Source organism: Callospermophilus lateralis, chromosome 6 (genome assembly GCF_048772815.1).
Source record: "Callospermophilus lateralis isolate mCalLat2 chromosome 6, mCalLat2.hap1, whole genome shotgun sequence".
NCBI lineage: Eukaryota > Metazoa > Chordata > Mammalia > Rodentia > Sciuridae > Callospermophilus > Callospermophilus lateralis.
Genome location: NC_135310.1, coordinates 117,029,863 through 117,143,058, shown reverse-complemented (window position 1 = coordinate 117,143,058; position 113,196 = coordinate 117,029,863). Strand labels below are relative to the sequence as shown.

Genomic DNA, 113,196 nt, shown 5'->3' with positions numbered 1-113,196 from the left:
GTAGGGACTTCTTGTTTCTCTGCACGTGTTTGATTGACCTGATTGCATGGCTGCGTATTCGTTTTTTTCTATTATGTTTTAAGTTCACATATTGTCATTGGTTTTTAAGAGGACATATATCACTTTTTCTGAATAGGTAATATGGTTTCGTGATTTGAAATCAAAAAGGACAAAAGGACACAGTGAAAAACTTCTTACTCTTATCCCCAGTGGCCCCTCTCCTCTCTAGAGGCAACAAGTATTACAGTTTCTCCTGTACCCTTCCAGAGACTTCTCTGAATAAACAGGTAGACACGTGCATGGTATTTGCCCTTCTTTTACACAGAGGATAAACTCTGTAGTATTCTGTACTTTGCTTTTCTTTCAGATATAGCTGGCCAGTAGTTCCATGTCAGTACATAAAGGATTTTCTCTTTGTTACTGCTACCTATTATTTCATTGTATATTTGCCCCATGATTTACTTTTCCAGCCTGTATTTTACTTGTTTTGTATGTGTGCTGGGAACCCATTTCCATTCCTCATGCAGGGTATGCTCTGTCATTGAGCTGACCTCCAGCTCTCCGGTCTATTTCTGATGAAAGTCTGGTTGCTTTTACTGTTAAAACATTGCTACAGTGGACACCCGTGCACATCCATCATTAGAGAAAAGACCCTTTAAAAATACTGTGACTTAGAGCTGGAATTGTAGCTCAGCGGTAGTGCGCTTGCCTAGCATGGGCGGCTCAGCACCACATAAAATAAATAAAGGCATTGTGTTGTGTCCATCTACAAAAAAGAGTCAGTCTGTCTCTCTCTCTCTCTCTCTCTCTCTCTCTCTCTCTTTCTGTTTAAAAAAAAAAAAATACTGTGACTTGAACCTGAAGGTCATCTGCAGAGACTGACCTCATAAATGGACCAACCCTAATTTGCAGCTACTCCTTTAGGATGCCCCTTCGCTCTCAAGTGTGCCATGCTTTATTAAAAACAACAACAAGCCAGGCGCTGTGGTGCACACCTGTAATCCCAGCAGCTTGGAGGCTGAGACAGAAGAATCGTGAGTTCAAAACCAGCCTCAGCAATTGCAATTGCGAGGTGCTAAGCAACCCAGTGAGACCCCGTCTCTAAATAAAATACAAAATAGGGCTAGGGATGTGACTCAGTGGTTGAGTGCCCCTGAATTCAATCCCTGGTACCCCAAATAACAATAACAACAACAAAAAACACTCTCAAAGACATATTACTACTAATAATAATACATAAAAACTTAAAATGTAAAAGCAGGATCAGCTGGTTTGCATCCCAGTCCTGCTGTTTATAACTGTGTGACCTCAATCAAGTTACTTAACCTCTCTGAAGCCTTGATTTCTTCATCTCTAAATGTATTTCCATCTCTAAAGTATAGCAAAGTGAGGCCTAAATAATTATATCCCAGTTATTGCATTACTCCTAAACAAGTAAGAATATTCTATGTTTAAAAGACACAAACCAAAAATTAACCCAAACTAGCATTTTTTTCCTCTGAACTACACAGTGTTCTTTTCCTGGAGACATATCTGATAATAAGTGTCATCCGCATTTTGCTTGCCTAGAAAAATTCATGGTAACTTTTTTGCCTTGCAGCACCAAACCACTGCAGTGTAGCTGAGCCCCCTGCTGTGCATTCTGCCTTTAATTAAAGGCATAGTCACTACAGCAGGGCTTGGAGACCCTGGGCAGAGAGGGTTTCATTAAGCAGATGCACGCAGCCAGCTTCTATGTGGGGCTCTGCAGTGAGTGGCAGGTATCCCATAGCCATCTGGTCACATTAGCCTAGAAAGGGCTCATTCTACCTCTCGGCTCTCTTTGTCCCAACCATCAGACTGTGCCAGGTGGGGACTTTGCCCTTTGCAGGTTGGTGGCTGTTTCTCTGATTGGAAGCTGCTGTTTTCTTGGGAAGACCTAAATTCCCTCATTACCTCAGAGCCTTGTCTCTTTACTGCTCTTGCCTCCTCTGTGAGTGACCGACCAGGCAGTCACCACGACCGCAGGGGTGCCAAGGAGTGCCAAGGGGTGCCAAGGAGTGAGGGGCAGCTCCCTTCAGCTGCCTGTGTATTTCTTGCATCCTTTGTAAGCTAGTCTCTACCCCACATCTGAGGATCACTTGGAACCTGGGGTGCCCCAGATGTGTTTATCTGACACACATCCCACCTGGTCTCTGATGAATCCTACGATCGGCTCCATTTGACATAGAAATTAAGAGAGGGAATATTTCTTCATTTTCCTCAAACTCCAGGCAGCAGAGTCTGCGGTGACGCTGAGCCCGGCTCATGTCCAAAGCTGGCATTTGTCACCGGATGGGCCTGCACAGCCCAAACCTCTTCAGTCCTTGGCTTTGACTTCCCCTCGGGATGTAGGGACCAGTCCTGAGAGATCATGCTCTCCTGGGCTTCTGCCTCACTCTAGCCAGGGTCCTTCAGGGGCACCTCTGTGGCAAATATGGGCCCACCGCATGAAGAATGCGCCCTCAGCACTGCATGTCACGGTCCTGTGCAGCCAGACACCTAGGGGACTTATAAGGAAGGCTCAGGTGACCCTGCGATGTCCTGGAGCTAGCAGCCGCCCTCAATTCAAAGGTCATGATGTGGGGCTTGAGGGCCAACCTTGTGAATCTACCTAGTCACATGATTTGTTTCCAAATGAGCAGCCCTTACAAGTAGCAGTGGCACGGCAGGGGCTGAGGCAGGAGGATCATAAGTTCAAAAGCCAGCCTCGGCAACTTAATGAGGCCCTAAGAAACTTAGTGAGACCCTGTCTCGAGATAAAAATAAGGGCTGGGGATGTGGCTCAGTGGTAAAGCATCCCTGGGTTCAATCCCCAGTACCAAAACCAAAACCAAAAACTTCCTACCCTTGTGGCCCAGATCCCTTATCTCCCCTTCAGATGCCCAAATGTGAAGGGACAGAACTGCTCGCTTTCCCTTTCCCTTCTAGAGTTATCCAGGCCCTTCTTAGAAGCTCTTAGCTTCTGAACCCCCCTGGAGAGGAAGAGTTCTCATCATACATTTGTTCCCCAAATATTTATTAAACACCTACTACGTGTTAGGCACTGTGCTAGATACTAGGGTTACAGCATTGAAGAAGATGGGCACAGTCCCTGAACTTGTCCTCTGGGGAACACATATAAATGCATTTTTAGGTGGGATAGTCCTGAGAGCCAAAAAAGCACGGAACCTGGAACATGTGACATCTAGGCTGAGACCCCAAGAATGCTAGGGATCAGCAGAGTACAGCTGCAAAAGAGGGTTAGGGTTAGGGAAGGGTCAAGGAACATCTGGGTGGAGAGAGGTGGGAAGGCTTGGAGGTGAGGGAGAGCGAGCACGTGGCCTCTGATGGAATGAATGTAAGACATTCTATGTGGCAGGACAGTAGAGTGCAGCGAGAGGAGGGGTCAGTTAGAGCACAGTGACATTTGTTGAGCATTGCTAGTGCATGAGTGAACTCATGCCAACCCTGTTAGTAATCCATTTTACAGATGAGAAAATTCAGTGAGAGTTGGATTTTATCCAAAGTACAGATGGAGGTCACTGAAGGTCATAACAGGGAGCAGTGGCATTTTTCTGTGTTTTTGGAAGATCACTCTGTGCCATGTGGAGGGTGGGTTAGAGGGAAGGACAAGAGGAACTAGGGACACATCAGGCAATTGCAGTAATCCGTTCAAGAGGTTAGGTGGCCTGAAATAAGGCAGTGGCAGTGGCGGTGGAGAGAGGTGGAAGATTTCACAGATACTCAGCAGGTTCTTTGAGGATCATTTATGTTTGGATTTGGGGGTAAGTGAGAGCCTGAAGTTAGGGATGGCATGGGTTTCTGTCTTGGACAACAGTCTCTGTGATGGTATTCACTGATCTAACACAGGAAGAGGAAAAGGGGGCGAGATGCTGAGCAAATGAGTTTTGTTTGGGGCCTGTTGAGTTTGAAGAGAGAAAAAAGACAATTACTTGGGCCAGCTACAGAATCTCTCGGTAGCTAATTAGAATGTTCCCCTTTACTAGCCACACAAATTTTGTTTTTTCCTCCTCTTCTTCTAGACATCATTTCCATACAATGCTTAGAAGTTGTTAAAGTTGTTCTAGTCTAGGTGGATTTGAGAAATGAGTCCCACAAAGCCCAAAGGTAAATTGTCACCCATTAAGTATGACCACATCCATTTTTTAATAGTTTTTTTTAGTTGTAGATGTACACGATACCTTATTTTATTTACTTATCTTTTATGTGGTGCTGAGGATCAAATCCAGGGCCTCACACATGCTAGGCAAGTGCTCTACCACTGAACTACACCCCAGCCCCAACCCTGCATCCATTTGCTGACTGGGAGAGCTTAAGTGCTGTTGCTTCAAGTCCTCTGTCACCAGTGTGGACAAATTCACATGTGAAGAACACCCAAGTAAGTGCCCCCATTAGGTCACCTTGTAATGTCCTGCCTGTATTGGAACATGAAGCAGTTCCTGCTCTGGGCTGGAGAACATGCTGTTGATCATCAAGATTTTGTGGCTTCCCAGCAGAACTAGGAGTTCAGTGGTGAGCTGGGCTGTGATCCAGAAGTGGGGCTGTGGATGCATTGATGGCGTGGAGGTCATGAGAGAGGGTCAAATCCCCAGGAGAACAAGCTGAGGGAAAAATGACCCAAGACATAATCCTGAGGATAACAACATTCAAGGGGAGTAACCTGCAGAGACCAAGAAAGGGTAGAAAGCAAGAGTCAGGAGAGTTAACCGTGCCGGATCCGAGAGGCAAGTGCAGTGGTTAACTTTCTGTGTCAACTTGATTGGCCAATGGGGTATCCAGATATTTGGTCAAACTTTATTCTGGATCTGTAGGGTGTTTCTGGATGAGATTAACCCTTAAATTAGTAGATTGAATAAAGCAGATTTCCCTCCCCAGTGCGTGTGGGCTCCCTCCCATCAGTTGAGGGCTTGACCAGAGCAAATGACTGACCCTCTAGCACGTAATAGGGAAGACCTTCCTGCCTGACTGCTTGAGCTGGGACCTTCGCCCTTTCCTGCCTTTGAACTCAAACAAAAACATCAGCTCTTCTTGGGCCCCAAGGTTCAGGTTTTAGTACTGGAACTACACCGTCAGTTCCCCTGGGTCTCCAGCAGATCTTATAACTTAACAGCCTGCATGACTCTATGAACTTGACTCCTTACAGTAATTTTTTCTCTGTATATCAATATCTATCTGTGTGTGTACTCATGTCAACACACACACACACACACACACAGATACACACTGGTGTCTACCAATAGCTAATACAGCCCAGCAGAGTTTCAGAAGAAGGGAGTGACTCGCTGGGCCAGAGGTTGCTGTTTGGTCAAGAAAGATAGAATGTATAAGTTGAGTGCATGGGGCTGGGGTTGTGGCTCAGCGGTAGAGCACTCGCCTAGCAAGTGTGAAGCCCTGGGTTCCATCCTCAGCACCACATAAAAATAAATAAACTAAAGGTATTGTGTCCAACTCCAACTAAAAAATAAATATTAAAAAAACAAAAAGTTGAGTGCACGCCTGCATCCCCAGCAACTCAAGAGGATGAGGCAGTAGGATCACAACTTTTGAGGGGCTAGGGATGTAAATCAGTGATAGATTGCCCCTGAATTCAATCCCCAGTGCAGCAACAAATAAATAAAAATATCATTGGATCTAGTGACCACAAAGCCATGGGAAGAGCAGTTTTAGTGACATATTGTAGAGGCAAAACAGCCATTCACTCTGCATTAGTGAGTGAGAAATAGAGAGATGGAGAAAAGAATTGGAAAATATGGTAGAGGAAAGTAGGGGGTTTTTTCCACTACTGGTTCCTATTTGTACCTTTCGCCCACCCAGGGACACCATTTGTCACATTTGCTCGAGACTAAAACACTCAGGGTCACTCCAGGGGAGCTGGGCTGCGCTAAATAACCACACAAATACCTTTTTCTTTGGGGTCTCTGTGTCGGCTCCTCTGACCTTAAGGGTCCTCAGGAAGAGAGAGAGCAAGAGCCCTCGCTGACCCCTTTTATTGAGGAGAAGCTATTCAAATGAGGCAAGGGGTCAGGTTTCAGGAGGCTGAGGCTATCTTCCTGATGTCCACTGTCAGCAGGTTGACTGACACCTGGGTAGGCCACACCCAAGGGCACAGTAAGAGAAGGGGATACACAAAGAGTGTTTCTATGGAACATTCTATCCCAAACAGGACAAGGGGTAATATCACAAAGGAACAGGTGAGCGTAGCTCCACCCATGGGGCTGCAGGAAGGCACGCCTGCGCGCGAAGACACATTTGGTTGCATTATTTCTACCCTCAAGTTTGGGGCTACTGTCTTCACAACTAAGAGTAGTCCATCAGGAGGGGAAAACTCTAGTCACATGATGTGAGGGCTCCCACATATTTGTCCTGTGAAATTGGAAAGGGATCTTCTGATGAGTGAAGGGAGGGGGATGTGTTGGGCTGGGGGTTGGGGCGAGGGGCAGAGGATGTGGGAGAGCTACTGCACAGACAGGGGAGATCTCTCTAGGGAAACCAAGGGTTTGGGCTGCGTTGTGTGGGGACAGGGAGGGGGCACGGGCTTCTCTGGCAACCGTAGGCAGTGTTGTGCATTTGCCCCTGCTTAGCCCCTCGGTCTGGAGAAGACGAAGCTGGTTTGATCTAGGACTGGAATTTTGATAAAGAGATGCTGTGGTTATGATGAGAGTTTGAAGGGGTAGAACTTGGATTCCAGGCTTGTTATGGGAAATGAAGACAAGAGGAAACTAAAAAGTAGAGAGGCTCAGGGATTAGAGGAGGAGATGGCTGCAGGGTCAAAATGCTGTGTGTGTGTGTGTGTGTGTGTGTGTGTGTGTGTGTGTGTGTGTGAATATACTTGCCCGTGTTAGTCTGCTTTCTGTTACTATAACATATGCCTGAGATAAATCAACTTACAAAGAGAAAAGTTTTGTTTTGGCTCACAGTTTTGGAAGTTGTCGACTGTGACTGACTGAACATACTGCTTGTAGGCCTCTGCTGGGGGAGCAGTGCATTATAGTGGGAGCACTTGGTGGAGCCAAGCCATTTACCTCGAAGTTAGGACATGTCCCCTTCAAGGACATGTTCCCAATGACCTAAAACCTTCTAGGCCTCACCTCCGAAAGGCTCCACTACCTCCCAATAGCACCACACTAGGGACTAAGCACCACACACGGACCTTTAGGGGACATTCCAGATCCAAATTAGGGCACCGCTGTTACAACTAGATGCTTACACATATATTTAATAAATATATTTATTAAAAGTATTATTAAGGAATATGTTCACAGGAAGGCTCCAACTACATTCTTATTATACCCCTTAATCCCCTGCCCTCCCCTTAATCTTCAGCTGCAACAGCAGGAACAAATTAATCATTCTTATAAAATACTGTTACAAAAATCTTTGGTTCCTGATCTTTTCCTGCAATTGAATCACCCAGCCCTTCTGTTTGGCCCTCTAGCACCCATACTACTTTCTTACATTGAACTACTCCTTTCCTTATGAAGCCTAGCCTCCCTCCCCCCCCCACAAAGAAGCCCGACACTCTCCCAGAATCCCTTGCAACTAGAGTTGTATACATGACAAGGGTCCGTTAATTAGACACACTGAAGCTGCGAATCGGAAGCTTGTGGTGCAAAGAAACTGGGATCAGCAGAATCGTGGTTCTGTGGGGACGGTGGCTGGTAAGCACAATTTCCAGAGGCTTCATGGCTGTGGTCCCCACAGCATTGCCCAAGGTCAGGGCTCTTTGCCATGCCAGCTTTGATGTGTGTGCTGAGGTGCCAGAGGCAGTGACTGCACCCCACGGGTTCTGTGAATGATCTGAGACATTATTCCTGGTCACAGAGCTGCCAAGCCTCTTTAACTCTCTCAAAGATATCTCCTTTTAATCCTTTCAATAGATTCCTTTTCTAATTAATGTGCTCAGAATCCATTGCCGTTGCTGACATGGCTTGGCCTCAATCCTGCAAGCTAGGCTTCATCCTTCCAAATCATTTTCTTTTGCTTTGAAGGAGCAGATTCCAGTCTGCCTTGCTTGTGTAGGTGGCAAGTGTGGTGGTAAAAAAGAATATGAGCTTCAGGTCTACATTTTACTCACTCTGTGACCTTCAGCCAGTTACCTAACCTCTCTGAACCTCAGTTACCTCCCCTAACAGATATGAGGTCACTATCCAGTCTGACCCATCCTGTTTATGGAATTTGGGTGGCCCCTCATGGGTCGGTGCTGAGTGATAAGGGCCAGTTGGCACTGCTTACTGATGATCTTGTAACACTGGTCCACTTTGTGCTTTCAACACAACGCTTGCTGCTCTGCCACTGCAACTGATTTTTAAACTACACATTTCTTTCTCTTCCTCTCTCCCTGCTCCTTCCTAATCTCTCTCCCTTCCTAATCTCTTTGTTCCCCATCCTGGGCAGAATTATCTGTCCTTGAGTACACATCCACCATAGGAATGAAATAATCCAGACGTTGGAGATGGCACTAGAAGATCTTAGAAATGACAGTCCCTCAAATTACCAAGTGAATTACAACTCCAGAGAACCTGGAATGTAGGCTTTGAGTCACCTCCTTAAAAGCCCCCTGTGCCAGGAAGCAGTTACACACGCCTATAATCCCAGCGGCTCAGGAGGCTGAGACAGGAGGATTGCGGGTTCAAAGCCAGCCTCAGCAAAAGTGAGGTCCTAAGCAACTCAGGGAGACCCTGTCTCTAAATAAAATACAAAATAGGGCTGAGGATGTGGCTCAGTGGTTGAGTGCCCCTGAGTTCAATCCCCAATAACTCCCCTGGCCCTGCCAAAAAAAAAAGCCCCCTGTTCCTGCCGATGGGCACATTCACAGCCTCTGGGACAGGAGTCCCCTGTGTTTTTCCTTTGCTAGCAAAGCAATAAAACTTCTTTTTCCTTTTTCTTAAAACTATGTCCTCATTATATACAAGGACAAGGAGACAAGGACTGAGCTTCTGGTAACAGTGCCACCTCATTCCCCCGTCTACCTCTGCTGTCCCCTCCAACTCCACGGAACTTTCTTTTTTAAGTTTATGGCATTTTAAAGCAAATGGTTTATCCGCTCTGCTCTTTCACCCATCTCCTCCCTTTACAAACTTTGGTGAGATCCCAGAGCCTAAGGATGCCAGAGAGAAGGAAGGAAGTTTCTAAAGCTCAGGGGGCGGGGAACAGGGAGTCAAACACGTCCTCCACCTTGGCCTCTGATGGAGGCCTGACTTGCGAGGAGCTTTTCAGAGCACACACGTCGCATCCCAAAGTCAGCTCCTGGGTCAGAGTGTGCCAGGGCCTGGGCCTTCCTCCTCTGTTTGCAAGATTTTTCAACAGCCCTTTAAGAAAGCCCCTGGTCTTCGCTCTTTTCCTCTCCATTCCATTTTCCACACCTTATCCAGAGGCCACTTTCTAAAGTATACGTGAGATTGTATCTCGGTCACCTACATCTCTGCTTGAGTCATGAGCAAATGACTGAAAGTTTCCAAGCCTCAGTTCCCCCATCTGTAAAATGGGGACAATTACCTCAACCTCAGGGTTGTTGTAGAGATTAAATGAAAGGGTGAGCGTATAGTGCCCGGTACATCACAAGAGCTCACGGTTAGCAATTGCTATTTACCATTTTTGCTATTGCCCATTCTGAAAAACAACCATGTAGTCTAGTGGTCATGAGCAGAGCTGGGGGCCAGACACACCTGGACTTGAACTCCTGATGCACCTTTACTATTCATAGAGTATTAACTAATCGGTCTTTTGATTTCCTTTTCTATAAAATAAAGATAATCTTGTTCCTCCCAGGGATTTTGTGAGGGCCAGCCAATTTTAGTGTATGCATGTTCGAATTAGGTCAGGCTTAAATACGGAGCCTTAAGCAAGCCGTCTCCCCAACACACCCATACACCAAGGAAGCTGAAGGGAAAGGCTGCTTATTACTAGAGACTCATGCTCTCTGTCTTTCTCCATCACCGCCCTTAGTGATTGCCTAACAGCCTAGAACAACGACTATCTGTCTTTTTTTTTTTTTTTTTTTCTTATCTTTTGGCAGAGCTGGGAATTGAACCCAGGGCCTTGCGCATGCAAGGCAAGCACTGTACCAACTGAGCTTTATCCCCAGCCCCCAAGTATCTGTCTTTTAAGAAGACTTCCCAGAAATTCTACCCAACATCTCCTACATATAACTCCTTGGCTAAAACGTAGTAACGTGGTCACGCTTAGCAGCAAGGAGGCTGGGATTGGAGCTCTCAGCTGGACAAGCCAGAATGATTAGGTTCAGGGAGGAAGGGAGGCTTCTGCTAACAGACACGTGAATGAGCTTGGAAATGGTCCCCCAGCCCAGCCAAAACTTTAGATGGCAATAGTCCTAACATAGAGTTTGATTTCAATGTCATGAGAGCCCCTGAGCCAGTGCCACCTGCTCTGTATTTCTTACTCTGAGAAACCATGTGAGAAAATAAATGTTGTTTAAAGCTGCTAAATTCTTGGGCAATTTGTTATGCATCAATAAATAGCTACTAGAGTACGCAGTAAATACCAGTGATAGTAATAGTACTTGTGAATTTGTGTGCAATAGAAATAATCGCTATTTTTGTATATTAAAGTTGTAAGTACTTCAAAATATTATTCCTATCATTAATCCAGGACTACAGTATTATAGCTCTACCACAAGAAAACACATGGTTATAATATGTAAAAGAAATATTTCATCTATTTACATTTGTGTGATAAAGCCATTAGGCTACTCTGAATCTAGTAATGCTGTAACCACCAATGGTGAAGGGGTATTTCTCAAGCTGGAAAATCCAGACATCTTTGTTGCTTTTCAGCAATTTCTATCAATAATTGTTTATTAATCAAACAAGGGAGATGTGTTTTCATTGATGATTTAAGTTTTATAAACCAGACAGTTCAAATGAGAATGTTTTTTTGGGGGTACCAGGGATTGAAACTCAGGGGCACTCGGCCACTGAGCCACATCCCCAGCCCTATTTTGTATTTTATTTAGAGACAGGGTCTTACTGAGTTGCTTAGTTCCTCACTTTTGCTGAGGCTGGCTTTGAACTCAAGATCCTCCTGCCTCAGACTCCTGACCCACTGGGATTACAGGCATGGGCCACCACTCCTGGCTCAAATGAGAATTCTTAAATCTATACGGCTGCTTGGCCTTTTGAATCATGGACAAGCGTACAGTCCATAAATGTGGACCAGGCAGTGTTAAACATATCTAATGATTGAAGTCACTGTTACGAGGTGTTATTTAAGGTAACCATTGCTAGCACATGAAATGGAGCTACAAGTTCTGCAATAGTAGAGATTATCTTTTTAATTTTTCCCTTTAGAATTCCTTTTGTACATTCTCTATGTTAGCTGTTACTGTAACAAATATCCAAGATAAACCCACTTAAGATGAGGCAAGGTTCACTGGGGCTCACAGGTTGTGAGGTTCTAGGCCATGACAATCGACTCTTGGTTTGGGCCTGCGATAGCACAATGCACTGTGGTAGGAGCACGTGGCAGAGGAGGACTGCTCACCTGGTGACTGGGGATTAAAAGAGAAAAAGTGGAACAGCCATGGTCCCACAGTCCCCTTTGAGGGCATGCCCCAGTAACCTGAACCCCCCCACTAGGACCAACACTTAGATTTCCACCACTTTTTAATAGCACCAGGAGCTAGACAAAGCCTTTAACACATGCGCCTTTGGGGAACATTCCAGATTCAAACTGTAGCACCTTTGTTTTGAAGTAAAGGCAGGAACAAATAGTATAGTCTGAGGAAGTATTTGTATACCATTTTTCCTTGAAAAAATACTGAGTATTAAAAAAAAAAAAAAAACTGCTGTAGGATTTCTGGGTCTAGTCAAGTTGGACTTACTGTCTTGTGGGTTGTTAAGCATTAATCTAAACAGACATGGAGTAACCCAGTGAAAATCAGAAATAAAAATATGAATTAGAGGCTGGGGGCATAGCCCAGTGATAGAGCACTTGAACCTGAGGCCTCGGGTTCAATCCTCTGCACACACACACACACACACACACCTGCACCTGCACATGCGCACACACACACACACCCGCACCTGCACATGCGTGCACACACACACATACACACACACCCGCACCTGCACATGCGTGCACACACACACACACACCCGCACCTGCACATGCGTGCACACACACACACACACACCCGCACCTGCACATGCGTGCACACACACACACACCCGCACCTGCACATGCATGCACACACACACACACACACACACACACGGAATTAAAAAGAACAGAATGGAGACATCAATACCTACTTACTACAGGAGAGAGAAATGGCTTTAGCCCAGACATGTTACTAAGAAGAAGAACTACAAACAAACAAAAATAGGCAAAACCAACAATTTTCAGGGGAAAAATTAGAATCCAGAGTTGCTATGAGGGTCTAAAATGTTCAACTTTCAACAACAACAAAAATTAGAAGACAAATGGGGGCTCAGGCGTGGTGGTGCAGGCCTGTCATCCCAGTGGATTGGGAGGCTGAGGCAGGAGGATTGTGAGTTCAAAGCCAGCCTCAGCAATTTAGTGAGGCTCTAAGCAACTTAGTGAGGCCCTGTATCAAAATAAAAAATAAAAAAACTGAAAAAAAAATAACAGGCTGGGGATGAGGCTCAGTGTTTGATTGCCCCTGGATTCATTCCCTGGTACCCAAATATAATAAACAAACAAAAAAACATCAAAACCAGTCAACTAATTTAAAACTGAGCAAAGGGGCTGGGGGAGTAGCTCAGCGTTAGAGCACGGTATTGCATGTGTGAGGCCATGTATTTAATAAGCACACACACACACACACACACACACACACAAAGGCAGAAAAATAAAAATGAAAAAAGGATTTGAATAGACATTTCTCCAAGGAAAATATTCTAATGGCTAATAAGCACATTTAAAAAGTGCTCTACGTCATTAATCATTAAGGGAATGCAAATAGAAACCACATCGAGGGGCTGGGCACCTGGCTCTGTGGTAGGGCACTAGCCTAGCAAGCACAATGCCCCAGGTGCTGACTCCAGCACCATAAAAAGAGAAAAAAAGAAAGAAAGAAAGAAAATCCTACAAATGAGACGCCAGCTTCACACCCATTAAGATGGCTAATAATAAAACAAAAACAAGCGGAGTAGGGTGTGCACACCTGTAATCCTAGCTACCTGGGAGGTTGAGGCAGGAGGATCAGAAGTTCCAGGCATCCTGGGAAATTTAGCAACACCCTGTTACACATACACAACACACACACACACAGAGTTATGGTTTGGATGTGAGGTGTCCCCCAAAGCTCACGTGTGAGACAATGCAAGAAGGTTTGGAAGAGAAATCATTATAAGGTTATGGCCTTAACCTAATCAGTGAGTTAATCCCTGATGGGATTAACTGAGTGGGGGTGGAGGCAGGTGGGTGTGGCTGGAGGAAGTGGTTCATGGGGGCTGTGGCTATGGGGTATGTTAGAGTCTGTAAACAAGTCAGGATGGCGCCTGGCAAAATGCCAGAGGGAGTGGTTTGTGAAGTAACGCCAGTGAGCCATTAAGTGTGGAGATTCCTTATTGGTTGACTGCTGTATCTAGTTTATGTTAATTAGATAAGCTGTGTGGAATGTATAAATACCGCTCCTGTCCTACAATAAACGGCTCCCTCTCTTGCTGTATCAATCTACACAAGTTGTTTGTCAACCCCCCCCCCCACCCCCGGACTGCGGCAGGGGTATATATTTTGTATCTGGAGAATGGAGCCTCTTTCGGTTTTCTAATTGTCACGTGAGCTGATTGCTTACGCCCCACTCTTCCACCATGTTGTTCCACTTCAGCTAAGACCTGAGGAATGGAACCAGCTGATAATGGACTGAGACCTCTGAAACCATGAGCCCTCAATTACAGTTTCCCTCTTCTAAAATTGTTCTGGTCGGGTTCTTTTAGTCACAGCAGCAAAAACAAGATGACTAAAACACACACACACACACACACACACACACACAAAGGCTGTGCATATAGCTCAATGATAGAATACTTGTGTAGTATGTGGGAGGCCCTGGGTTCAATCCCCAGTACTGAAAAATCAAACAAGAAAATTAAAAAAACAAAACAAACAAAAAAAAAAGTGATGGTGAGAACATGTAGAAAGATTGGAACTGGGGCTGGGGATGTGGCTCAAGCGGTAACGCACTCGCCTGGCATGCGCGGGGCACTGGGTTCGATTCTCAGCACCACATAAAAATAAATAAAGATGTTGTGTCCACCGAAAACTGAAAAATAAATATTAAAAAATTCAAAAAAAAAGATTGGAACTGTTGTGCGTAGAAGCAATGTAAAATGGTATAGTCACTGTGGAAAACATTATGGTAGTTTCTCAAAGATTAACACAGCTGGTCCATGCCTATAATCCCAGTGACTCAGGAGGCTGAGGCAAGAGGATCAAAAGTTCAAAGCCAGCCTCAGCAATTTAGTGAGGCCCTAAGCAACTCAGGGAGACCCCGTCTCTAAGTAAAATTAAAAAAAGGGCTGGAGATGTGGCTCAGTGGTTAAGTGCCCTGGATTCACTCTCTGGTGCAAAACAAAACAAACAAACAAAAGACATACATCCTCTGAATCTCCTTCTATAAGTTTCCCAGAATATGCAAATTCACAGAGACAAAAAGAGCAATGGTGGTTGCCAGGGACTGGGGCTCTGCGGGGAGTTATTGTTTACCGCATACGGTTTCAGGATGGGAAGATAAAAAAATTCTCAAGATGGATGACAGCAATGATTGCACAGCTTCTGTGTGCTTAACACCACTGAATTGTACAGTTAAAAATCATTAAAATAGTAAATTTTGGACTGCGAATGTAGCTCAGTGGTAGAGTGCTTGTCTAGCATATGCAAGACCCTGAGTTCAATCCCCAATAACACTAACACACGCACACAAATGGTAAATTTTGTATGTTTTGTCACAAAAATTCCTATAACTTGCTGGGGGAGTAGTTCAGTGGTAGAGTGCATGCTTAGCATGTTCAAGACCCTGGGTTCCATCCCCAGTATGCGCACGCGCGCACACACACACACACACACACACTACTATCACTAAATGAGAAATTCATTAGAGGGACTTAGTAGCAGATTCTAGAATGCCGGAAAAACATTAATGACCTTGAATATAGATCAATAGAAATTACTCGATACAAAGAACATAAAAGGAAAAAAAATAAATCAAAACCTTGAAGAAAAACAATGCTCAGAGACCTGTAAGAAAATATCAGGCTTACCAACTTTTGTCCAATGGGAGTACCCAAAGGAGAGGAGAGAGAGAGAGAAAAGGGCAGTTTTGATTTTTTAAAGGAAACAATGGTCAAAACCCTCCCAAGTGTGATGAAAACAAGAAAAAATTGTGGTGCTGGGGATCAAACCCAGGGCCTCGCACATGCTGGTCAAGTCCTCCCACCACTGAGCTACATCACCAGCCCTGTAAAGGGAAAGTCCTGAAAATAGCAGGAGTGAAATGACTCATCCCAAAGCACAGTACAAGCAGGATGTGCTGGACGTCTCCCCAGAAACAACGGGGGCTGGAAAACAGTGGAACAACACACTTAATATGCTGAAGGAAAAATTCTATATCCGCCAAACTACTCTTCAAAAATAAAGGTAAAGACATTCCTAAATAAGGGTTGGCAGAATAGTTGCGAGATATGCTAAAGTAAGTCATTTAGACTGAAAGGAAATGACATCAGAAAATGACTTAAATCCACACACAAAAAATGAGGTGTGCTAGCAATGTTATCAGGGCAATATAAAAGACTTTGATTTTCTAATTTACCAACTGCCTTAAGAACACAAATTGTAGCCAGGTGTGGTGGTGCACCTCTAATCCCAGGAACTCAGGAGGCTAAGGTAGGAGGATCACAAATTCAAGACCAGCCTCAGCAATTTAACAAGACCCTCAGAAATTCAGTGAGACCCTGTTTCAAAATGAACAAATAAACTGGGTGCAGTGACTCACACCTGTAATCCCAGCTGAGGCAGGAGGATCATGAGTTCAAAACCAGCCTTAGCAATGGCGAGGCACTAAGCAACTCATTAAGACCCTATTCTCTAAATAAAATACAAAATAGGGTTGGGTTGGGGATGTGGCTCAGTGGTCGAGTGCCCCTGAGTTCAATCCCTGGTACCGCCCCCCCCCCCCGCAAAAAAAAAAAAAAAAAGAAAGAAAAAGAAAAAAGGCTGGGGATGTAGCTCAGTGGTAAAGCACTCCTGGGTTCAATCTCTAGTACTGGCCCCCAAAGAGATTGAATAAATTAATAATTAGAGCACTGATATTGTGTGATATAATATATATGAAAATCTCTGAATAATGTAACAAAACAAGAACTCTCATCTCTAGGAGGCAGCTTAACATCAGGGGCTACAATAGTCAGTTCTTGGACACAATTTTTTTTGACACAATTTTTGTTGTTGTCATTCTCTTTCAAGATACACATGAGAGGCCTGGGATTGTGGCTCAGCGGTAGAGTGCTCACCTAGCTTGGGCAGGACCCGAGTTCGATCCTCAGCACCACATAAAAATAAAGGCATTGCATTGTGTCCATTACACCTAAAAAATAAATAAAAAAAAATTTTAAAAAAGATATACGTGAGAGTAGAGTGTATTTGACATAAATATATGGAGCATAACTTGTTCTAATTAGGAAGGGACACGATTTTTTTTTCTTTTTTTTGGTACCAGAGGTGCTTAACCACTGAGCCATGTCCCCAGCCGTTTTTTGTATTTTATTTAGAGATAGGGTCTCACTGAGTTGCTAAGTGCCTCACTAAGTTGTTGAGCTGGCTTTGAACTTGTAATCCTCTTGTCCCAGCCTCCCAAGCCACAGGGATTACAAGTATGTGCCCTGCCACACCCTGCTAGGGTCACAAGTCTTGAGCTTCTGCTGCTGTACAGTTCTCATAACCACATGTCATTGAAGGTAATAGTATCTCAGATAAAATATAAAACTTGCCTTGTTGTTTAGCTCATTATACACACTCCTTGAGTACCATTTTGCCTCACATACGATGACAGTTGGCTCTGTGTCCACTGACTTGGTATCACAGATTCAACCATCCACAGATGGAAAATAGTATTTTATTTTTAATATTTATTTATTAGTTCTCCGCAGACACAACATCTTTGTTTGTATGTGGTGCTGAGGATCGAACCTGGGCCGCACGCATGCCAGGCGAGCATGCTACCACTTGAGCCACATCCCCAGCCCAGAAAATAGTATTTTAAAATATTGTGTCTGTATTGCATGTGTAAAGACTTTTTCTTGCCACTATTCCTTAAACAATTCAGTTTAACAATTATTTACATAGTATTTGCATTGTATTGTGTATCATAAATAACATACAGATGAGTTAAAGTATGTGCAGTAGGGGAGATGTGTGCAAATCATATGCAAATATGATGCTATTTTTTAAAATGAGGGATTTAAGCATTCTCAGATTTTGGTATCCTTGGGGTCTCTGGAGCCAATCCTCAGTGGATACCAATGGACATCTATACTTATTTCTCATTAAACCACGACAACAATTTACTTAAAAACCATATGAGGCATTGGGGTTGTAGCTCAGTGATAGAGACTTGCCTAGCATGTATGAGACAATGGGTTCAATTCTCAGCACCACATATAAATAAATAAAATAAAGGTCCATCAACAACTAAAAAAGTATTTTAAAATATGAAAGTTGTTTTTCAAAATATCACCTAAAGCATTAAAATAAATAATAGTAGTAATTGATAATGACCTAAGACTATGCTAAGTGCATGCATTCATTAGGTAGAAAGAAATATTCTTATTTACAATAGAATGCCAACCAATAAAAGTAGAAGGAATGATGAGGGTAGAAAGCTACCCTTTCGCAGATAGCACAATAAAAATAGTTTTATGCAAGAGGATGCTAAAACTAGGTGGTGAAGATTTGACAGAAAAAAACTGTATAGTTTCAAAATATATATTTTTAATTTTTTTTAGTTGTTGATGGACCTTAATTTATGTATTTATTTATATGTGGTGCTGTGAATCGAACCCAGTGCCTCACATGTGCTAGGATCTACCACTGAGCTACAACCCCAGCCCTCAAAATATATTTTAATTGCAAAGAAGGAAATGGTAGCTTTAAGGTAGAGAAACTTGACAGACACCACCAGGAATTTGATATTAACATTACATATCATGCCTTTCCTGTTAGGGACACAGTGTCATTTCTAAGGTATTTTTGCCAAGAGCACAGGAGTCCAATTTAATCATCAGGAAACATTAAACAAATTCAATTGAGTATTTGTTGTCAACAAAAACTTTTAAATAAAGTTTTTTTTTCAGAGTCAAGTTTATGAAATATTAAAAATAGACTCAGAAACTGTTCAGGATTGACTGATACTAAAGACTTTGCATATAATTGGTATATGTTTCTGGATTGGTCCCTGGATCAGAAAAAATTATTTTCTACAAGTGAAATTATGAGACAAAACTGGTAAAATATAAATAAGATCTATAGGTTAGAGTATCAGATTAATGTTAACTTCCTCATTTTGATAGCTATACTGTGGTTAAGTAAGAGAATATTATTGTTTTTATGACATAAACACTTTAGTATTTTGGGATAAAAGGCATTATGTCTGCAACTTACTTTCTTTTTAAAAAAAATTTTTTTTAATCATAGATGGACCCAATACCTTTATTGTATTTATTTATTTATTTATTTATTTTGATGCTGTGCTGAGAATCGAACCCAGTGCCTCGCACATGCTAGGCAAGTGCTCTACCACGGAGCCACAACCACAGCCCCTGAAATTTACTTTCAAATGGTTCATAAAATAATACAGAAATGAAAATATGTGTATATAAAAAGATAATAGAGAAAACTATATATAAAGAGATGAATTTAACTTTATATATACACAAAATGATAAAGTAAATATGGCAAAATATTAGCATTTGAGGAATCTAGGCCAAGGGTATATGAAAATTCTTTGTGTTAGTCTTGCAACTTTTCTCTAAATGTGAAATTATTTCAAAATAAAAAAGTTAATATAAGCCAGGCATGGTGCTGCACGACTGTAACCCTAGCACCTCAGGAGGCTGAGGCAGGAGGATGGCAAGTTCAAAGCCAGCCTCAGCAACTTAGTGAGACCCTGTCTCAAAATAAAAAATAGGAAGGGATGGGCTGGGGTTGTAGCTATGAGGGAGAGCACTTGCCTTGCAAGCGTGAGGCACTGGGTTCGGTCCTCAGCACCACATTCAAAAATAAATAAATAAATAAATAAATAAATAAAAATATGCGTCCATCTACAACTAAATGAAAAGAAAAAAAGGGCTGAGAATTTGGCTGAGTGGTTAAGCATCTCTGAGTTCAAGTCCCAGTACAAAAAAAAATAATAATAATAATAATTAAGTTAGGGCTCGGGTTGTGGCTCAAGCGGTAGCGCGCTCGCCTGGCATGCGTGCGGCCCGGGTTCGATCCTCAGCACCACATACAAACAAAGATGTTGTGTCCGCCGAAATCTAAAAAATGAATATTAAAAAATTAAAATAAATAAATAAATAAATAAAGTCCTTTGTTCTTCCTGTCAGGACAGGCAGAAGTACTGCCTTTGGGACTAGAGTCCCCTGCTTTAAAAATAATAATAATAATAATTAAGTTAATTTCATGTTTTATTTAGCTTCATTTTGTATGTTTTTTTTACAAACCCTATTTAAAATGAAATGTCAAAGAAAAGGACGAATAATATAAATCTTGTATTATATTGTTTTACTTCTATTATTAAATGTTATAGGACACAAAAGCCCATGTGGTGTGTGCCTATAAAAATTCATGGGAACTGAAGTATGATAACAAAACTGAATGGATATCTCACATCTGCCCAGCCTGAAAGAGCATCCTAATATGTGTCTCCCAATAGGCATCTCTTCTTGTAGCCAATTGTGTTAGTCATCTTTTCATTTCTGTGACCAAAATACTCAACATAATTGACTTAGAGGGGGAAAAGTTTATTTTGGCTCATGGTTTCAGAGGTCTCAGTTCATGGTCAGCTGATCCCTTTGTTTTGGGTCTGATTCGAGGAAGAACATCACGGTGGAAGAAAGCTGCTCTGCTCATGGCAGCTGGAAAATAGGGAAAAGAGAGGGAGAGAGAGAGAGAGAAGCCAAGGACAAGATATAGTCCAAGGCCAGGCCCCCAGTGACCTATCTCTTCCAGTCATTCACCACCTGTCTACAGTTACCACCCAGTAGTTAATCCATCAAGTGGATTAATCCACTGATGAGGTTTCAGCTCTCATAATCCAGTGTTTTCCCCTCTGAACATTGCAGCATTGCCTAACACATATGAGCTTTTTTTTTTTTTTTTTTTTTTTTTTGGGGGGGGTGCATTTCTATGTCTAAACCATAATACCAACTCCCTGTTTTTGTTTCCTAAATGTATGCTGATGCCATCAAAGAAGAATTCTTATTTTGTGAGTTCTTTTTTAAATGAACAAGACTCTGAACATTTTGGAAATGGTAAAAGGATTTTTTGCCAAATAAAACTTTGGAAAGGAAACTTCCTACTCTGCACAGATGGAGTTCCTGCAATGCTTGGTGATGCATCTAGTTTTGCTACTTCAATGAGAAAGCAAACTTTTCACACAGGCTTCTTTATTTGTTTTTAACACAGACATGTACTGACAACAAAGATTCTTCTAAGAAACCTGAAAAAGACATTTTGCCATAAATGTCATCAACAAGGCAGATCACTGAGTCAGATATTTAAATTTTTTTTCATCAAGATACGAGAACAAAATATGAATTGTTTTTCTACCACACAGAAGTTTGCTGGCCTTCATGAAGATATATGCCTTGAAGCACTTTTTCACACGAAGGGCAGAAATTTTACTTTAACTGAAATAAAACAAAAACAAAAGAAAAGAATATTTACTCCTGGGACGTTATGAGAAAAGGAATTTTATTGATGTGTTGGCTTAGCTGTCAGATATTTTAACCATGTGAATGAGTCTAACCTTTCAATCCGATGCTATAAAGTCAATATTATGGATGCTACTGAAAAAGTTTTAAAAATATTCCTGGCTTACGTGGTCGATAAGGAAGAAGCTGGAGGATATGCTTTTATAACAGGGAGTTAGAATATAAAATTCTGTTTCTTTCTTTGAAAAGAGAATTCTATAAATTTCTGGAACATCTCAGAAATCTTCCAAAAACTGTTGTCATCTTGATGGCTTCTAAGTTGAATCCCAGATATGCAATCATTTCTTTTTTTATAAACTGAATCAAAGTTGTTAAGATGTTCACCTAACTGGAGATGAGTTCTTGATCTTAGGACAATAGAAAATACAATAGAGCCACACATGGAGGTGCATGTTTGTAATCACAGCTACTCAGGGGGATCACAAGTTCAAGGCCAGTTTTGGTAACTTTCTGAGCTCCTGTCTCAGAATCAAAAATAAAAAGGGCTGGGATGTAGCTCAGAGGTAAAGTGCTACAGGTTCAATCTCCAGTACACAAAAACAAACAAAAAATTTAGTTTAACTCCAAGACACTTGGGGAATTACTCCATGCCTTCATAAAGGATTATTCTTGTCTCCATTAAAAAAAAAAATAGAGCTCTACCCAGCACCACACATATAAATAATAAACCAATAAATTAAATAAAACTCGAGAGACTTTCTTTTGCAACAGTAGTTATTTTAAAATGTATAAATGGAACTTTGCAACACTTATGACCATTGAAACAAAAAATTTAAATGGATTGAATATCAGCAACACATTCATAGCAAAGACTATCTTACAATTTAATTTTCATGATACCAAAAATCATGATCCATAAAAGAATACATTGGTCAGTTGAAGTGCAACAAAATTGTAAACTATTGCTCTGTGGAAGACAGATAAGAAAGGAAGAGAAGCTACACACTGAGAGAAAAATATCTGCAGATCATTTATCCCAGAATGAACTTGTATCCAGAATACACAAAGAACTCCCAATATTTAACAGTGAGAAAACAACCTGTCGCGACTCACGACTAAACCAGTCAGGGTCACTTCAAGTGAATTTGGGGAATAAATAAAGGCACAGACACAGAATGTACCTTTTCTTTGGGTTCAGTGACCGCTCCTCAGCTGCAGCTCCCACAAGGTGGACAAGGCAGGCAAGAAAGAGAGTGAGGAGCACGTGCTGACCCCTTTTATTGGAGAGAAGTCATTCAAATGAGGCAAGGGGTCAGGTTTCAGGGGGTTGAGTCTAGCTTCCTGATGTCTTGCTGTCAGCAGGTTGACATCTAGGAAGGCCACCCCCATCTCATGTGCTGTGTGGGGGTCATGGCAGAGCAAGTGAAAAGACACAGCATATGTCGCCCGTCCAAACAGAGGGGCAATGTGGGTTCAGTGCACCCTGTGGGCTCAATGCTCATAGTTCTCACACACAGCCCATGGCTGGCTTGCCACACCTCCACACTCTCATCGCCCAAAGCTATGGCACTCCATTCCCATGTGGCAGCTCCCATTAATAACCTCCAGTTTCCCCTCCTTTACTGAGGATTGAACCCAGAGGTGTGCTCTACCTCTGAGCTATATCCCTAGCCCCCTTTTTTGTTTGGGGAGGGGGTACTGAGGACTGAACTCAGGGGCACTCCAGCACTGAGCCACATCCCCAGCCCTTTTTTGTATTTTATTTAGAGACAGGGTCTCACTGAGTTGCTTAGCGCCCCGCCATAGCTGAGGCTGGCTTTGAACTCAAGATTCTCCTGTCTCAGCCTCCCGAACTGCTGGGATTACAGGAATCCCACACCCAGAATCCTCATCCCACGCCCAGAATCCCCATCCCATGCCCAGAATCCCCAGCCCTTCTAATTTTTTATTTTGAGACAGGATTTTTCTAAGTTGATGAGGGTGGCCTCAAACTTTGGATCCTCCTGCCTCAGCCTTTGGAAGAAGCTGGGAATATAGGTGGGTGGCACCATGGTTGGCCTAAATTGTTTAAACTGACAAAGATTTGAACAGATCGTTCACCAAAGAAAATACATGGATGGCAAATAAACTCTTGAAAAGGTGCTGCACATTATTAGTCATTACAGGGTCATGAAGATTTTCTCTTGTTTTCTTCTAAAAGTTTTATAGTTTTACAATTCAAGTTTATGTCTGTGTTCTGTTTTGGTTTAATTTTTGTGGAGTGATTCAGTTTAGTTCAAGGTTTGTGTGTGTGTTCGCACTCATATGGATATTCAATTGGTGTTCCAACACCATTTGTTCAAAAGACAATTTCTCTTCACCAACATGCCTTTGAACTTTTGTCACAAAGCAATTAGCAGTGTTTGTGTGGTCTATTTCTGGGTTCTATATTGTGTGGCACTGATTATGTCTATTATGTTACCAGTGCTACACTGCCTTGATTACTGTAGCTTTATAATAAGTTTTTTTTTTTTTTTTTTTTGGTGTTGTTGTTGTTTGTTTTGGTACCAAGAAATGAACCCGGGGCACTTAACCACTGAGCCACATCCCTAGCCTTTTTTCTTTTTTATCTTGAGACAGGGTCTTGCTAAGTTGCTTAGGGCCTCACTAAGTCGCTGAGGGTGACTTTGAGTTTTCAATGCTCCTTCCTCAGCCTCCCAAGCCACTGGGATTACAGGTATGCACCATCATGTCTGGCCCAGATCTTTTTAAAATTTATGATAGAAATGTTTGTAGCCATGATTTACCCTTTCAGCACTGTGTCACATAAATTTGGGTGTGTTGTAGTTTTGTTTTCATTTGTCTCTAAGTATTTTCTAATTTCCTTTCTAATGTATTTTTTGATCCATTGAATATTTTTGAGTATGTTATGTAATTGTTTGCAAATTTGTGGAATTTCTGATTTTACTTCTGTTATTGAGGTTTTTTTTTTTTTTTTTTTTTTTTGTATGTGTGTGTTTGTGTAGTGGTGGTTCTGGGGATATGAGGCAAGCACTGTATCAATTGAGCTATATCCCCAGACCTGTTTTTGAGTTTTTAAATTTTTATTTTTTAGTTATAGATGGGCACAATACCTTCATTTTATTCATTTATTTTTATGCTGTGCTGGGGATCAACCCAGTGCTTCACATGTGCAAGGCAAGTGCTCTACCACTGAGCCACAAACCCAGCCTCTTGTAATTGAGTTTTAACTGTATCCTACAGTGGTTAGAGAAGATAATTTTGATTCCCTAATCTCTACCTTTTTACAGCTTTTGGGACATTATTTGTGGCCTAAAATATAGTTTATCCTGGAAGATGTCCATGTGCACTTTAGAAAAACATGTATGCTGTTGTTGTTTGTGTTCTTTGTCTGACTGTTAGATCTAGTTGGCTTATTTTGATGTTGAAGTTCTGTTGTATTCTGTTCTCTGTGTGTGTGTGTGTGTGTGTGTGTGTGAATGTGTCTGTGTGTGTGTATGTGTGTGTGTGTGTTGCTGGGAATTGAACCTCTGGGCTCTACCACTGAACTACATCCCTAGTCCTTTTTTATTTTTATTTTTGAATTTGAGACAGGGTCTCACTAAGTTGCTGAGGCTGGCCTTGACTTGTGTCTCATCCTCTCCGGGAGCTGGGATTATAGGTGAATGACACCATGTCCAACTCGGTCTGTATTGAGCGTGGGGTACTGAGGTCTACATTACAGTCTATAGCTATTATTGTAGAACTGTCACCCCTATTCTCTTTGGGTTACTGTTGAGAGCCACAGCCGAAGGGGCCCCAGCAAACTTCCAGCTGCCAGCTGATGATTGGCTCACAGCGGCACCAGCCAACTTCTAGCTGCCAACTGATTGGCTCCTCTGCGGTGATGCTCATTGGGCTGTTTCCCTGCCCTTTCAGACCACGGAGCTGCTCACTGGGGGACTTTTTTTGGCTCTGCCCACGCGACCCAGCCAATCGGCCTCAAGAGCAGGAGGAGTGGGGGAGGTGGAGAGGCTTGTGGCAGCTGGGCTCTGAGGGTTTTTCCTGAGGAGCTGTGTGGTGTGGTGTGTGTGGTTCTAAAAATAAAGTTCGTTTCTTTTGACAAGTGGCTCCTGAATTGTGCCCAGACTGCGGCAGGTTACTGTTTGATAGTATATCTTTTCTTATTCTTCCCCTTTCAATCTATTTGTGTTTTTGGACCCAAAATGCATCTCTTATAGAAGCAGCTAGTTGGATCACATATTTTAATCCATTCTGCTAATCTTTATCTTTTGATTGGAGAGTTTAATTCATTTACATTTAAAATAATTGCTGGGCTGGGGATATGGCTCAAGCAGTAGCGTGCTTGCCTGGCATGTGCAGGGCCAGGTTCCATCCTCAGCACCATATAAAAATAAAACAAAGATGTTGTGACCACTGAAAACTAAAAAATAAATATTAATAAATTCTCACTCTCAAAAAAAAATTACTGATAAGGAGAGATTTTTGTCATTTTTGTATATGATTTATGTATTCCTCATGGCTATTTCATACTTCCCTTGCTGTACTGCTATATTCTTTTTTGCTTTATTATTATTATTATTATTATTATTATTATTATTATTATTTGAATTGAAACTCCTTTCTCATTTGCTTTTGTGTATATTCTTTAACTATTTTTTGTGGTTACCATGTATATTATATTTAACATCCTAAAGTTAATACTCTAATTTGAATTTATACCAGCTTTACGTCAATAACATACAAAAGGCTTTGTTCCCACACCTTCTGGTTGTTCATGTCATAAAATTGCATTTTTGTACATTGTGTGCCCCAAAACATAAATTAATAATTCTTTCAATTGCATTAGTCTCTTAAATCATATTAAAAACAAAATGCAGAGTTTTAGATAAAAAAAAAAAAGCAGCTTGTAGGCTAATTGTTTTTTTTTTTTAAAGCATTCTTTTTTAAGAATCTTAATTTTATTTATTTATTTATTTTTATGTGGTGTTGAGGATCAAACCCAGGACCGCACACATGCTAGGCAAGCACTCTACCACTGAGTCACAACCCCAGCCCGATAATTACTTATCTAAGGTATTTGTCTCTTAGATCATGTAGAAAACAAAAAATGAAGTTACAAACTATTGTTGGAATTATACTGGCTTTTATAATTGTCCGTGTATTTGTCTTTTTTTGGCACTGGTGATTTAACCTAGGGACAGTCTACCACTAAGCTACATTCCCAGTCCTTTTTCTTTTGAGACAGAGTCTTGCTGTGTTGCCCAGGCTGGTCGTGAACTTGAAATCCTCTTGCATCAGCTCCCAGAGTAGCTGGGATTACAGGTGCGTGCCACCGTGCCACCTTCATGTATCCATCTTTATCAAGAGCTTTCTTCTCCACATGGCTTCAAGTCACTCTCTAGTGTCCTTTGATTTTACCTTGCAGGACTCCCTTGAGCATGTCTTGAAGGGCGGATTTTCTCAGCTTTTACTCCTCTGGAAAGGTCTTCATTTATCTCTTACTGTTGCCCGGCAGTTTTCCCAGCTGAAAGATTGATTGACACTTTTTTTTTTTTCTTTTAGCATTTTAAATGTTATTGGCCCAATGCTTTCTGGCATCCAAAGGTTCTGATGAGAAATCTGTCTTACTTATTGAGGTTCCTTTGTATGAGATGTGTCACTTCTTTCTTGCTGCTTTCAAGATCCTTTGTCGGGGGAAGGGTTGTAGCTCCGTGGTAGAGTGCTTTCCTCCAATGCAGAAGGTCCTGGATTCAGTGCTTGGCACTGAAAACAAAAAGAGACAAGCATGGGAATGTACCTGTCGTCCTGGCTTCTGGGGAGACTGAGCAGAAGGATTACTTGAGGTGTAAGTAGTGAGACCCACCCCACCTTGTCTCAAAGATATTCTCCTTTTGTCTTTTTAAAGTTTGATTGTAATGTGTCTCAGCATGCATCTTTTTGGGTTCATGTTACTTGGGGTTTTCTTAAATTTCTTGGATGTTTCTATTCATCAAATTAGGGAAGGTTTCCAGCCACTGTTCCTTTTAATATTCTCTCGCCCTCCTGGCATTCCTGCAGGTGCATATTGCTCTGCTTAATGTGTCCCATGGATCCCTTGGGCTCTATTCACTTTTCTTCAGTCTTTTTCTTTTTTGTTCCTAGGACTCAATAATTTCCATGGTCGTATCTTCAAGTTCATTGATTCTTCTTTCTGCCTGTTTAAATCTGTGCATGAACCCCCTCTAGTAAAATTTTCATTTCAGTCACTGTATTTTTTTTTTTTTTAGAGAGGGTGGGAAGAGAGAGAGAGAGAGAGAGAGAGAGAGAGAGAGAGAGAGGGAGAGAGAGAGAGAGAGAGAGAGAATTTTAGTATTCATTCTTTAGTATTCGGTGGACACAACATCTTTGTTTGTATGTGGTGCTGAGGATCGAACCCGGGCCACACGCATGCCAGGCGAGCGTGCTACCGCTTGAGCCACATCCCCAGCCCCAGTCTGCATTTTTAGCTCCAGGATTTCTTTCTTTCTTTCTTTTTTTTTTAAGATTCTCTATCTCATTATTGATATTTCCATTTCATTCATACATCATTTTCTTGATATTGTCGGCATCTTTCTTTAGTTCTTTTACTATCTGTAAGGCAGTTGTTTAAAGTCTTTGTCCAGAACATTGGTTATCAGATCTTTTTCAGGGACGATTTGTATTGATTTTTTTTTCCTTTGAATATTTTCCTGTTCCTTTGTTTGAATTTTTGTTGAAAATTTGACATTTGAACTCTGGAAAGCAGATCCTCCTTCTACCCCACGGTCTGTGGTCATTTGGCAGCTGTTCTTATTTGTTCTATTGTAGGCTCTCTCTGTGCTAATAATCATCCTGTGGTGTGATCAGTTTTTTCCTGAACCTTTCCCTGGGCATGCTTGGTTACTTTTAAATTTTTTCTATGTAAGCAATTGTTTGTTTTTAATTTCTTAGTCTTTATTTTTCTTATTTTTTGGTATGGGGAATCAAACTGAGGGACTCATACATGCCAGGCAAAAGTTCTACCACTGAGGTACATCCCCAACCTTTTTTATTTTATTTTGAGACAGGGTCTACAGTTGCTCAACTGGCCTTGAACTTGTGATCCTCCTGCCTCAGCCTCTGCAATAGCTGAGGATTATAGGCTTTTACTACCACTCCTATAGAATTCTGTAGTCTTTTTAAGTAGCTGGGGGTGCTTAACCACTGAGCTAAATCCGCAGTCCTTTTTTTATATTTTGTTAGAGACAGGGTCTTGCTGAGTTGCTAAGTGCCTTGCTGAGTTGCTGAGGCTGGCTTTCAACTCATGATCCTCCTCCCTCAGCCTCCTGAGCTGCTGGTGTTACCGGCATGCACCACCACACCCAGACAGAATTCCCTAGCCTTTAATGTTTGGTTCCCACACTAGGCAAAAATGGGAAAATAGAAAGGCACTAGCCTTTTTAAGTCCCCTGGAGGTCACTTCAGGCTGAGCGGAAGAGGCTTGGAACAAACAATGGCTGCTCCCCTCCTTGTCTGTCCCTTTGTTATCAGAGGCAGCAATCAGTGATGCTGGAAATACCAAGGTGCTTCAAGAAATCCTGTTCTCAAAAGCCATTTATCAAGGCGAACTGCTGCAGAAGGGTGTGTTACCAAAAAATTTGGCAAGCAAGCACACTGGGTGGGAAATCTGCCCAGGTTTTATCCCTAATATGGCACTGCTCCTTGCCTTGAAAGGAGGAGTTTGGGGTTATAATCTGCATAACTGATTAATTTAAAATAGGGGCGGGCATGGGGGAGAGCTGTAGTTACGTCTGGATCAACTACTACTCTATAGGCATTATGATGGGAAGGCGGAGGACCAGGGGAGATATGTTGGGGGCTTGCAATGGAGACCACTTGGTTTTGTAACTTAAAAATAGCTCTACTTACTTACACACTATGAAATTTAGGTTTTAGATGACAGCAAACACATTTTTGTTACATATTAGGAAACTCAAAAAACTAAAGGTTTAACTTTTTTAAAATTTTACTTTATTTTACATTTTATTCTGTAAAAATATGAACCTGAGACCTATCCTCAACAGCTTTTAAGTGTTTTTTTTTTTGTTGTTGTTGTTTTAAGTTTTTGGCGGACACAACATCTTTGTGTTTTTTTTTTTTTTTTTTTTAATGTGGTGCTAAGGATCGAACCCGGGCGGCACACATACCAGGCCAGCATGCTACCGCCTGAGCCACATTCCCAGCCCCAGCTTCTAAGTGTTACACAGCAAATCTTAAGAGTGCATTCATCTTGCTTGACTGAAACTTCATGCCCATTGATTACTGACTCCCTCTTGCTCGCTCTCCCCTGCCCTGCAATCACCATTCCAGTCTTTGGGTCAGTGAACTTCACTCTTTTTACATATTTCATGTAAGATAAATTATACGATATTTTTCTTTCTGTGGCTGATTTATTTCATTTAGCGTAATATCCTGAAGATTCATTCGTGTTGTCATATACAGCATAGTTTTCTTATTTTTCAAAATTGTATAGTATTCCTTTAACCATATATTTTTTTAAAAAATTTATTCAAATATGACAGCAGAATGTATTACAATTCTTATTACACATATAGAGCACAATTTTTCATATCTCTGGCTGTATACAAAGTATATTCACAACAATTTGTGTCTTTATACCTGTACTTTGGATATTCATGTCCATCACTTTCCACCATCATTTCTAATCCCATGCCCCTCCCTTCCCCTCCAACCCCTCTGCCCTATCTAGAGTTCATCTATTCTTCCCATGGTCCCTCTCCCTATCCCACTATGAATCAGCCTTCTTATATCAAAGAAAACATTTGGCATAAAAATATGGAATGCTTCATGAAATTGCATGTCATCTTTGCGCAGGGGCCATGCTAAACTTCTCTGTATCGGTCCAATTTTAGTATATGTGCTGCCAAAGCGAGCACTAAAGGTTTAACTTTTGACAGAAAAGAGAACATTGATCTCACAATGATCAGAGTACAGATGCTCTATATGTGGAGGATGGGTCCTTTTGGGCTACCCGGAGTCCTGCAAGCTGTTTGCAAGCTGCGCAGGAACATGTGCACAGCCGTCTGCCACTTGGCTGAGTGGTGGGGGATGGGTAGTTGCTAATGTGCTAAAGGGCCTACCCCTAGTTGTTGCAAGCCCTGGGTGGACTCCAGACTCCCATAATAATTCCAACAGTAAGATCCTGGCAGTTCAGTCGTTGTCCAGGTGGGGAGCTTCTACTGGGCTATCTTCCCAGAATCCTCTCCTCTGTTTTGATAGCTTTGCTAGTATTTGTATTCTTTTATGGAGGATTATATTTTCAGAGGTCCTAACTCTGCCATTCCCCAAATTGTTTTTGCTTTATTTGTTTGTTTTGCAGTACTGAGGATGCAACCCAGGGCCAGTGCGCTAAGACTGAGGTGCATCCCCAGCCCCACCTGCCCGCTTTTTAAACAATTTGAGGCAGGGTCTAGTTAAGTTGCCCAGGCTGGCCTTGAATTTGCTATCGTCCTGCCTTAGCCTCTTTAGTAACCGGGATTACAATGCCACAATGCCCGGCTCCTGGATAGTGTTTTTAGTTGTAGTTGGACACAATACCTCTATTTTATTAATTTGTATTTATGTGGTGCTGAGGATCAAACCCAGCGACTCCCACATGCTAGGCGAGCACTCTACCACTGAGCCATAATCTCATCCCCTCCTGAATAGTTTTTAAGAGATTGTTCTGGAAATTATAATGTACATACTTAACTTTCCATATTGCATTTGGAATTAATAATTTTCACTTTCAGTGGAATGTAGCAACCTGACCACTAGGTGCATTTGCCTTTCCCCATCTAAGTTATGGTTGTCCTGTATATTATATTTGTATATTACTGAAAACCCCCTTGGACAATGTTTTGTTTTGCTTTCAACTCTCATGTGTGTTTTTAAGAACTTAAAAGAAAAATTCATTATATCTATACTTAGGGAGATATATATATATATATATATATATATATATATATATATATATATTTACTGTTTGTTCACTTTTCTTTCATTTGTGACATTTCTAGTTTTCTCTGTTATTGTTGTTTTCCAGCCTGGATAACTTTCTTTTGTCTTTATTTCACAAAATGTGTGCAAATGATGAATTCTCCTTGTTTTCCTTCCTCTGAGGATGTCTTTAGTTTTTCTCTCATTTCTGAAGGATATTTCCCGTGGATATAGAATTCCAGATTCACTATTCTTTTCTTTCTTGACTTTAAATTTTTGTTCCACTATCTTTTTGGCCTCCATGGTTTCTGATGTGAAATCCACAGATCCTCCAACTGTTCTTTCTATCTGTAGCCAGCTTTCACTGGCTATTTCTCAGAATTTTTTCCCTTTAATTTTCAGCAGTTTGATTTTGATGCATTGGGGGTAGGTTTCTTTGTGTTTGCCATTTGGGGATTGGTGAGCTTCTCGAGTCTATTCATTTATATCTTTTGCTATTTGGGGGATGTTTTCAACCATTATTTTATCAGGTTTTTTGTTTGTTTGGTTGGTTTGCCTACACCAAATATTCATTTTTTATTTCTCCCTGTCTTATGGGACTCTGAAGACACGAGTGTTCGATCTTTTGGTATTGTTCCCTGGGTTTCTGAGATCCTATTTTTTTTTCCTCATATTTTTCTATTTTTCAGGTGGGGTAATGTAAAGTTGACAAGTTTCACCTAACCTTGTGTCTGTACTGGGTCATAAAGTTTGGTGTAAGGCTGTTCCATATATAGAAAAGGAGAGAACTGTAGCCCATCCTATCTATCCTGAGGTGTAAAGTACTTAACCAAACCCCAGAGTATGTAGTGGTAACTAAGCAACAGAATCTCAGCCAATCACAGGATGAAGGCTACCAACATGCCTGTAAGAGAAATTTGAAACTTTACCAGTTGGGTAACCTTGTTATATCATTTTCTGTTTTTCATGTTGGTGGAGGTATTCTGAACCATCTTATGTCTGGAATACTCCCTCTTCAAGTGAAAGACCCACCGATTCCCTGTCCAGGAAAGACGCACGAGGCACTGGCTGCAAATGCATGAGGTTTATTCAGACACAGACGCCTGTGGGTGCTCAGCGAAACCTCAGCCGGAGCTTCGGTGAGCTGGCACACCAGGCTTTGGGGTACAGGTCTTTTATAGGGTAAAGGGGCAGGTTTCGCGCGCGCGGTAAGCAACAGGTTTCTTATTGGCTATTTTGAACCCAGCATATAGGTTACCTAAAGGGTAAAGTTATTTTTTATTTTATGTTTCTGGAATTACACCACATGACAGTTACATATGAGCACTCTGATTTTTCTGTTCCTGCTTATTAGCCCCTGTTTATTCAGGCATGCCCTGGAATCTGTTTTTCTGCTCTTTCCCAACCATCCTGTTTTTCCCTTTTCAATCGGTCACACTTAACTGATTATCTGAAAAACACATTGTCTGCAGGTTTGTGACGTGCCCTAATAATTTTTAACTAAGCCTAAGATTGCTGGGCTGGGGTCTTTCATTCCCCCCTTTGTCTGGAAACTTGGGAACCAATCATGGTTCCCTCAGTTGGGGGCCTATTTGGGCTGGCTCTACATCTTAGTAAACAGTAATCCTCAGGGGACAGTCTTTAACTTCCCAGACTTACTTAAAATTGACCTCCTAGATCCAACCTGACTCAATTTACCTATCTATACTATCTATCTACTTTTGGCTTTGTTCCCCCCCTAATTTTAGAAACTTTATTGCTGTGTGGAGAAGGGGCGATGACTCGTTCTGGCTGCTTCAGAGCTGAAAAGGGGTGTCGAACATGAGGGGGCTTGAAGACGTTGGGGAGCGACGTGGGGGACGTGAGTTTCCTTTTAGAAGTCAGTTCCATTTGAGGTCTGGTTGGGGAAAAACAGGTTGTCATCTGGGAATGGGTGCTTCTATGAGAGAAACAAAAACCATGAGTACTGAATAAGTGTTGCAGCAGCTGGAACATGTCACTGTACATAAGTTTTTTACCAGGCTTTAACATCCCCAGTTATTAGGACTGTAAACATAACATTTAACTTTTAGGGTTACAGATGTCCTTTTTTTAAGACACAGTTTAATAATTTAATGTCATCTGATCTTGTAAAATCTTTAATTCTGTTATTAGGGCTGGATAACCATATTAGTAAACATTAAGCCTACCTGTGTAGGTTAGAAATAAAGGCCTTAACCTTAAGTTAAAATTACTTCTGGCAGTTTTCTTTTGATAGTTATCAGGCATTTCTACATAAGAATCTCTTTTGAAGTCTCCAGTTTATTTATTTATGGAAGTTACATTTAACTATTATTTTATTTAAAATGTCCAGGAATAACTGTGTTTTGGCTTTGACTGTCTTTGCTAAGTGTTTAAGATGAAGCAAGTCAAACTGACTTTTGTTTCCATCTATTGTTAACAGTCAGCTGAGTTTTCTTGGGAGTCCTCGGGAACTTTATAGCAGCTTTTCAGATCTGCTAGTGCCATTTGCGCTAGGATGGGTCCAGGCCTTGCTTGACCATGTGGCTTCCCTCGGAAGCATCAGGGATGTCTCCCTTTTCTGATGACCCTCCTCTTCACAGCAAATGCACTGATTGGCTTTCTGTCCTCCACTGGTCTCATTAATCTCCCTGTTCAGGAGGTTATGTGGCCTAGAGTTGCAGAGCCCTTTGGAAAAGTCCCCTATCCCCTGACTCATACTGACTCAGAGGGCAAAAGCCAAATTTTTAATTTTAAAACTTGATCTTAAACATCCAGCAAATAAGTCAACAGCCTTATATTAAGAGCACTGGGCTTTAATGTCTATCTCTCTATCCTGTAAGTGATAACTTTTTATCTTACATTAACCCAGGTTGTGAGTTCTTAAATCAGTACCTCTGCAAAACATTAACAGGCAGTCTTTTAGCCATTTTGAAAACTACAAGATAAAATTATCAAAGAGTAAAAACATATTTAGTTCATATAATAGCTACCTTGAATTTTGGCAGAGTTATACATTATAATTTCCTTTTTGAGATCTTAGTAATCTTAACAAAAACTAACTTTTGGACATAACTTTAAATGTACTGAAATCTAGCCTACTTTTTTATAGTCACTTTTACATATAGTGGGATGGGACATAGAGCTTTATCTCAAGTAAGGCGGGGCTCTTTATAAATCTTAAGTACTGCAATTCTGAGACTGATCTTTAGTTTTTAGACATCATTTTATAAAAGCCTACATAAATTGTTGTGAACTTGAGCAAACATAACATATATCACATCTAAAACATGAATTAAAGAAAGGCTGAAAGCTTTTAACCTTTTGTAGAAAAGTGGCAAAGTACTTTTGTGTTTTGCAATAAAACCTTTACACAGATTAGGCTCTCATTAACTTAAAAATATATTTAAATTGTATCTCAGTGTAAAAAGTAACATAGAACTTTACATATCTTATTGATAACAAGTCCAGTTATAGAACACAAATGATATAAATAAATTTCTAACATTTTTTAAACCTAAAATTACCATACAACTTTAGGACACCAGTTTGATATAATGTTCTTTTGAAGCTTTTACCTTACAGACTTGTATACCTGGAAGATATAAACATATTAATGGCACCACAATTACATTGATGTTTTTATATTAACCAAGTTTAGCTTTTAAAGAGATAACATAGCACAGTTTTTTTAAAACAACAGCACTTGTTTAACCAGCTGTTTAATTTTTTTAAGATTACTTGTTTAAAAACTTATACTTATAAGCAACTTACACAGACCTTTTTTATATCATTTACTTAAACCTTTTTAATTATTTAATCATATAGACTTTTATCCAGAAAAATTTATTAAATTTATATCTAGAACCTTTTAGTTTTCTTTTTTATCTGTTAACCTCCTTCTGTTCACATTTTGAAACAATACTTGTAAATTTTGAATTTAAGCAGATTATTTTATAGACATCAACATTTTATTAGAGTTTTTTAACACCTAGAAAAACCTATAAGCTTAATTTTAAAGACATCTTTACTTTTATCTGTTTACCCAATTTAAATTGAACCATTTGAATCACGTGAGTCAAAGATATTTGGATCCATTTTTTAAATATTTTATGAGCGCTCCTCATCTGTCAATTGTCATATCACTACATGATACACGGACATACACACATACAGACATACTGACATATAACACGTAACAAGTGTAACACAATACAATAGCAAAGGCCTTGTTGCTTTCTCAGGTGATATCTCATTGCAATGTTTAAAAACGCCATAGTTGATCAAAAATAGAACTTATCAGAAAAACATTAACTTGTCTGTAGGATCAAAATCATGAGCTCAAAAAAAAAATACAAAATTTAAGGAAAAAGCAAAAATCCTAGAAAAAATTCACTGGCCAGTAATTAGTAAATGCCATACAATTTACCCTCTGGTTTAATCTAGTTTGAGTTCCCATAAAAAGACACTTTTACTATTTTTTTTATACTAGAAAAACTTGCTCACACAAAACTGAAAATAGGAATTTACTTAATAATATAAAGCTACCCTTCAGGATCATTAAGTCACTTTCTTTGTTCTGAAGTTTTTTTAAGTAGTACTAAGTTACATTAAATCACCTGGAAAAAAAAAAATCTTAAAAAAGAACCACACACTACCATGTATATCCAAAATTAAGCTTTAAATATTTTCAAGACTGTTGCTATTTAATGTTATTTTAATAAGCCAGACCAACATTTTAATTTAACATTTTTTTTTTCTGAATCTTACACACTAAGGGGAACAGATACCAAATCATAATTTACTATCCTTGTCCAAATTAATGCACTGGTACACCTAGTGAAATCTTTTTAGGCTACCCAGTTCAAAATTGATGGAGAAAATAAAACTGAATGATTGGGAGTTACTTGCCAACTTGGAAGTAGAGTTTTTTTAAATTTTTTATCTTAAGTATCTAAGTTCTCTGGCATGAATTATCTGAAATCACAAACTACACAATTACCTAACCCCAACTTTTAACTGCAAGATTATACAATGTTTTAAACTTATTTAGGTACCAGATTGTTACAATAAAAAAAAATTATCTTTTAGACACACATTTAACCTAGATTATCCCCAAGAAACAATCAGACAACTAGATAAGAAAATATCTCTCCAGGTTTTGAACTTTCATTTAATTATGACTCCTATCAGTGGCACCATAGATTTTCCCATGAGTGGACCAGATGTTTTTACATAGGGGCAACTATAGGTATAAAATCAAGGGTCTCGGTGTGACTGACTTTACTGCATTCAGGTGGAGTAATCCTTGCAGTGCAGGGAAAGAATGAGGAAATTCCCCAGAGCAAAGATGGCTCTGGCAGCTGCTGGGAGTTTCTCAGTCTCTCCTTTACTTACAGGATTAACTTCTTTGGATAGACCCAATTTCAGGCAATCTGGCATATCTCCTAACTTTCCAGTAGAGTCAGTTTTTATCTGTCTTAGGTCTTAAAGGGGGAAGAGGGTATGTACTTTGATCAGCTCAAATTTCTCTCTTGACTCTTTTTCTCCTCATGGTGGATCTGTAAACTAAAGAAGCCACCTAAGTGTTAATGGATATCTACTGGTTTTAAGGTCCCATGTTAGTCTTAGATGGAATGAGAAAGTACAAAGGCAAGAAGACAGACACAAATATCAGACTGGACACAGAGAACGCTGCGCGGCTGGAGCATAAACCGAACGGATTAGGGAGAGGAGGGATACCGTCACCTCCGTCACCCACGAGTACAGTGTACTCTACAGAACATTGGAGGCCCCCCCAGATGGGCCTCCCTGAGTCCCTGGGACGTCTCCCAGGGTGGCAGGGGAGAAGTCTGAGTTCGTCAACTCCTTCTCAAGCTGCCCAGGATACAGAGCAATTACGCGTAATTGTACAGACGCTGCGCATGAACAGATAACAATCAGACATAGACAGAGACACACAATGACACGAACTGGCCAGCTTACCTCCCAGTGGTTATCGGGTGTTCCTCGGGCAGGGATCCGGACGGGGTTACAGGAGTTCTCCTGGCTGGCTCGCCAAATGAAAGACCCACCGATTCCCTGTCCAGGAAAGACGCACGAGGCACTGGCTGCAAATGCATGAGGTTTATTCAGACACAGACGCCTGTGGGTGCTCAGCGAAACCTCAGCCGGAGCTTCGGTGAGCTGGCACACCAGGCTTTGGGGTACAGGTCTTTTATAGGGTAAAGGGGCAGGTTTCGCGCGCGCGATAAGCAACAGGTTTCTTATTGGCTATTTTGAACCCAGCATATAGGTTACCTAAAGGGTAAAGTTATTTTTTATTTTATGTTTCTGGAATTACACCACATGACAGTTACATATGAGCACTCTGATTTTTCTGTTCCTGCTTATTAGCCCCTGTTTATTCAGGCATGCCCTGGAATCTGTTTTTCTGCTCTTTCCCAACCATCCTGTTTTTCCCTTTTCAATCGGTCACACTTAACTGATTATCTGAAAAACACATTGTCTGCAGGTTTGTGACGTGCCCTAATAATTTTTAACTAAGCCTAAGATTGCTGGGCTGGGGTCTTTCACAAGAAACTTTTATTGTTTACTTAAAACTTTGATAAATGTAACTAATTTCAGTTTTTTTCAACAATACTTTTTTTAAAAATTTTTAAATGTTTTTTAAAAAAATTTTTTGATAGACCTTTATTTACTTGTTTATATGTGGTGCTGAGAATCAAACCAGTGCCTCACACATGCCAGGCAAGTGCACTACCACTGAGCCACAACCCCAGCCCAAATTTTTCGGGGTTATGCTGGGGATTGAATCCAGGACCTTGCAGATGTGAGGCAAGCACTCTACCACCTAAGCCATGTCCCCAGCCCTCAACAATACTCTTCATTGATCTATCTTCAAGTTTTTCAACTCTCCCTCTATTATTTATATCCTTCTATTGAACCTATTTAGTGAAAATTTTGTTTCTGTTACATGGTCTTCTAATGATAGAATTCTCATTTGGTCTTTGAAAAATATTTTCTATTTCTCTGCTGAGACTTACTATCTTTCTATTCATTTTAAAAATCTTCACTCCTACACTTTAGATTGGGGTTAAAGTAGTTGTTCTTTTTAAAAAAGAACACATGGGAATGTAAATTAATACAGCTACTATGAAAAAATAGTATGAAGGTCCCTCAAAAAACTAAATAGAACTACCACATGATCCAGCTACATACTAACACATTAATTATACAAATTAATTAACTGACATTTCCATCTAGACATATATTGTGCATTGACCACATCCACCCTGTTTAAAATTTTTTCCTACATAATAGAGAAGACATGTGATCATTATCTTTCTGTGGCTAATTTTGCGGGGAGGTTATCGGGTATGAATTCAGAGGCACTTGACCACTGAGTCATCCCCAACACTATTTTGTATGTTATTTAGAGACAGGGTCTCATTGAGTTGTTTAGAGCCTCACTAAGTTGCTGAGGCTGGCTTTGAACTCACAATTCTCCTGCCTCAGCCTCCCAAGCTGCTGGGATTTCAGGCTTGCACCACCAGGTCCAGGTGTGGCTAATTTTACTTAACATACCCTCTAGTACTATCCATTTTTCTGCAAATGACACCATTTCTTTCCTTCTTTTCCTCCCTCACTCCCTTCTTCCCTTCAAAAAAAGTTTTTTTTAAAGTTGTCGATGGGGGGCTGGGGATGTGGCTCAAGCGGTAGCGCTCACCTGGCATGCGTGAGGCCCTGGTTCGATCCTCAGCACCACATACAAACAAAGATGTTGTGTCTGCCGAGAACTAAAGAATAAATATTAAAAAATTCTCTCTCTCTCTCTCTCTTTAAAAAAAAAAAAAAAAAGTTGTCGATGGACCTTAATTTTATTCACTTATTTACATGCAGTGCTGAGAATTGAACCCAGTGCCTTACCATGCTAGGCAAGCGCTCTAACACTGAGCCACAACCCCATATCTCCTCCTTTCTTTCTTGTACTGGGGGATTGAACCTGGGGGCATTCTATTACTGAGCCACATTCCCAGCCCTCATTATTTTCTCTCTCTCTCTCTTTTTTAAATTTTTTATTTTTTCTACTTAATTGTACATGACATTCATTGTACACAAATTGAATGCAACGATTCAGTTCTCTGGTTGTACACGGTGTAGAGACACACCATTTGTGCAATTATACATCTTTGGGGTAAGGATGTCCATCTCATTCCACCATTCTGTCCTATCCTCATGACCTCTCCCCACCCTCCCCTTTGTCCAATTCAAAGTTTCTCCATTTTTCCCATGCCCCCCTGCGCATCATAGGTCAGCACCCATTAATCAGAGAAAGATTTGACCTTTAGTTTTTTGGGGATTGGCTTACTTCACTTAGTATAATATTCTCCAGCTACATCCACTTACCTGCAAATGTCATAATTTTATTTCTCTTTTAATGCTGAGTAATATTCCATTGTGTATATGTACTACAATTTCTTTATCTATTCATCTATTTTTAATAATATATTATGCTTACATCTTTTTAAATACCTTTATTTTATTTATTTTTTATGTGGTGCTGAGGATCGACCCAGGGCGTCACATGTGCTAGGTGAGTGCTCTACCGCTGAGCCCCAGCCCCAGCTTCCATTCATCTTTTTTTTTTTTTTAAGAGAGAGAGATAATTTTTTAATATGTATTTTTTAGTTTTCGGTGGACACAACATCTTTATTTTATTTTTATGTGGTGCTGAGGATTGAACCCAGCACCCCGCACCAGGCGAGCACGCTGCCGCTTGAGCCACATCCCCAGCCCCCCATTCTTCTATTGATGGGCACCTAGGTTGGTTCCACAGTTTAGCTATTGTGAATTCAGCTGCGATAAGCATTGGTGTGGCTATGTTACTCTAGTATGCTGAATTATTTTTTATCTTGAGTAAGGAAGGGCCTTGCTAAGTTGCTGAAGCTGTGCTTGCACTTGTGATCCTCCTTCCTGGGCTTCCCAAATTGCTAGGATTACAGGCCATATACCACTTTGCCTGGCGGCGGCTGTTGCTGCTCCTCCTCCTCCTCCTCCTCCCCCTCTTTTTTTTTTTTTTTTTTTTTTTTTTTTGTGTGTGTGTGGTGCTGAGGATTGAAGCCAGGGCCTTGTGCATGTGAGGCAAGCACTCTACCCAACTGAGCGGTGTCCCCAGCCCTGGCTCCTCCTCCTTTTTGGCTGAATAATACTCCATTGTTTATATGTACCGTATTTCCTTTATCTATTATCTCTTGATGGGCACCTGGGCTGATTCTAAATCTTAGTTATTGTGACTACTGCTGCAACAATCATGAGCAGGCAATTATCTCTTTTGTATGCTGACTTCATTTCCTTCAGATAAATACCCAGGTATTGGTGTAGCTGGATCATATAGTACTTCTATTTTTAGTTTTTTTGAGGAAAACTTCATCCTACGTTATCATAGTAGCTGTATTAATTTACATTACTATGAATGTTGTATAAGGGTTCTTTTTTCTCCACATCCTCACCAGTATTTATTTATTTTTTATTTTAATTTTTTTGATAATAGCCATCTGACTGAGGTGAGAAAGAATATCAATGTAACTTTGATTTACATTTCTCTGATGGCTGATGATATTGAGCATTTCTCATATATTTATTGACCATCTATGTTTCTTTCTTTCTTTTCTTTTTTCTTTTTTTGAGAAATAATTGTCATACAATTTGCCCATTTTTTCTTTTCTTTTTCTTTTTTGGTGGTGGTGGGGCTACCAAGGATTGCTTAACCACTGAGCCACAACCCTAGTCCTTTTAATTTTTTTTATTTTGAGACAGAGCCTCACTAAGTTGCTGAATCTAGCTTTGAACATGTGATCCTCCTGCCTCAGCCTCCTGAGTTGCTGGGATTACAGGCGTGAGTCACCACAGCCAGATCATTTGCCCATTTTTGATTGAATGACTCATTCTTTTTTTTTTTTTTAAGTTCTTTATGTATTCTGGATATCAATCCTCTGTCAGATGAATAAATTGCAAAGATTTTCTCCCATTCTGTGGGTTGTCTCTTCACCCTGTTGATTGTTTCCTTTGGTGGAGAGAGACTTTTTAATTTGATGAAATCCATTTACATTTAATTGTAGCCAATTCTAGCTTTTGTTTCCTATTCAGGAAATTGTTGCCTGTGCCAACGTCTTGGAGTGTTTCCCCCCAACTACTTTGAAAGTGTCAGGTCTTAAGTAGGTCTTTGATCCACTTTGAGTTGATGTTTGCACAGGACGTGAGGAATCTAGTTTCAGTCTTCTCCATGTAGATTTCCAGTTTGCCCAGCACCATTTGTGGAAGAGGTGTCTTTTCTCCAACGTATGTTTTTGTACCTTTGTCGAGAATCAGTGGGCTGTAAACCCTGTGAATTTCTTTCTTTTTTAATTTTTATTTTTTAGTTGTCAATGGGCCTTTATTTATTTTTATGTGGTTTTGAGAATTGAACCCAGTACCTCACACATGCTAGGCAAGCGCTCTACCATGGAGCTATGACCCCACCCAGCCCCCTGTGAATTTATTTCTATTCCTTTGGTCTATGTGTCTCTTTTTATGGCAATGCCATGCTACTTTTGTTGTGATGCCAGTACGTTTTGAAATCAGGTATTGTGATGCCCCTAGCATTTCATTTTTTGCTCAGGATAGATTTGGCTATTCAGGGTCTTTTCTTTTTTCATAAGAATTTATAATCCCTGTCCCCCAGTTCTGTGAAGAAAGTCATTGGTATTTTGATAGGGACTGCACCAAATCTGTGCATTTCTTTGGGTAGTAGGGCCATTTTAGCAATATTATTCTTCCAGTCCATGAACATGGGAGGTCTTTCCGCCTTATTTTTCATTTTCTTTCTTCAGTGTTTTGTAATTTTCGTTGTAGAGGTCCTGTAACCCCACTAGTTAGGTTATTCCTAGGGGTGGTTGTTGTTGTTGAGGCTATTGTGAGTGGAATTGCTTCTCTCTTATTAGTTCATAGCAAATCTGATGTTCATATGTTGATTTTTACATGCTGATGCTTTATTGTTTTCTAGTTCTATGTTCAAAGAACGACCTTTCATCTCTTGTGTAATTGTTTTTAGGGTTTTCTACATATAGAATCATATAAGTAAACAGGGATAATTTGACTTCCTCCTTTCCTATTTGAATTCCTTTTATTTGTTTCTTTTGCCTAATTGCTCTGGCTAAAATTTCTATTATTATTATTATTGGTACCAGGCTATGAATCCAATGATGCTTAACCACTGAGCCACATCATCAGCTCTTTTTATTTTTTATTTATTTTTATTTTTATTTTTTTTGTTGTGCTGGGGATGGAACCCAGAGTCTTATGCATGCAAAGCAAGCACTCTACCAACTGAGCTATATCCCCAGCCCCTTAATTTTTGAGGCAGGGTCTTGCTAAGTTGCTTAGGACCTTGATAAGTTACTGAGACTGGCTTTGAACTTGTGATCCTCCTGTCTCAGGCTCCCAAGCTGCTGGGATTGCAGGCATGCACCACTGTACAAGGCTCTATTATTATATTTAATAAGAATAGTAGAATTGTCTTGTTTCTGATCTTAGAGGAAATGCTTTCAGTTTTTTCTATTCACTATGATGTTGGCTATGGGTTTGCCATATATTCATATGTAGCCTTTATTATGTTGAGGTATGATCCTTCTGTACCTAATTTATTCATGTTTTGTTTTTTTTTTTTTTTTTGGAGGGCCTGACAAACTGAATTATATCCCAGCCCTTTTAATTTTATTTTGAAGTGGGGTCTCACTAAGTTGCTCAAACTACCCTCAAACTTGAGATCCTACAGTGTCCGCCTCCTTCCTGAGTAGCTGGGATTATAGGTGTGCACACCATCCCTGATTTTATTCAGGGCTTTTATCTTGAAGGGATGTTGGATTTTATCAAAGGTTTTTTTTTTTTTTTTTCTTCATCTTTCGAGATGATCATGTGATTTTTTCCCTTGATTCTATTTATGTGTTATATTACATTTATTGATTTGTGTATGCTGAATCATCCTTGCCTCCCTTGAATTAAACCAACCTGATTATGGTGTGTTATTTTTTTTAATGTGCTGTTGAATTCCATTTGCAAGTACTTTATTGAGGATTTTTGCATCTATGTTCTTCTGGAATATTGGCCTATGGTATTCTTTTTTTGTTGAGTCCTTATCTGGTTTGGTAAAGACTAATACTGGCTTCCTAAAATGAGTTTGAAAGGGCTACTTCCCATTCTATTTTTTGGAATAATTTGAGGGTTTTGTTTATTTGTTGTTTTGTTTTGGCACTGGGGATTCAACTCAGAGGCACTGAGCACTGAGACACACCCCCAGCCCTATTTTGTATTTTATTTAGAGTCAGGGTCTCACTGAGTTGCTTAACGCCTCTTTTTGCTGAGGCTGGCTTTGAACTCGTGATCCTCCTGCCTCAGCCTCCTGAGCTGCTGGGATGACAGGTGTGCACTATTGTGCCTGGCTCAGTTTGAGGACTTTTGATGTTAGTTCTTTAAATATCAGGTAAAGTTCAGCATAAGTTCATCGACTCCTGTGCTTTTCTTTGTTGGGAGAGTTTTTATTTCTGCTTCAGTCTTATCACCTGTTATTGATCTATTTTGGTTTTTTAAAAATATCCTGATGGCTCAATTTAGGTTAGTCGTATCCATCCAGAAATTCATCTATTACTTCTGGAGATTTTCTATAGTTGTTCTTTTAATTGTTATAAAAATGTATAAAATTTACCATTTTAAACTTTTTCCCCTCTGGGTACTGGGGATCAAACCCGGGACTTTGCACATAGTGGGCAAAAGCTACACTCCAGCATAGTTTTAAATATACAGTTTAATGGTATGAATTGTATTCACTTTGTTGTACAAAATATACACATCTTCAGCTGCCTTTCAATACAGTATGAGAGAGAAACAGAATGGGGAACATTGGGAAATTCATCCTTGATTTGGTGATTTTTCAACTTCTGATTTCCTTCTCCATACTCTTTCTGCCATTTACTTTTTAGAATCCTCAGATATTCCTTTCATTCTGTCTGAGGTTTTAAATTACATTCAGTGGGAGAAACAGGAGAGGATGTGCCTTCTTCATTTTGACAGGAATTGGAAACTTCTATAGAAGTTTCTTTTTATTTTTGGGTATTACATATATTTTTGGAAATAAGTTATTTGTCATATGTGACAAATATTTGTTATATATGAATGTTTTTCTCTGTGGTTTGCTGTTCAATTTCTTAACAATGCCTTTTGATGAGAAGACTTTTATTTTATCAAAATCCATTTTATCCTTTTTTCCCTTCTGATTTACACTCTCTAAGACCCATGTAAAAACAAAAACATAAAACAAACAAACAAACAAACTTTGTCCTAGGCCTGCAAAGATACTTTCCTATGTTTTCTTTTATGAACTTTATTATTTTGAGTTTCTGGTTTTTTTTTTTTTTTTTTTTTTTTGTATGTGTGTGTGATGCTAGAGATCAAACTCAGGGCTTTATGCATGCTTGGCAAGTTCTTTACCACTGAGATACATGTCCAGTCCCGTTTTAGATTTTATGTTTTGGTCTATGATCCATCTTGATTTAATTTTGCATATGGAATAAGGTAAGAATAAAGGATCATGTTTCCCTATATGTTCATCTGGTTGTTCCAACACTATTTGGTTATACTCATATATATTAAAAAATAAAGTGTCACTTACCTTGCCTATATTTTGATTGCATTCAATGCTATATACCCACATTCAAATAAATTACTAAATTTGTTAGGTATGTTAACTTTTTCAGTATAATTTTTCATTTCCTTTGTAATCCCTTTTACCTTATGCCCTTTGGATTAGTATTTTGAAGATGGGTCCATAGCAAGATTGCAAGAGACATCCTTGCCATTAAATAGGTATTAAGAATTTTGGAGTGAGATGCAAAGATATTCAGCTTTAGAACCACGGAGACCTGTGTTAAACGGTTGCTTGTTTCCTATTTCCTAGCTCTATGATCTTGGGTATATCATTCATTTTCCAAACTTAGAGTCAATAAATATCTATTACACAGGCCACTGTGTTAACCCTTGAGGATTTATTATAGAAGGACATAACCTTTCCCGTGCAGTTTACAACAGAGTGGGAAAGGCAGAGGAGTCAACACTCTATTATATAACACTGTGATAAGTGCTTTGATGATGGAAGACAGAGCGCTATGGAAGCTGACAGGTGGTGCTCCTGAAGTAGACTTGGGTCAGGAAAGGTTTCCAGAAATTAGGACACTAAGCTGAAACCTGAGGGATAAGTGGACATTAGCCTGTATCTGGATCACTACTTTAGGGGAAAAGTAGTGATCCAGACAGGGAAATGGACTCATAAGAAACATGACCTATTGAGATACTGAGAAAAGATCAGGATGGGACCAGGAGGGAACAAAAAGACCAGAAGTACAGTGTACAACTAACTGCAGACGCTTCTATTAAACCAGAGGTTCTTATAGGCCGTCTTCAGGATATCAGCTTCATCTTAATAAAAGTGGGGAGTCGTTGACAAGATTTAATCACTGTCATACATATTTGTGTATATGCATGTGTGTACAACTTTAGTTTTGTGGAGATTGCATTAAGAGGATCACAACTGGCATCAGACATGATGAATTGGAGTTTACTGTAAAAATTCTGCTGAGAGTGAACACATGAATTGTGGTGATAGAGGAGAGGGCAGATAAATGTGGGAGACAATTAGGAGATAAACTCAACTAAATGTATTGTAGGCCCTAGGGAATAAGCAAGAGGGAGACGTCCTCAGATTTGTGGTTGAATGAACAGGATCGTAATGCCATTCACTGGGGGAAAAAAGCGGACATATGGGAAAAGAACATACGGTGAAATTTAAACTTACAAGATTTAGGATGATTGAGGTGACTGAGAATGTCCAACAGACTTTGGGTTACGTTAGTCTAAATGTGGGAAAAGTGGTTTTGGGATGAGAGCCATCTGTGTCCACATAGTAAGATGCTATAGACAGCATTCCTTCATTCCTCCTCCACCCCCACTTTGGTGCTGGGGATCAGACCAGGGCCTCCCGAATGCTATGCAAGTACCCAAGTGGCCTCCACCCCAGCCCACTGCCCTTCCTTCAACATCTGTTGAATGTGTCTCATACTCTGTTGGGGACACAGCAGAGAACAGGAACACTGGGTTCTTGCCCTCAACCACTCTACAGCCTTCTGACTTTGCTCTTAATCTGTGAAGATGATAATGAGATTAGGGGAGATTAAGAAACGTGCAGTCTAGTCCCCTCGGACACTCTTATTCTCGCATTGGTTCTCTCCCGGCCCTCCCCGGGCTGTTCTCCTGCGCAAGCGCCCTGCACCCAGGCTGGGGCGGGGCGGGGCGGGCCAGAACCCGAGCGGCCTTTCGCAAGGCCAAGAAGGGGCCTGTTGGGGGGCGGGGCCGGTTGTCCCGTGACGTCATTAAGCTGCGCGGCTCGCAGGGCGGGACCCGAGCGCGACCGCGCGGCCGGCGGACCCGGGCTGGCTTGTGGGGAAACGAAACTGAGGGAGGAGGTGGAGGCTCTGGCTGTGGCAGGTCCAGGCCCGGCGGCGGCGGCGGCGATACGTCGGCCTGATCCCCGCTCTCCGCTCCCTGGCAGCTCGCCCTCTCCCCTCTGCGTGAGTGCGGACGCGCGGCCCGGGGGGAGCGAGCGGGCGGGCGCGCGGGCTCAGCATCCTTCTTCCTCCACTGCCGCCTCGGCCCCCACCCGCGGTTATGACTCTCAGCCTTCTGGCCGCTTCTCTCTCCTCCCCCTTCCCCTCCTCCCCAGCAACCTCCTGGAGCCCGAGCTGCCACTGACACAAGTCTCTGCGCACATATTTACACACTCAACGTTATCTTCAAATGGAAGGACTGGCCTGGGGAGACGGGAGCTCAGCTCTTCCTCTGTGAATAGGGGTGGCAGTGCGAGACCGAGGCCCAGGGAGACAAGACCACAGGGGGGACTTGAAGCCCTTCGGTGGGGGAGGCCGCAGGTGGAAGCAAGTCTCCTGCATCCAGTTGGAAGTTCCTGACCAGAGCACATTTTTCAAGTGTAGGTCACTTGAACTGGGCACTGGTTAGATATGTGGCCTTCTCCTTCTGGGCCTCAGTCTTTAACAGTGGAAAACGAAAGGGTTGGATTAGGTGACTTGGAAGGCCCAAATCTAAGGTGATGTGATTTGAGGAGTACCATCAGCCTCTGCCACCTTTCACACAGTTTCCTCTCTTTCCTGCACCTACCCCAACACAGCACACCCAGTTTCCCGTGCTTCCGAGTCTTTTTGCATTTGCTGCAGCTAGTAGCAGGCCCTGTGATGGGCTTTCCTGTAGCTCACCTTGTGGGCCTTTGTAGAAGGCTGAAAGAGTGGTTTAAAATGAAACGTGTCACAGCCTGGGCTTGCTTTCTGTTTGCTTAGGCTGCTGTTCTTGTTTCCCCAGGCTAGGCTCTGTCTATGCCAGTTAAAAGGCTGCCTCCTTAGGAAAGATGTGATTATGCATTGGGTTGATTGGCTTATCCTTGAGCTGAAGAGAAGGGAAACATTATCCAGGGTTTAGTGAGGTTGCTGGGTGAAGTTGCTGGGTTCAGTGGTATTTGTGGCATTTCATTGCTTTCTTGCTGTGGTCACTGTGACCCATGCTGTAAGTCCAGTCTTGTACCTCTGCAGCTTCCCTTTCCCAAAGATTGCAGCCCCACTGGTCATCTACCCGGTTTGTTTCTGTTTTGAGTTCTTTCTCATTTCCAAGTTCAACCAGTTAATTGTTTATAACTCAGACTGTATTCGCTACTTTTCCTTAAGATATCGGGGTTTCACAAGCACTTCATTCAATCCCATTTTTCCCCCTCATGCTTACCTCTCATGTACCCATGGGCATGGAAGATGGTGACATGGAACTAGCTTCTTTCCATACTTTTTTTTTTTTTTTTTTTTTTTGTGGAGATGGGTTCCTATTTTTAAAGTTACAATTTTTGAATCTCACTCCAATGATATAGCTACCTCCAGTCTCATTATCTTTCCCACTCTTGTGTTTCCTCCATTGTAAGACAGTCATTGCTCCCACTCCTTACTTTGGTTAAAATTTTTCCCAGTTTTTGCTGGGCACATTGGCGCACACTTGTAATCCCAGCAGCTTGGGAGGCTGAGACAGGAGGATCAAGAGTTTGAAGACAGCCTCAGCAACAGTGAGGCACCAAGCAACTCAAGTGAAACCTTGTCTCTAAATAAAATACAAAATAGGGCTGGGGATTGGCTTAGTGGTTGAGTGCCTCTGAGTTCAATCCCTGGTACCAAATAAATAAAAAAATAAAAAAATAAAAAATAATAAAATAATAAAAAAATTTCCTAGTTCTTTCATTTTTTAAAACATTATGAAATAAACCAAAGCCCAGTATTTGTATCATGCTATATAATCATAATTATTTTGGTGAAATAATAATTATTATGAAATAATCATTCTGGGATGGTCCCTTCATCTTGGAATTTTGGTTGATATTTAGTTATAATTCATTTCCAGTGTACATAGCCAATGTTGTATCAGAAGTATAGAATAACAGTTGCCCAAGGCCTTTTCCCCCCTGTGTCTTATGGAGTTTATTCATGTCTTTTTGGTATCTGACACCAGTGGTCCAGGGACATATGCATCTGTGAGCACCACATTTTTCAGTAAAACTAATAGCTATTATTGAAAACCAGAGCTTGGCTAGCATCCTTCCTAGACTGCATTCTGAGGAAGAAGCTATTCAAGTGCTGGCACTGAAGGATATTTGAAGTTGCCAAATCTCATCTCATTGATGATTTATACTTTGGAATCCTTGCTCTGATCCCACTGGCTCTAACCCAAGGGCAGCTGACTGTCTGTATTTATGGTTGCAGTAACAATGAAGAGAACTCTCCCAGAATGCAATGCCCCCATCAAGAAACAGAAAAAAAGAGTTGCAGAGCTTGCCCTGAACCTCAGCTCTACATCAGATGATGAACCTCCCTCCTCTGTCAATCATGCAGCAAAAGGTATGCTTGCCTGTATGGTCTGAGGCCACTGGCCATCTGGTTATTTGAATCTCTGGTGCTTGGATTCAGCAGAATATAGTCCAGCATCCTTTGGGGAAAAATAAGCAAATTCTACGGAAAGATGTTGGTCATAGAGTCTTTTCCATTCTGCCATTCTTCTACTAAAAGAAGTTAAACTTGTTTTAAATTAAAAATTGGATTTTTTTCCCCCCAGAAGTTCCTTAGTTTTGATGCTGGTCCTTCAGTAGGTGGCACTCTTTTGCTACTTTAAACCAGTTAGAAGTGGTGAGCAGATCCTGGGGTTCTTGTAGAGGAGGAGGGCTCTTTGGTGCAGTCGTCTGGGTCTAATTCTCAGGCTTTTGCACATAGTTCTCAATTCCTTCAGCAGTTGCAGGCAGAGGCACCCAGTGACAGTGGAACATCAGTGTATTTGACATTAAGCTCAAAGGATTTCACAGGTCTGGTTGAAATTATCTTTTTTTTTTTTTTTTTGCCTGCTTTTAAGGGTTATAGACATTAACAGTTTCCACAGATGCTGTCTTGAGAAATTATAAAGTGTCTAGGAGTTTGCTTCAAATACCAGGCAATTAGAAGCAGCTAATTCACATTAATTTTGATTTGCCAGCTGTATTTGCTTTTTAAGACTGCTGTGACAAAGCATCACACACTAGGGTTGCTTAAAGAAACAAATTTATTTTCCCACATTTCTGGAAACTAGACATCAAATCAAACTAGGTGTCAACAGAGCCACAAGATCCCTTGGAAGAGTCTTGGAAGACTCTTTTTCCATCTTGTTTTTGATGGTCGTTGGCAACCCTTGATGTTTCTTAGCTTGGGTGGCAGCTTAATTCCAGTCTCTGCCTTTACCTTCCTTCTGTATCTGTGTACAAATTTCCCTCCTCCTCCTTCCTTTTTTTTTTTTTTTTTAAGGTCCTAGGGATTGAACTCAAGGACACTCTTATCACTGAGCTATCTCCCCAACCCTTTTTTATTTTTTTGAGACAGGGTGTAAGTTGCTGAGTCTGGCCTCAAACTTTGACATAAAGCTCAAAGGATTTCACAGGTCTAGTTGAAATTATCATTTTCCTTTGCCTGCTTTTCAGGGTTGTAAACATTAACAGTGTCCATAGATGCTGTCTGAGAAATCATAAAGTGTCTAGGAATTTGCTTCAAATACCAGGTGTCCTGCCTTAGTCTCCTGGGTAGATGGGAATATAGGTGTATGCTGTGCAGGCAAATTTCCCTCTTCTTCTTCTTCTTCTTCTCCTTTTCCTCCTCCTCCTCCTCCTCCTTCTTCTTCTTCTTTTTTTTTTTTTTAAATTTCCCTCTTCTAATAAATCAGTTATTGGATTAGGACCCACCCTCATCTAGAATTATTTTATCTTAACTTGATTGTATCTGCAGAGGCCCTGTTTCCAAATAAGTCACATTCACAGACTCCAGGTGACACAATTTTGGGGAAGGATACTCTGTTCAACCCAGTACACCAGCAGGCTTGCGTTTTTTATCCTTTGTTGGATCACTGACAAACTGGAATGAAACTTGGTAACAGACTGGTGACTGAGAGGGTGGGAAATAGTTTATTCACAAGTGGTAAGCTCATTGAAGGGCAGTTACTTATCAGCTGTTACTGGGGAGCTAGTTTAGAGAAAGGCTTGACAGGTGGTACTGCTCATGGAACATTTGGTGCAGCTATGGTCCAGGTTGGATAAGAGACTCTTATAGGCCTTGAGTGTGGAGGTGCGTGCCTGTCCGAGGTTTTATTCACAGTGGAGCTGGATATTGTAGTGCATGTCTGTAGTCCTGGCTGCTTTCAGAGGCTGAGGCAGAAGGATCACTTGAGCTTGTGATCTCAAGACCTATTTTTAAAAAAGAGGTAATGGTGGATTCCAAGCTGGGTGAGAAAATCTGTATGTAATTGGGGCTCCTAAGTGGGAAGACAAAAGCATATTGAGGACATTATTTTTAGGAATTATTAAGGAAAGGGGAATTTACTTCCTATCTGGGATTTGAGCAGTTTGGTGAAGGTAGGGCTCTGTGGAATTGGGAGAGAGCCCACAAGGGAATAAGTGATATTCAGTAGTGTAGGTGTCTAGTTCTAAGTGACTCTTGGGAGACATTTGCTCTCAAGTAACATATCCTTAAAGTAAGGAAAGAACTTTCAGGTAAAGTAAGGTGAGTATGTAATGTTAAAAATCCTTTAAGGCAACTTGTCTACCAGTCTGATTTAAATTTTAAGCCTGTAAGAAATGTGACTGTGAATTAAGAACCGATCCCCCCTACGCCCCGGCCCCACCGTACACATACATATTCCCTTTAATTTTATCAAATAGCTTTAACCTTTTCTGGAATTAGCATCATGTGACTCAGTCAGGATTGCCTATTGCTTTTATGTGTTCAGAATGGAAATTCAGAGGTGGCGAGTTCATTGTATGTATCTGACCAAAGGCCACTTGGTCTTTTTCATTTGCAGAAAGTGAGACAGGAGGCAGAGGCAGAGGCAGATTTCCCCAGGTTAGCTTTCATTAAGTAAGAGGAGCTCCACATTGACACAAAAACTTAGGACTAGGAAGGGAGGGAAAGGGAGGTACTGGAGAATGAATTTAATCAAGTTATTGTATGTAAGAATCCATCAATGAATCCCACTATTCTGTATGATCATAATGCACCAACAAGGGGTGTGTGAGTGTGTGTGTGTTTAGCACTAGAGTTAGCAAAATTGCTGTCTCTATGCCCTTCTCTGCCATGCCTGGCAAAAAGTAAATGCTAAGTAAATATTTACTGAATATAATTGATAAAAGGTAAAAAGAGTGGTTATTTTAAACTTTTTCAAGAAGCTTAAAATTCTTAACATCTTTGATTTTGCCTATCTCTCCTCCAGTTTGCAGATCATTTCTCTAAACGCTTTGCATTTATGTCATCTGTGTTCTGTATCAGCTCCTTCTAGGAGTCCTTGGGGAGTGTGCTGTCTCACCAGAAATTACCTATATGCTGAGATGCAGGTGTGGCTTTTCTATTCAAGTCATTGATTAAAGCAGGGGCATTTCCGTTTCCTCCATCCAATTCTGCCTGTACACACTATCAAATAGATGATAAAAAAATGTTCCTTAGGGAGGACAATTAGAAAAACAAAAAACTAGTATTTACTATTTCTGTCCATCTGGGCCTTGTTTTTTCTTCCTTTGCTAGATCAATGTGATCATTAATCATTAATGATGAGTAAGTCTATTAGTTTAATCAGTGTGTTTGTTTTTCATTATTCACAAGTTAGTTGTGTTGCCAACTCAGGAACTTGACATTTGGCTAGTGTAAAGAAAAAGAAGGTTGATGTTGTCATGGGCACGGTGGCATAGAGTTCTTTTGAGTATTCTAAGAGGAGTTTGAAGGCATTTTCAAGTGTAAATAAATTGGAAATTTGCAGTCAAATAACCTTTGAAGTAAGGGGAGGTCAATGAGGCTATTGTGTTCTTTTTGTTTGTTTCTCACAAACTGGAGAAACTGTGGTCTAGAGCCCAAGAAAATTTCCTTCTGTCCTTAGCTGTGCATCTAGCGTGGGCTCTTAGTTCTTGTTTTTTTTTTTTTTTTTTAAATAATTTTAGAGACAGCATCTCACTAAGTTGCTGAAGGTCTTGCTAAGTTGTTGAGGCTGGCTTTGAACTTGCAATCCTCCTGCCTCAGCCTCCCAAGCTGCTGGGCTCCCAGCGGGCTCCTGGTTCTCTTGCAGCAAGTTCTTATGGAAGTTGCAAATTTCCTTCACCAACACCACATTAAAAGTACCTTCCCCTCTGCCAGGTTTAATTCTTTCCTAAATAGCTGTTTGCCCTGAGACACCATCGCTTTCCTGTCAAACCAGATTCATGACCTTAATCAAAAACTTCCTTTATCGGTATCTGTTTAAATTGCTCTAACGAGTTACCATTTATTTGGAATGAAGGAGAAATTGAGTCTTTAAACAGGAATGACTGTATTCTTCAGCAATTGTTAGGCAGGATGTTTATTAAAATTCATAATTTATTCTTCTATATCTGTATGCTGCTCACCTTGGCCACTAGTGCTTGGAGCTACGTTGTCATTTTTAATCATGGCATGTTTGCCCTACTCCTCTATCACCATGTGAACAATTGTGCCAACAGCTGGGAAACCTCTGGTTCCTCTGTAAAGTGAACATTTCTTCTCTAAAATGACTTAATAATGATTTCTATCAGGTAGAGAAGAAATTTTAAATGAAAACGCTAAATAATGTTTTGGGCTCTGGTAGGTTTTAGAAAGGGAACTCCTGGGGAGGTAAATGGAAATGTCACCCAGCTTTGGCAAGTTCTTAATGAAACTAATGATTTTAATAGACTGACCTTATTATTCCTTTTAATTTATGTCCTCATTACAAAATTGTCAGCTCAGTGCTGCTAAATTCTTTCCAATCTTGGGAAGGCAAACCTCTTGAATTCCTACTGCAGCTATGACAGTTGTTTCCTTTTCATCTGAAGAGAGTGGTCCCAAAAGCCCAGGGGTAAAAATAAATAGTGACTGTGGCAGTCTGTGGAAATTAGGGCTAATCTACAGACTTTCTCTTAAATCATGTCAACCTACTAACTGGATTTATTGGCACTTGTTTTGGTTTGTGGTACTGTAGATTGAACCCAGGGCCAACGTACGTGTTAGGTATACGCTCACCCACTGAGCTGCATCCCCAGCCCTAAATGCTGGTTTTATATGTCATGTGAATAAAAGAGAAATAAGGTTTATTTTCTTTTCCAGCACACTTCTTGATCTCACAGGGAATTTCCTAGTAGGGGATGTTTTAGCTGTCTTCATCCTCACTCTGAGAACCTGGAAAGGACAGTGTACAATAACTAGCACCTTGGGAGGAGGGGGAATGGTGTAGAAAGATCTTGTGCCAGAGTATGATGCTGGAATTTTCCAACCAGAGTCACCACTGATTTGCCTAGTGAGCCTTTCATTCAAATTTTGTTCTGTTTTTTTTTTTTTGCTCAAAGATTTATGAAGATAAAAGAAAATGAGATCTGTTTCAGAGATTCAAAAGTGGCAGAAGTCTTGCGTACCCAGGGATGGAATTAAAACCATTCCATTGTTCACTGTTGGCTCCTCAAGAAAATTTTAACAGCCTGGTGACTTCCTTGAGCTAGACCAAGGCATGCTCTCCATAGAGAAGGATACCAAGTTTTTCAGCCTTTTCATAGTTAGGTGTATGAATGTCTATATAGTTGGTGAAACGATAAGAACTGATTTAACATTGTAGGTTCTGATGAGTCAGGACCTTGGATCCCTGGGCTGCCCCAAAGCAACTTCAGGGTTGTACTCAGGGAGCTGTCCACATTGCTGGTATCTTCTCTTTCTGTACTAAGCAGTGCAGGTTGAAGCCACAGAAGCAACTGAGAGAATTGAATCTGAACCTTTGGAAGCACAGTTCTTTAGCATGTGGGCACATTTTACAGACTGCATCTCTCTCCTCACATGGGAGATAATGGATGACTGGCATAGGGATAGTCTTGAGCCCCTGATAGTCTCTGGCTTGAGCCTCCCCATCGCCACCCCATGGTCTGCTGCTCTCTGAAGATTTCTCTGGAGGGAAACTAATCTTTTCCTATAACTTGGAATAGTAATTCTTTGTAGGTTTATTTTTTCCCCTAATTTTTAAACTAACATACATACATACATACATATATACATATACATATATAATATATATATATATATATATATATATAAAATATTTATATTTTTGGTTGTAACTGGAAACAATATCTTTATTTTATTTATTTATTTTTATGTGGTGCTGAAGATCGAACCCAGGGCCTCCCATGTGCTAGGCGAGCACTCTACCGCTAAGCCACAATCCCAGCCCCAAACTAACAATTCTTGTTTCTCACAAATGCAGAAAAGTGCAAAACAGAAAATAAAAATCACCTTACCTCTCAGTTTCCATGGTTACTCATTGTTAATTTTCTGGGTCTTTCCTTCTGAGTGGCACTCTCTGACATGTGCTACATTGGTCCATGTAAGCAAGACAGCTCCTTATTAAGAGAATTGGATCTAACTTAATAGGAAGGGGCAGATTTTGTGCCTCTTATAGGAACATTCTCAACCAAAATTCCAACTTGCTAACTGATTAGAAGCCAGAAGTTTGGTTTTGGATTTATTCTGATTCCCTTTCCCACTTCACCTGCCTTTTCTTTCTTTTGCAAAATGTTGTATTCTTTTTTTTTTTTTTGGTGGGAAGTACTGGGGATTAAACCCAGGGGTGCTTAATCACCAGGCTTCATCTCTAGACCATAAAATGTTGTATTCTTTAACAAAATGCATATTTATATTAGCTATTTGATTTTTTAGGTTGTCTGATAGTTGTTACTTTTGCATAGTACTCTGTTGTGTATAGCATGGACATTTTATAGAATAGGTCTTAAACCAAAGTAATTGTTGGTGTATTAAACAGTATCAGTATTCTGAGCTCTGACATATATTTCAGCCTTCTGGGACCTAAATCATTGCTCAAGAAGGGCTCTGTTTGCTGGTAGGATATAGATCCTCCATTCTCATTCTTAAACTTTTGAAGCCTGAACATTTGCACTACTTGTACAATGTACAATAAAATATCTTAAGGAACATACACTCTGTAGGTCCTCAGGAAGGGTGACACCTGGCTGATAAACCTTTAAATCCACTATGATAGACTTCTTATTAATTTCTATCAAATGAAATCCTCAGTCCAGATGTTGGGGTTATAAAGTTGATTTTGACAAAATTCCTGCTCTCTAGGAGTGACCCTGTTCAGTGGGGGTGGCATGTGGCAAATGATAACTGTCTCAAAGGCAACATGTTGAGTGCTTTGATGATGGTGGGAGTATCAGTGTCACTGGGGCTCAGTAGAAGGGAAAATTATTTAGGCTTGGGGCCCTGGGGAAGGCTTGTCATCCCTCAGCAAGTTTGTGTTCTAGCTGGGAAATAAATGGATCAGTAAAAGTAGGTTTTAGAATCATGAAGTAATGATCAGGTAAGGAATACCTGAATAGTGACTATTTCAGTTCTATACAGAATTGTTTTAACCAATTAAAAAAACAGTTGTTTTACATGGCTTCCCTCCGCACTGTCCCTCAGAATCTTCCACAAGCAGCCAAGCTTTGAATCAGAATCTTTTCTCAGCAACTTCCCTTCTCCCTCAAAGGAATTGTGCCTCATTGCTCAGTTTTTTCATATTCATTTTAAATTTTAATAGGTTATATATTCACATGGTTCATAATTCAAAAATATAAAAAGATACCCAGTATAAACTCTTGGTGATATGATTGTAAATCAAATTTATTTTCTTTGCTTTCACTTGTTCTAAATAATAATTTTTTTTTTTAATTCTGTCTCCATGCCTTAACCCCTGCATGTGTGCATAATCACACTTTTATTGGTATTGTATCTCTTTCCTTCCAAAGCTCAATTATAATACAATTACAAGAAATATAAATATATAGTTGTATTTTCCCTCTGTATTACACAAAAGTTCAGGAGGCCGTACTTGTGCATGGGGCTTTGCTTTTCTGTTATTTCTATAGCAGTGTGTCTTGGTGATCTGTTTCCATGCATCAGCAGGTGTTCTCAGGCTTTCTTGTTTCTTGGCACTCTTAGTGTTGCACTTTTGTTTTTACCACGTCCCTAGGTCAAAGTAAATACCTGTGAGGCATGGTGGCAAATGCCTGAAATCCTAGCAGCTCTGGAGGCTTAGGCAGGAGGATTATGAGTTCAAGGCCAACCTCAGGAACCTAGAAGGCACTTAATAACTCAGGGAGACCCTTCCTCTAAATAAAATATGAAAAAGGACTGGGGATGTGGTTCAGTGGTTAAGTGCCCTGGATTCAATCTCTGGTACAAAAACAAAAACAAAAAAACAGCCTAACAATTTAGGTTATTAAGTATTTATTGAACTCTAAGGAACAAGCCTTTATCTTATTTTATATTTTGTTACTTGGGGATTGAACCCCAGGGTGTGCTACCACTGAGCTACATCTCAAACCCTTTTTATTTTTCATTTTGAGCCAGGATCTCCTTAGATTGCTTAGGGCCTCAACTAAGTTGAGGATGGCCTCAAATTTGTGATGCTCCTGCCTCAGCCTCTGGAGTTGATGGAATTCCAGGCATGTGGCACCAAACTTGGCTAGTAAAAAGACTTTATATCCTAACAACAATAAAAACACTTGAAATTCACATAAATTGAAAAATATTTTCATCTTATCTTTAAATAACCACAATTACTTATTAATGAGATATAGGCATTGTACGACTTCTCTACCCCTGGATTCTGGTTGAATGTCACCACTTTCATTTCCTGTTCGGTGTTATCCCCTGGTTTGTAATTTATATCATTTTTCAGTGGGGGGTTATATAGAAATTGTTGACCAAACTTTTAAGAAATAGTCTATTTCCAAATTCAGGCAGATTTGAGAGACTCCTTGAATAAAATTACATTGGGTTAATAGATTCATAGGTCTGCATAAGGGAGGGAAAGAGATAGTGGAGTTATTGTCCATATGGAGGTAGCTCAGCACTTCTTGTAGCTGCAAAGGTGCTCCTTCCTTGAAGTTCTTTAACAAAGTTGTTGATGGTGAAGATGATGGTTTGGCTCCCTCAGGCTGCTGGCTCCCTCCTGGAGCTGTGCCTCTGCTACTCTCTACCTAAGTTGGTGGTTCCACCAGAGCTTCTTTTCCTGTTTTTCTTTCCTTTCTCTTTTTCCTTCCTTCTTTCCTCTTTTTCCCCTCACTTGTTGCTTCTGTTCTTGTTCTTCCCCGATTTCTCTCCCTGTGAGGCAGCTTTTCTCCAGAGCTGCAGTGTGGGCACCCCCTTTTTGATATATATATATATATCTCATGTATATATTTGTATGTATTTATTATCTGTAGGCAGACACAATACCTTTATTTTATTTATTTATTTTTGTGTGGTGCTGAGGATGGAACCCAGTGCCTTACATGTGCTAGGTAAGCACTCTGCCACTGAGCAACAACCGCAGTCCGTGAACCCTCTCTCCTACCAATAAGTTTGAAGGACTGTGTAAGCAAGGAGAACTAGCTAGAAGATTAAACAATTAGAAACTGGTAGTCTGCTGATGGACTCTTTGGAAATGGAACCAGGCATCAGTCTTTGTAGAAATTGATGTTTAAATAAACAGTAGCAGTAGAAATAAAGTATCTTCAGTCAATATACTTTGTATTTGACAGTATGCTTTCACATGTTTTTTCATTTAATCTTTAAACAACCACTGAGTTAGATGTTACCATCCCAGTTTTATAGTGGGGGAAATTTAAAGGGTGGGGAACTATTATTTTTTGAGCTCCCATTGTGTCAAGTACCCTAGAAACTTTCAGTGACTTTCCCATGATTATAGAACTAGTGAGAGGTAGAAAACACATTGTCATTAAATGAACCTCCTGTATGCAGTGCATGTATGGAATACTTCTTGAATGAATGAAGTTTGGACTTGTAGAGGCTATTTTGTGACATAAACTTACCTCAAAATTTCTCTTTTTCTTTTCCAGCATCTTCTACAAGCCTAAGTGAGTCTGACAGTGAGACAGAGGGGAAGCCGCGCAGCTCTGACTGTTTTGATGATGCATTCAAAGCAGACTCTCTGGTGGAGGGAACATCTTCTCGTTACTCCATGTATAACAGTGTCTCCCAGAAGCTTATGGTATGTCACTGCTTGGGTTGAATTTCTAAAGCTGCCCCAACAGAGTGAGAGAAGGGCAGTTTGTATTTGTATGACAAAAAGAAAAGCTAGGGCATAGATTTTTTTCCTCTCTTTTCCAGCCACTGAAATTTGACAGAGTGTGGCCTCCTTTTCTATAGAAGTATCTTGTCACATTGGAATAATCTATGGAAAGTGACTGCATAGGCCTATTTCCTCCTGTTCTATCCAGAACTGGTTCACCTTTTGGTATCCTTACTAATGAATTCTTACTATAAACATGTGTGAATATACTTGCCTAAAAATGATGTGTGTCAGTGGATAAAGACTTCATGCTAGGAATTTTTGTTCTATCGAGTAATCTCAGAAGAAATGATTAAACTCTTTTTTAGTCCCAAAATAAATGGGAGTAGTATGGTGTTTTTTTCCAAAGAAGGCCCAATTCCTTTTCCCAATTTTTATACCCATTGATATATCACAAGAAGAAAGGTGAATAGGGAGAGTGCTTACTTTCCTCACCAAAATTTAGTATATATGTTCAAAGGTTATAGAGTTCAAGTTTCCCACCTGACTAACTTCAGGAATATCATAGTTGACTCCTCTATTTCCTGTTGGATTCCCTTAAGAATGAGAAATGCCCCTGCTGAAGTCATAGGTCAGGGTATTTGTTTGGGAACCTTAAGCTTTGGGAGAGGGAAGATTAGGGAGACTTGCGACAGCCAGCTCTCTGAGGGGCGGGGGCGGGGAAGATTTGTGTCTACTATAGGGATTCCATCCAGGTCTTGAGCAGGTGCTTTCAACAAGAATATAGATCTCCAGGGGGAATTTCTCTGGACCAGAGTTCTTTTATCAGGTAAGGGATTTGAGATTTGGGTTTTTTTATCTTTGGGATGTATTCCTAGACCCAGGAACTGTAGAGTATAGGGTAAACTTAAGACAGTTGTGACATTTGAAAAAGCATTTCTGTCCCAGGACCTTCCATACCAGAATTTCACCTGAAGTGAGTTTAATCTCTTGATTAAATGGGCTCCTACAAGAGCTCATTATTCTTGCAGAGTAAGACTGTTTGACTGGCTAAGGGTCAGGCAGAAGTTACTGCTCAGAGCTGTCCCATTTTAAATTATGTTCTCTTTATCAACTCTACTCTGGGTCTTTTCACTTAATCAGACAAATTAGCTGGAAGGGTAAGTTGTGCAAATGTCCAGTGAGATTCATTATGTACTCTTAGTGCTTTTAATTATAGCTATGTGGTCCCTTCTCATTTATCCAACTTCTAGTTGCCACAGATCTTTACCTTCAGAATAGACAGTCACTGGACCCATGGTTACTGCAGTTATTTATTTATGCTTCTTTTCTTCATTAGGCTAGAAGGCAGAATTTAGGCCTTAATCATCTCTATTTCTCAGGGCTTAACACAGTGTCTGGCATATGATAGGGGCTAAATAAATTTCTGTTGTATTGAATTAATTGTGCTCTCTTTTCTTTTTCAGGCCAAAATGGGCTTCAAGGAAGGTGAAGGATTGGGAAAATACAGCCAAGGTCGGAAGGACATTGTTGAGGCTTCTAATCAGAAAGGTCGAAGAGGCTTGGGTCTGACCCTGAGGGGCTTTGATCAGGAGCTGAATGTGGACTGGCGAGATGAACCAGAGGTAACTAGTGAGGGAAGGAGGAAACCTTGTGGTTTTGGATGTGTGGCTTTTTGAGACCATATTAACAAACAGAAATCTATAGTGGCAGTGTAAGCAGGGTGGTTAGAGGGGGTTGGTTTCTTACATGGGAGGGACTGGGGATGTCCAGAATGGAAAGTAGAAGACTGGGCAAGGATATTGATTTGTGTCTCATTGCTTTCTAGGACTTCTAAGACCAGTAGGTAAAAGATGCTGGAAGGCAGAGTTTGGCTTTATAAAAACCTTTAGTGAATAGGTACAGCTCACCACTAGTGGAATAAGAAAGGCTGTGGACACCCTCTGTTGAAGGGATTCAAGTGGGCCAAATGAGCCCGTACTGTCCATTGTGTGACTGACTGGATTAGGTGTCCTCTAAGATCCTTCCATCTCTGCAAGTTAACAGGTGTTTGTTGGTGCCATATTGCTTTTCTACTGTGAGCTTAATCTGTTATCTTAAGTACCAGTTTGTTGTGAGACAAAAAGAGACTCTTATTATCTCTTTTCATGGTACAGATAACGTTGAGATTTTTTTATTTTCATTTATTGATGTCCTATTTTATTCCACAAAGGATTTGAAGTAAGTTTAACAAAATTACCTAAAAACATGATGAGATATCACCATTACAGAGATGAGATTAGAGAAAACAGAATACAAATGTCTAGCATTTCTACATAGTTGGTGTGATTGAGCTTTAGATGGGGCTCTGAACTAGCTGGAAAACTGCTGTATCGTTTTGTCTCCCTGATTTTTTTTTTTTTACATTTTAAATTTTAGTTGTAGTTGGCCATAATACCTTTATTTTATTTATTTACATGTGGTGCTGAGGATTGAACCCAGGGCCCCCACATGTACTAGGCAAGCGCTCTACCACTGAGCCACAACCCCAACCCTGTCTCTCTGATTTTTGTCTCCAGTTCAGGAAAGGATGTGAACCTGCTCATGATGAAAGCCTAATAAAGCTTCAGAGTGAAATTTTGACAAGCCAGGAACTAATAAGTTTTGGGGTGGTCTTTCTATGTTTCCTTGTAGTTATGATGCTGTGTAGCAGAATAGCAGAGGAGACAGTGCAGAATAGGTGGGAGGCGAGAATTCTACCACTGAATCACCAGTGCCTCCTTGAAAAAGTACCTCCTTGAAAAAGACTATGATGGGTAGGTTACTAGATAGAGGCTTTTGCATGAGAAATACCTAGTGCTTTCCAAGTTTTTATTTGTGTGTAAACAAGTACACAGTTTTGATCCTTTCAGTGGCACAGAATTTAAGTGAACTTTGTTAAACTAGAAATCTGAAATTTGCTTGTAAGATCTCTGTTTTTAATTGAGATAAGCTATTGAAATTCCTTTTTGGGGTGAGACTTTCCCAGTTCTCATTTGCCATTATTCAGTTTTTGTCTTAGAAAACATGCCTGATAAATAAGAGTTTGGCTCAACCATCAGTTGCTATCCACTTCTTCTTCTTCTTCTTCTTTTTTTTTTTAAAGAGAGAGAGAGAATTTTAATATTTATTTTTTAGTTTTCTTTGTTTGTATGTGGTGCTGAGGATCGAACCTGAGCATGCCAGGCGAGCGTGCTACTTCTTGAGCCATATCCCCAGCCCGCTATCCACTTCTTTAAGACAGATGAATCTGGGGGGCCTGAGGAAATGTCCAGTCCTGGGATCACTATAAGGAGAATGCTCAGTGGCTACTACAGTCCAGGAGTGTAAACTCAAGGTTTGAGCCATTGGACAAAGTCTACTTTTCAGGTAACCTTAATGTACAGACTTTCATGGAGAGATTGAGTCTGCATTTGCTTGATAAAGGAGCATCCAAAGTATATATGAACTTTTTTCCTTAAAGTTTATAATTTAAATTTATGCCTAAAGGTGATGGATTTGACCAGGAGGAGAAACCGTGTTACACTGCCAGATTCATGGACAAAAGGTTTCAGTAATTTTTCTTTTCTACTTTTTCTGTTGATGGCAGTTCGCTTGCCCTCAAGACCTTGCATTGTGATACCATTTTATGGCTTTCAGAGCATGTAATATTACCTTTAATCACATTGCTTCAATTTGCAATGGTGAATCTCTTTCCCACACTTGCTTGGGAGGCAATCTGTGAAGCTGCCATGCAGGTTAGCCACCTGGTTAGGTTTTATAATCCACGTTTCTCGAGCCCAATGGTACTTAGTTTTGGATGCACAGTAGAATCATCTGGGGACTTTTAAAAACATATATCCAGTCCCCATCTCAGATCAACAGAATCATGTACTCTGAAGCTAGGACCTATACATCAGAAATTTTATTGAAAATCCTTGCAGGAGATCCTAATGTACAGTTAGAGTGAGAACCACTGTCTTTTACTGTTAGGGAAAGTCATTGAAAATTAAGAGGAAGCAGCCATCAGAGATGCCAGCTTCTGCTGTATTGGAATCATTGAGAGAGGAATAAATAACCAATTTCTGGGTAAAATAAGCAGTTTTGGGGTTATTTTGTAAATAACACTGTGAAAGCATCAGGAGGTGAGACTCATTGCCACTGTCTTCTTGATGAAATTAACTCCATAAATATGTATGTGTATGTGTGTGTGTGTGTGTGTGTGTGTGTGAGAATAAATAAGTAAAGGCTGAGGCCTTTTCATAAATGTGTATGTGTGTGTATGAAGGCTGAGGCAGGAGGATGACAAGTTCGAGAATAGTCTCAGCAATTTAGTGAGATCCTGTCTCAAAAAAAAAAAAAAAAAAAATGCACTATGGATGTGGCTGAGTGGTTAAATGCCCCTGGGTTCAATCCTCAGTACAAAAAAAAAGGTATCTATGTCTATATATCACATATGTTACAAACACCTGTTGATGTCTCTGTCCTCACCACTCTACTTTTAAACCCCTTTGGTCAAGGGCCTGTCTTATTTAAGTCTGTATTCTGAGGAATACACAGTAGGTACTCATCAAATAATATTGGAACAAATTAAAGAAACCTTGAAGATTTGGAAAGTTTCTAGAGATTCAAAACAGAACCAGAGATGGCCTTCAGAAATTGAACTTCAAAATTTTGGTTTTCCCTTCTCATGTCTGACCACTGCATTTGGCTTCAGCAACTTGGCGCCTTCTCAGTCTGAGTCCCTCTGGATTGTTTTGGGGAAGTCCTGGAGACTTGGGGTGGAGCCCCAAGGATCTGTCTTACCCGACTTATTTCCCTCTCTTTTGTTCATAGCCCAGTGCCTGTGAGCAGGTGTCATGGTTCCCAGAGTGCACCACTGAAATTCCTGATACTCAAGAAATGAGTGATTGGATGGTTGTGGGAAAGGTAGGATGTCAGTAAAATGTACCCTAATATCTTAGCCTCTCCTAACTTTTCTCCTTCTTGAGTCCTGTTATATGTATACTTACAGTTTTAAGAAAAATTTGACCATTATGGAAGGAAAAAAACTGTTAAGAGGGTTTATCGAGGGCTTTATAAATCTGCACCTTGGAGATGTAGCGGACAGATTTTTTTTTTCTCTCCTAGTAATTGAACTTAACAGGCAGACAAAATGAGTAACCTCTATCTTTTCCTTACGGATGCCTTATGGAGTGACTTATTGTGTATTTGTATATTCTGGTCACTGCTGGGCACCATTCCAGGTAAATGAAAGATATTGTCCCTATCTTCAGAAAGTAATCATGGAATTGGTAAAGGAGGAATTTGTTTAATCCTGTTCTAGAAAATCTTAAGAATAAAGTTGGCTACCAAATCAGTGTGATCTAGAGAGTAGTTCTCTAAGTGTGGAGGCCCCTGGGGATCTCTGAGACCCTTTCAGGGAGTTCACAAGGTCAAAATTATCTTCATAATGATTTGAAAAGTTATTTGCCCCTTTACTCTCATAGATTCACAGGTGACCAGTGGAGTTTTTCAGAAACTTTGACATGTGATGTTACAATTTATTGGTGAAAAAAATGATCAAAATACAAAATCAAGGAAGAGAACTTAGCCTTCTTCTAGTAAGCCAGATGTTGAAGAGATTTACAAAACTGAAAAATAAAACTATCCTCCTTGCTAAATTTTTTTGAAATATGGTTATTTTTTCATAAAATAATTTCTGTTAACATAGTTTTCTTTTACATTGAATTAAGAAGCATCAAAAATCTTAGTTTTAATTTCTATTACTAAACATTGATATCTGCATAGTTCACATAAACAAAACTCTTTGGAATCCTCAATGATTTGTTGGTTGGTTTGTTTGTTTTGGTACTGGGGATTGAACTCAGAGGCACTCAACTACTGAGCCACATCCCCAGCCCTATTTTGTATTTTATTTAGAGACAGGGTCTCTCTGAGTTGCTTTGCGCCTCGCTTTTGCTGAGGCTGGCTTTGAACTTGTGGTCCTCCTTCCTCAGCCTCCCAAGCCACTGGGATTACAGGCGTGTGCCACAGTGCCCAGCTTGGAGTCCTCAATTATTTTTTAAAAATGATTTTGGGGTGCTGGGGATTGAACCCAGGACCTTGGACATGCTAGTAAGCACTGTACCCCTGAACTCTACCTGTATCCCTGAGCCTTTATTTTCTCTAATGTTACTGGGCCAGGGGCCTGGGATCAAGCAGTTGTACTCATCTGAGAGCGAGAGGCTTCCTGGTTGAAGGACAGGCCTCTGTCACTTGGAGCACTCCCCATCCTTTTACCTATGTGCTCCAGGGGCAGGCAGCTTGCCTGTCTCCTTCCTGTTTGCTTTTCCCGACCTCAGCATTCATGAATCTGGTATCCATATGGTGCTCCACTCAGAGCTCCCAGGGGACTGCTTCATCTCACAGCCATCTGGAGGACAGCCAGAGGGATTTAGGATTGTGTCTTTCTCACTCCTCAGGGATTGATGTTTCTTGGCAGGGACTCAAGCCCCTTCTTGCTCTGCTCACTTGGAACCCTAATTTCTCCATTCACCCATCCCTCCCCCCTCAGTCACACTTGGTCATTATTTATTGTTTCTTCTCCCTGTAGAGAAAGATGATTATTGAAGACGAAACAGAGTTTTGTGGAGAAGAGCTGCTTCACAGTATGTTGCAGTGTAAGGTAAGACTTGTGGCTAGAGCCAAAAATGAAAACCTTCTGTGAAGTGATTGGCCAAACTTGTCCAGTTTTCTTTTTGGTCATTTGTGGGGGGATTGAATTTAAGATTTTTCCCATAGATCAGATACGTAGCCTGGTATATATCTCCAAAATGTCTTTTTTTTTCCTAGTGACTATCTTGCTGTCTCTGTGCTGTCTCTGTGGTCAGTAGTTAGGAAAAAATTCACTTGACTTTAATGGATCAGTTCATTGTAATCCTGAGGAGGCCTGGTATAGCAAAAGGCTCGGGATCATTTTTAGCATCAAATAAACCTGGATTCAAACCTAATTGTACAACTCTTTTGCTTTGTGATATTGGGTCAGTTGCCTCAGCATCTTTTTTATTTCCTCATCTATAAACTGGGTAGAAAATACCTCTGTGAGTGCTTATGAGAGCTGGAGTTACGAAACAGTGGATGTGAAGCACCCAGCTCAATGCTGGCCTTCTCAGGATGCTTTTTGTCCTGATTGGGAATCAGGAAGCACATGTCTGGGGCAGAATGAGGCAGGGAAACTCCAGGGAGGAAATGGTTTGAAGAGGGACAGAGACACAGAGCTTATTTTTTGGCAGACATATAGTTGGGAATATCCCCATGAGGTGACTGAGCTGCAAGTGAAGTAAAGAGGTCAGTTTCCAGAGAGGAGACTGCAGAGGGGAGCTAAAAGGGAGAAGGGATCTCTAGTGTAGAGTCGGTGCCCTCAAAAAACCCTGCTCTTGGTTTGTTTCCCTTCTAAGTGACCCCTAGTCACGTGAGCCTGAATATCAGCTCTTTTGGATTTGTCGTGGGGATTAGCAGTACCAAGAGGTGGTTCCACGTGTAGCCACACATACTATTTAACATGTGTCAGATGCCAGCTTCAATTTGTTTTTTTGTCCTTTACAGGTGAGGTAGTTGAGGGTCAGAATAATTGAGCAACTTTTTTAGGGTCTCACAATTCGTCATTTCAGAGTTAAGATACCATGGCAGTCTATCTCCTGGAAGGCCTGAGTCAGGCACCACCACTGTCCTGTCCCAGAGGGGCCAGGATGACACTTACCTGGAGGTTTTGATTCTCTTTGGGCAGAGTGTGTTTGATGTCCTGGATGGGGAGGAGATGCGGCGAGCTCGGACCCGGGCCAATCCCTACGAGATGATCCGAGGAGTCTTCTTCCTTAACAGGTTTGCTGACCTTTCCCCTACCTCCCCTGACAGGCCCTGCTCCACCTTTCATTTGAACCTCGGTTTTTCATGCATTTGGAACTGAGTTGCACTTTTCTATCTTGCTTTGTTGCAGGGCAGCGATGAAGATGGCTAACATGGATTTTGTGTTTGATCACATGTTTACAAATCCCCGGGACTCTTATGGGGTGAGAATTCATGGTGCTGGGTGGTCTTAAGCTTCAGTAACTCAAAAATTGCCATTTGTTCAGTGTTAGGAGAATATTCCTGCTGTGTAATACAGTCATGTTTTGCTTTGAGCTCTCCAGATACAGTCCCATAGTGCTTCTATGGTCCCAGAAGTGCCCCAGTATACCAGAAGGCCCTTAAGATCTGTTCTAGCACCAAGCTGTGTAACAGGGCCACTTTCTGCCTCTCTGAACAAGCCCTTTTCAAGAAGTGGTAGAGGGCTGGGGTTGTGACTCAATGGCAAAGCGCTTGCCTTGTACATGTGAGGTTTGAGCTTCAGCACCACATAAAAATAAATAAACAAAATAAAGATATTGTGTCCATGTATAACTAAAAAAATTTTTAAAAAAGAAGTGGTAGAGCAAAATGATTTTCTCCTCTGCTCCATGTCATTTCTATGAATGTTGACGTTCTATAATGATAGAGAAACAAAAAAGGAAACCTCATTCTAGAATCCTCTTCAGAGTTTCAAAGCATTTTCCCTCAGTCCTAGAAAGTTAGTTTTCTTTGACAGTGACAGGGCCAGGAGCCAGCTGCCCCCAAACCTGTTTCTGCTTCACTTACCCGCGTTCTGCTAGACCCCCTTATTACCCATGGGCTAAAGAAACTTATTTCAAGTTCCTTAATGTTTCAGCTCTACCTGCCTAACTACTTCCGTCATGCTGTCAAAACTGGCATGCAGACCCCTCTAGCCTTTACTCATTTTTTCTCCCAGGGCTCCCTCCCCATTTTCCAGGACCAGCAGGCAGCACAAATGGGCTCTTGGAATTAGCATCTTGAGAAAATTAGGTTGATATAATGTTGATTTAATTTTCTGAGCTCACAATGATTTCCTTTAAACCCCTGCCTGGCAGAGGAACTCTGTTAAGCTGATGGGAAGTCACAGTGTCATTTTGGGCTTTTAAATGTAAACGCCTCCAGCAGCTGGTATCTGGTTATTGTCTTTTGCTGTCATGAAAATGAAGTAGGCACCAGGATTGTACCATTCGGATAGAGGGTGGAGATGGTAGTTATATAGGAAAGGGCAGCCGTGTTTGTAACGCTTTAGGCAGCTTCTTGACCCGAATTGATTGTTAGGGGCCATGGAGAATTGCCCTTTCAGAGATGTTTCTCTACACTCTACTATAGAAAGTGATTTGTTTCCTGAGCCCTTAGTATTTTCTTCTCTCTTTTCATCTCTGTTTTTCCCTGAGGACCCAGTGACAGCCAAGCCCAGCAGGCTTGGTTGTTTTTCAGGCAGCCAGAGACACCAGACCAGTCCCCAGCAGAGGTGGGAGTGGCAGGAGGCCCAGCACACACCCTGGCTTGCTAGGGGCTTGCTTTGTGGCTCTTGAATTAGACAATTACAGACTAAGAATCAGAGAACTTGACAGGGGAGTGTGGAGAGGGTGGGAGGCGCGGGCAGGAATCTGGGTTTTTAAATAGGTCTCTGGTGCTACAGGTTATGGTAAAGGGAGCAAAGGGACTAGAGGAGAAAAAAAAATTGTAAATAAGAATTGGAAGAGGGGCTGGGGCTGGGGCTCATTGGTAGAGCGCTCGCCTAGCATGCAAGAGGCAATGGGTTCTATCTTCAGCACCACATAAAACGAAATAATGTGTCCGCCTAAAACTAAAGATACATAAATAAATAAATGTTTAAAAAAAAAAAGAATTGGAAGAAACAAGGGAAAGAAGGGAACTTAGACCCTTGGTTGGAGTACATGGAAGCATGTTACAATCTACTGTATTATGTGAGGGATTCTTGTGCCAGGAGATGTTGTTGAGGTAAAACAAAACAAAACAAAGCAAAAAACATTGTGAAGTGTGACAGAAGACAAAAACTGAATGTGGATCTTTACGTTTCAGTCCTGTCTTAGAGGAAATTAGAGTGCTGCACTTGGCATAGAAAAGAGAAAAGGATAAGAGTTTTGACTCCAAAGAAGTTGATCCAGTTGAGTATAGTGTCATCTTTTATTTGTTGAATATTTTACAGTTTGAGAAAAGTCTTTGCAGTGATTTATTTAACCTACAACAGCCTTGGGAAATGTCTATATTAATCCTGATTTATGGTTGAGGAAGGTTTAAATTGTGTTTAAACCTTGAGTTTAAAGGTTTAAATTGTGTGCTTGCTCTGACTGCACAGCCAGTAAATAGAGCTGAGACTCCCAGCTGTCCTTTCTATGCACAGACTCCTGGCCATGGTTGCGAGGGCCACTCATTTTGAAATCATAGAGGTCGTGTTTAGGACAACTTGTAAGAGTTGAGATGCTCTTATTGAGTCATTGCCCTTCTTGTCCCCAATCTTTGGCTCAGTAATTCACCCAGAGAGGCTGGAGCCTGGGCTGAGGCACAGCCAGTGGTGAGGAACATTGTTTTCCATCTTTGCAGTGTGGGCAGGGCTTGAACTTGTGACCTCTGCTTCATCAGCACTGTGCCGAATGGAAGGTGCTACAGAATGTTCTTGGTAAATGCCATTAATTCTTTTTTTGAGTGTGCAAATGAATATAATCCAAAAATATGAATAATTAATGGCTCAGGAACAAAGAACACTGGGGAGGAGTAGTGAGGAATAGGGGAAAGGACTGATATGTCCCAGCATGCCCAAGGGGGCTTGTCACAGGATGACAAAGTTTATTTTTAGCTGAAGTCATTTCTCCAGAGACTTTTCCACTGTTTTGATAAAGCTAGAGAGCTCTCATCAGAGGCAAGGCCCTTGTCATCTGGAAGTGACTGGATTCTGATCTTTATCTGGCAGTTGCAGAACTCTGGACAAGTGCTTGGCTCTGCCCAATCTATGGAAAAGGAAGGCTGAGGGCTCGAGGCCCCTTCAAAGCCAACCATAGCCGTCTTGGTCACCCATTCCAGAACTCACCCTCATGTCATCAGTGCAGATAGTCCATCTTCTGCTGAGAGGGTAGAATTCACCAACTAGGGCTCAAAGGTCGATGAGAGCATCCATGGCATTTGTGTAAAAAGAGAAATATAAACAACACAGCGTGGAGCAGTGGTGGATCCGGCATCAATTTGAGGTTAAGAGAGAAAGGTACTTGAAGGGCCAAAAATATAATCAAATAAAAATTCAAATGATGATTGTGGTTTAGTCAGGCGTGTGGTAGAGGGTGCTTTGGGCTGCGTGGAAGCTGCCATTGCTGTGCCAACTGTCTTACCTTGCCAGCTTCCCATGGTGCTGTGCTTTCGGGTCCCCCACCTAGAACTGGGCAAAGGCAGGAGAAGGAAGGGAGTACAAAGCAGCAGACAAGTGTGATGTGTCTTGTGTTGGATTGTGGAACAGAAAGAGGATGCTAGTGAACTCTGAATAAACTTTGGAGTTTACTTTTTTTAAATGTATTTTTAGTTGTTGATAGACCTTTATTTTATTTATTTATTTATATGTGGTGCTGAGAATCGAACCCAGCTCCTCATACATGTGAGGGAAGCACTCAACTACTGAGCCACGACCCCAACCCTAGTTTTTTTCCTTTGTGATGCTGGGGTGGAACCCAGGGCTTCAAATTTGAGAGACAGTTGAACTATCATTGAACTAAATCCCTAGCCCTGAAGTTTATTTATTTTTTATTGTTTGGGGTACTGGGCATCGAACTCAGGGGTACTTGACCACTCAGCCACATCCCCAGCCCTATTTTGTATTTTATTTAGAGATAGGGTCTCACTGAATTGCTTAGCACCTTGCTGTTGCTGAGGCTGGCTTTGTACCTGCGATCCTCCTGCCTCAGCCTCTGGGGCTACTGGGATTATAGGCATGCACCACTATGCCTGGCTTGGAGTTTATTTTTAATAGTAACATAGCAATGAGAGTTTCTTAGTTTTGACATATTTGTCATGGTTATGTATTAACGAAACTGGCAACTGGGTGAAATACAGGAACTCTGCACAAACTTGACAGAATATTTCTATTCAGTAGAAATCATGAATGGCAGGGTATGGTTTGGATAAGCCCTGAGAAATAAAAGTGCCATTCAGATATGTACAGAGATGTCTTTTTAGAATGTTTTATTATTGAACTAGTCCTAGTGTATGAAAGGCATTTTGGGGTATTTTGGGAGTGGGCTGGGTCATTCCAGGGGGTGATAATCACAGAGGATCCACATCCTGGATGTTGTGGCCCTGGGGGAGGCTCTGGATTATACTTGTTAAAAGGCTTACTTTATTCCCCTGTGTCCTTTTTCCTGTTCCTCAGTGAGCCATCTTTTTTCCCTTTCTCCCTGTGTTTTACTTCCCTTTGCAGAAGCCACTGGTGAAGGATCGGGAAGCCGAGCTTCTGTACTTTGCTGACGTCTGTGCAGGCCCAGGCGGCTTCTCAGAGTATGTGCTGTGGAGGAAGAAGTGGCATGCAAAGGGCTTTGGGATGACTCTGAAGGGCCCTAACGACTTCAAGCTGGAGGACTTCTACTCGGCCTCCAGTGAGCTCTTCGAGCCCTACTATGGTAGGGACACTGAGCAGGGAGGGTGAGAGGAGGTCTGAGGGGAAGCCCACATGCAGTGCTTCAGACCAGAAGCAGTTGTTATCTACACACATTGTGTTCTTTCCTAGATCTCTTGGCCTGGGGTTCACAGTCCTTGTAATGAGGGTCTTGGTGCCCTTCGAACTGTCCCCAGCCTGCAAAACACAGGTTAAGCACTGTGCTAGGTAAACTCTCATCAAAGCCATATTAATTCCTCCTTGCAAGAGCACTGTTCTCTTGTGATGACAGGAAATAATGAAACTGCCTAAGACTGAAAACTGGCAGGGTTATTAACAAATACAAACTGCACACCCATCTTTGGCCCTGTGTTCCAGGTGTGGAGTGCGCAACTCGGCAGCCCCACAGCAGTCCTTTATAAAAAGTTGGTATTGGTTTTGGGGCATGGATGCTTTAACTACAAGTTGGGGTATTGAATAGGAAGGGCTTCTGTTTCATATGATGACTCTTGGCTGGACAGCTACTTTTGCACTCTGGTTAATTATAGCAGAGACTAGGTCTTCCTCCTGGTCCATCATTGTAAGGCAACTTTGCAGGATAGGCCCTGGGTCTCAAGACTCACCTGGTACCTGTGCTCACTGTCCCAGAGAGCTCATATCCCAGCTTGTAGAATGTCCCAGGGCAGATGAACTCATTGTGACTCTTGTGTCCTGCCAGGTGAGGGTGGGATTGATGGAGATGGAGATATCACCCGCCCAGAGAACATCAGTGCTTTTCGGAATTTTGTCCTGGATAACACAGATCGCAAGGGTGTGCACTTTCTGATGGCTGATGGGGTAGGTGGCCTACTCTTCATAGAGTGATCCATTAAGGATTTGTTAATTTAGAGACAGTTTGACAATTGTTGTTTTGTTTGGTCCTTAAGCTGCTGCCAGAGATGGTAAGTGGTAGCTTGTTATCCAGATACGAGGGATGTGCATTTTTATTTCTTCTGTATATATTGTCCATGATTTTGTGAAGATTGTTAATGTGGATATGTATACTTGGAGCAAGGTGGAACATCCCATCTCATTTTGTTTAGAAACCTTGATTGGCTGTGAGACCTGGTAAGAAAAAAATCAACTGAATGGGAAGCATGCTGCCATCCTTTGTCACCTTGGTATTGCTCCTGGTAGAGGCTGCCTATATGTGGCCACTCCTGAGCCTCTCATAAGCTGATACCCGCTATCGTATCCTAAGACCATGGAGCTTCTTATTAGGACTCACAGAGCATTCCGTTTCCCATCTTGTGGTTAACCAGTGATTAGTCATATAACTAAAGGCAGCCACTCAGAAGAATCCATGGAAGCTCTGTCAGTGGCTAGGCTAAAGTGACTATTCAAGGGGCTTTGTCAGTGGACATCTGCCTGATGATGAGAGCACACTTTTCTTCAGCAGAAGTCTCACCCAGTGACCCAACACCAGATGTAGTTCTTTCTGGAGTGAGCCATCACTTACTCTGAGGAAGGATAGACACAGTGGCAGTTGCTCCAAAACATGGCTAGAGTTGAGAAGAAGCTCTGTAGCTCTTGGGGCGCCTCTCGAGCAGTACCTGTGCAGGAGGTGAGGTGGGAAATGAAGGAAGGAAGTTAGGGTGTCAGTAAGAGATCTGAAGATGCCTTGGCTCTCCAAAACATCATGCATAGCAGGGAATAGTGGATAGATGGGACTTGGGCTAGTAGGGTAGGGGGCATTTGTGGGGTCTGATAGTGCTCATGAGGCAACCATTGTGGTGTGATAACTGGAATTTTTTTTTAATTGTCCCTATAAATAGGCCTGCCCTGCCCCTTTTTGGTGGTGGTGCTAGGGATCAAACCCAGGGCCTTGCACTTGCTAGGTGAGCACCGTACCACTGAAGGATACCCCCAGCCCAACAGGAATGCATTTTGAGAAGCATCTATAAGACTAGATGACATTGCTAAACATTTTTTATTCTGATTCATTTAGCTGTTACTTTTGTAGGACTGAGCCAGGGACACAACATCTGGCTGGAGCCAGCTTAATGGAGGCCAGCCTCTTTTTTGTTTTTTTTAATTGTAAAAAAAACAGCTAAAATAAAATATGTCATTTAACCATTGTTTAAGTCTACAGTTCAGTAGTATTAAGTATTTTCATACTGTTGTGCAACAGATATCCAGAACATTTTCATTTTGCAAAACCGAAACTCTGTACCCATTAAACAATTATCTTTTCCCCTCTCTCCCCATCCCTTGGCCTTTGTTACTTCTATGTGGGCTTGGGGTCTTGGTTCCCTGCTCTGGAATCTCACAAGGAACTTTTTCTTTTTGAGAAAGTTTCCTTAGCCAGAGAGTGCTAGCTGGAGGGAAGAAGCTCCATGGTTTTAGGATAGGATAGCAGGTATTGTCAGCAAGTCCTTGGTTCAGAGAGAGAGAGAGAGAGAGAGAAAGAGTATCACTGTGACTAAGAATTATGCTAACCTTTATCCCTTTATCCTTTTACTAGACCAGAGTCTGTTCAATGGTCGGTATGGTAGCTCAGTGAGCCCAAGCAGAGTATTCTGGTGATATTTACTCCCTGGATCTTATTAGGACTCACAGGGCATTCCGTTTCCCATCTTTTGGTTAACCATGACTAGCTTAATATTTTGCCTTACTCTTCCCAGGATTCCCATGTGGGTTTAGAAATTTTCCATTTCCTTGGGAAAGCAGACTTGGTCCTGTCCTTTGGGAGTGATAGGGCAGAAAACGATACTGGTTCAGTAGTCAGGCCTGGGTCCCAGTACTCGGTGCCCTTGCCAGAAGAATTTAAATGCTGAGCTGTATCTTTATCAGTCAGATGGTGAAGATCAATGAAAACACAGTCTCTGTGAAGATGAGGTAGGATGATGTTCTCAGTCCTGGTTGTCTCTTCCCACCCTGATCCCTGTGCTTTCATTTCAGGGTTTCTCAGTGGAGGGGCAAGAGAACCTGCAGGAGATCCTCAGCAAGCAACTGCTGCTGTGTCAGTTCCTCATGGCGCTGTCTGTTGTCCGGACAGGTGACTTATTCAGCTGTCTCCTCACCCCAGCACTCACTAAAGCATATACAGGATTTGGTTGGGAAGTTTAAAAAAAGAAAAAACATAACAGAAAACTTTTTTTATCAGGTGACAGGTAGCTAAATGATGAATTTAGGGAAGAAAAGACAATAGAATTCTCAAAGTCCCCTCTAATACTGACTTTTCCATAAATTGCCTCTGACTTTTAGTGGTCCCAGGTACTTAGTCATCTGAGTCATTTCTTAGTCATCTTGATTGCCTGTAGCTACCTCACCTATCTCCTCAGAGAGACACATTGACTGCCACTGGTGTGTTCTTTCTGTTTTAGGAGGCCACTTCATTTGCAAAACCTTTGACCTCTTCACACCATTCAGTGTGGGACTCATTTACCTGCTCTACTGCTGCTTTGAACGAGTGTGTCTCTTCAAACCCATTACCAGCCGTCCTGCCAACTCAGAGCGGTGAGCCTTCTTCTGTTGGCTAAAAGTCAGAACAGCAAATGCTGGTGCATCTCTCTGGCAGGACCCCTCAAGCTATGTTAAAACTTTGACTTTAGAGAATTGACTAGCACTATGAGGAGCCAGGATTCTTAGACCCAAGGGGTCCTGAGCTATACTAGTTCAGCCTCTGCCTCCTTCTCCACAAGTCTTATTCTCCATGTGTATGTGAGAACTTCTTGGCTTGGTCTATGAGAGGGGACCAATACTAGGGACACTTGAAGAGGGATGTAAGCTGGGAAGAGGCAAGAGGCTGCCAACCGCAGGCTCTGCTGGCATCCCAGGTGGGACATAGTGCCCCCACGTGAGGGAAAGCAAACACAGCCAGTCACAATAATGAAGTAACTTGTTGAAAATACACATTTCTAGGCCCTGTCCTTGGAGAGTATCATTCATTAGGTCTGTAATTTGGCAAACTCAGAGGTGATGGCCATGCATCCTGTCTGCTGCAGGGCAGTTGGGAATACCACCATAGAGATGGAAATACAGCCTTATACAAAAGGGAAGGATCTGAGGTGATTGGCACACAGTCTGTGCTGTTCTTTGATCATAGACTTAAAGTTGAACAGGGAAGCTGTTTAACTTTGTGACTCTCTGAGGGTTTTAGGGGAAAGGAATGTGTGGGAGGAAGCCCTTGCTTAGTGGAGTGACAGAGTGTCTTCTGCCAGGTATGTTGTGTGCAAGGGCCTGAAAGTGGGCATAGATGAAGTGCGGGATTACCTCTTCTCGGTGAATATTAAACTCAACCAGCTGCGGAACACTGATTCTGACGTCAACCTTGTGGTCCCTTTGACGGTGATCAAGGGAGACCATGAATTTACTGACTACATGATCCGGTCTAATGAGAGGTAAGCCAGCGGTTGTTTTTGCTACCAGCACTGGGGTCTTAAGGAACACCAGAGAATGAGGGGCTGATGACGTGCCCTTGGTAGCTCCTTGTCATCTGGGTCTGCTCTGTTGGGTACCATAGGATTTTGATTACCTTGTGGATCCTTGTTCTCTTCCCAAGTCATGTCCCAAGGGTGGTGGGTGGGTACATGTCTGGTGTAGGCCTGCTTGCCGGAGCCTGCGCCTGGTAGTGAAACCTAGCAGAAAGCAGCCTCTTTTATTAGTAAAAGACCATCATGTTGTTGCATTGAGAAGTTCCCTGCGTGGAGGCAGGAGCTGGGTGGAAAGCAGGTGTACAGCATGCTTTGGAAATGCCAGACTTTGTCCAGTTCATGAGTTCCATATGTGTGTGGTCTGAATTTTTTTTTAAACCTCCTTTAATTATCCTTAATTCTCCCTGCTTCCTGTCAGAGGTAATAATTTAAGATTGTGATAGTTGGCTCAGTTCTCTGAGTGGACAGGCCTTATAAAAAACTTTTTTTTGAGGTAGGTTGGAGGATTATATAATAGCAGCGATTCAGTAGAAAGTGCTCTCCTGGGGGACTAACAGGTGTTGGAAAGGTCTTATATAAGTGTCAGATTCCATGTCTCCCAGAGAAGATAGGTATGGATGGCCCTGGAGAGTCATAGAGGGAAGGAAGTCTTTATCCTCCTCTTTGTTATTTCTTGAGCATCATCCTGTATTTTAACTCTCCACAGTTCCACATAAGCCCTTTCATTTTGGTAGTAATGCCAGGCACCACAGTAGAGTAGACACACAACTTTAGGATGTGATAGATGAGGAAACAGACCCAGGAAGTCAGGGAAGTAGCGTTCTGTAATACTCTGGGGCTCTGTAACACTTTTTTCCCCCTAAATCATGTTGCCATCTGCTTCTAATAGTGTTTAAGCAACCCTGTAACCAACCACTTTTCTTTTTTTTAATTTGAGATATAATTTTATAATTGAAATGCAGATTTTAAGTGGATACTTCTATCAATTTTGAAAGATGCACACATGTAGTCTACATCCCTATTAAGATATTTCCATTGCCTTCTGAGTTGAATCCAAACTCACATCTCTTCTGATTTTTATCACCATAAGTTAGTTGTGTCTGTTCTACAACTTTGAATAAATTGAATCATAGAATATTCACTTGTGTCTGTTTTTTTTCCTCATCTTAATGTTTTTGAGATACATTCACATGTTAATTTCTTTTTATTGCTGAGTAATATTCTAATATGTGGATATACATAATTCATTCTTCTGTAGTTGGTTTACTTGAGATATTTCCAGTTGGGGGCCATTATGAATATAGCTCTACAAACATTCTTATACAAGGCTTTTGAGGGACAAATGTTTCATTTCTCTTGGATAAATGCCCAAGAGTAGAAATTCTGAGACTCCAGGGTAGATTTTTAAATGCCATGTAGTTTTCTAATATGGCTGTACTGATTTATGCTCCTTTCAGTAATATCTGAAGTTCTCATTGTTCTGCAACCTTGTCAGTATTTGGTATTGTCAGCCTTTTTTATTTTAACCATTCTAGTGGATGTTGTGTTATGTCATTGTGGTTTAATGTATGTTTCTGAGATGAATGAGGTTGAATCCTTTTTCATGTGCCTTTTATGTGTATGTGCTGTGGATGGAACATAGGGCCCTGAGCATTCTAGGCAAGCACTGTGAGCTATACCCTAACCCCTCTTTTCAACATTTTTAAAAATGGATGTCTTTAAGTTGTAGGATTAATTATGTATTTTGGGTACAGGTACTGTGTCAAATATGTGTGTGGTAAATATATTGCATGCCCCCCTTTTTGATACCTGAGGTTGAATCCAGGGGCTCTACCCTGAGCCACACCCCATCTTATTTTATTTTTTGACATCATCTTGCTGAATTGCCCAGTGTAGCCTCACACTTATTCCTCCTGCCTCAGCTCCCTTGTGCCTTTGCTCCTGGCTAGTTTGCCTATTAATTGTCTTTCTTTCTCTCTCTCTCTCTCTCTTTTTTTTTTTTTTTTTTTTGTGCTAGGGATTGAACCCAGAGTTGCTTTACCACTGAGCCATATCCCTAGCCCTTTTTATTTTTTATTTTGAGACAGTGTCTTGCTAAGTTACCCAGGCTGGCCTTGAATTTGCAATCCTCCTGCCTCAGCCTCCCCAATTCCTAGAATTATAGGCATGTACCACACTGTGCCTGGATACTTATTCATTTTCTGAATGTTATCTTTTTATAAGCAGATATTTAATTCTTTTTTAGTTTTTCTGAGTATTTTTTTATTGTGAAAATATATATAACATAAAATAAAATTAAAATTGTGGTGCAGCCATCACCACTATACATTTCTAGAATATTTTTATCATCTTAAACAGCAGCTCTGTATCCATTAAATAAAAACCCCTATTTTTCCCTTCTTCCAGCCCCTGGTAACCACTATTACACTTCCTGTGTTTGCGAAGTTGCCTATTCTAGGTATCTCATTTAATAGATTTATACAATATTTATCCTTTTGTTTCTGATTTATTTTATTTTGCATAATGTTTTCAAGATTCATCATGTTGCAGAATTCATCATGTGGCAGAATTTTACTCCTTTTTATATGATATACATTTTCTCTGTCCATTCTTCTGTTGATAGACATTGGGGCTGTTACCACCTTTTAGCTGCTATGCATAATAGCACTATTCATTTATTTATATGCTGTGCTGAGAATCGAACTCAGTGCCTCACACATGCTAGGCAAGGCGCTCTACCACTGAGCACAACTGCAGCCCCATATTTTGCATAGTAGCACTAGGAATATAGGTGTGCCAGTATCTATTTGAGTTGCTGCTTTCAGTTCTTTTGAGATTCACCTGTAAATGGAATTGCCCCCCTCTCTTTGGTGGATCATAAGGTGTTTGTTTGTTTGTTTGTTTTGAGGAACTGTCATACTCTTTTCTACGATGGCTACACCAATTTACATTCCCATTAGCAGTTTATGAAGGCTACAATTTCTCCATACCCTTACCAGTACTGTTATTTTCCATTTTTCTGATAATAGACTTCTTAATATATGTGCAGTGGTATCTAAGTAGTTGATTTGCATTTTCCTAATAGCTAGTGTTGTTTGAGCGTTTTTTTCATGTGTTATGGACCATTTGAATATCTTTTTTAGAGAAATGTCTATTCACACCTTTCCCATTTTTAAAATTGGGTTTTTATTGTTCTTTATATATTCTGGATATTAATCTTTTATCAGATTTTATTTGAAAATATTATCTCCCATTCTGTGGTTTATTTGTTCACTCTACTGCTTGTTTTTTGATACACAGAAGTTTTTAATATTAACGCTGCTCAGGTTGCCTATTTTTTTCTTTAATTACTATATACAGGAAATCATTGCTAAATTCAATGTCATGAAGCTTTTTGCCTTTGTTTTCTTGTCAGAGTTTTATAGTTTTAGCCCATTATAAACAAAGGTCTTTAGGCCATTTTTTATGTAGCATTAGGTAAGTGTCCAGCTTCCTTCTTTTGAATGTGGATATCCAGTTTCCCCAGTACCATTTCTTGAAAACACTGTCCTTTCCCTATTTAATGGTCTTGTCAGAAATCTTTTAGCTATACATGTGAGAATTTATTTCTGGATCCTGTTCCAAGCATCTATATTCCAATATTATAATGTTTTAATGAGCTTTGTAATTGTTTTGAAATCAGGACATGTGTATCCTCCAAATTTGCCTGTCATTTTCAAGATTTTTTTAGCTGCTTAGTGTCCCTTGAAATTATATATGATCCCCCCCACCACCTTTTTTTTTTAATGGTGCTGGGGATCAAACTCAGGGCCTCAAGTGCATGCTGGCTGGCAAGTGCTCTACCACTGCTATATTATCAGCACCTCCCCACTCTTTTTTGAGACGGAGTCTTCTTATGTTACTCAGGTTGGTTTCCCAATCCTTGGCTCAAGAGGTCCTCTTCCTTCAGCTTCCTGAAGAGCTGGGATTGTAGGCACGTGTTGTTACTCCTGGTTCTATATGAATTTTAGGATGGGATATTCTCTTTCTGCAAAAACTGCCATTAGGATTTTGATAGGAATTGCATTGAATCTATAGGTTATTTTTGGGTAGTATTTGTCATCTTAATGGTAATACGTCTTCCAATCCATTAACATGGGATGTTTCCAATTATTTATGTCTTCTTTAATTTCTTTTGGCAGTGTTTTGTTGTTTTCAGTGAACAGGTCTTTACATCCTTAATTTATTCCTAAGTATTTTATTCTTTTTGATACTATTATATGTTGAATTGTTTTCTTAATTTACCTTTTGGGATTATTCATTGTTAATATGTAGAAGTGACTGATTTTTGTGTGTTGATGTTGTATCTTGAAAGTTCCCTGAAATCACTTATTAGTTATAACAGCTGTGTGTGTATATGTGTGTAATCTTTAGAGTTTTCTATTTTAAGATCTTGTCATCTGTGAAGTAAGATAATTTTACTTCTTGTTTTCTAATGCGGATATCTAAAAGTTTAAAATCTTGAAGATGAAATATAATTTACCAATTTTTCTTTTGGTAATGATTTGTTTTCTCTCTAAAAAAGTCTGCCTTCACAAGAAATGAAAATAATATCCTATTTTCATGCAGACTTTTTTCTTTTATCCTTTATGTTTGTGGTATATCTAAAATTAATTTTTGTGTATTGTATGATACAGGGGTCAAGTGTCCTTTTTTTTCTTATAGATATACAGTTGTCCATTAATTGTTGAAAATACTTACTTTTTCCCATTTTTAAAAAATATTTTTTCCCTTGGTTGTTGATTGATCTTTATTTTATTTATTTATATGGGGTGCTGAGAATCTAACCCATTGCCTCACACATGCAAGGCAAGTGCACTACTGCTGAGCCATAGTCCCAGCCCTCCCATTAATTAAAAAAAAAAAAATTCTTATAAATTTTATTCTTTTCATAAATTATTTGTATACATGTGACTTCAGGTCTCTCTGTTCCTTTCCATTAATTTATCCTTTTGTTAGTACCATACATACCTTGACAAAAGAAATCTCACAAAAAGTATGTTTCCCAGCTTTGTTCTTTTTTTTTTTCCCCAAGATTATTTTGGCTATGTGTTTACATATAAGTTTTAGAATCAGCTTTTTAATTTATTCAAAAAACCTTAGCAGTCTTTTTTAGTTTTCAATGTAGAGGTTGTACAAAATCTTTTGTTGTTTATTCCCAAGGATATTATTTTAAATGACTTTTTAAAAATGTTATCTTCCAATTATTTATTTATTTAGAGAGAGAGAGAGAATTTTAATATTTATTTTTCAGTTTTTTTCGGCGGACACAACATCTTTGTTTGTATGTGGTGCTGAGGATCGAACCAGGGCCGTACACATGCCAGGCGAGCACGCTACCACTTGAGCCACATCCCCAGCCCCTCATCTTCCAATTATTGATGCTAGTTATTTTGTACATTGACTGCATCCTGTGAGAATTTACTTAATAGTGCTAGATATAGTTCTTAAGATATTTTTATTTACAAAATCATGTCTTCAGCCGGGCGTGGTGGTGCACATTTGTAATCCCAGTGGCTCAGGAGGCTGAGGAAGGAGGATTGTGAGTTCAAAGCCAGCCTCAGGTGAGGTGCTTAGCAACTTGTGAGACCCTGTCTCTAAATAAAATTCAAAATAGGGCTGGGGATGTGGCTCAGTGGTTGAGAGTGCCTCTGAGTTCAATCCCTAGTACTAAAAAAAAAAAAAAAAAAAAAAAAAGTTTTTTCTCCTTCCCAATTTGTATGCTTTTTATTTTTTTTCTTGTCTTATCTCACTAACTAGTTCCTCCAATGTGATAAAGAATGGAAGTGGTAAGAGCACATTTTTTCTTGCTTTGGTTCAGAAAGTGTTTAACATCGTTCTATATGATGTTAGCTGTATGTTTGTATATCAACAGACTGAACCTAATTAATCAGTGAACTTGAGGACAGACAGGTCAACAGAAACCCAAACTGAAACACAAAGAAAAAAGTAAGGAGGAAAAAAAAGAAAAAAAAAAAAGGTCGTCATTAGGTTGACAAATTTTCCTTCTATTTCTAGTTTGCTGAGAGTTTTTCACCATGGGTGAATGTTTAATTTTGTCAAATACTTGTTCTTTATTTGAAGAAATTATTACAGGATTTTTCTTATTTGTTCTGGTAATACAATTAATTACATTGAGTGACTTCAAAATGGTTAAAAAAGTCTTGCATTTTGGGATAAACTCTAGTTGATCGTGATGTATTACTACTTTTATATATTTCTATTTTGATATATTAATATTTTATTCATGAGAGAAAAATCCCTAATTCTGTATTCTTTTAAGTCCTTGCCTGTTTTTAGTGTCAGGGTTTTGTTAAGTCTTTTTTCCTCCCCCCACATTTTTTTATTGGTGCAGTATAGTTGTAAATAATGATGGGATTTGTTGTTACATATTCGTACATGCGCACAGTATGACAGTATAATTTGGCCTATGTCACTCCCCAGCACTTTCTCCCTCTATGTTAGTTTCTTAACATGACTTTAGAAATGATTCCTCTTTTTGTATTTTCTGGAATAATTTATGTAATATTGGTTATTTCTTTTTTTAAAAAAAATCTATTTGATAAGATTAACCTGTGGAGCTATTTGAGTTTGCTTTATGGGAAATTTCAAAACTCATTTTTTAATAGATATATGGTTTTTCAGATTCTTTGGGTTATTTTAAGGGTTGTTTTTTCAATAAATTTGTTTTTAAATTTATTGTTCACTTCATTCAAGGTGTTGAATTTATTGGCATAGTTATTTATAATGTCACTTTATCCTTCAGTGTCTGTTGAACTCAGGGGTGCTTTACAATTGAGCAACATCCCTAGCCCTTTTTATTTTTTATTTTGAGACAGGGTCTCATTAAATTGCTGAGGCTGGCTTGGAACTTGTGATCCACTTGCCTCCACCTGCTGAGTAGCTTGTTTTATAGGCTTGTGCCCCTGCCCCTGGCTACTCTCTGAAGTTTTGTCAGTGTTTACTTCAGTTGTTTAGGATCTTTGTTATTAGGCACATGCATGGTGAAGATTGTCTTGTCCTCTTGATTAGTTGAACTTTTGTCATTATAAAGTATTTATCCTTAGTAATACTCTTTGAGTCATCTTTGCTATTAATGTAGCTTCATAAGCCTTTATAGCTTAGTGCTTGCATGGTGTTTTTCTGTCCTTCTGTTTTCTGTCTTTGTTTTTATGATTAAATGTGTTTCTTGGGAGAAGCATATGGTTGGGTCTTACCTTTTTGTCCAGTCTGACCTGTATAAAAGTCTCTGCCTTTTAATTGGAATAATTAGACATTTACATTGAGTGTAATTATTGATATGTTTGAGTTTAAATCCCCCATCTTGGTTGTTTGGTTTCTTTTTACCCTATTTGCTCTTGTTCCTCTGTTCTTTTCTTCTTTCCTTTTTGGGGAGAATAATTTAGTATTTTTAGTACTCCTTTTTATTTCTTTGATTTTTTTATATGCCTTTTTGTGTTATGTGTTAGTTGTTGCTCTAGAGATTATAATATGCATTTTTAATTTATCATAGCCTCTCTTCCAAAAATATTCTGCTGCAGTGTAAGAACTTTATAATAGTATATATGCAATTACTGTCCTGCCACCTTTGTGTTCTTGTTTTTATATAAACTCAATTTTATATCATTAGTTTTACTTTAAATAATTTGTGCTTTAAAGATATGTGCACATACACATATTATTTCTTTTAATGTTCTTGGTATTTACTGACATATTTAGCCTCTCTTGTATTCTTCATGTCTTCTTGGAGAACCAGATTTATACTTGAAATAATTATCTTTGAGCCTATTTTTGTAGTTCAAGCCTGCTATTGACTAATTCTTTCAGCTTTTGTCTATTTAAAAATGTATTTTTTTTCCTTTCATTTTGAAGGATATTTGCATTGGATATGGAATTTGAAGTTGATCATTTTTTTTCTTTCAGCACTTTAAACATATTATTCCATTTTTTTGTTCTCTGTGTTTCTGATGAGAAGTCAGTCATTATTCTCTGCATGTCATGTGTCTGTTTTCCTGTGGCTGCTTTCAAGAGTTTCCTTTTTTTAGCAGGTTGGCCCTGCTACATCCTTCTGTGATTGTATTTAATTGAGTGACCTTGGATCTGTGGATTGATTTCATTCTATATGGAAATTTCTTGGTCATTATCTTGTTAGTATTTTTTTTAATCCTTCTTTTTCCTTTGCTTCTGGGATTCCAGTTATATTTATGCTAATCAATCTTCAACAAATGGTGCTGGGAAAACTGGAAATCCATATGCAACAAAATGAAGCTGAACCCCTTTCTCTCGCCATGCACAAAAGCTAATTCAAAATGGATCAAGGAGCTAGATATCAAACCAGAGACTCTGCACCTGATAGAAGAAAAAGTTGGCTCCGATCTACATATTGTGGGGTCGGGCTCCAAATTCCCTAATAGGACGCCCATAGCCCAAGAGTTAAATACAAGAATAAACAAATGGGACTTACTTAAACTAAAAAGTTTTTTCTCAGCAAGAGAAACAATAAGAGAGGTAAACAGGGAACCTACATCCTGGGAACAAATTTTTACTCCTCACACTTCAGATAGAGCCCTAATATCCAGAATATACAAAGAACTCAAAAAATTAAACAATAAGATAACAAACAACCCTATCAACAAATGGGCCAAGGACCTGAACAGACACTTCTCAGAGGAGGACATACAATCAATCAATAAGTATATGAAAAAATGCTCACCATCTCTAGCAGTCAGAGAAATGCAAATCAAAACCACCCTAAGATACCATCTCACTCCACTAAGATTGGCAGCCATTATGAAGTCAAGTAGCAATAAGTGCTGGCGAGGATGTGGGGAAAGGGTAAAGTTCTCCTGAGTTCGATCTCTAGTACAAGTAAATACCAGGTACATTGCTGGTGGGGCTGCAAAATGGTGCGGCCAATATGGAAAGCAGTATGGAGATTCCTAGGAAAGCTGGGAATGGAACCACCATTTGACCCAGCTATCGCCCTTCTCGGTCTATTCCCTGAGGACCTCAAAAGAGCATACTGTAGGGATACTGCCACATCAATGATCATAGCAGCACAATTCACAATAGCTAGATTTTGGAATCAACCTAGATGCCCTTCAATAGATGAATGGATTAAAAAACTGTGGCATCTATACACAATGGAGTATTACGCAGCACTAAAAACCGACAAAATCATGGATTTTGCAGGGAAATGAATGGCATTAGAGCAGATAATGCTAAGTGAAGCTAGCCAATCCTTAAACAAATGCCAAATGTCGTCTTTGATATAAAGAGAGCAACTAAGATCAGAACAGGGAAGAGCATGAGGAAAAGATTAACATTTAACAGAGACGAGTGGGGTGGGAGAGAGGGAGAGAGAAGGGAAACTATGGAAATGGAAGGAGACCCTCATTGTTACACAGAATTACATATAAGAGTTTGTGAGGGGAAAGGGAATAAAAAAAAAAAAAACAAGGGAGAGAATTAAACAACAGCAGATGGGGTAGAGAGGGAAGAGGAGAGGGAAGGGGAGGGGGGATAGTAGGGGATAGGAAAGGTAGCAGAATACAACAGTCATTAATATGGTATTATGTAAAAATGTGGATGTGTAACTGATGTGATTCTGCAACTTGTATTTGGGGTAAAAATGGGAGTTCATAACCCACTTGAATCAAATGTATGAAAGATGATATGTCATGAGCTTTGTAATGTTTTGAACAACCAATAAAAAAAATATTTATGCTAATCAGAGTGTTATTGCCCCTAGACCTCAGATGGCCTGTTTTTTTTTTTTTTCTTCCAACTTTTTTCTTTGGGTTTCAGTTTGGTTTCTGTTGACCTATCTGTCCTCAAGTTCACTGATTAATTAGGTTTAGTCTTCTGATAACCATCAAAATAATTCTTCTTTTTTTCATTTTTCAAAAATTTATTTGCCTTTGGGCTGGGGTTGTGGCTCAGTGATAGAGTGCTTGCCTAGCATATGTGAGGCACTGGCTTCGATTTGCAGCACCACATAAAAAATGAATAAATAAAATAATGGTATTGTGTCCATCAACAACTAAAAAATTTTTTAAAAATTTATTTGCCTTTCCAAAATATAGTTTCTATATCTTTGCTAAAATTCCCCATCCTCTCTATTAATTTTGTCTACCCTTCCACTAGATCTTTTAGTATCTTTATTAGTTAAAGATCCTTCTTGCCAGTTCCAACATTCAGGCCACTCCTGGGTCTTGTTCTGTTGAACTGTTTTCCCTCTTATCAGTGGGTCACATTTCTTGCTTCATCATTTACCTGATGATTATTTATTAAAGACCAGATATTGGCTGGGTATGGTGATGCATGCCTATAATCCCAGTGACTTCGGAGGTTGAGGAAGGAAGATCTTGAGTTCGAGGCCAGCCTCAGCAAGTTAGTGAGACCCTCAGCAACTTAGTGAGACCCTGTCTGAAAATAAAAAATAAAAAAAAAAAAAAAAAACTGAGGATGCAGCTCCGTGGTAAAGTTCTCCTGAGTTCGATCTCTAGTACAAGTAAATACCAGGTATTGAGTGTTAGGAACAGTGGAGACTAAAGTAAAAAGGGTCACTGTCCGTATAGATGGATTGTCAGTGTGGTCTGTAATTTAACTGGGTCTGGGCTTTGTTGTTGCTTTATTTAGAATAAGTTCACCACTACTTTCAAATTCTTTAAGGGCAGCATGAGGACCTTCCTTTTAGCAGGACTTGGGACCTAAGTGTCTGGAGGATTTGACTAGTTCTGCTCTGCTCTCGGCTTCAGTGGGCCCATGTGACTGCACCTAGCGGTCCTCTCAACTCTCTGATCCCTTTACAAAAACAGATGGCCACTGCTTTGGCTCACCTTCTCTGTGCATATGTCACTTGGCTGTCTTCTGGTGATCCTTCTGACATCAATTTTTTTCCCCTCTCCTAGTCACTGTAGTCTGCAGATCAAAGCTCTGGCCAAAATCCATGCCTTCGTTCAAGACACGTGAGTGTTGCACACTTTTTAGAATTCACCTATTTCAAGGGAAGATTTTGCTTTGCTCCTCCCCCCATGCTGTTTGCTTATTTAATTTTAATAATCATTTAAAAACATATTTGTATCTCATATTCTGCCCTGATCTCTAAAGGATGCCAGAGAAGCATAAGGTGTGAATTTTGTTTTCCCAGACTCAATGTGTGTTGGGGCAGATACGAGTAACTCAGTACAAGGAAGTTAACCACACTGCCCCAGAGGCTGTGGAGGGCATGGCACAGAACATGCAGTGTTTGGGTATAAGTGCAGAGAGTGAGACCACAAGGAGAGCGAGGGCTGGGCAGGGGAAAACCTCTGGTGGAAGTAAATGTGGGTTAATTCAGCTTTGTGGGATGTCAGCATAGTGACATTTGCCAGGATAGCATTCATGTGGCCTGTGTCAGGAGGGGAACCAGAATGTGCTGATAGGTGTTTGGAAGAAGGGTGTGTGGGGAACCCTGGCATCCAGGTGGTCATGAGGACAGTCTCCTTCCTTCCCTGGTGGTAGGAAGGGGAAGTGGTCCCGTTCTGGGAACCTGAGCTCCTGTCTTCAGGAGGAGAGTGAGGTGAGCGCACCCTGGACTAATGGAGTGTCCTCACTCATGTACACCTCCCTCCTGGCAGTTTAGAGGTGCACAAGGGCTGCACTGCTGTGCCAAGGTTTTAATCACTTGCTGGCTTTGTTTCCCTAGGACCCTGAGTGAGCCTCGACAGGCAGAGATCCGAAAAGATTGCCTCCGACTCTGGGGGGTGAGCTTCTCCCCCAGCCCATTGTCACTTGGGGTGGGGACACTATAGAGGACAATGGGAAGGAACGTCACCTTTAGGGCCTCCCTTAAGTGGAAAGTGTCTTCTACCCTCAGCATTCCATGGCTGGCCATCTTGGCACTGCTGGGAATTGTTTACTAGGCCCTTTAACTTTAATTTGTCCCTACAACTGGGAAAGAGGAATGGGGTGCTGGTTGTGGTGGTACATGCCTGCAATCCCTGTGGCTCAGGAGGTTGAGGCAGGAAGATCGTGAGTTCTAAACCAGACACAGCAATTTAGTGAGGCTCTAAGCAACTTAGTGAGACCCTGTCTCAAAAATGAAAAAATAAGACTGGCGCCATGGTGCATGCCTGTAATCCCAGCAGCTCGGGAGGCTGAGGCAGGACGATTGTCAGTTCAAAGCCAACCTCAGCAACAGCGAGGCGCTAAGCAACTCAGTGAGACCCTGTCTCTAAATAACAAAAAGGGGCTGGGAATGTGCCCCAGTTGAGTAAGCCCTGCTGGGTTCAATCCCTGATACAAAAAAAAATGTGTGTGTGTTTATACACACACACACACACACACACACACACACACACACACACACAGGCTGGACATATGGTTCAGTGGTTAAATGCCCCTGGGTTCAATTCCTGGTACCCCTCCCCACCTCACCTCCCAAAAAGAAAAGAAAAATAAAGGATAGCACAGTGGGTGGACAGGTTTCATTCTGTGCTGGTAGCCCTGTGTAGCAACATTGACCAACAGAGCCCCAGAGAAGAGGAAGTGGTTTTCGGGGTGTGCCACTACAGGTCTGAAGGAGAGCAGTGATTCTCTGCTTTGCCTCTTGCCCCCTCTTTCCTTATACCAGGGGTTTCCTCTCCCCCCCCCCGCCCCCCACCGTACCTGCTGCTGGCCTGTGCAGTCACACACGGCCTTGGTCAACATGACAACTTGAAAAATCAAAGCCTTTTGCTTTCTCACTTCAGATCCCTGACCAGGCTAGAGTTGCTCCATCTTCCTCAGACCCGAAATCTAAGTTCTTCGAGCTAATCCAGGTAAATCTGGTTTCTGTGATAGAAATAAAAAGCTGGAGGCCTTACTCTAGGTGTGAAAGGTGTCACCAAGGCCTCCTCCCTGGCCTCCAGAAGGCCTATGCAAGCACCACTTCTGGGCCTGAGGGACTGGACTGAACCTGATGGTGCAGAGCCTTTGGTGTAGGGTGTGGAGTTCCCCAGGAACGTAGCAGGACAGCAAATTTCCAGTCTTGAGATGTGCTTGTACCCGGCATTCCTGCCGCCCAAAAGGTGATGCTGCCTGTCATGTCCTGGCAAGTCCAAGGTCCTGTGGCCTTTGCCTATAGAGGAGACATCCCCTAGGTGGGATGACCTTAGGCTGGGGAGCTGGGTAGAAAGCCAAGGTAGCTGCCAGAGAAGCCCACAGGGCTGGCCTCATCCGGGTTGCCTAACCTGGTTCTGGTAAGCTGATTCTCAGTGTTCTTCTCTCTGGTTTTCCTACCACCCAACCTCTGGCTTTTCCTGCAGACCTCATTTAAATCTGGCCCAGATTGTGGGCCATTGTGCTGGTTTTATGGGGGTCACAATAGGGAGAGTGAGTTCAAGATGGCCCCAGAAGAATTGTGTACATTTTTCTGAATGGGGTAGAGGGATGACTTCACTGCTCTCAAACCAACTGTGGAGAATCCTTGCTTTGTGTTATTGAAGGGACGGCTTTTATATTCTGGTGACATTTCCTTATAGCTCTGGTAAATCGATCTGTACTTGGGGACTTGGTGTTCTTTCCTTTCCCAGCCTCTTCTAATAGGTCCTAAAGGAACACTCCAGGCAGATGGAAATAGATCCCATTTAGTGCATGGTTAGGTAGAGAAGAAGGAGCAGGGGAGCATTTTTCTGAGAGCAAGTGCTTCCTGTCCCTTGCCTCTCCTAGCTTGCTCTAGCCCGTATGGGCACCAGTACTGTCCGTGCCTTCTCCAGCCCAGCACTGTTTTCTTGGTCTATGGCTACAGGGCACTGAGATCGACATCTTCAGCTACAAGCCCACGCTGCTTACCTCCAAAACCCTGGAGAAAATCCGCCCTGTGCTCGACTACCGCTGCATGGTGTCTGGCAGCCAGCAGAAGTTCCTCCTCGGCCTGGGGGTAAGTCTGCAGCTGGCTTCCTACCAGCTTGGGGTGGCAGCAATGCCCTCTGTTTGTGGGAGTGTGGACAGCTGCCAGCTACACTTGGTGCATGTTCTCTTGGCACCAAGGAGGTGTGGCTTTGGTCCTAGAGAAAGTATTTCTTAAAACTTTATTTCCTTTCTTCCTCTGAGTTCACCAAGTGTGGTTCATTGATTTTTGTCAGTTTTTTGTTTCTTCAGCTCTGCCTTGCTAAAGGGCATAGTGCTGTTTCTCTTGGGATCAGGGTTTCCCATGCTGGCAGCATGGTCTGCAGGCTTGAGCCCATGTAGCTGGTCCTTTGCAGTAGCACCCCATTCCATGCCATTTCCTGTTTTGCAAAGATATCCCTTTCCTTCCCTGGGCCCTCTGAGGCGGTATGAGGGGAGGGAAAGCCTTGGTGAGTTTTGCACCTGACTTAACTGGCTGAAGTCTGTGCTTTTTCTTTCAGTTCTGTCTTCCATGTAATTTGTGGAATTATATTTCATATGATCCACTCATTCTTTTGTGTTCTCTCACATTTTGTCTTTTTCTCCTTTTACTTTCTCTCCTTTTCCTCTCCCCGGACCCCTGCATCAACATGCATCCAGCTGTATTTTTCTTGAGAGCCACTAATCATGGACTAAGGTCATTTGAAGGTGCCCTGAGCCCACCCATTCCCAACCAGGAGGACTAAGTCCTATCTCCACCTCTCTTCTGTGGAGGCACCGGAGAACAAATATAATAATAAACTTCATCTCTCCTAGACATTTTCTGACATTTTCCCACCCCATCGGCTTGTAGCTGGCAAGTAAAAGCCCTTTTGAGAACTAAATCTCTCATTCCTCATCTCCACACCTACCCTTGCTCTCTACCTATAGAAGTCCCAGATCTACACGTGGGATGGCCGCCAATCAGACCGCTGGGTCAAGCTGGACCTGAAAACAGAGCTACCCCGGGATACTCTGCTTTCTGTTGAAATTGTGCATGAGCTCAAAGGAGAGGTCAGATATGATTCTGCTCATGTGTTGGCCCAGTGGCTTGGGGACTAGAACACCAGAGCCTGGCTCTTTGCCTTGGTTTAATTCAGTTACCTTGTGTGGTGACTGACAGGGATCAAAGCTGGGGAAAGATTTGGTAATTATTCCTTCTCTGGGAGCAGTTGCCCTAGACCATGAGAGGTTCAGGTAGGAATAGTCCCCGCATGTCAGAGAGACCTGGATCATCATTGTGCACCCAGGGCCCTGATGAGCCTTCTGGGTGTTTTGTTTTTAACAGCTAATTTAGCTCTTGACCAGAAATCCCTTGGGAAAGAAGAGACCTGTCATTTCCTGGGAGCTCTGAGTAGCACCACCATAGGGATGACATTCAGAACCATTAATGGGAACAGTGGGCAAAGGATGAGAAGCTGGCCCTGGACTGTGTTTAGAATCCTCCCTCCCCCAGCGTAGGTGGAAGGCCCAACCATGACACAGTGGGCAGAGTGGGCAGTGTACTTGTCCTTCTAGGGGAAGGCCCAGCGGAAGATTAGTGCCATCCACATCCTTGATGTCCTTGTGCTGAACGGCAGCGATGTTCGGGAACAGCACTTCAATCAGCGGTCTGACCTGGGCCCCAGGGTAGGGAGGGTGAGGGTGGGCCTGGGAAGCTCTCTGGGCAGCAGCCTCCTGAGGCTTGGCCCCTCACCCTGGCCTCTGCTTATGGACGTCCTGAGAGTTTCCCTCTCCCGCTCACTGGCTGTCCCAAGGGCAGGGTAAGAAATTGGTCTTGGCACTTCAGAGTCTGGGCCTTGGTTGTCATTAATACTAGTACACTCTTGCCACAGCTGCTCAGATTAGGATGATGTTTGTGTTAAGGTTGAGCAAGAGGGTAACCTTATGAGAAGAGGGAGGGTCCCCTCTGAAAAACATGTCTAGTGCTTGGGTGGTCCTGTTTAGGCTTGTGTCCTTGGTGTGGGGTGACAGAGTAGACATACAATAAAGATGACACTTGAAGTTCTAGTGGAGATGACTGAGCACAGCTGAAGGCTCACTTGAGGAAAGCCGGCCAGGATGTAGTGAAATTAGAGGTCAGAATCCAGGCGGGGAGGGTAGGAGTGAGGACGGCAGTGGAAAGGGCAGGGTGGGCTTCTGGGGTACACTGATGCTTCCTATTGGCAGTTTGTATAGATTGGTGCTGTGACGTCACCCAGGGGCAGGGGTGGTCTGACTTGACTCTGAGTGACTGTTTGGATTGTAGAATTCAGCTTGCTGAGAAATTTGTGAAGGCAGTTTCCAAGCCCAGTCGGCCTGACATGAACCCCATCAGGTAAGCAAGTGCTCCCCCTCCTGTCTAATCCTTCTCGGTTGCTTCTTTTGGTCACTGCCTGCTTCTCCATCCATTGAGGGACAGGAGGGCTCAGTGGAGAGGGCCAGGCCAGGTTGGTGCTAGAGATAAAACTACCTTGATGAGTGATTTGTTGGGGAGTGCTGGGTAGGTGGCTGTCAGCCCAGAGTGTTCCCTGTCCTGCCTGGCAGTGAGCCAACCTCCACAGGTAGATTTATTCTAGGGGTTAAGGTATCTCACTTAAGACACACTTGCTTCTGGGAGCGCTAACACACTTCGTGAACGCTGGAGGGTCATGAACATTCTTTCAGGTAAGAAATGGATACTAAGACAATGGAAATTTTGAATATGAAGAGGATGGCTTGAGGAAGCAGGCCAGAGTTAGCTGTCAGGGGCAGAGGAGGAAAAGAATAATCAGGGAGAAGACAAAGACTTCCCCAGGTCTGAGGTTACTACCTGTAGGGCACTGCTGAGCCCTGCTCCACGGGGCTCCATGTCACTAGAGCCTGAGGTATCTATACCAAAACCAGTTTTATTCATATGAATGTGAATTAAGTTATTTAAGTCCAGTTTTAAGAATGCCTTTTGTAGATGTCTGTGCTTCGAAGGGTAGCTTCCAGGGTCTCCTTTGCTTGAAGTCTGGTGGCTGGGTCTCTGGGTACCTTACACAGTAGCAGTTCGAAGGCATGTGATTCCTGGCCTCTGGAATGCTGGAAGAGAACTTTGCCCCTCCCATCCTCCAGTGCCATAGCTGCACCCCCAGTTGCCTGGGGCAGACCTGAGGAGTTGCTTGGCAGCTTTGAATCCTAGGGTGTCTGTGTGGGGCGGGGTATCCTCATTCTGAGTGGTTGCAGGGAGGGCCAAGGCAGAAGGCTAGAGCAGGCACAGCCTGCTGCTTTCTGGATGAGCATGTCCCCAGGAAGCCTCATCCTCTCCCTACCCCTCTACCTGCAGAGTGAAGGAGGTGTACAGGCTGGAGGAGATGGAGAAGATTTTCCTCAGGTGAGTGACTCAACCCAGTGCAGTTTGGGATTTAAGTCAAGTTGAGGATTCCTTTTTTTTTTTTTTTTGTAGAGACAGGTTGTGGGTAGGGTGCAGAGGTAGCAATGCTCCTACCCCCTCCTCAGGGCCTCTGTGTGGCTGTGCTGCAGCCTGTAACCCCCCCAGCTGACTCAGCACCCTGTCAGGAGGGGAGCAGGGCGGACATGTGTCAGGCAGAAATATGGGCTCATTGATGCTGTAATAGTTACGATTGTTCCTGCGAGGGGCAGAGCAGCAAGCTGCTGGGAACACTATAAATCCCAGCTCCTAGTGCTGAGAGAGACTGAGCCTGGAGGGGACCAAGGGGGCATAAACGCTTCCTCATATTCTTCACGGTGTGTGGGGTGCATGGCACTTGCAGATCTGATTCTCAGTATGGGAGTGAGGCTGGCTCTCAGTGCTCTCTGGGAGGCGGTTACTGTTAACTCTCTAGTGGCCACAGTGATGACATGGGTGGAGGGCTGAAGACTCCGGCACCCAGTCTCAGATCTCAGTCTTATTGCTATCACCATGGAGGTACCCACCCCTCAGTTGTGGTGGCCTGGCAGCGTTTCTGTTGCTTGAGATCTAAACCTAGCACTACCAATATCACTGTGTGCTTGGAGCAGTACTCTTAAGGCGCTGTGCCTCAGTTTCTTTTTAGGTGGAAGCAGCATAGAATGTTAGCCAGAGACTAACGGTATGGCTTTCTGTCTCACACATTCACATCTGTTTGTACACTTATTTGGAATCAGGTTAGAAATGAAGATCATCAAGGGATCCAGTGGCACTCCAAAGCTCAGCTACACAGGGCGAGACGACCGGCACTTTGTGCCCACAGGCCTGTACATCGTCAGGACTGTGAATGGTGGGTGATGGCTCCCTGCCTCCACGCCACTTCCTTTCCACACTCTGCCTGAGCTGGAGCCAGCTTACAGTGGGGTGGGGGAGCCAGGCTGGTGTTTCCCCTGAAGTGTATATTAGAGGGCTGTGTGTCCACAGCCTTTTCTGTTCTTCGGTGGGCCTGGGGGGTGGGTTGGGCGTGGGAAGAGGGCTAGCTTGTAATGCACACATGGCAAGTTTGGGCTCTGTGCACTTGTGCCCTGTAGGGCAATGGTGGGTTGACAGGACACATGTGTGTTTGTTGAGAAGTAATCAGTAATCCTCCTGGAGCCCTCTAGGCTGCTGGTGGAGGTGGCATACTCAAGTTGTTCCCTGCCTGTTCTTGGAGGAAGGGAGGTGGGAAGGACAAACAAGAGGGAAGGAAGATACACCCCTGCAATGCCAGACCCACCCCTGTGGGTACTGTGTCCTTTCTGAGCTCCTTCCCCTCTTTTTCCTGTAGAGCCGTGGACTATGGCATGCAGCAAAAACTTCAAGAGGAAATTCTTCTACAACAAGAAAACCAGGAACTCCACCTATGATCTTCCTGCAGATGCCATCGCCCCATTTCAGTGAGTAACCCCCTTCTGTGCTGCCTTCCCTAGCAGCTCCAAGTCCTCCTGCCAGGCGCCAGCCCTACCAGGGCACACCCTGAGGCCTGAGACTGATCACTGCCACACAAGGGCTCCTGTGAGCCTGGGCCAGGTTCTTTCCCTGGGAACACCCAAGTGTGGCCGAGCCGGGCAGTGAGCTCAGTGAGCAGCAGTACCTGGACCTGCCATGATGGTGGGGTCCAAGGTCCTAGCTGTCCCTTATTAGGACTCAGCATCCATATGCCCGATTGCTGGTCATAGGTTTTGACAGCAGCCCTGTTGCCTAAAACTAGCCACTGACACTTGTTTCTGTCTCCTCACTAACACTGTTTCATTAGAGAAGCACAGACAGACAATCCAGGAATATCAGTAGTTACAGTTCAGTTGGATGCGGTAAGCAGCAGCTGTCTGTTGGAAGAGTTGGTTCTGAGCAGCACAGAAGGAGCTGGTGCCTACTGGGTACCTTTAGGTTACCAGAGAGAAGACCCTCAACTGAGAGGGTCAATGTCACTGTTGCCAGGGGTGGGCTGGTGGGCTTTTGGTCCTGGGCCACCCAGGTATAGCCCTCTAACCTCTCCCCTCTCCTCCTTGCAGCATCTGCTACTATGGCCGACTCTTCTGGGAGTGGGGGGATGGCATCCGTGTGCATGACTCCCAGAAGCCCCAGGACCCAGACAAGCTGTCCAAGGAGGACGTCCTTTCCTTCATCCAGATGCACAGCGCCTGAGGGCCTTGGGGTGTTCCACCCCTGCTGAATGCCCTGTCATTCCCCACGACGGGGCACTCTGCACTTGGGGCTCCCAGCACTGGTTCCTTCTGCCTCTTGAAAGGGGACTGGGGGGAGCTAAGCCTGGCCTTGGGAGCAAATGGCCTCCTCTCTCTGAGGAGCTCAGTCAGGGCCTTCAGAGGACACATGTTCCTTCTGGGACACCATCTGCCTGGGAATTGTTTCCCCTACCAGGACTCAGCCTGAAGGAAGCTGCTCCTGAGGCAGGTTTGTGGTCAGTGCCCAGGGCACGTGGGCTGGTGGAGGACATGTTAGAGTATAGCAGGCTTTGGGTTCTGCCGTTCTCTCCAGAGTCCTGTAGACTCATTTTTCTGAGTTCCATGCACTGCCTCTGAGGGTGGCCAGGCCCCTGCTTTGCCCAACTTTTATTGGGCCAATCCTGGGTGGGTGACGGCCCACTGTCACGAGCTGGCCAGGAGCAGCTATTGTACAAATCAAAGTTTTGTTTCTTTGAACTTGCTCTGTTTTGATGCCAAGTTGGAAGACTTTTTCATCTCTTCCCCACACCCATCCTGGCATTCTTCCCAGCCCAGACCTCTGATAGTCCCGGCAGGCCGGGAAGGAAGAGAGTGGGTCCGACGTCACTGACACCATATTGAGATGCAGGCTGTGCTGTCTTTGGGACTGGTGTGACTGCCTCCTGGGGTTAAGAGAGGCTTCCTGGGCCACCCGTTTTGATCCAAATGTTGGGCAGCTCAGAGGGCTGGAAGTAGCCTTGAAAACCTGCCTTTGCCTTTCCCCCAGTAGCAGTGGCCCCACCAGTAACAGATACCTCTAGGGTCAGTACAGCACCAGCCCTCTGGCAGTCGCATACTGCCTGTGCCCTAGCCACCCTAGGGTCTTGGCAGAGTTCTGAGCTGGAGGTAGCCACTCTTTCCTTTGTTTTTCCTCTCCATCTGGAGGTACAGTCTGCTTTTGTCTGTCTCTCTGTGGTCACTCCATTTCCTCTATCTTGGCAGAGGGAGGAGGGGAAGCTGGGCAGCAGCTTTGGGTGGGGGAGGGCATCTGTGGTTGTTTTTTAATGGGAAATACCTCTCAGAGATGTTCATGCAGGCTCCCTAGGGCCCCATCCCAGTGCCAGGCTGGTTTCCATGGAGATAGGGCACTGAGGCTCCCGGCAGGTTGGAATTGACTCCACCATGGGGGTCCTTCAGCCAGCATCCAGCCTCCCACCCCCCAGGCTGGCGGCAGCACCGCTGAGATGCTGTATTTCCACCCAATTCTGGGTATATCAGTGTGTCTTGCAGAATCTTGGATCATTAAAGATAAACATATTTTTAATGCCTGTGTGGCTCTGTGCTGGGGCTGTTGCTATTTGTCCTCAGTGCTTTGTGCTCTGGGACTGGCTTGGATGAGGCAGCCTGGGCCAGAGGTGAAGGGAGAGGAAGCTTTACTCAAAGAAGAGAGGAGAAAAGAAGGTTTGTTTATTCTGAGCCTGTCCAAGCTCCTGGGCCCCGCAGGGCGCGCAGGACTGCTGCTAGAGAAGGGAGCCCAGGAACCCAGGGAAATCACGCATCTGCTGATAGAAGCAGGGACAGGGGACTGAATGAACCCACAGCCCAAGGAGGGCAGCAAGGCACCTTCCCCCTCTTACATAAATCACATAGCTCACTCTGTGGTGGCACTGTGACAATCCAGGATCAGTCTGTGACTAAAATAACAGAGGCGTCAGACCAATTAGTGTCACTAGACCAAGGATTGAGAGGGAGAGAGAAATGGACTCGCTGACCCTGGCCAGCCTTCCTCCCCAGGTGGCCAGGCTCCCGCCCCCGCCCCCGCCCCCCAGTGGGGGCTGCACTCCTGCTTTAGGGTAGAGGGTATGCAGAAACTGATGGCATCCCACTCCTTTGTCACACGAATACTGGATCCCCCTAATGCCTATACTTTCCTGGGCTCCTTTACCCTAATCTGGGGGTCCCACTGTGACACAGGGAGTTCACCTTAGTGCTCCCAGCCTGTCTCCCTCTGCTGGCTGCAGCACCCACCTTCTTTCTTCCTGGCCTCACTGTGGGAGTGGAGTTAGGGGTATGGTCGACCCCCACCACCTCTTACTGCCACTGTCACCATGAATCTTGTCTTTATCATGGCTCTTGCTGCCCACGTGCTCTCTGGGCCTCCCAGTCCTGCCTGCCTCCTGAGGATGGATTAACTCCGCATTCCTCTGGGACCTCCCACCACTTCAAGTCCAAATCACCCTTCACTGCACAGGCTGCATTTTTCTGCCATAATTGGAGGTGCTGGCACTGGCTGGAGGGCAGGTAATGTTTGATAGTGGGCAGCAGGTGGCACAATGTCTGCCCACCTTCCCAACTACCCCTTTACCTCTCCCTTCTGAATTCTACACCATGAACTTTTGAATGCCTCTCCTTCCTTGATTCCTGAGTGACTCTCCTGCTGCCCCTCAGCTACAGTCGGACCGTGACATTTACTCAGCAGACAGGAGCAGCCTGATGTTCTTTATTGCCTCTCCCTTGACTCAGGGGGGCGGGGGTGGTGGTGGGGGACACGTCAGGAGGCCTTACTCCAAGGCCTAGGTGGGGGAAGCACCCCGACACTGTAGTCCTCTTGAGACTTGAAGGGCCTGCTTGGTCCCAATTAAGGAGCTGAGGGGAAGCCTGCAGTGGCTGCGGGGCATTGCAGACTCACATGGTCCAATGGGCATAGACCAGGGCCAGGAGGATGAAGATGGCCACCGAGAGCAGCATGTTCTTCCGGTTCTCTTGCCGAAGCAATTTTAGTTCCTTCTCTGGGAGATAAAGGGGTAGTTGGTATGGGACAGGGAATGGAGGCCATAAGTGTTCTTTCTCCCTTTCCAAAATGGATACACACACCTGTCCTTGATCTGCCCAGATCTTCATAACATTTTAGGTACAGATTTTGGCCTAAAAGTCCTAATACCAAGGCTGCTCAACCAGGTTGAGGATGGGATATGAGGGGTCACCAAAGAAGCCACACCTGAGAGCCAAGCTAAGATACAGTGTAACATCAGGTGAGTCCTCACCTGTCAGTGGGCTCTACAGTGCTCATCCTTCCAGGAGTGTCATCCAGCCAACCAGAAACTCAGTGGAGTTTGGACAGTATCTTGAGCCAGATACTGGGGTGGCCAGGCAGGGCCACATGTTTCTTGAGATCCTGCCTTTTGCTGAGGGCCCAGCTCAGCAGAACCTAGGGTTGCTGACAGGAGGCAGCCATCCTCCATTCTAGAGGAAGCCAGTCCTGCTGTTCTGTAGCCACACCCATGGCTACACCCATATGGGTCCCTCCAAGTGACATGCAGGTGGTTAGTACACCATGAAAGCTAAACTGAGTGGCGATGCTGTGGTGAGTCTGTGAAAACTGCTAAGCTGGAGGGGAACTGAGGCCCCACCCATCATGTGCAAGGGAGGGAGGGACTCAGGCGGCTCTGGGTGGGCTAGACTGAGCCCAGGGTACCCCAGCCCAACTGTGTTGGGTCGGGTCAGATTGTTCTTTCTGTATTGTTCCCTGGCCAGGCCTGGTCCCCCAGGGGAGAACCAAGAGGGGACAAACTGAAGAACCTGCTACAGATCATTTTCCTCCAACTCTCAGGAAGCTGAAGCTATCAGCCAGCCACACTCCAGCTGCTTGCCCCGCCTGTACTCTACCTGGCCCTGCCCCCAGTGCCCAGAAGGTGGCAGTATTGCTCTACCCACAGGAGCCCTTCCTGCACTCAAGTTTGTGTGTGTGTTGGGGGGGGTGTGTCTGTCAGCCCTACTCCAAATGCAGGATGTTCCTGGCCAGGAGGGGAGTTGTGGTGGCAGTAGGGGAGGGGAGGGGAGGGAGGGGACCTGGCTACAGCCACACCCCTTCATCCCAGAGGGAAGCCAGAGCCCTAGGTCATCCTTCTTCCCTTGGAACAAAGAATTGACCAGCTCTCCTCCCACACGGCAGGTTCCTTCAGCCTCCTGGGGCTGGCTCCCTCTCAAAGGACCACCTTGTGCCCAGCCACCTAGTTAGGTTCCCTGGGCTGCCTGGCCCCTCCAAACTCTGGGTCCTGGAGGTCAAGGTGGGCATCTGAAGGGAACTCTCTTACCGTAATTGGAGGCTCTGCTCATTAGGCTGTTTTTCTCCTTCTCCAGAGACCTCCTGTGGGGAAGGAATTTCATGGCTCAAGCCCTTTTCCTCTAGCCACCTGGGGGCAGCCAGCAAACAGAACAGTGTGAACAAAGGGGACCAGTGCCCAGGTCTCAGGACTTGACCTCAGAAGCTAAGGACCCAAACCCTCTGCCTTAAGCTTAGTTCACTTTGGGGACTCAGGACAGACACAAGGGCAGGGAGGGGAGAGGGTGGCTGGTCAGGAGCGTTACCTGTCCTCTGGGCTCAGCTCTGCCCTGTGGAGCCTGCAGTCCACAGCCTCCAGGTCTCTCCGACACTGGGACAACTTTTCCTCCAGCCCATCAATCTGAAACATAAGGCAGATGGAGACAGGTTGCAGAGCTCTGCAGCTACAATGCCCTGGGATCAGGCAAGTCTCAAATACACCCTGTCCCAGGCCATGTTCACTTCCACTGGGCAGGGCACCCAGGCACTGGTGCCCCAGAGTGTCTTTGCTGTCCTCCACCACTGCATGCTTCAGCTCTGGGCTCAGCCAGAGTCCCCCTGAAAATAGGGCAGTGGGTGCTGCAAGGGTCTCAAAGCTGTCCTCACCCACTGGACTAAGCACAGGTTGGGGGGAGACAGGAGCAGCCCCTTGATCAGCTCTATCTCCCCATCTAAGGCCCAGAGAGCAGGAGCCAGAGCCCGGCAAGGGCAGGCCTGCAACACAAGGCTCGAGGCTCCAGGTGCTCCTCAGGCAGGTGGTTCAGCACCCGGGGCCAAAACACGGAGGTTTTCCTCATCGACAGGCTTGTCCTCATATCTTAGTCCAAGCTGTAAGAACAGACATTTCCTACAGGAATCAATAAAAATTAGCAGGGGTTAAAAAAAAGTTACTCAAAACCACTTCTATTTCTGACTTGGTTCTCATGCAAAAACATTGCCCATCATCAAGGTAGCTGTAACTTGTGTGGCAAAACAGCCAAGCTCCTGAAAGGCCGGTTGCCAAAGATATCCTTTTCCATTTGTTTTGATTATGGTTCCAGAGGTGTGTTCTTGGGAAAATATTTGAGTTGTGGGAAAAATGTTCCATGAACTACCAGCAGGTTGTGTAAGCCTGGGCTCAGGATCACGCACTGACAACGAGCCCCTGCCCCCGCCCCCATCCATCTCTTGACTCCAGTCTTTTGCTCAGCCTCATCGGCTGCCTTTCTAGGCCTGGGCCTGCTCTGCTTCCACGCCAGCCCTGCTAGCGAGAGCCTAGATTTTGGTGGCTTGGTTTCTGGGGCTGTGTCCTGCAGAGCAGCTGGCTGCACAGTGCTTAGAGTCCCACCGTATTCCATTTCCCATCTCTGACTCTGCTCATTCTCACCACATCCCCAGGAGGGACAGCAAGCACGACCTCTATTTCACAAATGGGAGAACCTGGCTCCCCAAAGGAAATGACTTTTCTGAGGAGTCGGAGTGGGGCCCCCCTTCTTATCAGTCTCAGCCAGCTCTGTGCACCATTCCTTTTTGGAGTTGCCTCCTGCAAGAAAGAATTCTGCCTCCCAGGTAGCTTGTCAGAGCCCTTGAGTCTCAGGCAGGCATTCCGGGACTGGGTGTCAGGACATCTGAGTTGAAATCTGTGGACCTCTGTGCCCTCCCTGGCCAGCACCCTTCTCAGACACTTTCCCTGTCTTGAGGCCTGGTCCAAATGATGCACCACCCACTACCTTCCCTGTAGCCCTCAGCGCTGCCAACTTCAGCCCAGTTAAGCAGGGCCCTGTGGGAGGGAGCAACTGCAGAGCCTCGAGTTAACTGCCTGGCTAATTGTGTTGTTTCTCAGCTAATGGGCACCCAAAGGGAGGACTGTCTTGGGAACAACCCCAGCTAGGAGACGGGGCCAGAGGCTTTCCTAGAGCCGCACAGCAGGGAAAGGAACAAGGCTTGGGAGTCAGGCTCAAAGAGCAACAGCTGATGTCAATGCTTCAGGCCACCAAGCAGTTCACCCCGACACAGGGCCCAGGTTCAGGGGACAACCATATGTGCACATAACCCCCTCACTATGAAGCTTTGCAGACTGCCCAGGCAGTCTCAGTTCCAGGTTAGAGCCCCTCCTGCACCCTCTTTAGCCAGGACCTGGTTTGTAAGTCATTATAGGGAAGGAGCAGATTGGGACTTTCCATCCCTAAACCCTCTGGAAGGCTACCAGGTGCCCACACAAGTGCTAATTGTCCCAGAGCAAGGCTAGGAATTCATGCTAGGCAAAATCTTAAAATTGAGGTTGGCAAACCTAAGTAGCCAAGCCAATCTGCCATTATGCTCTGGACAGGGCCTGAGAAGCTGGCAGTTGGGGGCCTTTATCTGAATAAGCCCAATTTATTTGCAGTTCCACTGAATATCTCCACTTTCATTTGCCACTTTTTAATGAGGCTTAAGCGGGCAAACACAAATCAAGGTTTAGGGACTCAAGTTCTAACCTCCCTCTATGAATATTTATGTCCTGCTGACAGCTCTCTCTGATTTCCTTCTAAATAGTGAGATCCCCTTCTTCACAACCCAGCTGCCTGATGTGGGCTGAGGGAGGCAAGGCTGACTGTCAGAGGCTCTTCAGCAGGCCACAGGCACATCCTTAGAAGGTGACCCTGCTGGGTCTCCATCTCTGGGCCTGGCTCAGGAAGCTGGCAGCCAACCCCCCTGCAGCACTGGGGAAAGAGACTCTGGGGGACCTGGCTGCATAGAGGGCAGGATGAGGGCATCAGGATATTTCTTTTCGTTGTGACCACAATTGGGAATGGTGGCTACAGACTGACCAAGAAAGAAGGGTCCAAAAGGTGGGAGAGGACCGTCACCTCTCAACTACACACCCATGAATCATGCACGTCACAGACTACAGGCAACACAGAACATGATGGCCAGGACTCCAAACAAGGGGGTTAGAAGCAGAGAAAGGACAAGAATGTCAGGGGTATTCTAGAAGTGTAAAGGTCAGAGCTGGGCAGCAGCTGGGAGCCCAAGTGCCCAGAAGCTTGGAATCACGGTTCCAAGTGTACTAGTAGGACTCGTGGCTGTGACCAGTGTTTTGGCAGTCATTAATTTCTGTGTGACTGGTGAGTTCCCTAGTTCCGTAGCTTGGTTGACTCGTAAAAATAAGATCATCATACTTCGCATCCCAGAGCGTGAGGATGTGATACGGTGCGGTGTCATAGCACAGCCTTGCACGGAGGGCTGCAGTACAGGTTTGCTCTTAGCAGAGAGTGGTTTTCACCAGATCTTTGGGGAATAAAAACCAAGTTAACCGGTGGTAAAAGTAAGAGAAGGCGCGAAGTGCAGCATGGGGAGAGGACTCCTCCGGGGTTGCCGGCAGCAGCAGAGGCAGGGAGGCCCTCTGGCTCAGATCTGGCTACTTCTCAGAGTCTACCAAGGGCTTCACAGCAAGAAACCTAGAGGGTGTACCATGGGGACAGCAGCACCTCCACTGGCCAGCCCCCAGCACGCTGGGAACCTCTGTGTTCTGCCTGGGGATGGAGTTGAGCTGGGCCCTGGAGCTAGGGCAGCTGTCCAGGCAGAACAGACTCCGCAGAGGGCTGAGCATTGGAGGACCCAGGGAATGGCAGGAGAAGCCTGGCAGCCAGACTTGGGGTTCACTCACATCATGGCTCTAGGGACCTAGCAGTCAGCTAAACAGCAGACACGTGAGCCCAGAAACCACAGTAAGAAGCTATATTAGACAAACTCCAGTGGGAAGGGAAGGTTACATGGTGAAGGCCATGAAGCCCCCAGGACTCCTGCCTGGCAGGCTGGACAGTGGCAGGAAGATCTGTGCCTGGGACTTGCCTGGAGCTCGAGGGGGCAGCAGTGGAGATCATGACTGTCACTGACAAAATGGAAACAGTGAAGGTGGGCACCTCACTCACAGTGTGGACAATAACACTAAGAAGCATCTGGGTTACGTTTACACTCAGAAAACCAAGGTCAGTTATTACAAAGGGGGGCGGGGCACCATGTCCAAGTCCTGCGCCAAGCCAGCAGGTAGAGCAGAGCTGTAGTCTGCAGGTTGGCACAGGGACCCCACGAAATCAAGGCGGTGGCAAGAGTTCCTTCTAAGTTAGCAAACGGTGCCCCTTGGCACCTCATGGACTAAGGACTTGGCAGGTCCTGTGCAAGCCGTTTGGTGGCAGTGAGACAGGTGGGTGGGCACGTGCAGAGTGTCCTGACAGGAGCGCTGTTCAGCAGTGGCTAACTCCTGCCTGCAGAACCTGCTGGAGAGTCAGCCAAGGGGGGGAGCATGGGGAGAAGGAAGAGAAAGGGAGGGAAAGAGGTAGACAGCAGGAGTGGGGTGGGGTGGAGAAGCACCCTTAAGGAGGAAGAAGCTGAAGTTTCTGGGGAGGGCCCTGTGGCTGGCGACCCAGTAAGTCTGCACTTCAACAGAAAAGCTCCAGGAGAGGTGGGCGCAGCAGGGTGAGTATGGCTGCCTTTCCACACCCAAGCATGGATTTGACTCAGGAATTGAAACCTGGGGCTCAGTGTGAGGCCGAGGAGCCTCCACAGAGGAGGGAGGCTCCCTGCAGAAGAGCGGGGAGACCTGAGGACAGCCTGGCAGTCAGGGCTGGTGGGAGCTGCAGTGGCCTGAGGGGTGCTGCGGACAGGGCCCCAGCCAAGCTGGGCCTTCACTCCTACTGGCAGGTGCCAGGGGAAGATTTCCTCCCTCCAGTCACCAGGGAAAAGGGCATCCTGCAGCCTCCCCAAGAGCCCTGCCTGCACAGCCCGGGCCATTTGCTCTGTGCCTCAGCTGGCAGTACAGCAGCCCCAGGCCAGGAAAATACAATCCCCTCTGCTTTACAGACTTGGGGAATATCACCTCACTCCCAGAGCTCTAGGAAGTCTCCCTGGGGTCCTATACACCATAAAACCACTGTGTTAAGAGAAACTGTAAAATTCCTCTGAAATCCCCATGAGGCATCTTTTCAGGAGTGTGGAGCCTCCAGGAATCAAAGCCCAAATGAAGCCTCTTTGGAGGTAGGGACCTTGCTCTGCTGCACAGATAACTGCCTGAGCACACCGGTCAGGTCAGGCACTGCGGGGCGCCAGCTCCAGGTACTGCTGCAGGGGGGGGTTACCCGCAGCTTTTATTCTGCCCAAAAGCAGGAGTCAGCACAAGTCCCAGGCTGTCATTTACCTCATTTTCCTACTAAGGGTGGGCGGGGCTCTGAATGGTGCTCCTACAGAGCATTTAGATGGCCTGGGAGGTGGCCCTCTGCCAAATCCCTAATGAACCCTGTCCAAGGAAAAGGCAGAGGCACTCTCGGGGCTCAACTTTGGGTCATACAACTCATTGTGCTTTCTGGCTTAGAAAGTGGCTTCCGGTTTTGTTGAGTCTTGTTCCTGAGATCTCTGACCAGTGGGTGACACTGGATGCTGGGATCAGGTCTGCCTCCAGGCTCAGGCAGTGGCCATGGGCATACCCTGTACCTGCCTGGCCAGGTCTTGGCAGACAGTGAGATCTTCTAATAAGGAGCCTGGTGCCAGGCACCTGAGCCGAGCTCAGGTCAAGCAGTCTCACATGTTTGGATGATACAGCATGAGTCACAGCGGTTTCTGGAAACCAAGAGTCCATGCAAAACTAACCCTCCACCACAACAGGAGCCACGATGCTTCTGTAGCATGCCCCAGACGCCACCTGCTGCTCCAGGCGCCTGCTCCTATTAAGTCACATTTGGCTTAAGGCAGAATGAGGGGTAAAGTCTGCATTTTACAGATGAAGAGATGATGGGAATGAAGTAACTCGTGGGGGGGGTCCCATAGGCAGTAAATGGGGAAGTGAGATGGCCCAAGTCTGTGCCCTTAACCATCACTCCATAACTAGAAAGCAGAGAAATACGGACTCTGGGCAACTCCTAATGCCAGGCAATCTGTGGGCAGCTACATGGATGTTATCCCATGTTTGCGTCCACCCTGCAAGGAAGAGGCTGCGCCCACTGTACAAGGAACAAGCTCCCAGCACAGACCAGCAGCAATTCACCGTGTATCTGGGAAGTGGAAGGACTGGGGTCTGAATTTGGATTTCTCTGTTCTCAAGCTGGGGCTCTTCAAGCCATCTCTCCAACATCTCATGGAAACATCCAAAGCAAAGAGTTCTGGGAATGGTCACTCCATGCCTCAGCTGAAGGCCATCTGAGCATGCTGACCTGGCTTCAGCAGCTCCTCCACCCTGAACAACCTTGGGCAGGGCCTTGCTTGGTCTCAGTCCACACAAAGGACGCGCTGTGAGGGAAGGGCCTCACTGGAATCCAGGTGCTTTGCGATACAGGGGCCAGGACCCCCACGTGTGCTGTGCTGACTCCCCACTTCACAGACACCCCAGGCATCTGCCCTCAAATCACCCAACTGTCCATTCAAGCCCCCAAACCCACACAAAAGATCCAGTTTCAAGAAGGAGGAGTTGGGCTAACTGGGCACAAGCCTTCCACCCCCAGGGCACCGAAGCCTTCCCCTCCTGAAGCCACAGCCTGGAGAAGGCATCAGCTGTTTCACCTCCAGCCTGGCAGCCAAGGGACTGGGTTTCTAGAAATCCACCTCTTCCCACGTCAGGAGGCCCCAGGATGTTTATTATGATGAGTAAAGGAGCCAGAGGACCTGCCCAGATGGTCCCTTGCAGGAGCCCCGGGGCTTTCCATCCAGGGCCTCTAGGCCACACAGCCAAGTCATATGAGGGTCACAGGCCTCAATTTTCCAGGTGACCAGCCACAAACCCCAAAGGGCCAACTCCCCCAGCACCACTTAAGGGATGCTTTTCTTTGAAGGAGGCTCGCAGGGCTCTTTGAGGACAGAAAACAAACCCATGGCTTCCCAGTCAAGAGGCCCCAGAAGCAGCTTCTCTACCAGGTGAGCAGGTGAAGACAGCGAGCTGCCCCAGATTTTAATCAAGGATCCATTTTCAGGAAGAAGAGGGTGAGCCAAAGGGCTTGCCGCCTCTCTGGACACTCACGCGACCCCAGGGCATGAAGGCCAGGGGCCCGGCTGCCGTCCACCAGAGCTCTGAAGCTGGGGTGCTGAGATGGAGGCTAAGCGGCCTTGGAAAGGAGCCTCGGGTCAGTCCTCGCCTCAAGCCTTCAGCTGTCCCTGGGCCAAAATGGTGTTTGGGGTTTGTTTTCTCTTCTCTCCCCCAATATATATTTTTGATAAATTAGCAAAAGCTTCTTCATCACTGAGGCTCAAAGCACTTTTCAAGAGCTGGCATCCGCCCCGCGCCTTATGAATTCATTAATTAAGATGCTGGCAAACAGCCACTCCACACATGCTGACATCCAGCCGCGTTAGGTAATGAGGTTTTAGTCTCCTGACCCCCGTCAAGTGGAGCGGAGCCAGACGCAGGCTGCTGAGAGAAATCACCTGCCCAATGGCGACCTGTCGCTTTTGCCTGGCAGCAGGTGAGGCTCATTTAGTGGTCAGTGGGTCCTGAACATTCTTGGCATGCTGCAAGAGCCTCTCCTCCAGCTACTGGCTGGTGGCTCCCCAGGAAGGTGGCTCTAACTGTGGGCTCTGCGGCGGCCTCCTAACCTCTGCCCACTGAACCACTCGGCTAAGCCCAGATGTCAGGGTGGCAGGTTCAAGTGCCTCCTCCTATCACTCAAACCAATTCAGCAAACATTTACTGATGGTCCACTTAAGCTGCTTCTATAACACTGCCTTGTGCTCTGCTGTCCCAGAACAGCTGAGACCGTCTTCACTGACACTGCTTCTGCCCCTGCCTGCCCTCATGGAGCTTACAGCAAGAGAGGACATCAAACAAATCATCACAGTGTCAAACTTCTTTCCTCCTGGTAGAAAGTTAAAGGCTCCACTAACTATTATTTCTTACAGAAGATACTGTTAGTTGGCCAGTCCAGCAGGGACTCCCAACCCCACTCCTTTGCTCATCTCTACTACAGAAGTTGGAAAAGTGCAACAGATACTTTCCCAGCCTCACTGTCATTGGGACTGCTCATGATGATATATTTCAGAAATCATTTGGGAGCATCCTAGGAGAGCTTATATTTTGCCAATAAAAGGGACAAATAGTGTTGCTATTCCTTTCTCCTTCCTGACTTAAAGTTGAACATGACTGGAGCTGTGGCAGCTATTTTATGACCATGAAGAAATAGCTAAGGGAATGAAGAAATACTAGCTCAGACATAACTGAGCTTTTGAACCAATGTCAGTAGCCACCTATCCACATATTTCTATGGGGGAAAAAAAAACAGTAGACTCCTATTTGCTTAAGTCATTAAGGTCAGTTTTCTGTAACTTGTAGCCAAAAGTCTTCCAGATTTCTGTAATAGGGATCAGATCCAATCAAATGATCCCCTTTAAAATGTTAGCCAAGACATCATACATCTGTTAAGATCAATTGTTCAATGAAACTAGGTTAAATAGTCTGGCTGCAAAAGAAAAGTACGATGACCAAATAATAGCTCATTACTATCAGAGACTGAAAAACATAAATTAAGTTTGACATCAGCCAAAATCTTCCTGTAAGTTTAGACTGATAAGAAACCTTTCTCTCCTCCCACACATTAAAATCAGTACCAGGCTGGCAATTTCTCATTTGAACTATAATTTGCTCGTTATTCAGAATAAACTCTCCGAAGCTAAAACTCATAGCCAGTTCCCCATCCCCAACTCTGAGATCTCACAAGGTGGCAAATGAGTCAGATAAAAAGACCTCACAAGGAACCACGAGTGACGGAGGCTAGAAGGTACCTTGGTTGTCCTAGGAGGTGACTGCCCAGTACAGCTGGCCTGCGCCCGCCCTGAGGGTGAAGCTGCCTGCTTGGTAATTGCTTCATTACAACAAGTGGCGACTGTTTGCAGGTGCTGAGATCACTCACTTGTGGGGGTTTTATTGCACTCGTCAGATTAACAAACATTTTTGATTAAATCACCACTTCATTGGCTCCAAGCACAGGACTTTTAATAAGAGGACAATATCTACTGCTACTGAGCATCGATGCACATTCAATGCTCAGACCCGCTGGGGGCAACCGAGGAGGAAGAATGGGAGGCGGCCAGATGCCAGGCTTTTTCCAAGGCACAGAGTTACAATTTTCAAACTCTGACTATCCAAGCAAAAAGTGACTGAGATACCAGTATGGCAAATATCTGCATATTTATGTAGATCTTGATATATCTATATATATATATATTCCTATTTTGAAATATCTATATAAATTGTGTGTATATTGAGACACAGAGAGTAACAAAAAGAAGAGTGAATCTGCCTCAGTAAAAGGCCCTAGAATAAATGACCTATCAAAACACTTGTGTCAAAACTCAAAACTCAAAAGCCAAACCAGACATCATGATCTTTATTTGGACATAATGAATTTATAACTCCTGGTGAAATGCAAATCTTTTGTTATAGATGAGGAGACCAAACCCCAAACAGGGGTTGACACAGCCACGGTAAAAGGATGCAAAAGAACTGCAAAGGATGAGAATAAGAAAGAGCTGCTATTTATCAATTACTCACCCTGTGCCAGGCACATGCCAAGCACTTTACACATATTGTCTCATTTAATCCTCAAATCACACCATGAGGTGAGGTGCCGACTGCAGTGCAGCCTGTCTGCTAAAACACACTAGCTCCTCCTTTCACAGTAATGGAGCTATTGCTGGGCACATGGCCCCCCGGCTGGTGAGCACATTTCTAAGCCCCCATTGCAGACAGATAAGGCCACAAATCTTGTTTCCTGCCAATGGAAAATGCAGAGTTCAGGCCCAGGATCCTTAAGACAGTGGGTGCTTCTTCTACTTTCTCTTTCCCTGGCAGTGGAAACATCAATGGAGTGTGCCCTGGTTTCATTGATAAGATGATAACAAGGCTCAGGGAGATGGCAGACCACTACCTTCTTTAGACTGTGGGTGGACAAATGATGCTGAGAGCCAAAGACTGTCTACTTCCTGTTTTTGTTGGAGGGAAAAAAGTTTTACTGGCATAATGCTATACTTGCTCACTTACAAATAGCCTGTGGCTGCTTTTGTGTTATGACAGGTACTTCTTATTCGTAGTAGTTATTTTCTATAAAATACCACCAAGGGCTGGGATGGGCTCAGTGGTGGAGCACTTGTCTAGCATGTATGAGGGTCTGGGTTCAACTTCAAGTACTGTCCAAACAACAACAACAAAAGTAAGTCAAGCACAGTGATACATGCCTATAATCCCAGCTCAGGGGGGCCAAGGCAGGAGGATGGCAACTTTGAAGCCAGCGGTAGCGCCTTGCCTGGCATGTGTGAGGCACTGGGTACGATTCTCAGCACCACATATAAATAAATAAAAATAATAAAGGTCTTTCAACAACTAAAAATAAATTAAAAAGGATGGGGATGTAACTCAGTGGTAGAGTGCTCCTGGGTTCAATCCCCAGCACTGCAAAACTATATATTTAAAAATTAAATTAAATTGAATTAGCAAATACTGAACCAGGTTCCTGCAAGCCTCTAGCCACAATGTTTTTATCAACTGATTCACACAAAACTTGACTTATATGTTTCTGTTTAAATACATCGTATTCAATATATAGTTGATTCATTAACATTGTACTCATGACCAACAGCACCTTACAAGGCAGAGTTACAACACATTTGAAAAAAAAGTTTATCTAACAAGCCCATTTTGCACCAGAAGGCACACACAACCTTCAAACACCAGGCAGCACTCTAGCATTGGGGGTCATCTGAAACAGCTAAATCACCAATAAAAAGCACAAAAATACAAAAAAACACAACACTAAATACACCAAGAGAAAGGACATTTGTGTGTAGTACAGTAACGCAAACAAAGGCAGAACATTCTTTTTTTTTTTTATCTTAACTGGAAATGTGGATCTCTCAGGAGACTCAAAAACTTTTTTCCTCTTTTATTTGCTTGTGAATGATGCAAAAGAGTATTGATTTGGGGGCTACGAATACATTTAGTCTGTAGGCAAATATGCAATCTGTGAATAATAAGGATCAACTGTAGTGACCCCAGAGACCATATAGTCTGCAAAGCCTAAATATTTTCTGTCTGATACTTTCCAGACCAGGTCTGCTGACCCCTGCTCCAGCCTGTTAGAGAAAATGACAGACTTTCTTGTTCCTGAAGCCACTGTTTTGGGATTTCTCTTGCATTCTCCATGAATCCTCACTGCGTGCCTGTGAGAGTGTACAGATGAAGTTTCAGGTGAAACCTTACAGCAGCCTGCTGCACTTTCTCAAAGACCACTCGTGCTTGATTCTTGGCTCCATCACCTCTACATCAGGGTTCCACCTGAAACTTCATCTGCACGACTCTCACACAGGCATGCAGTGCGGGCGAAAGCAGCACACAGTAGGTGCTCTAGGCATTAGCTGATTTTCTTCCCACATGCGGTCAATCCATTTTGAAGACTTTGGAAAAAAGACCACTTCTAGAATTCGCTTGACAAACTCCCAAATACTCTCCAAATACTCTCCAAGCTCCAGGCTTTGGTACTCTGGCGGAAAGTTCTCCCACCTCAGGCGAAATTTAAGCCACTAATAATACACTGACAGCTCTTGTTTGGGTCCTAGACCTTGGGAGTTCCCCACAACTACAGGCCCTCCCGCCTGTGGCGTCAACTGTCCCTTTGGGTTCCTCTTCACTTACATGTCTTCCTCGGGTCCTCCTTAATCCCGTGTCCTTCCCCTTTAAGTCCCCTCGATTCTGTCCCCACCTACGCTGGGGTCCCTTCACGTCCAGGTCTCTTCCCCTCTGGAGGTCCCCGTCCCCGTCCCCGGGCCTTCCTAAGGTGCCCGCGGCGTGCCCCCTTACCTCTGGGTCCCCTCACCTCCAGACCGCGTCGGGCCCTCTCATCCCTCTCCCAAACCTGCGCTGCCCTCGCTTCCTCCCTTTGGCCCACTCTAACCTTGCCACCAGACCGACCCATCCCCCTGCAGCCAGGAGAAGGCAACTAACGATGTGCCCCAATCCTCACTTCTCCCCTCACCTCGAGAGCGACGCCCAGATTCTCCCGCTTCTTTTTAGTCATGTTGCTAGCAGGGATCCCCCACTCATCACTGGACACGCCCGCTCGGGTGCACCGCGCATGCGTACGTCCGCGTGCTTCTCTTTCATTGGTCACCGGGGTAGCGGGAGGTGGGGCTACTGCGGTCGCCATCTTGTTGAGGGGCGCGTCACCCTTGACGCAGCCATGTTTTTGAGGGGCAGCGTCCCATTTGAAACTTCAATTTAGGGATAGGGAGCGGATAAGGCCTAGGGAGGGGCAGTGGCCGGTCACTGGGTGAAAGCCGCTTTACATCACTGACAGCTTTTTAAATTCTTTTTCCTTTGGTATTAGAGATTGAACCAGGGGCGCTTTACCTCCTGGTACATAAGCTACATACCACCTTTTAAAAATCTTATTTATTTATTTATTTATTTATTTATTTATTTATTTATTTTGGGAGTACCCGGGATTGAACTCAGGGGCACACAACCACTGAGCCACGTCCCCAGCTCCTTTTTTTTGGTATTCTATTTAGAGACAGGGTCTCAGTGAGTTGCTTAGTGCCTCATTTTTGCTGAGGCTGGCTTTGAACTCACGATCTTCCTGCCTCAGCCTCCTGAGCGCTGGGATTACAGGTGTGGGTTACGGTTCGGTTCCCTGCTCCCCCTTTTTATTTTTTATTTTGACACAGGGTCACAGCTAGGTTGCCCAGGCTGGTCTCCAACTTGCAGTCCTCCTACCTCAGCCACTCAGGCTGCTGGGATTACAGGCATGGCCACTGCGCCAGGCTGAGAGCCGCTGTTTCTAACCCCATCTCCTGTACCTTTCATCCTTGAGCTACGATCCTACTCAGTTTTAGGCCAACCTTTCCCTCTTCCACTCAAATTAAGGCCCAGGGTCTGGGGATGTGGCTCGAGTGGTGGCGCGCTCACCTAGCGTGAGTGAGACACTGGGTTCCATCCTTAGCACCACATAAAAATAAAGAAAAAAAAAATTAAGGCCTAACCTGTAGCACTCTTCCTACAGGAAGACCCCCTTGAGCCCTCTGCACTTTGGGATCTGATGATGAGCTTCTAATGCTAGCCTTCCTTTTTGTCTTGTATTCTTACTCATTTCTCTCTCTCTCTTTTATTGTAGGACAAGAACAGTTTACAAAAAGTCAAAGAAAACTTGTAAATGAGAAGCAGCAGCCTTTATTGTGCCAATCTAACCAACTCCTACCTTTGTTTTAGTGTGTTCCCTTCCAAGCTAGGACTTGTATATAGGGTTTTATATTCTTGGTTAGTACATTCTAGACCTATGGCCCTTGAAATGTTTCATAAAAAATATATTTTATATCATGGCCCAGTTATTTGAATAACAGAAACCAAATTTTATCAATAAGTATATTTACCATCTGTGATGCAGTGTAATATTTTCTACTATAGTCTGTTTGATTAAAAAAAATTAGTAGCAGGAGACTTAACAAATTGGTACTCACTAATGGAGGGCAAAGTACAAATTGAAAAACAGCATTATAGACATTTTCTCACATCTTCAGAATTATCATTTTGATGATGCCACCAGGTAAATGCACCCCCCCTTCCTTTTTTTTTTTGCCACCAGTACTGGGGATTGAACCCAGCACTGCACACATGCCAGGCAAGTATTCTACCCCTGAGCGACACACCAGCTCCATTGCCTTCCTGTATTGGACATTATCATTATAGGTCAGAACCTCCAAATAGCGTTTAAGCAAACATCTTTGTACCCAGAGCTCTGTCCTCCTGTATTCTTTAAGATAAATTCACAAAAGTGGAATTAGTGGGTCAAAGATTAAGAGGCCAGAATCAGAGCACCTTCTTTCTCTGCTGGAGTCTGTGATACTGTGTGGATTATAACCTCAACTCATTGTTTGGGGGAAGAAATGTTTTCAGATCTGAGTTGTCCCCTTGGTAGAGCTGTGGAGTGATGGAGCTGGAAGGACCTGAGGTAGCATCTCACTTGGAGGCCCAACTGCAGCCCACAGAGGGAAAGTGCAGTAAATTCTGTCTGGACAGGACGCTGGCTGTCGAGCAGTTGTTGAGTGTGGTTCTCAGCCTAA

The 113,196-nt window shown here is 43.0% G+C and overlaps 2 protein-coding genes and 1 non-coding gene across 4 annotated transcripts; 1 reads left to right on the top strand and 2 right to left on the bottom strand.

The window, feature by feature from the left end:
- Positions 1–29,759: 29,759 nt before the first annotated feature.
- On the bottom strand, positions 29,760–29,866 carry LOC143402709 (U6 spliceosomal RNA). Its single transcript, XR_013091772.1, has one exon. It is a non-coding gene; the product is annotated as a U6 spliceosomal RNA (small nuclear RNA).
- Positions 29,867–46,395: 16,529 nt separating this feature from the next.
- Cmtr1 (cap methyltransferase 1) lies at positions 46,396–96,372 on the top strand. 2 transcript variants are annotated; one of them, XM_076858781.1, is made up of 24 exons: positions 46,396–46,564; positions 48,800–48,934; positions 58,471–58,622; positions 60,110–60,268; positions 63,477–63,569; positions 65,236–65,307; positions 66,409–66,503; positions 66,619–66,691; positions 70,957–71,155; positions 71,849–71,967; positions 74,071–74,167; positions 74,496–74,628; positions 75,333–75,512; positions 86,498–86,554; positions 87,274–87,331; positions 88,319–88,387; positions 89,356–89,487; positions 90,366–90,488; positions 90,993–91,084; positions 91,723–91,791; positions 92,764–92,811; positions 93,585–93,697; positions 94,175–94,283; positions 94,899–96,372. In XM_076858781.1, the coding sequence occupies exons 2-24, from the start codon at positions 48,805–48,807 to the stop codon at positions 95,029–95,031; spliced, it is 2,505 nt and encodes an 834-aa protein (XP_076714896.1). In that variant the 5' UTR covers positions 46,396–46,564; positions 48,800–48,804; the 3' UTR covers positions 95,032–96,372. The 2 variants fall into 2 exon arrangements, with proteins under 2 accessions (XP_076714896.1, XP_076714897.1); XM_076858782.1 differs by lacking the exons at positions 46,396–46,564; positions 48,800–48,934; positions 58,471–58,622 and adding an exon at positions 59,386–59,472.
- A 1,161-nt stretch (positions 96,373–97,533) lies between these two features.
- Ccdc167 (coiled-coil domain containing 167) lies at positions 97,534–111,198 on the bottom strand. Its single transcript, XM_076858783.1, has 4 exons — positions 111,114–111,198; positions 99,417–99,511; positions 99,143–99,195; positions 97,534–97,837 (listed from the first exon to the last, which is right to left on the bottom strand). The coding sequence occupies exons 1-4, from the start codon at positions 111,153–111,155 to the stop codon at positions 97,734–97,736; spliced, it is 294 nt and encodes a 97-aa protein (XP_076714898.1). The 5' UTR covers positions 111,156–111,198; the 3' UTR covers positions 97,534–97,733.
- Positions 111,199–113,196: the final 1,998 nt, after the last annotated feature.

Bases quoted from the DNA above. Each gene is read 5' to 3' on its own strand.
- Cmtr1 (XM_076858781.1), top strand. From the start codon at position 48,805: ATGAAGAGAACTCTCCCAGAATGCAATGCCCCCATCAAGAAACAGAAA. The intron at 90,489-90,992 runs GTCAGATATGAT...TTGTCCTTCTAG, and splicing joins TGCATGAGCTCAAAGGAGAG to GGGAAGGCCCAGCGGAAGAT. The intron at 94,284-94,898 runs GTGAGTAACCCC...TCCTCCTTGCAG, and splicing joins GATGCCATCGCCCCATTTCA to CATCTGCTACTATGGCCGAC.
- Ccdc167 (XM_076858783.1), bottom strand. From the start codon at position 111,155: ATGACTAAAAAGAAGCGGGAGAATCTGGGCGTCGCTCTCGAG. The intron at 99,512-111,113 runs GTGAGGGGAGAA...CTTATGTTTCAG, and splicing joins ATCTGGGCGTCGCTCTCGAG to ATTGATGGGCTGGAGGAAAA. The intron at 99,196-99,416 runs GTAACGCTCCTG...CCTTCCCCACAG, and splicing joins GAGCTGAGCCCAGAGGACAG to GAGGTCTCTGGAGAAGGAGA.